A 142,469-nucleotide genomic window follows, 5' to 3' on the forward strand; every position below is an offset into this window, starting at 1 on the left:
TATTTATCATCTGGAAGGCAAAGGAAAAAAAGATGCATAATTAATGAAAAACAAATCTCAGATATAGGTAAAGAATCAGACAGATCAGACTGTTGTATTGTAACTCATAAATAAGATATAAAGTCACTGTGTAGAAGGCACACTGTGACTGCTATGACTGCTACTACCAAATAGTGACTTCCTTTTGAACCGGATGGACAAGCTTTTCGCTTTTTTTGTCGCTTATTTGTTGTGGTTGGTTTTGTGCAATGAAACTGGCGTAACATATTATTGAATTTCAATGACTTATCGCCCAGTTGGTCAACTCTTTGAACCATGAACAGTTGTTGGCTCACTGGCTGACTGACTGTTCGGACAATCCCACAATCCCTTCTCGATCCCAAGACCGATTCTCATGAATTAAAGAAACAAAACGCGCGACATGATGCTCCCGCTACCGCTGTACATTATTAGGAAGACTTTTTTTTTGTTATTATTGTATTTGTTGTCATCCTCCTGCCATCCTTCTGCTGCTGCCCCTCCTCCTCCCTCATACTGGTTCGCTGGGGTCCCAAGTGAAACAAATTTATTACTGATCGATCGATCGATCGTTCCATCGTCTCGTAGCTCTCGAATCGCCTCTGTGTAGCTCGTGAGCCTCTGGGTCCATTATTTTAGCATAAGAATTCCATAATTTCAGAGTGAGATAGAGGAAGAAGGGGGGTCGAGGTCTCTGTCTCTCTCACTCCCTTTCGACGGCAAAACTCAAGGTGTTCAACAATTCGCCAATGCGTTTTGCTCTGGGTTTATCGCTTTTTAATAACTTCCCCCTTTTTGAGCAAGTGTTTAAATTTACTCTTTTTTCTCTGTTTGTCTCTGCTGTTTTTACCTTGCATTTTTATTCGTTTTTATTTCTTTTATTGTTTTATGCTTGTTGTCACTCAAGTTTTTCAGTTTATGCGACAGATGGTTCCGTTTTTTGGCGCGCTTCCTTCCTGCATTCAAGTGTCCCAAGAAGAGTTATAAAAGGAGAAATGTTGGTAATACATCACAATGTTTAAACGGTAGTAAATGTGCATTGTGTGCTAATCAAGATAAAGAAGAAACAAAGTTGATATTGAAATAAGCCTAGTCAAATTCAGCAATCGATGGTTAATTTTTTACAATCTTAATTCCATAAATATCATAAATAAGTTCATCAAATGTTATGAGAAAACACAAATCTTCAAAACTTTTATAGCATGTAAGCCATTTAAGGGACATGTAATAAAATCTTATAAAATCATTTAATGTATAGTAAATTCTGTATATCTTTGTGAATCTTAAAAATATTTAATTTTGTGTTTTTTAATTTTTTATTAAGGATTTCGATCTAATTGTTTGCAGTTATGCCAAATCAAATTAACTTGGCATAAAAAAGTCGAGCAGCTTAATGGATACATTGAAAATTTGACAAACGCATAGAAGTTCTGATATGTGCATATGTGTGTATAGAAAAAATATATGTATGTTTGCCTACAAAATTTATAATATGCTAATAAAAAAACAAAATAAACTTCAGTCCTTATCTAGCTTTAACAATAAACTAGTTTTGGGAGAAGACCAGAACAATGCGTTTCTTCAGGATCTTAAAGATAACATAAATTCATATCATTTATACTTTTTAAGTCGAATATTCAATTAATGAACTAGGATCAAAAAAGTTACGCGTTTTTCCTTACTTAACCCCCTTTGGATTCCTTTTAAGTATGCATATGTGCTGTTAATTTGATGAAGATCTATTCTGATTATACGATTTTTAAAAACTTTATGGGAATACTTAAAATTTCAAATGATCAGTTTTAAATACTTCACAATAATATGATGATATCGGGGAGTAAGTAAACTGATGATCATTCTTTAGCAAAGTGCTTCTAGCTTTAATTTGATTTAATTGAACAAAAAATAGGAAAATACTTACCTCAACCTAAGTAAGACTCTACTATACACTATTAAAATCAACATAATCAATTTCAGACTTGATATCAGTGTAGTTTTTAAATAGAGAGCTGCATGATTGATAGAAAAATCAATTCGAGTTAACAATATTCAAAACCAAATGAATGAATTAAATGACTTTAAAAATAAATTCGAATGGATTCATTTGTCTGTGACTTTTCTATCACTCATGCAGCTGTCTATTTTTTATACATATATCTTCGGCATATGTTATTAAAGAATTATATTCCTACTGTAATGAAATGCGTAAATTTTAACTATTAGATATGACTTTGAATTTCCAAAAAACGTCATACTATTCAAAATATATTTTAATAGCCTGACAGATCCATTCTCTGTATGTTTTTTGTCTTTCTTTTTCTTTTGGTCTTATGCTTGATGCGAATTATGTCCCTACAAAGCAGACGGAAATAAGTATGGAAACTTCTGCTGTTCTTGCCAGAAGGCTTGTTGTCCTAATCATCACAAACGCTACAATTCGTGCAATAACTAAAACATAATGAAAACACAACTAAAAACTGAGTATATATGTATTAATTTTTGTTAATTAAATTAAAAAGTATCATTTATGAACCTAACAAGGAACTAAGGGGGGTTTTAAAACAAGGAAGTAGGGTTAAATGGAAACTTTTGCTTTCATTTATATGAAGAATGCATTAAAATCATGGTCAACCCTACAGAGACGGAAGGAAAGTAAGGCAAACAGAAACTCAATGTAAATCGGATTAATTCAGGTTATAAGAAGAAACCAGCCTAATATCAACATTACATTAACTTATTGGGCTTTACAATAAGTTAAAACCTTTTAAAATCTCTCACTAAAATCTTAAAATTAGTCACAACTTATTTCCCATATTCAAATCTAACCTTATAGACAAAATTGGAATAGTATTCGACCTTTGTGATTAACCATTTGTGTGCCTTCCATCACTTTAAATCTATTTCGTCACTCTAACAAATTAACAACTTTGTTTTGGTCACATAAAACGAAAATTAATTCTACTTCAGATAAACAAAAACCAAAAAGAAAACTCAGAAACGAAAACGAAAAAGAGGAAAAATTTGACAACAAATCGGAGATGTAGATTTGGTTTTTGTGTGTGTGTGTTTAAATTATGTTAACAAATTGAGCCAAAAACCAAAAATTGATAATAAATAAGATGAAAAAACAATAATAAAACACCAACAAGAAGAAGAGTCGAAGTTGAAGGAGAAGGAGAGCAAGACGAAAGGCGGCTGCGGCACGTGTGTATTTTTGGCTGAGTGTGTGTGTGCTGTAAGTGTGTGTGGGTTGCAATGGAGCCACGGGTGAAGTGTGAACTATTGAGAACTTTGACACACACTTTATGGCCATTGGATGTTCGTGACATAAATAAACATTTCCATAGAGATGCCTTTTCCCATCACTGTTGTTGTCTTTGGGGCATTGTACAGAGTCTTCGAGTAGAGACTAGAGGGAGAAAGTTGAGGCATGGAGAGACAAGAGCCAGGAGCCAACAGCGAGTGGCAGCAGCATGTCACGTACCTGGGGCGGTGTGGAGTCCCGCTAAATGATGGGGCACCCCATGTGCCACTTAAATGCTTAAGGGCCAATCGTAAATTTCGAATCAAATTCAAATTGAATTACTCGCGGCTAATTGAGGTTAGTCGAATTGGTTTGCCAGAATTTAACAAGAAAGCGAAAGACAATGGCTATGAGGAATCAGTGTGGAGTGAAGCACTAACCACTAGAAAGTTGTCCTGCAAAAGGGAAATCAAAGTAAACTAGTATAACAGAGAAAAACCTATACTAAAGTTTATAGGTTATCCATTTGGCTATTCGGCGGATGCAACCCGGTGCAGTTATTATGAGATATGTCACCACAATCCAGAAAAAGATAAGTATTCTAAGATCCCATTATGGTAGCCTATAATTGGACAATAGACGTATTTAATTCCTGTATATTCGAAATCTCCGGGGCTACATAATTACAGCAAGAAATTTCTATTTTCGAAAATCAATTTGTGCTTTCCAAAAAAAGGTTTCAAAAACATTGTTCCTATTTTTCATATTGATCGGTGTTAACATAAATAGGTTCTACAATGCCTTACGGCGTAGAGGCTTACGCTGTTGGTTTTTTTTTTAAAGTAATTTACATAATTACCAAAATTTTAGTTTTAAATGGGCAAAGTGGCGCATCAAAATCATAACTATATACTGAAATGAAACTCTATATTTAAACATTTCGAAGATAAAAACAGAACAGTCCGTCAGGGACAGAAGTATCACTATGCTATATAAAATAGCTTCTGCTATAATTCTAGGTTGATTTTTTTGGTAAGCTTTGAATACTTATAAGCAAAAAGACTTTAATATATGTATATTATGTTAGAGATCAAATTAAAATGGATAGTAAAACGCATCTATCTAGAATAACTCTGCCAGAAATTTATAACATAATAGTCCACTAATGTTTTTCTAAATTTCGACCTTTTTTGAAGTTAATCAAAACTGGGCTTAATCCGGCTTGAGGTCAATAAATCTTACTAATTTATAAGATTTTATATCAATTTGTTGAGTCTACTAAATACTTCTTAAACAGATTGAATGGATGTGGGTAAAAAATCTTTCTTGGCTATCGAAATTTATTCACATAATTGCATTATTTATAATAAAGTAAGAAGTTGGTTGTTTTTAGAAGACCTTTTTGCTTGATATTTGTTGGCCAACTCGAGGTAGTTCTCAAAAAAAAGTAAGAATAGAAAAGTAAAAAAAAGTAAGATAGAAATTTTTATTGGATCTATTATTTTTGAAATATTATAAAATTGTCCAATGTCCAATCAGAATAATCTAAAACTCATAAATCCTGATCCATACTATCAGTCTATCAGTTTTAAAGAATTTTCAAGTCAACAAACAGCAAATTTTCATCATTACATTTCTTTATATTGATTACGGTTTTTGCGGTGTAAACGATTTTGGTTACCTAATGAATACTTACTTGCTGCTTATTTCACATGATACCCAAAGGTCCTACACATACATCCCATCAAATACCAGAAATCAATTTTTAATTAACGTAAGGGAAATTAACATATTTCGACCACATGTTTCAAGTCCATTGATCCCCACATGCAGTGATGATTCTGGACGAGAGCTACTGTCTCCAGCTCCAGCTCCATGTGGCGTTTGGTTTCTGGATTTTTGGCTCCTGATTTTGGCGCAGACAATCAGCAGCGTTAAAAAAGCAATACATCATTTTCCTTTCGTAGCTCTGAATCTGACCCTCACATTTGGGTTCATTTATATAAGTGTGTGTGTGTGAGTGAGTGTGCGGTTGCACAAACCCAACCACAACCACTACACACACACACACACACACCGCACACCGATTCGTATATGCATCTGGTTCGTCTGTTCATCTGTTTTTGTGTGGTTTTTGTAGGTTGGCCCGTTGGTCATGTCAGTTTTATCCTGGCGTTATAGTGATTTATTTGTCTGAGCGCCTCATCTGCAAAACAGGAACATATATAAATGTGCTGTAAGGTGCCTCTGCTTTGACATTTCCTGTATATAGAATTTATGTATATCGAAGAGAAACAGTAAATGCTTCATTGATATTCTAATTAATGTGACTAGATCTTTTCCCACAATCTCTCTCTATCTCTCTCTCCCTAGTTCTTTTCGTTTATTTTGTCAGTTATTTTCTAATTTACACGTTAAAACAAATGTAAGAGAAAAATTATGAAACAACAACCAAAAAGGAACAATGCTTCAAAGTGAGAATTTCAAGTGCTCCTTCTACTCAAGTCACTCCATCCTTTTGTTTTTTTACCTTGGCAGAACTTTTGAAATTCAGACCGCGTTAAAATACTTTTCCCTTTTTACCCCACACCAATCCCCTTTCACTCTCTTTTCTGCCTTTTGTCTTTTTCAATTTTCCTTTTTAAACAACGGAGAAAAGTTTTCTACCTCAGAACACAGACAGCCTTTGCTGCCTGTGCTGCCTCTAAAGGTTTCTACGGGTTGGAGTACATTTTCCAGTCAAGATGCCGCATTTTGCCAAGACACAGACTCCCCCAGACGGCCTCCTCCTTCTCTTTATGGTCTCCGGCCATCTTTCTCTATCTGAATGGGCTGCACAATAAACTTAATCTGCTCATAATGGGAAAATAATTCACAAAAATGTTCAACTTGGAGTTTTCCCTGGCTGCATTTGCAGCTTTTCACTTGCCCCTGCCGCCTTTCCCTCTACCCCTCCCTCTTAGTCAGAGTGTTCGCCTTTAGGTACAACAGCAATTAGATGGGAAACTCAACATTAGAGTCTGAGACAAAGCCCTTCAGGCAGAAAAAATAAAAAGGAAAAAGGAAAGTTTATTAGTTTGACCTGTTCAAAAGGATGCGAATGCGGATGCGAATCCTGAAGTCTTTGGTTTTTAGCTTAGAAAATTAGCAGTTACTTTTCACAGATTATAAACTGACGACGCGGTTATTCTTTGATTAAATTAAACACAAGATATTTAGTTGGTGAGAAGAGTTCACTTAAGACTTCAAGAGGAAGGAAGAAACGTAGGTTTTTAGAAAAGTGTGCGAATTTAATTGAGCTAAACGATATTAAAGTTAGTGATTTGCTTATATTTGTATTACCATTTATAATGATAGGTTATGACAGATAGAATTTATAAACTTAATAAAAAATGGTCTTGTCGAAGGACTTTTTCGAGAGAATTGTTGTTTATCTTCCAAGAACCTAAATGAGCTCTTTGTTGGTTGCCAAATACTATCAAATACTCCTTAGTAATTAGTTCGATATGTAACATATTCAATATGGTAAAATTTGTAAGAGTTTTTACAGTAAATTTTAAATAAACATTTAATTAAATGACTATGAACAATCTAAAGAAATTTGTGCCTTCTAATAAATTTACTTTGTTTATTCTAAAATCAATTTAACAACCATAATCAGTTAATATTTGTGTATGGATACAAATGCTTAATGCTTAATTTTCACTCTCATCACAAGAATAATACATATTTATATACGAATTAGAATTATAAAACTGCCTGAAAGACAGAAACATATGTATTATGTTGTAATGCTTGTAATAAGAGTGAAAATTATTTACTTAATTATTTACATTGAGTATTAGTTTGTCTTATTCCTTACATATTCATTGCCAAAATTAACTTTCGATATTGGCAAATTATTTGTATTTATAAAAAAAGGTAAGCTTTACGATAAAAAAAAAAACCATTTTAAATAGTACTTTCAAACGAAAATCAATTTCAATTCGGGGAAATTAAAGAAACTCAAATCTCTTAGCAAAGCCTCAGGATGTTAAAAGAGTGCAACTTAAATGCTTTGTATACAGCTGAAAAACTCCAACAGGTAACTTTTAAACACTTTCATTTATAACAAGAATTATTTGAATTTTGGCTGCTTAGAAGTTATAATACTGTTGTAGCTCGAGAAATATTAAAATCGGAATTTTGGGCCATAAATTTCATTGAATAAGTGTTGTTTTTCAAATATGTATTTTTGTACTTCATAAGATTTTTCTATATTATAAGGAATTTCTCACTAATAAGATTTTGTTTCTATTTCAAAAATTTTCAAATTTACTTATTTTTCAAAGACAGAATGTAAATAAAAAAAATCCTAAAAAAAAATAAAAAAATAAAATAAATATTTCAGAAATTTTTCTCAAGCTTTTCGATCAATGTTTTTGAAGTTATATATACTATGTTATAGTAGTCCTATCCGACGAATTGTCGAACTTGATCTCAAATTTGACAATAAAAAAAGTTTCTATATCAAGTTTAAATTAAGGATGTGAAGTTAATATGCACAGACGGTCAAATGGATAGACGGAGATGGCTATTTCCACTTAGCTTCTCAGGCTGACCAAGAATAAATGTGATTTGTAATATCAAAAACGTCTCCTTCTCCGCGTTAAAAACATCTGAAAATGCAATTTAAAATTACCTTCTACAAGGGTATACAATTTAACAACAAAAACCCATTCTTTGTACACATTTAATATCAAAACAAGTTGTAGCTCTTAGTAGCTCCTGCTAAAACAATGATATGTGATATTTATAAAAGACCTGTATAAAATGAATTGTTTTGGAATCCATAAGATTTGTCTATTTAGCTACATAAATCTACGAGAATTTTAAAATCAATCAGGCTGGAATGAATTTTTGAATATTAATATAACATCAAATAATAGGTATACAATAGGTATCTGTTGTAACTTTTTGTCAATAAAACAGTTATTATCTATTGACTGAAAGGGTTTAAACACTGGTTTTGCTTCTTTACATTGATAAATGAGAGACCTTTTAGGAATACATATCCCAAACTCATATAGAAGATAGATTTCAAAAGAAGTCGAAAACTTATCTCTCTTCTACTATCAATCATCAATGAACTGAATAAATTTCAATGATTTTTAGTTGTTCCTTTTCTTTAGTGTTCTAACTCAAATATTTTTTTTGCCCACATTTCAACTTGTGGTGGTAATTTCTTAAAATAGTTTAATACACTTGTGTATTTTAGGTAAAAACTCTTTACTTTGTTAAAGCTATGTCCAAGATACATACATATGTAATATATATATATTTAAAAATTCCATGTTAAGTCTTGTTAAGCCATTAATAACATTTACTTTGTAAAAATTATGTATAAAATTTGATCTTTTATCTTTATGTTTTCTTTTTGCATTCCCCTTTCAATTCATCATATTGCAAAAGCAAAAAAAAAGTGGAGTAAATAAATGAAACACTCGCAATGGCGATGGAAATGTGAATTCATTCATTTGCATTTCATCGTGAATATGTTTTCAATTAACATATTGCGAAATGATTTCAATTTTTGGGTAAAAATGTACCAAAAGAATGCAACTGATTACCGCACATCATATAAAAGTTTGTGTGTGTGTGAGAGAGCAAGAGGTCGAAGGGGGTTGGGTAGGAATAAAAAAGGATATGAAATATTTACACGTGTGTTTGTGTGTGTGTTAAAAACCAAAAAAAAAAAAGAAATGCCATGAAATTGAGTTAATTAAAAGGGCATCCACTGTGCATAGCCCACATAGAAGTGAAAGAGACAGAGACATGGTGAAAAGAGACAGAGATAGAGAGCAAAAATGCCATGAATTGCACAAAAAATAACAAACAAATGTGAAAAAAGTGAATATATGTAGGCAGAGACAGACAGACAGACACAGAGATGAATATAAAATATTTGGTTAATAATGCACACACACACTCGCACACACACACCCAGGCCTGCATGGTTATGCAGTTCATAACGGTAATAAAGGAAAGAATGGAAATTTATAAAAAAAAAAAGAAACAAATTTTTAACTTGCCCAGTTAAATGCATTCAAGTGCAAGCTCCGCAAATGCAGTGCACATTCATTGAATCGATTTTGAATATGGCCACCGTGCGGATACGTAACGTAACTATGTACAATACCTACCGAAACTACCTAACTTTGTTTCATCCCATCAAACATTGCTATCCTGCCCCATTTTGCAGCTATTGCAACATTTGGCAAAAAAAAAAAAATAAACAAACAACAAAACAAAACAAAAAAAAAACAAATAAAACTGGCAAAAAAAACGCTTTCAAACTCGCCAAGTTTATGGAAGTCCAGGTTCAGGTCCTGTCTTTCGCCTGCGCAAACTAGTGAGAGCGAGACAAATATAGTGTACTTGAACTGAACGTGATGTATATGTGTGTGTGTGTGTGTCTGTGTATACAGGCAAAGGCAAAACAATTCATTTCGTGCAACATATCAGGCCGAGAGGAGAGCGGCCTTATGGCCATCAGATAAGAGCAAGTAAAAAGGCAACAACAACAACCAAGTCTCCGCCCCATGCAAAGAGGTTGAACCCTTGCGAAAACCGGTTTTGCTCTCATTCTGCGCCTGTTTTCAATGTGTGTGTGTGTGTATGTGTGAGCAGCGCAGCAAGTAAGCGAGTGGCAGCAACAGCAGCAGCAGACATCTTGCCTCTCCACTCCAACAAAATGCAGCAAAGAACTAAAGACTGACCTTAACATGAGCAAATTGGCCCAAAATGTGCGTATAGGCTAGAAGAAAACCCAAAAACGACAACCAACAGAGAGAGAGAGAGAGACAGAGTGAGAGTGAGTGAGGTGAGCATGGCAGTAATTAAAATTTTGGGGGCGGTAATGGTAACTAGGCATGCGAAAATAGGGTGGATGTGGTATACCTTCCATATATATACGTATCTATATCCCTATAGGTAAAATATAGGTAGGCAACTAACATCATGCAACCAACCATCCATCTATCCATTTATGTACCTAATTGCCACATACAAAATACTTTCATCAACTATGCAATGCTGTCATAATTTTATGCCCCACCCACACCCACACTAATTCAATCCAACCCCTGTGCAGGGGGGGCTAAGGGTGGAGCTGGGGTGGTGGGCACCATCACCACCACCCAGTCAGTTACCGAAAAATATGAAATATGCGCTATGTTATTGCTAATACGCATTCCAGCTGCAGTTTCGTTTACGTACCTGTGAGCAAGTGAAACAGAAACAGGACCCCACCAGATGCAGCACATAGAGCTTCCACATAGTGAATACACTCGGAGAAATTTATACAAGAGATAGATGTTTCTAGAGACAGGCGCTTAGTTAAAGCCATCGTCATTTGCAAAAACCCATAGGAGAGTCTAAACCTATCAACATATACTAAAATTGAAGGATGTATCTTTCTTACTCAATCAATTATCCCAAAACTCTTCTATGTTTCTTTACAATTCATTTGACTGAGCTCAGGGCAGGATAAGGGGGACGTCAAGTTTTCTGCAAATTCGGGAACAGCTTGAAATAGAGGCTCCAAAATTACCCACCATCCCGTCGATGGGTAATAGTAAATACTTAGTATTAGATTGTGGGTATGTTTCACATATATGTATCTGACTCTTATTTTATATTCAGTCCTAGTACCTAAAAACTTTTTAATTGTCAAAAAAATCATGATTAGTCACTAACCTTGATTACTTTCTGTTTTTAGTTCTCTGTAGGTTTGCACACTTTATGTTTCAATTCTTATATTTTTGCTCTTTTTCAATTCTTAAATTTTGTACAAATTATTTTTAATCACTTTTTAACTCTTTTTTCTAATCTCTTTTGCTCTCTTGGAATAACTTTCTTCCTTTGCTAGTTTTTAAATAAAAATGCTTCCTAAAATTTTCAGTAATCTTATCCAATTACAATTTACAAAACTAACTGCATATATGTAAATGTTAAAACAAATTTACAATATTTGAGCTTCCATTATTTTCACTAATTACCAACTAACTTAACATTTTATAAGTAGAATCAAGATAGCTTGAAAACCTAAACTCAAAAACCCAAACCACTTGAATTTCAAATTGTGAAGAAAGTGTTTTAAAAAAGTTTTAATTTGGAAGGTTTCAAGTGAACTGCACTCATGTTTCTTGAAATTAGTTCTAAGTACGAATTTTGAAATAAATAAAGGATAATCAAGTTAATCATAAAAGAAAATAATGTAATTTTTAAAAAGATAAGTCAAAAGGAACCTCAAAATATATTAGTTTAAATACAAATATAACAAATACTACCATCCCATAGTGAAGTTTAATACCTACTAAACTAACAAAATACTTTGAAATGTAATTTGTAATGTAATGATTAAATGTAATACTAGTCGAGATGGGTATTAATTGGTAATTATTGATTAGATGAAGTATCAGATAATATCGTTTATAACAATACATACTTTAAGGATTGATTAATTCTAGTAAGGAGTACTTTAGTATTGGCTATAACTGATATCGGTTAATACTATAAAATTTTTACTGTTCTGTTGAGTATCGTTATAATCGGCATACACTGTCTAACTAAACCTGAGAAGCAAAAACAGGTAAAAGATTGAAATCAAAAATGAACTAATTGTTAGAGGAACTTACGTTCAAATTCGTTATTTAAGAGGTTCTATTAGCAGCTAGAATGTAGGCTTAAAAAATTCATAGACATATGATATGTCTCTACTCTATATGACTCTAGTCTTCACTAGAGCTCGTCATTAACTCTTATAAAAGTTTGAAATGAATGTAATAACGTAAATACATCAGAAGCTTATATGTAAGACCTAGATAAGGGAAGAACAAAGTTCCGAAAGAATTTGATAGAAAAAAAGAATTATTCGTTAACCACAATCGTTTCCATTATTTCCGAAGGAACTACCTTTCAGTAGTTCATCGAGAGAATTCGAGAGATTCTAATTGTCAATTTTAATTAATACTCTTAAGTTTAATATATGTGGGTAAGTCCTTGTTACTACATATCAGCTCTCTTGCATTATTTCTTTCTCTAGAACACTTCCAAACAGAAAGCTATCACTTATTGGTTTGAGCTTATTGGCTTTTTGTTTGTGACATTCTCTCAGTGTACTTACTACCTTCACAATGGAATGCCACTGTCGTTGCCGGCATGTCAAAGTGAATAACTCAATAGCCATATTGGGTGTCCACCTGTCTTGGTGTACAAACACAACAGTTCATATGTGTGTTTGCCAGAGTGAGTGAGTGTGTGTGTGTGTGAGTGGCAGGAAGATGGAGCAGCTTGCAATTCCACGTAAATCCGCCAAACGGAGAGCTCACACTGGCAAAACCAACATGATTTTTGTAGAGTTGCACACACAAATGGCCGTTAAAATTCCTTACTTAACCCGATATGGTAATGATAATTTCGCACATTGAGCTGCAATTTACACTTCTGTGGAATAAAAACCAAACCTCTGACCATTTTAAGTGTCCTCGCACACACATATCGACCATCCAATCCCACCCAAATGGCCAAATGGACGAGCATAATCTTTAATTAGTAATGCCCAAAAACAAAAATGCAAAAAAAAAAAAAACAACAACAACAAACAAACAGACAACAACAAACAGGGAACAGAAAAATGTATACTCAAATATGCAAAATATGACACAGGTAGTAGCAGTCAGTTGTTAGTAGAAGGAGCCACTCCAAAGGCACTCCAGGAACGAGCCATTTAAAATAACTGACAGCGAGCGGAGAGACTGGAGAGGGGAATGGAATGGAAAAGAAACGACTAAAAGAGGAAACTGAATGTTGCGCAGGTCAGTAGCAATTAAGATAAGCCAAGTTACAAGTGTGCCGATTATGTCCTGTCAATATGTCGTCGATAACTCCAAACGAGAGCCCCCCCAAAAAGATTGGTAGCCGTGTGTCTGTCTCTGTGTCTGTGTGTGTGTGTGTGTTGCCATGGGAAACGCGATGTGGCAATGTGTCACGGATGCGCCACTCACTGGCTAGTAGTCGGTAGTAGTGTTGTTTGATAACCAGTCTAAGTGGAATACTATATGGTAGTCGGTCGTCTGCATAATGCATTCATTTGACAGCATTGACCACCATCAAACCGCATCTGTTTTGGCCTTGTCTTGCTGTTTCTGTGTGCGTGTGTCCTCATTTCTAATGTTGGTCCTTTTCATTTTGCCGCCTTTTCGCCCCAAAATGTATTCCCATTCTCATTCACTATTAATTAGAATGCGTCTCCACTTCTTCTGGACTTTTGGCTGGCATTTCAATGTTAACGGCACGCGACATTTTAAATATGTTTTGCCCATTGGATCTGCTGCTGCTACTGCTACTGCTACTGAGTTTCGCTCTGAGTAATTTGGTGGCATTCCACAAATATTATTGTTCAAATATTTGAAACTTGATTTGCATTTTTCAACGACTTTGTATATATAAGTATGTGTGTATATATCTCTATATATGAAGCGTAGCAGCTGTTGAAATTGATGCCGCTCTTTGAATTTTTGGTATTTACGTTGAATACAAAACGAGACCAAGTGAAGGCGGCCTGGGATTCCGGGGGCGGGGTCGGGGTCGGGGTCGAGAGGGTGATGTATGTGTAGAGTCTGAGTTTGAGTATACTTAAATAGATCCTTGACATTATTTAGATAATTAGAATTAATGCCATAATGTGGTCAACTTTTTTTTTTCCTTGTCTCCTTTTCACGGCCTTTTGGCAGCCAACAAAATGTGTCAAAATATTTAAATATTTAACAGATGTTAAGGTTAAAATGGAATAACAAAAGAAAAGAAATTTCACATTTTTGATAAAGTTTGAATTTATTAATAACAATGCAGCTTTTTACAATTTCTCAATTATCCAAAGGTAAATCAGGAGCCTTTTAACTTTGAATCTAATTTAGATTAAGGGTTGTCAAATAATATTAATCAAATGGTCAATAACTTTTCATTATGATTAGAGATTAAAAACTAAGGTTGTTGGCTTCACTAAAGATTGTTAGCTAATTGAACTAAATTTCAAAGATTTCGAATTGAGATTTTTAACTGTAACATAAACAAGCACAAAATCGTTTATAGACATTAAAAATTTGGATATTTCCATAGAGAAATTTTACATTTTTATATTCATTAAAGTACTAATTAGTGCACAATTGGCTTAATTTCCAAATTACACATTGTTGGTCTGGGCGAAAATGTTGTCGACTACCTAAACTATATACCTACGTATATGTATATGAAGGAAAACTTTGACAAACTAAACAATTAACACATTCAGTTTGGTCAGTTAAGTCAAGTTTGCTATTTGATGACAAAATAATTTTTTGACTTGAACGAAATTGTATCTTATTCAACTGTTTTAAAAATCTATTCAAAGATTATCTAACTAAATTTTTATGAATTGAGAGTTAAGTAATTTAGGAAACAAAAGGGCTAAATGAGATATTTATGTGATTAAATTTGGGATACATTTTATTATTGCAGTCAAGTTATCAATGTAATTCCATCGGTTAAATTAAGTTTTGTTGTAAAATAAAAGAATTGTCGAGTGGGAAACTATTGATGTTGATATTTCATTATATTACATATTTAGCTTAATCTGCAATTAAGCTTGTTGGCTCAGTTAAAAAAAAAATTTTAGACTTAATGTCAGTATTTCATTTTATTACTTAGTACCTAAATCTTTAAGCAAATGTGTTTTGCCTATAGATGAATACTTCAAAATGTCCTAATAATTTCGACTAGATATTTTTTTGAAATTTGATCATATCTTCAAAAGCCGCTAATAAGTTCCCCAAAAAAGGCTGTCACGCAGTGTTGTTAAAGAGATTAACTAATTTTTAAAACCATTATGCAAAATAATTCAGGTTATAAACCAAAAAAAAAAAAACCAGAGGGCCGGTGCTAACTTCGACCGCGTCAAAGTTTCTATACCCTTGCAACTTTTTTGGTAAATGTTTCCTATAGCCATCAAAGTGGATGGCTAAAAAGGCTTAAGTTTGCGAAAGGACGGCCTACAATCTTAGCATAGGAAATAACGAAGATATTGATCAAAGTCACTGTTCGTGACTTTGCCGTTTGTATGGGAGCTATATGATATAGTGGTCCGATCCGACTGAATCCGAGATATACAACCCCTGCATAAATAAAAGCCTTTTTGCAAGGGTATAATAAAGAACAAAGAAAAGATACTTCGGTGGCAAACGAGATATTTTTGGTTAAATATCTTGCAAAAGTTGCTTTGAGTGAGCTTTATAGACTTCTTAATATATCTTTTTGTTGTTTCAATTAAAGTATTTTCATAACTTTGTGGAAAGAAAAAAACGTAAATTGTAAGTATATTTTAATGGGTTTACTTTAAAACAAGAAAATTGTGGCTCTATTTGTTACATTTTTATACCATACACCCAAAGGATGAAATGGTATATTAAAGTCGCCAAAATGTATGTAACAGACAGAAGGAAAATTCTCTGACCCCATTAAGTATATATATTCTTGATCAGGATCAATAGACGAGTCGATCTAGCCTTGTCCGTCTGTCCGTATGGAAACCTAGATCTCGGAGACTGTATTAGCTAGAAGAACTTTTAAAAATGTTTTTTTATGCGATTCTAGTTAGATTTAATCATCAATCGTTACTTCTACAGTCAAAACTAATATGAAGCGTTACTTTAGACTGATGAAGATGACAAAAATTTCTGAATCTATTTCTTAAATCTAAATAAATAGGTATAAAACTATAAAAGAGCATTTTAGGTGTACTTTTCATAAAAATAACCACTCAATTGATAATAAATGTTCTGTACTTGTATCTTAAGGGTGTTTCCCTTAACTATTGAATCGTTGAACATTTCGATGAGAGGAACTTTTTAAACATACAAAAACTATTCCATTATACCGCCGCCAATTTACAATAAAAAGGCAAATGCATTTGACTTGAGAGACATTTTTTATTAAAATATTTAGCTAAGATTGCATTTTATGCACTTTTGACTAATCATTAGGCATCTTTGGTTAGCAATTATTAAAGAGGCAACAAACACCTTGAATCAAGATGGCATTTCTAGATTGTTAGTCATAGTTGGAGCACATGCCACTTGGCCACTTCATTTATAGCCATTCAATCTCCACTTGGACTCACATAAATAAATAACTAAGCACCTTGCCATCGATAAACTCAATTGAAAGCATTCCATTCTGTCTCAGCCATCATTCTCCGTTTCTTCCATTTTTTTTTCTCTTTCTCTTTTTGCTCTCTTTTATTTTTTTTTACATACCTGGCAAGGTCAAATGGCAGAGGGAAAACTTTCAACCTCCAACCCTGTGGGTTGGTCGACAAAACTTTCAATTGCATACAAATTAAATAGGAGCGAAAAGGAACAAAAAGAAAACGCAATAAGAATGTGAAGATGTGGGCCGATGCCGACGGGAAACATGACTGGGAATGGATTTGATGAACTACCCACAAGTTGTGCCATGGCAACGGAGGCAATTTCGGGCTCATTACCTCCAACTGGGAAGGCCGCGTGCCGTGAAAAGTTATGAATAGGAGAGAATACGGTAGCACGGCAATCAGGCAGTCAACGAACCAAATGCGACCCCCCGCACCGAGCATAAAGTTCCTCGACGGAAGTCAGGAAGAAAGTAAGACTTGTACAGAAAATTAAGATGATGACGATGACAACAAATTGATGTAATGAAAATGTTTTTCAAGATATTTACTTTGAGGTGAACGCGAAATTGAATGAGCATTATCATTGAAACAAACGGAAAAAGCGATGGCAAGGTGAGGCAAGGAGTTGCGCAAAGAAGTATGCTAGAAAAAATGTTGTTGTTTTTTTTGCCGACTCCCACTTATGGAATTGTCTTCTTTTAATTTCTTATCGATAGAAATGCGAAATTTTTCTGTTTCTGTTCAATGTTACAACCGAAACAGCATGTTGAATGCTTCCAAATCGCTGATAAACAGCGAAACAACTCTCCAAACAGGGCAGAGTAAGAATGAGAGAGAGAGAGAGAGACTGAGAGGTGCAAAAGGATCTGAGGCAATGGCGATGGGTATCGGGAAGCTTCATACATACATCTACGGTAAGTCTGTGGACAACACAAATACAAAACGAACCAGAGACAGACAGAGAGACCAGAGAGACAGCAAAACCCACGAAACGTCTCCGACTCTGTTGAATTTCGGTGTCTTTGAACAGCGCCTCGTCCCATGGAGATGGAGTCATGGGAACCAACTTTTCACATTCCGCGCGTGCTTCTGTTTTGCAGACTCCGCTTTGACTTTGATATTCGTTTCGGTTTTTTGTTGTCCTCCTCTTTTGTTTGCTGCCCAATGTGTGTGAGAGAGAGAGGGGGAGAGCGAGAGAGAGAGACGAAGAGATGCTGGCGGCACAAAGACAAAGCCAACAAGCATCAGACCGCGCGGTCCAACTTCAAGTCCAACTTCAAGATGGACAATCTTTCCGATATGTGGCAAAAGGCAAAACAGGACGAAATTCTAAGCGCTGTTTTTGTTTCGATATCGAACACGATCCGAGTTTTAGTTATTTTTCTGTTAACCAAAATGCCTCCCCCCCCCGAAACAACATACTCCCCGTTCTGATAAGGTGCTTACCTGGAACAGTCTCTCTTTCTCTCTCTCGACCATAATCAAATTGCTGCGAAATTTTTTTTTTTTTCTAGTTTTTCCCAATTGGTAGCAATCGCAAATTTCTTATCTGGCGTCGGCAAATGGCCAAACAACAACGGCTCGAAACAGCTCGAAACGATCATCAAAAGCATTAAATTGCCTCCAACTCTTCAGCACCAAAGATGATGAAGTCTTGCTTCCAGCTTCCAGCAGCTTCAACTCCTTCTTCTCTTGCGTCGGCTCAACTGCAAAATGCTTTTAAGTTTTTGTTGCCTTCCTTTTTGTTTTTGTTTTTTTTTTTTGTGTGTGTGTCTTTCTTCCCCCCGACTCCTCAATCGCCGCGTTGGCCGTTGGTTTTGAAAAGTTTTTCAACTTGCCAGCTTGAATGCAGTTGTTAGTCTGTTCTGTGTGTCTCTGCCTCCTTCGGTTGCCCCCCTCCGTCCTTAGTCTTTCCCCAAGCCCCGGGATCCAATCGAACGACGATCGAACAAATGAACGAATGAACGTACATATGAGTAGCAACCAAATTTGTTTCATGGCAGACAGCAGCAGCAGCAACAACAGCAACAACTACAACAACAACAACAACAAACTTCACATGACGCACGATCCGAACGATCCTTGAGAAACTTTAATTCTTCGACAATCCCTCGAGCTTCTCTACTGGTGTAAAATGTTGAGAAAGGGAAAACATGTGAATACTTACTTATGCTTATTTGCCCTTTGTCTTTGTTGGTCTTTAGTTTATAATTTTGATTCATCAGTTTAAACTTAATTTTTGGTTTTACATTCTTTCTTTACTAAAGCCTTTATTGGCAATTTTTTCTTGTTCTTTTGATTGAACTAATACTGGAATGAAAGTCATAGATATTACTGTGTGTTCTAAGAATATTTCTCTCAAGAGATTGGGTCGTGGTTTCATATTATACTTATATATTTAATCCTTTAATCCACGGCACGGATTTCCGATTTCCAAGCGGTTTTTTATTAGTCAGAAAAGTGAAAACAAATAATTCACTTTTTTCGTTTCTTTAATTTTTGACTTAGAACGCTTTTATAAAGGATAAGGAATATGTTGCATAAGTGCATCAAAAATAATTCTCAGCGATGAGGTTCTTTTTGTTTTTAGTAAAAATTGTAATTAACTTATGTTTACTTTAGATAATAAAGATCTAGCAATTGGAGAAAATTGGATATTTGGAAAATTTGAAAAAGAAATATAGAAATACAGCTGTAGGAGAAAAAGAAATATAGGTAGAACCTTATATTTGGAACTTGCAGAATCAAGATAAATACAATAGAATGAATATATACATAGAAGCTGGTAGGGGTAGGGGTAGTTGTTTTGGTTTATCTCCTATATGAATATGATACGCACACACAGCCAACAAAATATATTAAAAAAATCATGGACTACTTGAATTTTGCATGGAATCAATCGATAAAGCAAATGTTTTTTCTTATTTACACATAAACTTAATATAATAGTTCGTCTTTTTTCTTGTCTTTCTTCTTAGTTGCCTTTGTTTCCCTTGTCAATTCTTCTTTTTGCATTTCATTTGAACTTGTTTTAACCTTCTTGGTGCCTTATTGTTCGACCAATTTGAATTTGAAAAATATTTTCTTTTTTTTTTCAGTACTAGTTTGCTTTATGCTTTTTACTTTTTTTCTCATTTCTCTCATTTCTTTTACATTTATTTCATTTAAATTTATATATTTTTTTTAGCTTTCACTGTTTTGATGTTTGGACAATTTTTGTAATATTTTCTTTGATTATTTCTTCACAAAAGAACTGCTTCGTTTGCATCAGCTTTTATTTATAATTTGTTCCATTCTATTACTTTATAAGAATCTTGAATTGCTCTTTGTATCCTTTCATTGCATCTCTTTTGTCTGCTGTTTAGCCTTGCATTCTTTTTGGCCACTTTTGCGTGCTTTTAAGCCAGTCATTTCATTTCAGCTAATAAAATTTAAAACTATACGTTGTTACCTTTTTCAACAGTTCTAACTATTTCTAATATAAACATCAGTACAAATAACGTTGTAAGGACTGTGTTTTCTACTGCATATTCGCATAAATTATTATATAATATATTGATTGATTAAGAGTTAATTATGCAAGTTCCTTAAATGTAAAGAATGTTACTTATCATATATCGAACGTAAAACGGATCATTTATGATGTGATAAAGCTGTTGGTTCAGGAACATTGACATAATCAATAAAAAGAATAAAATGTAAAAAATTTGTTCTGATATACGGTCTAATTTAAAAGCCTGTGTCCTGCATGGAGTCTGAAGTTTCAAATTTCGGGGATTCCAAATTCCTTTGAGTCAGTCCTTCTTAAATTTGGAAGGTAAATTGGTAATGAACATAAGAAATTGACTTTTATAATTTACATTTCATAATATAAGTAAAAAATATGATTTTTATCTTATCGGACATTGCGTTTATCTAATTTTGTCAAAATAAAAATCAATTCGAAACTAATTTGTTATGAATCGAAGTTACTTTCCTTAGCAGTATCAGGACCTGACCTTTATTAACTATTTTAGAATCAGTATTTATCATTTTCTGCATATTGTATTAATGCATTCATTTTTATAGTTAATCTATCCGCCTACATAGTTGGTTAGTTATCTTAAGCCTTTCCACATAAACTATAGTTTCTGGTTTAACTAGTGAGAGTCTTTACACAACAATTTTAGCCCAAACTAAAGTGATTGGTCCCTTAGTTAGTAAGAGATGCACTGATTTTCCTGTTATCCATTTAATTTTATTGTCATATTTATGATATGTGGCTTGAAATTATAATTTTTAATCCCTGTCATCAGACTAGTCTCTATGATTTTAGGTGCAAATTGAAACATTTATTTTAAATGTCATTTCATTACTTGATTTATTGTTGTACTGTACACTCAAGTGGCCTCTACAACTCTATCAGAAGAGGACACTCTGTACACTATTCCCCAATCGAAGTTGTAAAATTGGTTGACTGAAATCGACCTGGCCTTGAATGCCATTGCCGACTCTATGGACCAACATCAACCATTTTGCCAACGCCATTGCAGTTTAAATACCCTGTTAAAAGAAATCCTGTGCGGGTATATATAATCTTAGAGATTTTAAGAAAGAAAAGTTAAGAAAACTGATGGGTGTTTTGAAGCTGTAATGGAGATATATGCTTGGGTAGGATATTGAAAACAATTTTTACTTTTTACAGGGTATCATTTGGCTTTTGGTCCCCCCCACTTAATGAATGGAATTTGTTTTCATCGATGTTTTTTCGCTCTCTCTTTCTCTCTCTCTGTCTTTGTCTGTTTGCTTATCTTGGCCCCATCATCATCATCATCATCGTCATCGTCATCTTTGTCTTCGGCTTCTTGTATCTTGGCCCTTATGACGACTTTCTGTCATACGTTGCAAGAAGAGCCGAAACAGGACCAAAAGCGGGAAGAGGAGGGCCATCGGGGAGGGGGTCAGTTGGAGACGTAACATGGAAGCAACGTCAATGAGTAGATCAATCAAAAAAGCCGTCAATGTAGCAACATTAAATGCTCCCCCATCCATAATGACCAATCGGAAGAATCTTAAATGCATCATCACATTGAACGCAGTATCCGGCCAAGTTGGTTTGCAGGAGAATGAGGACTCAAAGTGGTCACCGCTTTTGCCCCTCCCCCCACCGTTTATCAATGCCCTCACCATATTAATATAGACCATAAGTATTGGTTGAAATTAGTTGTACTTCTAGGTAAAAGATCCTTTTGGTAAAGTTTTTTTCTTTTTCTTGTTTTGTTGAGGGTAAATTTAATTAAAATTTCATTGCCGCCCATGAACTTGGTTTTCTCCCCCACTCTAACTGACTCTACACTCCCCTCGCCCATCCTTCTTAGAAGGACTCGTGTTCGTGAGTCCACCCTGATACCATGACGATTAGATTTTATTAAAAAGCCAAATATGCACAATTATTATGCTACGCCAACCACTTGACAGTCCATGAACATAAATATGTGTGTCTCTCAGTATGCGTGTGTGTGTGTGTGCGAGTCCTGCCCAGCTGGGCTCAAACCACCACCACCACGATTACCACTAGCATCTGTGTCCTGTCTCTGTTGCTTATGCTGCTGCTGCTGCGGTGTAGAGTCCTTTGCCTTATTTGCTTTTTAATAAAACAGGTGCTCGACCTTCAGCGTTGACGGAAAGCGGCGTAAATGGAGGGTGAATGCCACGAGTGTTCTACCCCTGCCACTCCCCCATCCCATTTTTCCTCCTCTCCCTTTGCATGTGTCATTGCTATCTTTTATCATTTAATTTCGCATTCAAACGTTTCGCACCCTCAGCATCAAAAGGATGCTCGAAGTAAAGGATCACGCACAGAACAAAGTCATGCCTTCCCTTTCCCCCACCCCGTAGCAAAGTGCGTGCGGTCGTCACTCGACCCTGCCAGTGTTGTCATTTTTCATTTTGCTCACAACTCCCACTACTATCCTCATCCCGCATTTCCCCTCTCCTTTCCTCTCACCCCTTAGCCGAAATTTGTATATGTCGAAAAGTCCAACATTCCAAAGAGCGATGCGGAGCAAAGCAGAGCAGTGCAGAGCAGAGCATCATCATCACCATCATCCGTATCATCATCAACAGTCAACGTCCGCTTGAATGGTGCTGTTGCTTTGGCTTTTGCTTTTCCTTTTGCTGCTAGCTGATCCGGCAATTAGGCCAAGCGGAAAGCGTGCTCAAACTATAGAAAAAGACACGAGTTGGGGGAGATGGGCAACAGAGCAGTGGAAGGAGTAGGGGGTGTTGTTGCCGGGGCGGAGAGTGCTAGTCCAAATCGTTTTGTGATTGCTGCTGAAAAGCTGTCGTTGGACTTTATTGGTTTTTCGAAACGAGATTTTCATCTACACTGAAACAAAAAGTTTTACTAGATTTTTAGTTTTATTTAGGAGCACTAAGAGTTTAAGAAGATAAGGAAAGATATGTATATATTTAGAAAAACAATTAAGTAAATTTTGCGTTGTTTATCTATCTATAACGGATCTGTTTATCATTTCAACCATATCAAACATATTAGTTATATCAAAACTTTTATAAACTTTTAGGTTAAAAGATACTTTATAATATAGAGAAGTCATAAGAGTATTCGTAGGTACTATAAATTTAAAGAGATTTATGTTTAAATATAATGAGTAAAATTCTACAAACTCTTAGGGCCATCAAGATAATATATCAATTAATTATATTGACGTTCTTTCATTCATCATATATTTCTTTTGTTATATTTGTCTCTATTTGTGGTAGTATAAAAACTAATAACAAATATTCTTACACAAAATCGATTGAGCACTACTTATATTCATATATATCATTTGAGTAAACTCCTTTTAGAAATTATTAAGAATTGAAAACTGATCAATGTTGTTGTAGGTAATTTTAGGAGGTCTTTCCCCACGGTCTTGACAATCAAAACTTAAGAAGTTTAAGACATAAAATATCGTTTTTGTTGAACAAAAATATATCTCAAATTCATTTTAACAGTTTAAGAGGTCACTAGTCGTTGTTTGGTGAGAAAAATCAGAAATATACGACCATTTGATGTTAAAATATAAATTTTCATAACTAATTTTAGGTTTTGAAAGCTCTGTAAGAAATAGTAATAAATATTAGTGTTAGGTATATCCTATTTTATAATTGATATGTTACGTTTGTATAGCTTCTATTTAACAACATTGGAATGAAACAAATGTAATATGTGGAAACAGGGAGTTATTGTTATGAAAATTAATGAAATGGCAACAAGTAGAAAATAAAACACAATATACATGAAGAAAACAAGAAAGAAGGACGGCTTTTAATATATGTCTTTATTAAGACACTACAATTAGAATAGTAATAAAGTTGGTAATAGTAGTAAAGTTAATAAATTATATATTATACTATAATTATATTATAACTTCCAAAAAGATATATCAGCTTAAAATCGATTCAGATTTATGTGAATAAGTTCGGGACAAGTAAGTAGGGAATTAAGAAATATTTTAGAATTCTCTCACAGATATCTCGGCTCCAGAAATAGTTTAATTCACTATTAAAATTTACGTTTACGCAATTGTTTAAACATTTAAAATGGTGTAGCCAAGTAAATTTAATTTTATATTTAAAAAATTAGCCTATTATTAAATAGTTTTCAGGTATTGCTGAATTTTTTATTAATTTTTAATGTCTTGCTCAATTTTTTCCAGTGTAGTTTAAGCAATGAATATGCTTTTCGTTTGTTTTCTTATTGTTGACTATCATTTCTATTATCAAAAGTCATTGACACCCTTTTTATTTATTTGTACATTTATTTGTTTTTTCGTTTTTCATATTGGTTTATCCTTGCAATAATCGCTTACATGGCATAAGGACCAACCCCAGCGGTTGGTAGGCTGAACCAGTTGGTTGTTTGGTTGGTTGGTCGGTTGTATGAGTTTCTCTGTGAGTTAAGCGAGAACAATGACTTGAAATAAGGATTAATGGTGTACACGATTATTTTTTTTTTTTGTATGCCGAGCCAAGGACTGTGTGGATGGATGTGGGGGAAACGAGAGACAGACAGACAAACGGAGAGACATAGAGACAAACATATTAAAAAATACAATACGAAAACTGTCGCGAGGACGAAGACTGTGAACACATTCAGTGCATGGTGTAGGTCGAATTTAATAAAACGTCCTCCCCCAGATCTCTGGCACTGCCTGCCCCCACCCTTCGCCTGCTACTCATTCTGGTCTTGGCTTGTGTTCCCTTATCCTGTTGCCTTCATCTCGAGTGCTTTGGCTCTTGTCTTTGTTGGGATTTCGCCACGCTTCTGGTTGGCTGACTGAATTTATATATATATATATATATTTGTATATATATAATGTTCTTTTTTTTTTGGTTGTTTGTGAGCGGGGTGCTTGGTGCGGGGTTGGGGGGGTAGTTGGAGGTGTGGTGGTTGCTTACAATTGTTTTCGCTGCTTGGGGTTTTCCTTTTATTTGTATGATGAAGAATTTATTTGAAAATTAAGAAGACAAATTATTTAATTTCGACTTTATGAGCTTTTTCCCTTCCCCATTTAGCACCCCTCTAATGCATCCCAGGTTTGGCCAGGACTTGAAGTTCTGAAAGATATGAGTTTGAAGGAGCCCGAAAAGGACTTTTAGTCAGTTCTTGGAAAAGGGTTTTTTTTTGTTGTTTGTTGCTCTGCCGTTTCTGTTGTCGGCCATTTTGATAGGGGAGCAGCAACAGAAAACTTGAAACGCGTTTTGCATTTTATAGCCAACTTGGTAATAAACACGCAGCCTGCCCTCAAGGAGGGCTTTAATAAGCAGGGGGGAAGGTGGCCACTGGAGTTGGAGGAGTACTTTGACTCGAGCACGCCACAAACTTAATTTCATTTAGTTTTATGTACATTTCATTAAGCAAAAAATTTCCAGGGCGGCAATGCGACGGCTATGGCGAGTCAACGGAATCGGCGACCAACCATTTGAAGTGTCCTCCTCTCTCCGTAAGAGAGTGTGTCCTGGCAATGGCGATGGCGATGGCGACTTGAAGGGACAACAATCAAGATAAATAGCAAGCGGAATTTTTATTGCCGAAAGGATACGGACGAAGGCACAAAACAAAAGGCAACCCAAAAATAAAAAAAAAAGAGTTAAAAGTGTTGACGTGACTATGTCCTTCCCCCAACCCCCAATAACACACACACTCACACCAACACACATATGCTCACCTTTTGTATATGTGTGTGAGTATTGTTGTTGTAGAATTGTCAGGCATATTTTGTATTTTACCAAATTTATTGCCCAGTGGCAACATTTTGTTTGTTTGTTCGCTCATTCATTCCTTCCCTGTTCCCCCATCTCCTAGTCAACCATAACCATAGATTATCTCATCGTTTAGTGCCTAATATGCACCCAAAAAGGTAGTCTCTAGGAATATGATTTATTACCGATATATATACATACAAGAGAGATACAGCTGGGGCAACATTTTTAATTACACTTTTTTACAAGAAAATTAAATGGCAACATGTCAACGCTAATTAAATTGTTCTTCTTCTTTGCTACACATTGGTTCGGTTTGATATCCTGCGACCACATGTGTATGTGTGTGTGTGTGTTTGTGTGTTTGTGTGTGAGGATAGGTGAAAGGGTTGGGAGCTGGAGCCGCCGCTAGATGACAACAATGATAATGTATTGCGGTCATGTGGAGGGAGTGAGGGGTTTGGGGGTTGACTGAACATTTATCAAATTGAGACAATCGAGAGACAGTGGCCTAGGTTAAGAGTTATTATGTTGTTAACTCTGAATGGCAAGTTTTATATTTGAATTTATAATAGGTCAACGCTGTCTCTTTATTGAATTAATTAAACAACGTTTTTACTAATTATTACATTTGCTGAAATTCGATAGCAGCATATGTTGTGTCAGTTTATTTTATTTTTTTTTTTTTCATTTAGTTTTATTTCTGCTCCCAGCAGCATTTACAGACTACATTCTTCTTAGTTGCTAAAAGTTGTTTTAAAAATAATTTTCAAATTTTCTTTCCACCAAATAACTTTTTCAAAATTACAAATTTCGCGCCCACTAACATTTTCCAGCACTGAAAACGATACTGCTTGATAGTCGATAATTTATCACTGACAATCGATAAGAATCACCGCCACCGGCGATAACATGTTGTCAACTCTCTCATATTTACATTAGGAAAAACAGCTGACTTTCAGAATGTCAAAAAAATTGGTAGAAAATATATGCTGCGAAATAGGGGAACAAATGTGTGAATCAAGACCATGAACATTTTGAATTGGAAACCATTGACGCAATCAGAATGAATGCTATCTGGAAAGGCAATCTTGCCTGAGACAATAGACGCAATCATGAACAGGTCGTCTGGAACATCTTAATGTTGCAAAGTAAGTTTGACATGTAATGTACTTACAATGATTGTAATTTCACTCTATCCATTTAGGTAATCTGATGGGGAAGTAGCTGTGCTCCAATTATAATCTTTACCAGAGATCTGGAGTGGAAATCGATCTTGATTTGGGTTATTAAATTAAAAGTTATCTTTGTTAAGAACATTATACTTTTGCACAAATGATGTAAATTCCTGGCAAGGACAAGCTCTTTTGTAGTTTTCTGCAGGATTTTAATAAAACTTTATAATTCTTTGGCTTATGTATAAAAGTCCGGGTCATTCAAATTAGCTCTAGATCGTCCAAATATATTATATAGCTTCTACAGCAAACCCAAAAGTTAACAGAGCACTGCGATTAACAGCGTTGCTTATTTAACAAGTGCGTCTCAATTTGAGTAAACTCATCGATAACACTTCTATATAATCGTTGATTTTGCATCTCTAGTGTTAGTGTTGTTTTTGTTTTCGAGGTAAGTAAAAGTGGCGTGGTAATCGGAGTCGCATGTTTTAATTTTTAAAAGGTGAGTAAAATATTAAAAAAATTGGAAATAATTATGTCAAACTGTCAATCTAGTACAGTAGATAAAAGTAATATGCGAAAGTGAACTAAAAACTAACATAGAAAGCGTTGCGAAAGTTATAGCCTCAAAATAAAAAACGAAAAAAATTCCATGATGGAGAGAAAACGAACGACGATTAGGTGTCTCAATGTTAGTGTCTGTATGTGTGTGTGGGCTCGCTCGCTATCTGTGTATGCGAGTGTGGACGTCCTCGTTTCTCTTGAAATCAATAAAAGTGCAAAAAAAAATTCAATTGATTTTCGAGACGAAGAAATTGTTAATCTTAATAAATACAAAACGCAAATTGTATAGAGAAATTTCATTGGAAATGAATCATTTTTCACTGCGTCTGCTGCTTTAGAGGGCGCACAAAGAAAGTGTATGCGTGTGTGTGTGTGTATGCAACAAAATGGCGGCGACAGCGGAAAATCTCAATAATGCTGTTGACTTTGCCGCTACACGCCACCCCGCCTTCAATAAAAGCCACCCCGAAGATGATTTTTCTCAAATTTTTGTATATTTTGCTATTGCAGCAAATGTGGCAGCAACTTCAAATCATCTTCAATTTTTTTCTCTTTCTTCCGCAAATACACATACACACACACAAATACAGAGCCATATATGCATATGGTTGTGTGTGTGAGAGGAAATTATTGCACTTTGTTCGAATTGCTTTCGTCATGAGGGTAAAGAGACAAAAACAGAAAATAATAGTACAAACATATGTATATAAAGATGTGTATGTATGTATCTGTGTACTTATATAGAAGCTGAGTTTGAATTATATATTCTTCATTCCATATCTGGGTGTGCCATACACACATACTTTGGGGCTTTGGCTTGTTAAATATGCAGTGGCAGCAACAAAGCAGAGCAAGCAGCAGCATGACCCTCCACTCCGCTCCTCTCTAAGCCAAACACTTGTACACACGCGCTTGAATTGAGGTCAAAATCATCCACAAACTGGGTCTTCCGAAGGGGGATGGTGGAGATTGATGACGGCCATCCAAAAAGGGTGGTTGGTACTTCCATTGCATATACCGTTATATATTTTTGGGGTGACTTTTTTGTATCCACAATCAATTAACAAACGTAGGTTTTTTTTTTTTAACAAAGTGACTCACTGTATTTTTCTCGCCTATTTGTTTTTGTTGACTTATAAATTGCGCTAATCATGAGGCAATTTATCGCCTCCGATCTATAATATATAAGTTGTGGTGTGTTTGGGGTCAAGGGACTTTAATTGAGAGCGAGATAGAGGCCAAAAACCTTGCTCTCTGCTGCTGCCACACAAAGAAAAGGACACTGACATGCGGCGGTCGGTTTGGTTGTTGGCTGCTGCATCATCGAACTCAGAACCAGCTAGAGCAAATTGGTTGTAGTTCCCTGCTCCCTTCCCCCCACACACACAAATATCTTTCACAAAAGACAAAGGAGAAAATGGGAACACAAAGAATACTCGCTCACACACAGAGAAAGAGAAATATGTACATGCTTCGACACGCAAATAAGTAAAGTAGCAAACCAAAATCAAAAAAAAAAACTATGATTCATGCAGTTATCTAAGTTGTGTGTTTTTTCGTCTTAAACAATTATTTAAATTAAACAATTAATATGTTTAAATTTAGTCTATTGAATAAAATCCAGGCTTACCTACACATCAGGTGGCAACTCTCTACGTCAAGTACACTTACACACGTACGAATACTAAGACATTTGGACACACACACAGAAGTGAATATCGCGTCATAGACAGAGACACGCAAACAAGTGGGAAACAACGCGGCAGTTATGCTCAATTCAAATTGAAAATCATTTTGAAGGCGTTTTAAGCGTTGCCGAGGTTATTTCCAGTTTACATTGACTGATGAATAGCCCCAAACCTCTCCATTCCATAGACACACGCACGCACACATACATTTGTATGTATGCACCTGCAAGTGAAATTAATTACAGCTGTTTTTTCTCTCTAAAACCCTGTATTAGAAAACAACAACAGAATCCAGTTGCCGTTATTTTTATAAAAAAAAAATGCATGTAGAAAGTCTCGCCGTCATCTTCTGAGTCTTTGTGACCGTTATAATTGATATAAAAAGGGGTGTCTTAGAATTTAATTCACTTTTGTTAGCATTAATTGATTGATAAGTCTTATTAATTGGCCTGCAACATGTCTCAGATTTTTTCATCGATTATTGACCTTTAAGAGAAGTCTCTCATGGCGATCTTCTCTTGCGTGTGTTTTTTTCGTTTTTGGAAAGGAAACAACTTTGAGTTACTTTTTTATAGTATTCAGATCAGTTTGCGTTGATAAATGTATCATTTGTCTTGAGTGTAGCTTTATATAATATCAAATTTTATTTATTACAGTTTGTCTTGTTTTTTTTGTTTTCTTGTGTTAATTTTTTTTTTATCCTGCCCTGCCCATAAGTTTTGTAAATATCGTTTCGATCGATTCAATTTTGGATTTGTTTAATTTTTATAATTTTTTTTTTTTTAAGTTTTTGGCGAATGTAACATATATATCAAGAAAAACATCCATCAATTATTGGTTTTTGTTTTGTTTTATATTTTTCCAGGAATTTCCCTTATTTATACCGCAGAGAGAAGGCAAACACCAAGTGTCAACCGGTGAAAGGCGAAATAATTCCCCGAAAATTACCACGACGCATCTGAAGTATTAGAAGGAACCAAAACAAATCAAACATATAACTGAGAATCTTCAAGGATCAATAATAATTACCTTTGAGAACAACAACAATAACAACAATTTTCCCCGTGTGAAAAACAAAAAGGACTTGTGTCGTTTTTTAATCGTAATCTAAACGTCATTTTGTCTCTTGTGTGTTTTTGTGTGCCTTTGCCCCAAAAATAATATCGTTCAGTATACGTTTTTGAGGAGGCAATTTTGAAGGAAGCTAGTGTATTCCATTCAAATCGTAAACCATCTATCCCCCCCATCCTCATCTCATCTTCTCGAGAGCGCTCAGCCAAAAGAGAGAGTGAGGAGACGGAGACAGTGAGAGACATTTTTCAGTCCCCCGAGATATATAGAAAAATTATCACCATTCCTCTATCAACGTACAACCCGGCTCCCCTTTTACATTCTTACGACGACAGTCCGCCGCAACGTTGGGATCATCGTCAGACCAACGGGCATCCGGGAGGCGTCATCATAGATCAGTTCCGTAGGGGCGCCAAGCAAGCGATCACCATTGAGGGAGGCACCAGTACCGGTGATACGACGAGCATTGGCGGCGGCGGCGCTAGCGATTTACGACTGCTAATAACGGCCAATCCAAGCGAGATCGAGCGCCAATACGATCAGCTCGCGTCGCATCGAGGCGGTGGCGGAGTCGGAGGCGGCGGCGGTGGCGGCCAAACCCCACCGACACCTACGGTCGTCGGGAAGACCCTATTGAATACCAGTCCAAATCTTCTACCGATAACCACAGCCACCGATACGTTCAATAACCTCAAGAATTTGGTGAAAATCGACAAGGGCTCAACACCCGCATCGAATCAAGGCGGCAACGGCGGCAGCGGTAATTATCGCAAAAATTCAAATAGCTCCAATAGCTATAAATCATCTGGATCGGGTGGATCACCAGCCATTGGAGGTGTTGGTAATCATAGCAGCGGCGGCAGCAATAATAGCTTAGGTCGTTCATCTGGTGGCCCCCAAAATTCTGGCGGACACTTTTCCACTGGCTATAGCAAGAACTCCGCCAAAATTCGTCAACACGATAGTGAGGTGAGCCCAAGACCTCGACGATCTTACCAGGGTGACTCGTCGTCGTCGCGTTACTATAACAAAAATAGTGACTTATTGGGTACAGGAGGTGCAGGCGGCAGCAGCAGCTCGGAAATTGGTGGTAGATATACTACAAGCAATAGCAATTCCAATTCCATTGACGGTCATCACCGTGGTAGTCGAAGCAACTATCACTCAAATACCGATGGCGGCAGCAACTATAATCGTTCAATAAACTCGAACTTTGTTGGAGGAGGAGGAGGAGGTAGTGGCGGTGGAGGAGGAGGAGCTGGTGGCAATTATCACCGCTCCAATCGTAGCTACGAGAACGGTAACGGCAATGGAAACAACGGACAACAGCCACGTTACGGCAACGGCAACAGCAACTATAATCACAACAACAACAACAACGGAGGAGCTTCCTCATCCAGTAAATCATCTTATGGACGTGATGGCGGTGGTTTAGGTGGTAGCTATACGCACAACTATCGCGACAGCTACGAGGATTCACCCACACATCATTCACGCTATCAAAACAATAGTCTCGAGCGTAACGGAGGAGGTGGATCCGCAGGAGGTGCGGGATTGGGCGCTGGAGGAGGATCTCGTTCGGGCTATCGTGCCGGTGATTCGTCGGAACGCAATTACAGCACACGTAACGGCAATGTCCAACAAGGAACAACAACATCATCATCATCATCGACGACGACGACAGTGACCTCAAATCACACCGGGTCACTAAGCAACTCCAACAATTCGGGATCTTCAAGTGGTGGTGGTCAGCAACAGCAGTCAGGATCATCATCGATTAGCCAACAACAGCAGCAGATATCTTCTAATGCTTCTTCTTCATCGGCTGTTCCCAAGTCAGCCACTCCACCACCGGTGACTGGACGCTGGATACCACCATCGTTGCGCCCGCAGCATGGTTTAACGCAAAGCGAAAAGAATGATGCCGTCTTTCGTCGTGTTAGGGGCATATTAAATAAGTTAACCCCAGAAAAATTCCAAGAGCTAAGCGATGAGCTGTTAAAGCTCGATCTCAATTCGATTGTCATACTGAACGGTGTCATTCTGCTGATTTTCGACAAGGCATTGGATGAGCCCAAGTATTCGTCTATGTATGCACAGCTGTGCAAGCGTCTTTCCGAGGAAGCGCCATCATTCGAAAAGGAACCAAACAATTCTTGCACATTTTTGCGTCTATTGATCGCCGTTTGTCGCGACAAGTTTAACAATCGTTTGAAACGCGACGAGAACGACAATCGTCCGCCGCCCGAGAATGAGGCCGACGAAGAGGAGCGCCGCCATTTGGCCAAGCAACGGATGCTCGGCAATGTCAAGTTCATTGGGGAGCTCAACAAGCTCGATATGCTGTCGAAGACCGTGTTGCATCAGTGCATCATGGAGCTATTGGACAAGAAGAAGAAACGTACGGCCGGTGCGCAGGAGATGTGCGAGGACATGGAATGCCTGGCTCAATTGCTCAAGACTTGCGGCAAGAATCTGGATTCAGAACAGGGCAAAGAGCTGATGAACCAGTACTTTGAGACGCTTGAGCGTCGTTCAAAGTCAACTGAATATCCACCGCGTATACGGTTCATGCTAAAGGATGTTATCGAGCTCCGCTTGAATCATTGGATACCACGCAAAGTGGGCACCACTGAAGGACCAGTGCCCATTAAGCAAATACGCTCCGATGATGATTCGATCATAAGGACACCGTTTGCCAATCGTAATCGGGATATGAGAAATAACGATCGTGACTCCGATAGCTGGATGAATCGATTCCATTTGAATCTACAGCCAGGCTACAATGATATGTTCAGTGGTCTGAGTGTTACCGGAGCTTCACCTATTGTCTCACCGTAAGCATATAATAATTCCTCCAACTCCCATAACTAACTGTTTGCCTTACTTTCAGATTTGCCACCAGCTCGAATCGGGATCGGGACAATCGCTCGTACAACAATCGCAATGATCGTCAACGTGATCAAGGCAATGGCAATGGCGGAGGCAATTATAATAATCGCTACAACAAGCACAATCAGAATGGAGATGGAGGACGAGGTAATGGTAATAATGGAGGAAGTGGAGGAGGCGGCGGCTCTTCATCAAATCAAAGAGATCGCGATGATTCGCGTCGCAATAACGATCGCGATCGCAACGATGGGCAATATGGTGGTAATCAGCTGCTGGGCAGTAAGGAGTTAGCACCGCGATTCAAGCGCAATTTGATCACCACAAATCAGGATGCAGTGGAGAATTTGCAAATGCGCCCGGCGGCCAACTCCTTGCTCTTCCGAGCGGCATCGCAAAATCAAAAATTCCCAGCAAACTTGCCTATATCGACACCACCAAATGGTGGCGGCAGCAACAGCAACAACAACAACTCGAGCAGCAATGCAAATAACAAGGATCAAGGCGGTAACAGCTCGGGATTGTCCAATTCACATTATCCAATGTTGGGCACTCCCACATCTCATCTCATAAATCCCATACGGCCATCATCAACACCATCGGCCGAATATGCTGACAACAAGACTGTGCAATCAGCTCATCTGGAGAAGAGTGGCCTTAAAGCCACCTCATCCTCGCCGAATTTCGGTGAGAAGCTGAATGAGCCCACCACTCTGGATGCCAAAAAGGCTGCATCAACTAGTGGCGAGGGCAAAGATAGCAAGAGTGGCTCTGTGGAGCGACCCTCTACACCAGTTGGTGGTTCCACTGGCAAGCAACAGCAGCAACAGAAAAAGGAGAAAGGTCCCACTAAGGAAGAGTTGTCTAAGAGGGCTACAACTTACTTCAAAGACAAGTTTTACTATGAGGAAGATGATGATGAGCAGGAGGATGAGATTGTTGAGACGGTTGCAAAACCAGTTGTAGAAGTTCCAGCAAGCACCAAAGATGATGGTGAAAACGGAGAAGTTGGAGAAGCAAAAGAAGATGACGCTATTGTTGTTGTTGCAGCTGAAACAAATGAGAATAACGAGGAGGAGGTGATCTTGCCTCCATTAGATAGTTTCAGCAAACTTATCAATGGTTTCATTGAACTGAAACTTCCAGAGAAATCACTGAAGGATATCTGCATCAATTTGCTAATGGAAGTGTTGGACCGTGTGAACGATGTCTACCTGGAACGCGTCGTGCGTTTCTTGCAGACATTGCGCAAACAGTCCAACATTAAACCCAATATCCTTGTCGAAGTCTTCAAGCAGCTGGTGAACAAAATGAACGAACGGGAGGCTCTTAATCCGCGCATAACCGCTTTGGTGGCCAATGTCTTGGCTCGGGCCACCGTATGCGAGCCGCCGCTTCTGAAGCTAAGCGATGTGGCCGCCTACACGGATAATGGTCAGCACTATCCGCTTTTCCTGCTTGTGCTACAACATCTGCACAAATCCATCGGGCGTGATGCTCTCGAGGAGAAGTTCCGGGCCAGTAAGGTAGAACTGATGAATAGTTTGCCCGAAGCGGATCGCAATAAGGAACGTTTGGCTGAAATACTTGAAGATCGTCAGCTGACATTCCTCTACCCACTTCTGAAGGTTCAATCTGAGATGATGAAGCAACTTCAGTCCGATCCTAATCCAAATAATTTCTACAAATGGATTAAGGCCAATGTGGATAATAAATACTACAAAGATCCCAACTTCATTCAGTCTCTGATGACCGTGGTAGTTAAATATGTGACCAAAGAGACTACCTTGGCTCCCCATCTAGATCCCAAGGAGAATCCCGAGAAAGCAGTTACCCAAAAAGAGCAGGCACTATTGGAGACATACAGCCAAATGCTTCAGACCTTCCTGGGACAGAATGAATTGCAATTGATAGCACTTTATGCCCTTCAATCGTTCTGCTATACCGAGAACTTCCCCAAAGGTAAGTGACTACCAGCGTAATGAATTCAAACGATCCACTAATTCTTATCTACCTATCTCTTTTAATTTTCTTAGGTATGCTCTGCCGTTGGTTCAAATATCTATATGATTCTGAAATTATTGAGGAGGAGGCTTTCGTCTTTTGGAAGGAGGAGATATCCGACAAGTATCCAGGCAAGGGATCTGCTTTATTCCAAGTTAATGCCTGGTTAACCTGGCTCCAAGAAGCAGAATCCGAGGACGATGATGATTAAATAAGCACCAACAACAAAATATACAACAACAACACCACCCCTTCCCCTCCCTAGCGAGCATAACCACACACACTATATAATGTGTATCCACCACCCCCATCCCCTCTATATTTATTCACAAAAAAGAAAACTAACAAAAACAAAACAAACAAAAAAATTATAATGATTCTAATAACACACCAATCAGATAAAGATGAAAATTTTGAAATCGCGATTGCAAGTCTTAGTCAAATTATACAGTAGATAAAACTCAACAACCAACTATATACACACACATACATACACAACTCTCTATACACGCAGGAAATTGAATCAAAATTCTTTGATATATATATATATTAATATGTGTGAATTATATTCAAAAACAAAAAACAAATTCAAGCCACTTTAACTAAACAATTTAATTCAAAGTAATATTAAATAATAAAAAAAAAGGAACCAGAAAAACTAAACCAAAATCGAAGAGAAAAAGTAAATGCAATAGACTCGAAACGTAACGAAACATTATTATTCTTATTAATATTAGTAAATTACCAATTGACATTACTCAACAACATAAATACATACATTTAATTAGTAAATTGATCTCCTTTTTTTCACTTTTACCCCTTGCCACCCCCAAAAGAAACACTAAAGCAGGAACTGATTTTTAGATTCCTTTTGAATTTTTTCCTCCCTTTAATGCACATTTTCTGAATTAAGTAGTTGAAAATGGAAATGATGACGCATTGTAATTTGCGGACTAAAACTATATCGTGCATATATGTATTTTAATTCAAAACAAATTCTACAAACAAAAATATTATATATATATATATATACAAACAAATATTACAAAAAAAAAATCACTCGCCTCATTAAATAGAGCCTTAAATAAAATGAAAACAACACTGCGAACGGCGAAATGAATGCGATTTTTAAATTTTTGCAAAGCTTTGGCGGCTAACTAAAGCAACCCTAGTGAAAGAGTTATCGATTAATTGCACAGCTAAAAGGGTGCCCATTTACAAATGGTTTGGTCTCAAATTGTTCCAAAGGAATGCAAAATACTCTAAAACTTTATGGAAATGAGAAATATAAAAGGCGATGACTTCTACAATTTTTACTTGGAAAAAAGCAAGTGCCTCTAGGAAAATCACCCATTATTTCGATAACTTTTTGTCGCATGTGTCAGCCCTGCCATTAATGTCAACTCATTGCAAGTTTTGTTTATACATTTTCAAATTATGGAAACTATGACCAAAATGGAATCCCTAAAAGACCAACAAGAAGGAGGTGGAGATGTATCAAAATTGGATTCTTTCTCCCCGTTCACCTCCCACACAGCCAATCTGGAAGCTGGACAAACGAACTTCACTTTGCGTGTCCTCAAAATGAATGGCAGCACTATGTTATTCTTGAATGCCAAGGATATGGAGATTTTAGATGAACTGGCCGTGGCCATGCCATCACGCAATCCCGGACAAAGTCAAGCCGTATCCTCCACCATCATTGGTGGCCATGGTCAGACAGATTCTTCGGTATTGGCCGCCAAACTAAGTAGACGCTATAATCGCCAATTTTATGTGAGTCTTAATCTAAAATTGGATCGCCTTGTCGGACCGCTGTTTGAGAAAGCCCTCATCACCTACATAAATGATCATTTGGAGAAATTCGCCTAGCCCACTATAGTCTAGAATTCAATATACACACACAACTACCTCTAAGTATGCGATTAAAATTAATACAAAATACAATCTTTATTTCTGTCACACCATAAGGGGGGTCATTGCAGCGTTTATTTTGGTTGTCGCTGGGCGACCCCACGGACAACAGCCTCTTAATGTCTCCGCCGCACTCGAACTCCATGTCGATAATCAGAAGTTGTCAAAACTGCCTGTGGCATGCGTCGGCCAAGTGAGCGGGAATAAGTTCTCCAAAGAAAATACAAGAAATAACCAATTTAATATTTATTGCCCTAAGTAAGTTTACAGACGTTGTGACTCGCCGTAATCAAAAAAAAAACGAAAAAAAAAAACAATGTGAAGGTGATAGTGTTTGAAGCTCGACGCCATGGGTAGGAAAATTACCTAGGCGCACTCCCTTTAGGTGTGATCGCATGCCCTCCACGCACGTGTGTGTAACTAATGAGTGACGACGCGTCGTTGACATTGGCTATCAATAAAAAGAATTCGCCGAAATTTCAACGACTGATAGCAATAATAATAAATTTTCGAATGCAATTCGAGCTGCAATTGCATCATAATGTGAATCATTCAAGCCTGGAGATTCGACATTGACCCCAAAATTTGTCTATATAGAAATTTAGGCATCTTTTGGTTAATATATCATAATTATTTTCCAATAAAATTCTATAATTAGATTGGTTAAAATAAAAATCTTTTGGTCTGTCTACCATTTTATATACATATCAGGCAATTGATAAGGTCGTCCCCCCTAGCGTATGTCTGGCATGTTCTGGAGGTGCCTCAAATCTTAACCAATGTACCAGATAGAGAGAGAGAGAGAGTGCAATAGCACATTGTAGTTCCCCTTGGCATACAGTCTATAGCATTTACTATATCACATATACATACCTAGTATATTGCCCCCCAAAAGAAGCATCTTGTGTGCCTGCCAATATATTCATATAAGTACTTACTTATATATGTATTCCTGATAAGAGTAAAGAGACAAGTGGAACCAGCTATGCCCGTTCGTCTGCTTCTATGTATTCTAGTTTCTTCGAAAGCTACTTATGTATAATCTAAAATATATATGAGGAGGACAGTGAAGTGGCTTGTATAAATTTTATTAACGACTTTCCGCGAGAAATGACAATTTTTTAAAAGAGATATAATTACCAATTTTTGAACTAATGCTGTCTATATGGGGGACTTATATCTAAAGTGAAGATCAAAAAAGATACATCTCTTAAGTTTATCTTGGGTCATTTAGCCAAATATTATTTGCCACGCATCGTTTTATAAAATTTTTATGAAAATCGTGGCTTTAGTTTCATTTGAGAGTTTCATTCCTTTTACTTACATATGTATCTGATTTGACATAAACTTTTTTATTAAGATATTTTGTTTCCCGCTTTCCGTGATATCTAAAATTTTGGCATAAATAAAACCAAGCAACGTATTTACATATCAGTGGCGGATCCTCGACAATCAAATTGACTAAAGTGTCCTCCCACAAGAATAATTTTTTATTTTGACACCCTAAACTTTTCTATATGCAAGACTTATTTGCCTCAATCAAATGGCTTATTCATATGTACATAGTAGAGTATAGTAGTATATTACAGACTTATATCGAATTAAAATTAATTGAAAACCCTTAACGTATACAAAAAATTTAACCTTATCTGAAGAATCTTTTTACAATTGATATCTAGTCTAAACTATATAGTTTTCAGTTCATAATTAAAATGGTGCTGAAAAAATCAAAACTTTATTGATAAATTTCTTTCAATTTACATTATAATGCAAATGATTTTCAAAAGATTGTTATCACAGTCTACTTTCTTATGGAATGAATGTAGAAATGATTATGAATGATGATTCTTTTTAAATCAGATTGACTTCTTGTAAAATTTTCAGTAATTGCCAAACGAAAGCTGTTTTAAAAAATGAAAAGGTTGGATACCCAAAATTCTCGAAAAATACTTGTTATTCTATTTGAATGAGTTGAGTACCAGAAAGTAATTGAAATATGTATCTATAATGTTGTTCCCATTTGAATAGTTTGAGAAATTTCCAACAAAAAATGTTTATTCAGATGGGCGTTTCCAAAATTAACGCTCCCAAAACATGTTTGAATTTCAACGAAATTTTTCTAGTCGTCTATTCTTTATGTGAGTGAATCTGAATTTAATGAAATATTCTCAATTTGCCAAAAAGAAATTCACTTGCCAATTGCTTAATTGTTTACTTTTTTTAGTATTGCAGAAAGATGTTTGGTTAAAGACTAAAATCAATAAAATTAATGTTCAATCATTTTGAAAAACAGCTTTGTTTCATTTGACAAAAAACAGACATAGAAATTGTCCTCAATTTTATGGACTTTTAACTTGAATTAAAGTTAATTTCCGTCTTCTTATTTCGAGCATGACTTTAAAAATTTAAATCTATTTTTAATACATATGTATTAGAAAAATGTCTGGAGATAAGCACACGCTTTCCTAAAAATCATAAGACAGATATGGGGCCCCCCTCAAAGAGAAATGCCAATTCATGTGACTTAATAATAAAAAAAACCCCCCACGTAATGGTTTCATCGTCTTTCTTAATATTTTGTATGGTCTGGAGAATGTGTTTGTGTTATTGAAACTTTTCCGTCAAAACTTCAAAGCCGCAACAAAAATATGCCTCTCATAATACCTTACAGTCTAGACGAGATATTGTCAGAGCCATATCAGAACGGGCGGCGGTAACAAAAAATAGCATAACGTTTACGAAAAAATAGAAAAAAAAAATAGAAATTATTAACAACAATGTTGTTGCACGGGTATACAAAAATAGAGTCTTTTTCCCTATGGGCTCCCACGAATGTCTGGAATGGTTTGTCGTAGTTGTTGTTGGTTTCATTCATTTTGTATAATTTGTTACTTTTATATACGAGCCATATCAGACAGTCTGGTAATGTTGTTGCTATTGTGATAAGACCTACCAAAAATATATAATATACATATATCTCGATAGAACATCGATGGAAACCCTGTGTGAAGCAATTCATGCCTAGATTGCATGGCCTAGGGAGAGAGAGAGAGTTGATGAAAGTTAGTAGTTAGTTTTTATTTGGAGTCATCACAGCTGTTGCTGGACTTTGAACGTCTGAACGTTGGTTGACAAAGCAATTAGCCATTGCTATTGGACTCTGCAGTCTGTCCATATCAATAATACTCGCAGTGGGTTCCGACAAATGTCGCGACTACAATATGATAACCACAAAGAGCCGCCAAGACTTGGACTTTCTCTCCTTCGAGTGCGGCTCTGGTTGGTTTTTTTTTTTTGTTTTTGGATGATAAACCCCGACTTGAATGGAGCAGCAGCGGCAGCGCCAGCACACGCCCTCAATCTCAATCTTGGTATTTTCATTTCGGTTTCGTTCCCATTATGGGGGGCTTATCTATACAACCGATCGAAAGAACGACCAGCCGGCTGGCTGACTGGCTGCCTGGCTCCCGCTTTCATCGGGCACTCTGCACCTTTTGCCAGCCATTCAGACCCCGGTCGTCTGTTATCAGTGGTTTTCGAATATTATTATATATATACACAATATATTAAAGTATCATCTTGAAATGCCAAAAAGCAGTTTTAACTGGATTCTAGTTGAAATTGTTGTATTTTCAAATGTTTTTCGAGAATTGTTGTTATAGGTTATATATATATAGACTTATTAAATTTTGGCGTACACACGTTTCTTTCAAAAGATTGGCGAATATTCTATGAAATCACCAGTAGTATCAGCTTTTTTTCATGGACTTGGGAAATGTCCAAGAGAGGACGAGAGAGTGAGAGGAGGAGCCTAGCTGAGCCTGAGCTTATCAAATGGAAACCACTCGCGCCATACAAAGTTCATCAGAAAATCTGGATTTTTGTTTTGTTCCGCCACCCAGCAAAAATCAAATTTCGACCATTTCAAATGAGATATTCCAATTATAATTCCCCCAAGTCATTTATTTATTCATTTAATAATGATGTTATGTGATCACACGCATGTGTCAAGCATTTAATTGTTGAGGTTGGAGTCCTTCATTAACGAAAACAAAACACAAATCAAGGCCGCAGACAGATGATCTGAAAATAAAAAAAGAAATGGGACGCGACTGTACTTCTAACAAACTAAGAAAGATCAAACGCAACTGTACTTTAAGGTTAAGTTGTACCCTTTAAATATAAAAAATTCTACGTAGTTTACAATGTATATATATGTATATAAATGTGTATAGTTCTATCTATTTATAAATTGTGATTGCCTTAGCTAAAGTATTTTGCGCACTTTGGAACCCAATAGGGAGCCAAGTGATTACACCTGGTTATAGTGATTTCGCGATTGTCCGATTGTCATTTGATGCATTTTTTATATAACTTTGAAGACCCCACTTGGAGTCGAGTAAAGAAGCGTAAATTATGGCCTTTGGAGTAAGGTGATTCACTTACTATCGGACGTGGGCCAGACAGTCTCTCTGATAAGGAAGGAAAAAAAAAATGAGATAGCACCCAGCAAAGTATAGCGCATTGGGCCTTAAGACATTCATTGAGCGTCATAGTTTGGTATGGCACAGAGTATACGTCGAGTATACACACACACGTAACACGGGACTGTGATACCTGAGCTAACACAGCGTACCCATTGGCCAGGTGACGGCGGGTGGTTGGGTGGTAGACGGTACGAAGTACACGGTTAGAGGAGACGAAAGCGTTTGGCGATAACGATGTGCCCCCCCAAGAACTGCGGTCTGATCATTGGCCACACACATGTACACACAATATACCCCAGACCCGACGTTGGTTTTCCACTTGCTGATAGCAGAGCAATCAGTTAACTCCCCTTCCCCTTGGACCCCCCCACCCGGCTCTTGAGGTTCCCCTTGACCCCGTCGGTATATGTATTTTGCCGCCTCCACCATCTATCCAGCAATGTTTCACTCACGTAGTGTGTGCTTTTGTCCCAGTTCCAGTTTCTCCACGCACCTGCCCTGCCCTGACTGGCAGTGTTTTGGTTCCGATTTCGGTTGCCTACCCTCCCTGCCTGCCACACTCTGCCCCTGCTGCCTGTCTGCAGCCTTCGAGCTGATAAGGAGTCGGTCTCTTATCGCGAATCAAGTTTCAAATATTACACGAATGTCTGCAGGCAAACAGCTCATTCGTTTAGCAAACGCACCGCAGTGAACACACTACGACTTCTTCAAGTCTCCCTCCCACACACACACAATCTCTCTTTAAACATGGATATTGTAGTACAAAAGTCAATGTCAATCTTCAACAGCTACGAGCCACCGGTGGGCTACTACACACCATATAATACACCGCCATATATAACACCCTATACGGAAAGCAGCTGGCTAACGGAGCAGCAACAGCAGCAGCAGCAACAACACCAGCAGATGCAGCACATTAGATTTCCCACACCACCAATAACACCGCCACGTCCGGTTCTCTTCGATGGTAACTCACCCACAGCGAATCTACGCACACAATCGGTCATTATGAAGGTGCAGAGTCCCAGCATAAGCATCAGTCCGGAGGAGGATAGCAATAGCAATAGCAGCAGCAGTGAATGCAGTGATTTCATATGCAATTGGCTGGAATGTGGACGAATCTTTGAGACACTTGAGGCGCTGGCTCAACATGTCACCCAGAGGCATGCCATAGCCTCGCTCAGTGATGGTCTCTACTATTGCCGCTGGCAAGGTTGCCAGCGTAGCGAACGGGGATTCAATGCCCGCTACAAGATGCTAGTACACACTCGTACCCATACCAAGGAGAAGCCACATCGGTGTCATCTATGTGAGAAATCATTCTCACGGGCGGAAAACCTCAAAATTCACATAAGATCGCATTCGGGTGAAAAGCCCTATAAATGCAATTTTGAGGGCTGCCAAAAGGCCTACTCCAATTCATCTGATCGCTTCAAACACACTCGCACCCACTCCATGGAGGTAAGAACGAATCATTCTCCCCTACAAAATTGTCGATCCTAATTGTCGTTTTTTTCTATTTTAGAAACCTTATATGTGCAAAGTAATTGGCTGCCAAAAACGTTATACAGATCCCTCATCATTGCGCAAACATGTGAAGACATTTAAGCATAGTATTCAATTGATTGCCAGTCAACCCTTGTCTTTGCCCAATCATCAGGCCATAGTCACCTCTCCGTCACCACTGGAGGCTAGCGAAGCCACCTACACCTGCCTCTTGCCCCCAGCACTGAGCGTTGAATCCTCATCATCATCGTACATGGATGCCACACAATCTAGTCCCGATGTGCCCAGCGATTATTCGTTAAAACATAAACCAACTACGGAATTCACATCCAGCTATTATCTACAAAGTGAGGACTACTATATGCATATGGATGGGGAAACGCCATTGGATCTAAGCATGCACAGAAGTTGAAATTAGAGAGATGCAATCCATCTTCTCTACTCTCTCTCTCTATCTCCCAGCCAACCTGCTCTTTATGCATTTCTCTAGTCATCAGTTCTTGTCATTACTGTTAGATTATCTATATATATACAACTATTATAAATTATAAAACAAATCTACTACTGATTAAACACTTTATAACAATTACATCCTGAATTTATGGCCTGGAATAGACAAAAAGACTAGAGTCTAGACAAGTCTTGGTATGAGATAAGGTGAATGTGACAACAAAATCACAAAGCAGCAATCATTCTACATAGACTAAGTTATTTCTTAATAATATTTCTGGGTTTCATAAATGTTTTTAAATAGTAGCAACAATTTTGGGCCTGAGGTGATATTCTTAAATGTTTTTAACCCTCTAAGACTTCAAAGTGCCTCGATTCCTTTAAAAGTCATTAATATTGAACATTTTTTAAATCATTTGGTCAATTAATTTAGGTTAAAAAGTTTCAAAATGTTCAAAAAACTATTAGTTTTCATTAATTGTTAAATTTTATGACAGACAGATTAAAAACTCACGAGGCTTATGGGGTTAATTAGTTTTTATATTAAGGCCTACAATTACAGTAAAAATTAAGTTAATACACTTTAAAGTCTAGGGCTCTAACTTGTGAAATTTAACAACTTCTTTTCATTCAGCAATATTTTTTAAAAATAATACGTAAATATCAGAAGACAAAGTAATGAAATATAACCCAGTAATGAAGTAATGAGGAATCTTTTACAAAACAAAATAAGTATGGGTCGAAAGTCCTAATAGCTAAAAATCTTTTGTATAATAATAGTAAACATAAAATTTGTCCTTAATAATAACAATACATAGTGGAAACTTTTTTATTATTTCTTCAAATTTTTTAAATCGAAGAGTTTATACAGGGACTGCAAATTATAATTTTATCAATTCTCTTCCATCATTAAAGATACCAACACATAATATTACTAAAGTTTATAATTATTAAAAGATTTCTCATTCTCAATTTTGATAGATTATGTAAAGAACCTGCGATTTTGCCTACAATTTTAGAGAATTTTCATAATTTTCTTCACACTTAAAAATTAATTAAAGCTATTAGACCTAAAAATTAAATACCAAAACATTATCTAAATCGCCAGGGAACATTTATTAGATTAAAGAAAAAGATTTTTGATTCTGGAAAAGTGTTTTTTTTTTACAAAATGATTTTTAAATGGACAACTAATTGATCCATTGTTATAAATTATTAAATTCAGCAGGAAACAAATTATTGGGGTTTCGGAAAACCATTTATGTAGGTATGTATACATATAAAAAAAACAGAAGTTTCATAAAAAAAAGTAATATAAGGACACAATTATTATTTTTTTCACTTAAACTTTAACAGTTTTAAAGAACAACTCCAAACCAAGTTTTGCAAATTAAATATTTACCCTTAACTTATTTCACTTTATGAGAAATTTTACGGAAATATATTTTTAATTTTTTAAAAAGATTTACTTAAATAATAGCATTTTTTTTTTGCAGTGTAGCTGAGCAGTGTTTGGTAACAGAGTTTATTAACGGAAAGAATTTGAATTTTTAAAATCTTTATTTTTAAATGCGCATCTAGACGTTTGTTTTTCTTCTTTTTTTTTGTTTAACTATTAATTGATATTTATTATTGCATCCTTTTTTTTTGGGATCTTTTATAGGAATGTTAAGTCATTTAGATTACCACTCGGTTTTGTTTTGGTTTTAATCATTTGTCATACAAACAACAAGAAGAGAAAATAATAATAAATAGCAAAACTATTTCACAATTTCAATTGTATTATTAGATAAAAATTATAATTATAATAAATACACTTTGAAAGCTTTTTTGCATTATACGATAGGTAAAATCAAATCAAATAATAAAACATAGTACTTTGTTTTCTTCAGTTACCTTTCTTAAATGTCTACGTTTATAGAAGTTACACAACGTATATATATATATTTATATACATATATATATATAAAGGGGAGAAACAATAACGATGCTAATATTTGTTTTTGTTTTGTTATTTCTTATTTGATTCTTGCTGAGCCCATTATCGTTTCTATTCTAACTCTATTGTACACATACACCGGATATTGATTGGGCGTAAATTAGTTGTCCCAGTCCACAACATACCACTTATTAAATTGCTTTACAAAAACAACAGAAAATAAAAGTCGAGCATTCGCTAGCCGATTATGCTCTAAAGAATCTAACAACTCGTACAATATATTGTCTGCAAATGGGGCACTCGTTCAAAACTTTGCCACAACTGGTGCATGTAGCCATATGACCGCACTCCAGGAATACACACTCAATGGGGGCATCCATGCAGATTTTGCAAAGCTCATCCGTAGGCAGTTTCTCCACAGCTGCAAGAAAATAAATAAATAAGATATCAATGTCTTGAAATTGCAAACCATAATCTAATCTTATCTAAACAATCTAAGGGTGCAGCTCAAGTTAAAGCAAACAAATTCCTTCCAATTCGATTCATTGAAATATGACGACATATAAAACATTTTTGCAAGCTAAAATATTTTTTTTTGGAAATTTTCATTTGCAGCAGCTTTTGCTTTGATAGTAATATGATCCTTGGTTTTATTATAGATGACTTGCTTGGTGGTTTGTTTATGACTCAACATTAACTCAACTAAGATTGATGCTTACCTGGAGTCGAACGCATAGTCTTCCAGAGTCTGACGACACGATCCAGCAGCTCTTGTTTCTCACAGCAACCTTTATAGTCAACACGATGCAACATCAGGACCTCCTTCAATTGTTTCACCGTTAAGTTCTCCAAGTCTTTTCTGTAGGGCAAATGATGATGGGAGATATTAATGATCATCTCATTTAAAATTTTGGGTAACTTACAAATCTTCAAAATCTTCCAGATTGACAAACCGCTGATCAATGCAGGCCGCCGGCTCAAAATCTGAGGGCGCCGCATACACATGTATGCCCTCATCATCGTCCCAATGGGTATCGTGATCATCTTGTGTGGGTGAGAACTCTATCGTTGGGGTAATGGGCATGCCAGAGGATCTACCGCCAGCGGCCATTTCACCACTCGAGGGAGAGACAGCATGACTACCCGATTCAGAGCCATCCACCGATTTGGTACGCTGTTCAAGGTACGTGAGGAATTCTTGTAATTCCTGCTTAATGTCCTCCTCGGACATTTGGGAATTCTCCAGATGACGACGCATACGTTCGACATGTCGGCGTATGTTGGTTTTATTTTTCCCACAACGTTGGCATGACTGACGATGGGTGTGGCCGCCACTCGGCTCGGGTTGTTCACTAAGTGTGGACAGTCCCAAACTGAGGGCCGGGGCGCCACTGACAGCCACGGGGGATTCATCATCACTGGAATGATGTCGACGATTTAAATACCCATCTGAGCGCCGTCGTGTTACCTTCTTGGAACGTTGCGGTGCCATTGGCGGATTCACAGTTCGCTGTTCTATATTCAGACTGGGCGTGGATTCGCCCTCTTCAGTACCCCGCTGACGCATGGTCACCTCAAGAATCTCCTCGGTGGCACTGGGTGTTGGCGTCTCTTGGGGTATGGATTGTTCCACCACTTGCCATTGATCCAAATGTGAGCTATTTGTGTCTGTGGCAGCCTTACTCTCATCGGATATGCCGCCAATTGCTCCAAGTTCCTCAAAACTGGACTGTGAAGACATGTCAGCTCCGCAGGCATCCACTTTGGAGCTTGTTGATCCCTGCTTGGAGTAGCCAGGACTCGGATCTGGTACCAGACCATTTGAACTCGATTGCGTTGCTGGCGGCGTTGGCTTGGGATCGGTTTTTAGTGAACTGAATGTGGCTATAATTTCATCATCCGAGCATTCACAATCATCTTCTTCAGGTTGGCTTGCATTGGATACCGCTCTTGCTGCTGGCTCTGCTGCTTCCTGAGTGGATGTGGCTGTAGTATTACTATTACTACTTTGGCTGCTGCTCCCATTGGCACTGACATGAACAGAGACTGGCTGCTGCTGGTGCTGCTGTTGTGGTTGCTGTTGTTGGGCCCATCTTTGGGAATCATTCACCGAACTGGCATACGTTGGAATCTCCCGTGTGGACACACGGGGCTGTTCGAATATATGTGATGGCTGGCCACCGGGGCCTCCTGGTCCAGGATTCTCTGGAGGCTTTGCATTTGACTTGGCATCGAATGAAGCAAGCGATTCGCTTATGTTGTCACTTAGATTAGTAAAGAAATTTTGGCACGATTGTTTCAGGCTGTCAATGGGATTATGTTGTCCACGACCAGGACTCTGGGGATTATTTGCCGATGCGGCACCGCCACTCCTATCCACTTGAGCCACATGCGCCAGAACCAGGCCCACCAGTTCCTCTTTTTCTGCAACGTCATAATATAACTCTATCAGCATAGAATCGACTAGAATGATGACTATAATGTGTTGATGACTCACCCAAACAGCCTTCAGTGGAAATGTGCTTAGATTGCAAATAAAATATTAGATCCTTGGGTTTCAGCTTCAATAGGTCTGTACGTAGGAGTGGCCTTTGGGCAAATATTGCACATCGCTGACATCGTCTGGCTGCTATACAGTTACCACAATAATAGCGTCTACAAACAACGACAGAAAAATGATTAATACAAAGTGCGAAGAATCTAAAAATTCATGGAATTCCCTTAAAATTACTTACCTACAATCGAAGCAAGCACGCTTGCGACGAAATACTGTGAATTCCACGCCACAGCTCTCGCAGGGCATCCTGTCGTTTAATTTATCGTCGTCCTTCCGATTTCCGCCCACCTACACCACCAACAATAATAATAGCAGCAGCAACAACAACAACTACACTTAACTTTAAGCTGCGCCAGTTGTTGGCATTGCGTTTACTTTTCAATGTCAACGTCAAATTCAGTTGGATTTCATTTATCAGCGTCGGCTACAAAAGATCTAGAAGCATGTTATCCAAATAACAAATAATGCTGACCCATTCTGGGTGCTTACCAATTACTTGGAGATAGGAGAACCAAAGCAATTTAGTTTTAGAAAATTATCAGCAAAACTTAATGTATTATGGCCCAGAGTTTAGAGATGGGAAAACAGACTTATTGATAATATCGATAGTTTTTGTGTGTTTGATGACAATCGATAGCTTTTTTCATCTACACTAGTCGGCAAAACTGTTTTATACTGAATGCATATAACGGTAAATAATTGGACAATTGGACAAAATATCAGCTATTTTGAAACTGTAGGACTTTATCATTCAGTATTGCTGAGCTTAATGTTAAATTAAAGCTGGAATTTGTGAATAGTTTATTAATTTGTTACATATCAATGAATGAAGGCATAAGTAAAGGGAATTTATAAGTTGGGTTGAGCTTCCATAGTGAGTAATATTACTCCTTTAAAATTCGATAAAAATTATGTTAAAAAGGAGCTTTAAAATAAAACTTTTCAAATAGAATTAGAATTCAGCATAATATCTTATTATTGGTATTATTAGTAAATAAACCTTTTAATGGTTTTAAAAACGGAAGATTTCGACAAAATACTTATATTAGCCAGTGTAGGTTTTTCTCCCATCTCTAACCCCCTTGCTTGAATAAAAAATTGTTTGAAATTTATTTTGCTTACATCAAACATTCGATTTAGCAGGCTTATTATTCTCATTTTTGTATTTTTTATAATAAACAAAAACGTGTTTTTTTTTTGTTATTATGGATAATGGAAGATTAAAAAGAATTCAATATTATAAAAAAAGAAGAGAAATAACATATTTCAATCAAGTTATTTGAAAAGAAATTTCAAATATATTTTGTAATATTTGTAGGTTCTATTTAAAATTTGAAGTAATTGCAATTATCATAAGCAAAACTTAAGAGAACAATTAACGCAAAAATATGCGTTATCTATTTTTGTTGTTTTTTTTTTTGTTGCCTTAGAATTCGAAATTTGAATTTACGTTAACTGTCAGTTTGTTTAGAATTTCAGTTGAATTATTTTCTTTTATTTAATTCACATCCACTACTTATAATTAAGTATGTAATTTATATGCATTTTGAAATAGTTAAGGTGCCATAAAATGATGCAATTCTGGGTTCTTTTGTTTTTCTAAAATAATACAATCATTGTTTAATTGCTAATATAATTATAACTCCGTTCGTTATATATATACACATATTGATTGAGCTTTTTTCCGAATAAGTCTTTAATTATTATACGAAATGCGTCTGCTAAGTTGTGTGTGTGTGTGTGTGTGTGTGTGTGTGAGTGTGTGTGGTTGTGAGTCCTTGTAAAAAATGATTGCAAGCTTAATGTTTAATTTTATGTTTGCTGGTCGCAATGAGAGTTTTGGAGCAGCGCCAGCACCGCATCACTGCTGGAGTGGATTGGTGTTGGGTAGGGGAATGGGTGTGGGTGTTTAGAGTTATGGTATATAGCAAGCAAATGAATGAATATTAAACTCTTTTTCCTTTTTGAAAAAATTTACAATTTTTGTATATATAATTTCTATTGACGCATTGAAAGCGAATACTACGACACATGATGACGCAAATCGCCGCCAGCCAAACCATCCTTGACATGACTCTGCATCAGTGGATCATCATTGTTATTGTCATCATCGTGATGGTATTGATGGTGATGGTTCTGCTGCTGCTGCTGTTGCTGATGTTGTTCATGATGATGATGAATACCGGATAGCGTTAATTCCAGCGCACGTGTCTTCTCATAATCGACAAAATCATCGAAAAGACTGGGCCACGCTTCCGTATCGTCATAATTTTCTATATCACATTGTTCCGTAAAATTGAGGTACATGTTCCATGTATCCTTCGGTATGCGGCGTATATTCGGATGTTTTTCCAGGAAGTTTATCCAGTTGGTAAAGAGATCAGGTGTTTGTACAGTGAACACAAGTTTCCATAAATCAATGGCCATTTCCAGCGGCAAAACCCGCTGATCCGGCTCCAGGCCAAAGCTAAAATAAACAATATTTCGAAATATTAATAAGTATATAACAAAATATGGATTATGGAATACCAACCGAAAGGTGAACCGATATAATTGCTTAAACATCTCCGCATCTACTTTGAGCATCTCAATTGTTTGCTCTAATCGTAAACGTATGTTGGCTATGTTATCCGCCCGCATCTTGTGCAGGCCATCAATGAATTCCGTTTTTGTGAAACGGTACATTTGTGAGGCATCCAGGCACCAGGCTAGGACGAGTATTGCAAAGTCATCCGGCTGATAGTTAAGATCATTGCACAAACGTTCAATGCCATCGGTTAGTATCAGTTCATCATCATCTGGATCCTTATAGATTTCGAAAAGTTTATTCAGCGTCTGATGTGACACCTCCAATGATTCCTTAACTGCTGTTAATACAAAAACAAAAAACGGCAGCAAATGAAATTATTGATAAGACAATTATTTATGAGATATAAAATATGATGAAATATATTAAATAAATCGAGCTAGAATTACCACAATCTAAATCTTATCAATGCGGAAAAGTAATGACTCAGAAACTCTTGATATTATATGTAACAAAGTTTGCCTTAAAGGGTTGGATTACCCACCCTTTGATCTCTATAGATGACACTTACCAGTTGTGATGATGTCGCTCATGGTTGGTGCACTTCCATTAAGCAAACCTAGAGACTTAAAACTATTACGCTTAGTATCACAATTATTTGCTTTTGCTGGCTTGAGTGGAGTTCGGCTAGAGAGCAGTTCATCCGTTTCTATGAAATAATTTCAATTAATATATTAGGCATAAGGGAATTCCTCCGCCTCTCCCTTTCTGTTAGGGTAACTTACCACGGGCACAACGCTCGTTGGCATTGGGATGTTGTTGATGATTATTATGATGAAGATGATGATGATGTCCGACCACGGTTTCGTAGCAATTGTCCAGACTGTGGTTTTGGCTGTGAATATTGTTCACTGCTGAATTTGGAGACGCTGAGGTTGTTGGCAACGTTGGTTCGGCAGAAGATTGGAAGCATTTCAGGCAATTGCCCATAGTGCGGGCGTTTCAATATTTATTTTTTCACTCTCTCTCTCTCTCGCTCGCTCGCACGCACACACTTTACTACCACCCCCGGCCCAGCCCAGCACCACAAATGTCTCCTTTAACTCCCGCCACTTGAATTTAGAGTTGGTGCTATTGCGACTACTTTGAAATGGAAAAATGATTTAGTCTCCAGTTTTTGCCTAAACTTGACACCTATCTCTGAGATAAATAAAATTGGTATGAGATTTTGTGGTGGTTGGGTGGAGTCACTATAGCATTGACATTGGCACTGGATCCGATTTGGCCACTTTGATGCACTGACGCATCGAACATATGGTAAGACTTGGGCTTTGTTTTGCTACTGCTGCTGCTGCTGTTTCTTTTGCTGCTCCTTCTCTTCTACTGACTTTGCTGTTATTGTTATTTTGCTACCTCCTACGCAAACGCCATGTGTGTATACATATACATATACACATGAGAGACCTGTGCTTCTGTATCTGTGTATGTGAGTGTGTTTTTGTCAGTGTTGTCTGTTAGTTAGTTTTATTAACTGAATTTTCCCACACAAAATGTGCACGTGTGTGGTGAACTCAACATGTTCTCGACCATTGCCTCGCACCACATTCAATTAAAATGACTAAAAACTGCACTTTATATTTATAATTATTAACTCTTTTTTTTCCCAGCATTTGCGCCAGAGCAGGGTTGGGCAATCTACTGAAGTTGACAGAGCTGAGCTGTTGTTGTTGGCAATCGGTGTATCGATAACTTTTCAGTGTGCCAATAAATTATTTAAATGCCCATTTTTTTATTATATTTAAATAAGAGCACCAGCAGTTCTATGTTTCTTAAATTAAACGCTTGGAAAATTGAATAATTATTTAATTTTAATGTTCCAAATGTTTGTTGGCTGGTGTAAATCATATTTGCAATCAGTTTATTTAATCACAGTCTGGCAACTCTCTCTCCCTTGTTTTGTATGGCGCGCGGTCTCTCTCTCTCGTCTTGCAATTTGTTGCTCAATTGTTTTTTTTAAGCCAACTTCAGTTACCAAACAACTTGCAGTGAAGACGGTAGAAAGTCGGCTCGCTTTAGAATTCTTTAATCTACAAAAGAAGAGAGAAACTTTCAAAGTTTTGGTGAAAAGAAAAGTGTCAAATGTTAAGAGTAGTGTATTATAAACTTGGAAAATTCAGCGAATAATTTGAATCTTTGGTTGCCAAAAACAAACAAAAAATACGTTATATATGGTTCACTGCCTTTGAACTGGACTACATCATATGTATATTAGATGATTGTAGTTTTTCGGCAACTCCAACAAGGTTGAGTGAACTTGGTAGCTAAGGTAAAAACCGAACCCAGTTTATGGTTAATATGTGAACCGCGTGTGTGTGTGTGTGTGTGTGTGTGTGTAAGCCAAGTACACTTTTCTTTTTCACTTACCCGTGCACTCAACTCACACCAGTTTTATTAATTTAAAACGTGTGAACGTACAGCAAAAAAAAATCTAGTTTTCAGCCAACTTGTCATCTCAACCGAGAATCGTAAAACAAAAAAAAAGAAATAATTACATACTTGAATTTTGTTAAATTAAAAAGAAAATGATTCTGAAAATTTGTCAAAGCTACTCTCATATGAAAGACTTAAGATTTTGAAAATTTTTTGATAAGCTGCATACTCTCTTCTTCTAGTTAAAATATAAACTTCAATTTAACGTTTAAAGCATAACAACTTTTGCCCTCTAGGAATATATCATTTCTGCCATGGGGCTCATTGGCTTTGGTATATGGGTATTTTCCATATAGCTGCTTAATTCATTCACATTCATGGATTCATCTGAACAATCAGTTTCAATTTCAGCTTCAGAGACCCTCATAGTCCCCTCACCTGTTTTGCTTTGCAAAATGTTACAATCTTCAAGCAATTGAGGACCAAGATTATAAGGATCTGCTTTGATTTTCGGTTGTGGCAAATGTTTGTGCCAATTGCCTGAAACATTTGTTTCTCCTAAATTGCATGCTGTTAGCCATTCTTTGGACTGTTTCTTGCACTTTGATAGGGAATATGGCAATGTAGCTTTCTTCAGTTTAAAATTTGTCTTTAGTTTTCCCTTTTGAATCTTAGTAGAAGTGGATTTATGCTCCGTAATCTCATCATTCAGATCATATTTAAAATGCTTGTAGAACGGATTCGCTTCAATTGGAAGATTAAAGCAATTTTTTTCGTTTTTTACCATTTTGTTTATTTTTGGATTTTTTGTTTTTGGTTTTGTCTGACTCCGTTGAATATGTATATCTAAGTTGTTGTTTTAAATGTTTAATGTTAAGTTTCAGAGTTTAAAGTAAAAGCAATGGCCTATTATATATTTTTTTTACATTTATAGAAATTGGCATTTGATAACGGAGAGAAAGAGAGAGAGTGAGAACTTTAAATATGTCAACAGATCGATTTCACAAGTGAGTAGCAATCTTCTTTTAGATACATGCAATTAATTTTTGTCCACTATCTTATCTTTTAACATGTCTAATTAAACTTCTGGCATTGGTTTTCCTCCTTATACCAGAGCGGCCAAAGATGGTCTTTTGGATGTATTGGCAGCAGCCACACGGAAGGATACAAATGCCAAGGATAATGATTCCATGACTCCCGTAATGTGGGCAGCTTTTGAGGGACGTTTAGATGCTTTACGTTTACTTTGCGGTAGAGGGTAAGTTCTTGGAAATGTTTTGATGTTTCTTAGACTTGATTAACTTGAATTTTTATCTAGTGGTGACCCCGATAAATGCGATCAATTTGGTAATACAGCCTTGCACTTGGCCTCTGCCAAGGGTCATTTGCATTGTGTTGACTTTTTGGTCAAATTTGGTGTAAATATCTATGCCCTGGATATCGATAAGCATAGTGCCAAGGATTTGGCAGCCATTAATGGACAAGATGAGATCTTGCGTTACTTAGATGTGGCCACAGCCAATTTTGAAGCCAGCGAAAGGTATTTACATTGATGATTTGTAAAGAATTTGTTTTAATGGTTTTATTGTGGCAGAAAAAAGTCCAAAGCCCTTAAAGAGATGGCCGAAAAGAGCTGCGAGAAACGGGTTAGAGAGTACATGAAACGTCAGCAGCAGCCCGATTATGTTGAAGTTCCATCTTATGCCACCAGCAGCAAATCCAGCAATATGTTGTCCACTTTAAAACAGAAGATCTGGTCCAGTCAGGGCAATCTGAATAAGACACCGCGTCAGGAGCACAGTCCGTTGGCGCAAAGTGGCACGAAATTCAGTGATTTGGTTGGCAGTGGCAGCAGTAGTAGCGGTGGCTCCACCTTAGCCAGTCGTGTGGGAACTGTACAAAAGAAACAACAACACTCCAGCTCGTGTCCCCATGCCCGTGATCAGCATGAGACAGATGGCGGCTTTAAAGTGCGTGAATTGGAGCCGGATGGCAAGCGTACAATAACTTCATTGACGGGTCTACAACGTGACTCCGAGGTTCTATATGTGGGCACATTTAGTTCCACTGAGGAGAGTGTGATCGGGAAACGTGGCAAAATCACCGATGTCTTCGAAGTGGAGGCAAATAATAGTGATGAACCCTTAGATCGTAGTGCTAGTAGATTAGCCCTATCGCGTTCCTTCTCCCAGCCCGATATTCTTGGTGATGGTCAGCTAAGTGAAGATCTATTGCTACAAAGACCAGTGGGTCTCTTTGATAGACCCACCATGTTGGGTAGCATTGCCTTTAGACGTTCAGTGACTGCTGCTTTGAGTCAACTGCAAGTTAACACGGATACAAGTTCATCCACATCGACAATGCGTCAGGCCCAAAACAAAGGACACAACAACAATAATAATAACAAGCCCAAGGGACGTTTGTATTTGAATCTTTCCGATGATACAGACTCAGAGGGCGGTGGACATGATATGTATAGCGATGAGGATGATGAAGATGATCAGGAAACAGCTGGCAGTGCTCTCCAACGTTTCTTGGCTGTGTGGGCTCTAGAAGAATACCTGCCAGTGTAAGTAGAATAATCAAGGGGGGGTTAAATCGGATTGGTTAATCTTTTGCTTAGTTTTCAGAAACAAGAGATTGATCTGGAGACTCTTATGCTGTTGACAGAGGCGGATCTAAAGTCTTTGAGCCTTCCTCTGGGTCCTTTTCGTAAACTTACCTTTGCTATACAAGAGCGTCGAAATGCTCTGGCTAATCCTGGTCCCTTGGTCGATAGCCGTTTGTAATTTTGTTAATAAAATTCTATAATATTTAACTTTATTTTCTACTCTATAAATATAATACGTAACAAGAAATTTGTGTTGTTTTTTGTTTTGGTATACTATATCTAACCTGCAACTTGCTGCATCAAGTAGAGATTAGCATAAATACCATTCAGTGCCATTAGATGATCATGTGTGCCATGCTCCACAACCACGCCCTTTTTGAGGACACAAATTAAATCGGCATTTCGCACAGTGGTCAGACGATGGGCAATTGTTAAACAAGTGCGTCCCGAACGTGCCTCATCTAGAGCCTGTTGGACCACTTTCTCACTCTCCAGATCCAAGGCAGAGGTGGCCTCATCTAATATTAAAATCTTTGGATTTCTAACCAGAGCCCGAGCAATGGCAACACGTTGCTTCTGTCCACCCGAGAGCTGAGATGTCTTGCCCAGACGCGTCTCATAGCCCTGCGGCAGGGAGCTTATGAAATTATGGATATTTGCCTTTTTCGCAGCCTCAATAATCTCCTGCATGGGCACATCGTCGCGGAAATTATTGCCATAGGCAATATTCTCAGCAATGGTACGATCGAAAAGAACAGGTTCTTGGGAAACCAAACCCAATTTCGAACGCAACGTATCCATGGGGAATTCTGTGCTGGCCACACCACTTAGATTCACTGAACCCGAGACGGGATCATAGTAGCGCAAGAGCAATTGTACACAGGTCGATTTACCCGAACCCGAGGGACCAACTAAAGCAACTGTCGTTGATTTCTTGATGGTGAGATTCAGATTTTGTAAAATTGGTGTACCCTTGCGTGTGGGATACTCGAAGCCAACATTTTCATAGACAATATCACCCTCAGATTTCTGCAAAAGGAAGCACATAAAAAAATAATTAAAAACTGGAAATCATTTATTAACATTTAATTCCAACTTACCTCAGCCGTATTGTAGGGATTCTGTGGCGGATTATGCTGTTTATTTGTGGCCTGGAAGAGTTGCATCAAACGTCCAGCCGACAAGATGGCATCATTCACATTTGGAGCATAGGCCAAGGCCTGACCCAGCATCCAAGAGCCAAATATCAAAGCTTCAGCCACTTTGATAATATCCTCATAGCTCATCCTTCCTTCGGCAACCAAAACTCCGCCATAATACATCGAAATGCCATATGCCAGGAAGGGAGCAGCTTGACCCAATGAGAAGACCAGGCCACGGAAACGAACCTTCGCACGACAAGAAGCATCGACCTGATCGATTTGATCAGTGTACTGCCTCAAGACCTGACGCTCCAAGCCCAAACCATTGACAGTCCGTATATTTGTGATGGCTTCGACGGCAACCTGTGAAGCTTGCTCGACAGCCGCCTTCGCCGATTGGGCACTCTTCATAATGAAACGACCCTCCAGATAGACAGAGAGACATACCAATGGCAAGGTGACTATGGTGAGCAGAGTTTGCTGCCACGAGAAAACGAATCCAATGACCAAACCCACAAATAATGTGGCCACAGCTTGCAACATAATGCCAACACGAGCACCAGTGGCCTAAAATAAGTTTAAAATGAAATAAATCAAAGGTTTCTCTCACGAAGTTAACCTCTTTTAGACTTACCCCCTGGACATTGGAACAATCACTAGCTAAACGTGAGCACAAGGCACCCACGGAATTGTTTTCATCGTCGAAATATGCAATATTCTGCGACACAATTGTCTGGAATGCCTTTTTACGCAATCTCGTGGTCATCTTTACTCCGGCCGTGGTGAACATATAAGTCTGCAGCATAGTTCCAAATCCGGCCAATAAACCAATGCCAATGAATATTATGGAAACATCGATGGTCTCGGAACGTATGTAATCATCATTGTCATTGGACAAGATGCCAAAGAAATTACCAAAGAATAAACCAAATAGTGGAAATGTTGCTCCATGCATAACAGAGGCAACGCATCCAACAGCCATGAAAGGCCATTCAGGGGCATTAAGTCTCATGAGATTAAGGAAGGATATTTTTGGTTTCTCAGCCTTTTTCTTCTTGTTGCGACCTAAGAAAAGAGAAATGAAGTCAAGGGTTAATACTTAGTTACTAACAGAAGTACAAATGGTTTACTTTGTGAAATAATGTTTTCAAAAAACTAAGAATTAGAAATTTTCAAATGCTCTCAACTAATCTTAAGAGAATAGTCTGTGATACCACAGGAAAAGTCTGATAACGTTCTTGAATCTTTCTAAGGATTTTCCTTCTACTTACGTTTACGACGAGTGCTGCTCCTCATGCCACTTTCTCGACTACTATTGACCTCCAATTGGGGTTGTCCATCATCTTCTTCATCGTCATCCTCTTCCTCCTCGGAGGAGGAATTTTCAGGCCGCACCAACATACGATCTGTGGGTAGGTTCTCGTCTGCCTCTGTGGCCTCTTTACGTTTGGTAATGTTAACCAGCTCACAGTATAGACCGCGTTGTGCCATTAGCTCATCATGTGTACCCTGTTCGGCCACTTTGCCATCCTTGACAAAGACAATTTTATCGGCATTCGTAATTGTAGAGAGACGATGAGCCACCACCAGGGTACTTCTTCCCTGGCTGGCCAATTCCAAGGCACCCTGTACACGCTTCTCGGAGGTGGGGTCCAATGCGGAAGTTGCCTCGTCAAGTAATAAGATTTTTGGATTTCTCACCAATGCACGAGCGATGGCAATCCGTTGCTTTTGACCACCTGACATCTGGGCACCTTTCTCGCCCACCTGCGTGTCATAGCCTTTAGGAAGTTTCGATATAAAGTCATGGCAATTTGCGTTACGAGCAGCCTGCTCGATATCCGCCTGGGTGGCTTCCGGATAACCATAACGTATATTCTCGCCAATGGTTGTGGCAAACAGAACAGGTTCCTGGCCCACAATACCGATTTGCGAACGCAACCAAGCCACATTCAGTGAACGCAGATCTCGTCCATCCAGTTTGACGCTGCCAGCTTCGGGGTCATAGAACCGCTGCATTAGTTGAATTAAAGTGCTCTTGCCGCAGCCCGAGGCACCGACGAAGGCCACAGTTTGGCCTGGTTCAACGTCCACAGTGAGCCCCTTTAAAATTTCCACATCTTGACGTGCCGGATAGCGAAAATGTATATTCTCGAAACGTAGACGTCCTGTGATTTTCGGTGGTTTTTGTCCCACATCCGACATGGGATCAATTTCCGATTTGCGATCAATAATACTAAAGAGATTTTGTCCGGCAGCCGTGGCCACGGCCAAACTTTCGACATGTGGTGAGGCGAAACCAAGATTTTGGGCACCCATAATCACGGCAAAGAGTACAATGACTAAGACAGCTGGGGTATAGGTGCGATCATCTAGATAACGATCATCCAGAATGAGTCCAACACCATACCAAAGGGCCAGGGCCATGCAACAGTAGATAATCAGCCAATTGATGGCACTACCTAAGCCCGAATATAGACCCTTTTTAATGCCCACTGCCTCGGCGGGACTTAATAGTTTCGAAAATCGTTCGTTCTCCTTTCGCTCGCCACTAAAGGCAAACACAGTGCGAATGCCGCTGAAAACCTCTTCGGCCACATTTCCAGCATTTGAATAGGCCTTGAATTCCTTTTCGGCCAAACTGCCTTGGAATTTGGCCACCACACTGCCGGCTAAAATGATGACGGGACAACAAGTCAGTACCACCAATGTCAATTTCCAGCCATAGACAAATGAGGCAACAATGCCAATGATAAAGGTCATAAACAAAAAGGTAACTATGGCCACCTTTTCACCAATGCCCTCCTTCAGTTTATCCAAGTCCCTGTAGAAAATGAGTAAGAGTATGAGGAAATGTAAGGAAAATTCATCATATAAAGGAGCACTTACTCTGTCATTTTGCTGGCAAAATTTGTTCCCGATGTGGTGTCATACCAGGATATATCCTGTCTTAAAATTGCCTCCAAAAAGTGCTTACGTATGCGATCAATTTGATTGAGAGCCACCCGATTGGCTATATCAATGGCCAATGTGACCAATATTAACATGGCCACCGAACCAACCAAACTGGCCAATCCAAAGGCCACAGAATCCTCGATAATGGCATCATTATTCTCCTCTCTGCTGGCATTTGTTCTATTTCAAAAACGAAATTCATATATTATAATATTTAGTGTTTGTTTTCATTGCAACTTACAATCTTTTGCCACCCCCAAATAGGGGCAATAGAATTGTGGGAGATGAAGTACCCTCGGCAACTGTGCGATCAACTAACACAGATGTGAACTCTCCATATATGATCATGAAATATGGTATAAAAGCCGATGCCACCATCGCAATAATCATACTCAATATCATCATAAAACGTTCAAAACATGTGGAATAGCGATACTAAAAAGAAAATTGGAAAATAATTATTAAAAAGACTTAATCAACAAAGAGTTAATATTATGTCTATAATTTTTAAAATCCTTTCTCAAACTTTTCCTATTGAGACCTTTGTGTATTTAATGTTTTATCGAGTTGAACTTATTTGAACAAAGAACTTTTATTTAGGTAATTATTAGAAAATAAAATTTTATGATAAATAATTGTAGATTGTTTTCAGTCCATTAAGTACGTAATTTCTATATATTTTGCGACTTTCATTTAGACTTTCGTTTAAATTGTTGTTGACTTTTTGTTAGATTACAAGGATGTTATTGTAGATAAGAATTATATGGATGTAAAACAAATTCTACTTTTGTTGTTTGTTGTTTGCAATTTTAAGTACATTGTGTAATATAAGAAATTGTGTCATCAGCAATTAAGAATGGCGTTAACTATTGTAATAATGAGATAAATTGGTATAATTGGTAATTCGTTACCAGTAGGTTTTTTAAATTTAAATCATTGATAAGTTTTGGGCACTGAAAAGATATTTTGAAAGTGTGTTCCCACTTCTGATTTCTTAAAAAACAAACATTGTGAAAATAATTAAACTTTAAGCAATTAAAAACCTAAACAGCTCAACCACTTTTAATACGATACCTATACATATGTATATATCATTTGGCTGGTAAGTAATTATAGTTTTATTTGCCGTAGCTATTAATAAATTAGGTCCTCATATAAATTATCTTATCAAATTTCAAAAAATTGGGTTCGACCTTTTGTTTTCCCTTAATTTATTCCATTCATTCATCATCGGGGTAGGAGGATAATTCCTCTATCCAAAATTAATATACACTGAATATTTTATAAAATATTTTTAAATAAAAGCTAATAATTTCAAACAAAAAATATAAAACAATGTGTTTTTCTTCTACAAACATAATTTGGAGCTGTCCTAAAAATTTCCCACTTATGTACAGATATTGGACTTTTTAAAATTGGATTTCAATATATTTTAGATATCTAGTGGAAAGGTTTTTTTCTAGAGTAATTCGTACTAAGCCAATAGAACTCACTAAACAAACTCACTTAAATTTAAGAAAACAAAGTTCAGTTTTCAAAGTTTACTTTTGGGTAAAAAACTTTAAATTTAAAATTTTTTGAAAGATGTCTAAATCTGCGGTTGAAATAGTCAAACAATGGCCGAAAGTTTGTAAAAAAAAAATCTGTAATTATACATATTTATTGAATTATAATTACAGATTTTTTTTTTCATTGGATCATTGGATCTTAATCAAATTTTTAACTATTGCCTGAACTCTTAAAGTAAGTAGGTTATATCAAATAAAAACAAAAACTCTGTATATCATTCTTGTGAAATAAATTGAATTGAACTGAATTTAAATATTTGAATTAAAAAATGTTTTTCCTACAATTTCTAAAAATGTAAATTTTTTTTTTAATTTACATATATTATAATCTAAAAATAATTATTCATTGCGATGTAAGTCTAATTGTAAGTATTTTTTCGTTATTGTTTTGTTACCTAAACTGAAAACAAAAAGTTCATTAAATATAATTATTTGTTTGCCAATTTTAGCAATAATACAAATTAGAAACAAATTTAATTAATCTGAGTTTTTGCTACTGAAATGCTTTTGTTTTATAATTGCAAAAGTGAAAGTCAATTTTCCATTTATTTTGTAATAAGTATTGAAATAAAAATATTTGAAATTGAAAACCAATTTTTCATCTAATTAAGTTTTTTTTTTTACCTTCATATCATTGCACTTTGATTATATTGCACTTTCTAACTTTTACATTTGTTAATTCTTTGTTTAAATTTAATCTTTTAATTGTTGGCAATTAATTTTATTTCATTCCTTAGATTTTTTAACCATTAATTAGTCTAAAGATGTTTTGGTTTTCCTTATAGTTAATTAAATTCTATACTATATAGAATATATAATCCATATAGAATCTTCGATTAAAGTCAATCAAATTTTTTAAGATGGTGAAAGTAGAATACTGTATATGTAATTGTTATATTATATTTTATTGTACCATAATGTAATGTAACTATTTATACTCAATTTTTATTCATTGTTAACTCTTAAATGAAAAGGCATGAGATGATGAAAAAAAAATATGGAATCTGTCTTCAGAAGTCTTCAGAATTTCACAAATTAATAAAAAAAATAATTTCTATTCAATGCACTTACCAAATTTAAATAATTATATTTTTTATCTGGTTCCTTTTGCCCAATTGCTGTTTGTTCTGGTTCTGGATTTTGAAAATCAGCCAATTGCGGCAATGAGTTGTGTTTCTCAAAGGCTTTGTTGTCCATTTTGATTGAGATCGATTTGTTGTACTATATTTTAGTTTGTATGATGCCCTGTGAATGAAAACCAAATTCAAATAATATAATAATTGTTGTTCTAGTTTTATTTATGTAAGCAATTGGAAATTGTTTGCCGCACTCAATTTCAATTTCAAAAAAGGGAAAATTGTTTCAAACTACTGCAACTGTTGCAATTGGCATTCATAAATTAATAAATTAAAGGCAATTTCGAAAGTGAAATATTTGTGTTTTGATTAATTAAAGTTGAGAGGCACACAGCAACAACAACAACAATTGTATTTCGATTTTCACGCCAATGATCACTTGAGATTATTTTGAATCAAACAAATATATTGACTTTTGCGACCCTATCATTAATTTTTATCTCGTACCAGAATTGGGTGAGAGTATGAAAAAAATAAAAAATCGAATTCAATTCGATTCGATTTCAATTTTCGATTTCGATTTTGAAGACTTGGGCCGACAAGACCGACAGAGAGATTGGCCAAGCAACGTCTGAAGCCAACAAGCACACGATTCTAACTGGATGGTGTCTCCATCGACGGTTAACGACAACAACTCGGTTTCTGCTTTCTGCGGGGTCTCTGTCTGGCGATTCTGGCGAATCGGCCATATGACGATCATAAGAACACTCTGTGACTCTGGCTCAATAACAACACGATCGTATAATTTAATCGGACCTCAATTAAATGGCAGAAAACGACAATACCCTCTCTCTCTCTCACTCACTCGCTCTCTCTCTATCACTGTGTCCATATATACAATATTAACCAAACATTTCCATGTGAAGGGCAAACATAGGGAAATAAATTTGTTGCCAAAATGATTATGGTTAGAGCAGAGATTAGATAGATAGGTATTCAGGCGTGTTGGTTTATTAACAGGCTATCATCTATTAGGGTATTTGTCGGCGTATTTCCTCTGTAGTATCTTTCATATGTCAACCAGAACCAGTTTGTGGTATATATATATGGTTTAGCACGTGTTCTCTTAAGTGCAGCAGCACACATACAACACTTAGTATATGTATTTGTATGCATGCTAAAGTATGACTGATTCTTGGCTTAGGTATTCCAAACGCGTCTTAGGGTTTTCCCCCTCTTCTTTTGAGTGAAAGACGATGCTTACGCATCAGTGTAAAAACTGTTAACTGGTACATAATCTCAAGAGTGTTTCCCCCAATTCTTTAAAAAAAAATCCATTTTAACGTCATTGTGAAATTTATGTGTATTTCCACAAAACTTGTCTTTGATCAAAACAAAAAAAAAGTGTCATTTGTTTATATCGTTTGTTTGTAGAATCTATATTTCTATTTCTATCTATATTTGTTTACTGCCATATAGAGAGAGAGAGATAGCTTTAAGGATTGGCACATATGGTTACTCTTTTATTTATTGGCCATAATTATATCACAAATTTCACCATATTTTGCAAAATTATTTCACTCAATTTTCAATTGTGTAATGGCAACATCTGTTGGCTGTTGCTTATCTTTGTAAGTACTTGAAAATATTCAAGTGCGAATACTAAACTTATAACTGTCATAAAAAATCATACTATTACCTAGACATAAGATTGAACAAAAGTGTATATAAACAATTTATTTACCTTTATTTCTTTTTGTTATTATTTCTAACTTAATTACAATAATTTAGACAAGGCCTATCTTATACGTGTTTTCGACTGAGGGCTCACTCAATCCGATTGTATTTTTGCGAAATTCTATCCGGTATGACCGAACACATTGGCCGTATCGACTGAACTATGTTTGTTGGCACAAAATTTTCAGATATTTATACCATAGCGTTGACATCGAATGGTAGTTAGTTCCATGATAATGGCCGTGCTGGCAGGTGCGTGGTCGAAGAACTTACGCGAACCACTTGAAAATATTTCATTCTTAATTGAAAATTGCCGAGTCAGGATACATAAATTATCAATAAAGATTGGATAGGTCGGGGCGCCTATCTCTACAAGTCTATTTCCAGGGCACAAACAATTTCGAGACAAAGGAATGTAGTAATTGATATGAATGCCCCAAAATTGTAGCCTGCTAGAAGGGTATTTAAAATGTTTGTTCAAAAGTGTGCCTAGGCCTAGAAGAAAGCATCTCTGATCATTTAAAGTAGGTAATATATTCATGATAAGCACGACCAGACGTCGCTTTTTATAGCCAACATTATCTTGATCAGCACAATATACTCGGCTATAGCTGAAAGCAACAGTGCTCAAATTTTTTCCCAATAAGGTCTCAGCTATATTCATGAATCAAAATAAATTCATTTGCCGTATTATGAATCAACTTAATATCTATGATTTTATAACAAATTAAACGATAATGGTGTATTTGATGAACAAAACAAATGACTCAAAATAAATTTATTGGCGTTATTATCAATGAACTTAATAGTAATAATTTTATGACAAATCAAACTATCATGGTAAATTTGATAAAAATTATATTAGTTTACCAAATAGTTCCCTTAGAAACAAACGAATTGAGACCTACTAAGGTGGAAATTGCCTTTCTTAAGTGCCTTTGAGAAAGAGAGAAAGCTAGTTAGTTAAATTACTTAAATAAGTTGTCTTCTTTAACTTCGTCTATCATTTAATATCATTTATTGATTTAGAAACTATAAATCTGTAAAATGGTTTATACTTTTTAAGAAAACTAAAAAAATGGTTTCTATTGAAAAAAATATCAGGTCTTTATCTCACTCATAAATAGTTAGTTTTCTCGTTTTTTCCTTAAATTTTAAGGGAATTTTATAACCAATATATCAAGTTATATCACAGTTAGTTGGTATTTCTCATAGGGAAAATAATTTATTATAAAAATCCTGTACATTTTCATTTTTATTTACGCATAGGACATGCCCATATCTAATCTATATTTTCTTAAATGCTTAATACTAATCATTTTTTTCAATCATATGCAAAATTAATTTCAAATAAACAGTTTCATTTGTTTATTCCTACTTAAACATAATTTTTCAAACTCTGGTTTTCATTATTTATTAAATTGTGTGACAAGTGTTTAAGAGGTTCAGAGGCTTAGAGGGTTAAGCAAATTTTCTAGGATTAATACAATATGATATAATCCATACATATAGTAAATCACTCTTATTAAAATTATCAGCCTAATGCTTTGTCTTTATACGAAATAATGCCTGAAAAAGGTTTGCTAACTTCAGAGGTCCTGAGGTCCTGATTGAGTAATGCAAGTGATAATACGAAGTTGCAACAATATATTAACTTCGATAAAAGTTCGAAAATTAAACTTTGTTTAAGTTAAAATTATTTTATATATTTTATATCAATCAGCAAATTAAAGCTAAAATTTGCCTTTGAAATAGTTTTTAATAGTGTTGTTTCTGTGTGCAGTTTTTTTTTAAACATTTTTGTAGAACTAAAAATTAAATAAAGAAACCAATCTTATCTTGCAAAGATAATATGCAATTGCTGTTTATAAATATTATATTTTCTGTGGAAAGTTTTTTTTGTTACATGAAAATCTTATAAATATTGATTAAAGTTAAATAAAAATCATTTAATAAACTGCATTATTTTCTTTTGAACTAATTGCTAAGCATTAAGCTAAAAATTTTAGTTTTGACTTTTTTTCCTTGTCAAATTTTTATAGTTTTTGCTATTGCGTCTCTGATTGTTATTTGCTTTTTACTAGTTGTAGATCTGTAGGCCTCCTACTGCTATTGAATTGTTAAGAAATAATAAGCAACTTAATATTTGGTAACCCCAAAAGTATGCTTTGATAAATTAACATATTGTTAATACATTGAAATCATAACACACAAAATGTCTGCGATTTTAGTTTCAGATGTCTAAGCAAGCAAACGTGGGAAGTTCACTTAACTAAGTGGGTAGATCATAAGTATTGTAATTTTTTAATAAGTTTGATTAATTTTGTTCATAGCAACAACATTTTCTTGATCACTGCGCTTACTTAGTTGGTGTTAGTTATAAAATAAGTAATAACTGTACGAAGTTTTATTATTATTATTATTATTATTAAAGTATAGGATATATAAACTATCAACCTAACTATATTTTACAAGCACTGGCAACTTAGGCCTTCGGCTTAGACGAAAAACTACATCCATACACTAGCCTGGGATTCGAACCCGGATCCTCGTTATTCAGTTGACTAAATGACTGGGCCACTTAGACAACTCATCTACCGAGGACTGCTGTACGAAGTTTTAATTCTCTATCTGTATTCAACGAATTGAAGCTAAAACTCTATCCCTCTATTCTCGACTTTATTTCAGAATTATGAAACATTTAGCTTAAATATGGACAAATTTTGTCAAACATTGAAAAAGTACATATGTATAATTTATAATTATAAGACTCTTGAATTTTTTTTGTTTTTTTCTAAACATATTACAAATTATTTGAAATTGTGATGTGAGTGAAATTGGACACTTTAGTATATACATAAGTCTTAGGAATACTTCAGAATAGTTAACATTTTTTAAATGATTTATTTAAATTGAAATTGTTTATCACAAAAAGCTTTAAAAAATATTGTACGGTTAAAGGATATTAAAATAAGCATAAAATTGTATAAAAACTCAATTATATTTAGCATCACAAAACAATATTTTTGTTTCTCTAAATTTTTAAGTGAAGCAAAGTTTTGTCATTTTACTTTTATAACTTCTTTTAGCAATATCAATAAACGGATGATTATTTTAAAACATTCAAATTACTAGTTCCGTTTTTTAAGAGTATCCGACTTTACTTGTTGTAAGCTTCGAATTTACTGGTAGGAAGTTTTTATACACTTCCAAAAGGTGGGTTTGTTATACGAAACAAGTTCATATCATATACAAAATATTTCATTGCTTACAAGAATTATTCTCCAATGCATTGGAAATGCATCTTATAATTTCGTCATCTATATTTGTAGTATATTTCTGTGATTTTTGGGAAACAAGCTACATATGTAGTATTTGATCCATGCCTTTATAATGATCTTTATTAACTATAATTTAAAGCAAATTAAATTTCTTTAATTATATTGCCTCATTGAATAAATATGAATAAGTTATACAGGTTATGCAGATATACATATATACAGAAGTAGACCAAGTGCAAATAATGATGTAATAAAATAGTTAGATAATAAAACAGGTAAATCAGTGTTAATGTATACTGGAGGTAGTAGTTCGATAGCCGATCGGAATAATAATCATGACACCCATTGCATTATTAGTAGACCAAACTAATGGCTTGTTGTCTGTGATAGAGATCACTTCTTACTAGAACTTCGTAGTTGCTAATGCGAACCTCTTGGCCACCGATTGGAATTTGCAGGCAACGATGCGACTGCTGAATCTTGCCAGGTGTTAGAGTGCCACAATAATGGGCACGTCCAATGTACAAGGGTTCCCCATTGCTGGCCCGGCCAGCCTCAACAGCTCCGGGTGCAATACTTCCGTCATAGCCTGGGACCCAATGGTATTTACCCTGACCCATTAGCACTTCATACGAGGACTCGGCAATCTCCATGCCATTGTAGGTGATGAAACAATAACCCTGACTTGGATCAGCCTTGCCCGGGATAGGGCCACCAGCGTAATAGGCACGGCCTATCAACAGTTGTGACATACACGAATCATGACCGCCGACAACTGCATCGGGAGAGTAGAAATAGCCAGGACCAACATTGAGCCAGCAATCGTAGTTGTAATCATAACCACCACCATATGAAGATGAAGGACCAGCACATTCGGCTGGAGTGTAAGACGATCCATAGGCTCCGCTCATCATGGGAGGATTGTAGGTACCGGCGGGAGTAAAGGCAGAACTGGGACCAGGAGCCACAGTAGCCGCAGTGTACGATGGAGGAGGAACAGGCACAGCCACAGCCACGGGTTCGGGAACCGGCCGAGGAGGCAACACTAAGACAGGCTGAACACGTTGTGGAAGTATCTCAGCCGGAGTTGCTGGTGGTGCTGGCAATGGATCAGGATTTGGCGTATAAACTGGTGGTCTATCATGCATTGGGAATGGCATGGCAGACATTTCTAGGGGATGGGGATAACGGAAGGGTTTCTCTGCCACCTCCAAGGCTGGTGCTGGTGGTGATGGCGGCGGTGGTGGTGTCAATGGAGCCTTTTCCAAATCCTCTGGCGGTGGCGGTAATTGCCATCCCGCCATTGATGGTGGATTCTCATCCAATAGAATCTCATAGGAATCCAAACGTCGCTCAGCTCCATGATAGGCTATGAACAGGGCTCGATGTACGGAGGATATTTTGCCAATTATCAAATGTCCCTCATAATGACCGCGTCCTATATAGACAGGCTGATCCAACGAAGTGCGTCCACATAGCACTGCTGTCTCGGGTATCTTGTGATCGTAGCACTTTCTCCATGTCAAATTCAGACCACAGAGCACCTCGAATATATCCTTGGGCAGAGCTTCGCCACGCTGTGAGACAAAGCCCAGTTGCTTTGATGGAACTACTTTGCAGACTAGCATATCACCCTCATGCTCTGCACGGCCCACATAGATCATGGCGCCATCTTCATCGTTGCCACCCACCACGGCATTAGCTGGTATCGAGGAATACGCCGAAGATTGCACCCATTTGTAAGCTGAAAATAAAAATATAAAATCCGTTGATTAATTAATTCAAAAACCTTACAAAAAAAAAGAAATTTCTGGCATAGCCAGATAAGGAGCTTCAATGCTTCGAAAAATTTAAAGCCTGTTTGAGCCTTTGTTATAATTTTAATTATAAAACTTCTCATGCTCTATTAATTTTGAACTCTCTTGTAATGTACTATTAATTTTAAACTCTCTTGTAATGTACTTAGTTATATTTAAGCAGCATTTTTTTTAAATTTTTGTTGTCTTAAAAGTTTTAAAAAGTTTTGAAATTGTGGCAAAGCAATTTATGGACCACAAGTGATGACTTCTGATTGAGTTGTTTTTTCGATTTCTAATCGTCTTGTATTTAAGATTATATTATCTGCTTATCTTATTCTGATATTGACAAGAATATATAGAAATGTAAATATGAATTATTGTTTATCTGCTTATATTTATATTCATATTTTTTTTTGATCTTTGTGTATATGAAACAAGGAATTCTCTGGAGAAGATCGGTATCAAAATTAGATCGATTAAACATAAAGTTAATTAGTTTTCGGGGTAATCTATAAGGCTTTATTTTGTGCGGTCAAATTATGCTATGACCTTTTTATTACCTTCATGTTGATACCCTTGAATTCCAAATCGGACAGAAGGTCCGATTATTAATATTATCTGACCATTATTGAAAATACTTGATAGACATAACTTCCAACCGAAAGAGGTTTTGCTCAAAGTATAAGACCAAAATTTTAAAATAGTTCCACAATAGTTTTGAATATTTTATATATAGATAAAAGTTGATATCTACATATACATATTCTATAAAATACAACATTTATATATTGTTGAAATAAATTTAAAATAATTATTGGTTTGAAGGCGCTACGAAATTTAAACGGTCATCTAGTATACAATAAAGTACTTTATAAATTTAGCTATAAATTTCAATGACAAGATAACATGATGTTTATTATTTTTTTTTTGTTTTTTTAATACATCATTCTTGTGGCTCTTTATTTTGCCTTTATTTGAACGTAATTAAGTTTATCTAAAGCTATTTGGATTAATATAAATTTATGACTTTTAGGAAAATAAATGTTATAGAACGTAACCCATCAGAACGAGTATACGTAATTTTTTTAATGCGCCTTTCTTTTTTTTATATATTACTTAATTTGGAGCCTAACAACAAATTTAAGATGTTTATTCATAGTCTAGTGCTTAATCTAAATGGTGGGAATAAAAATAAAAAATTAATTTCTATTTGAAGCCTTTCAAATTTAGGATTTTTCATCTTTTAAGAAAATTTGTTTGACTGGTTGTATGTATATAAGTATATCAGAATGTTAATCCAAATTTTGCTTTAGATCTAATATTATTCAAATTGTTTTTTTCTTATTGTATTTTTTTTAATTGTGTCAGATTGAACGTTTCTTATTAGCGTTAGTAAGTTTATGTTAAGAAAAATCGTCTAGAATTTGTCTTCATAAACTGATTTCTATCCAAAGTTGTCTGTTTTTAACCCGCTTATAGAGCATATCCTTAAAGCTGTTCCTGCTCAAGATATATACACAAAATTCACGTATAATCTTGGACTAGTGTATTTCAGTACTTAAACTAAATAGAGTTTAGTAGGAAAAAAGATGCATTCTGGCAAAAAAAAACTATAAATAGAAAAGTTGGTCTTAAAAAAATTACAAAACTAATAATAAGTAAATAATTTTGGCGACTTCTTTTACAAACTTTGGTAAGAGGAAGCTCCAAGTCATTACGAAAAGTTTGTGTATAATATTCAAACAATTTTCAAATTTAATTTTAGATTAATACAAATTTATTGGTTTCAGTTCATTGATTATTTTTACAATAGATTGACAGCTAAATTCTAGAAAAATAAGTTTTTAGAGACTCCGATCTCTATTGTCGGCACAAAACTTCATAAGAATCGATGCGAATCTCTCGTCCACCGTATGGGATATAGAGACAACGTTGACGGGATGAAATCAATCCGGGCGTCAAACTGCCCTGATAGTGTCCGCGTCCATAGTAGATGGGCTCACCGCTTCGGGTACGTCCGGTGGTCACAGCATTTGGCGGTATGCCATGTGGCGGCGGTCTAACCCAGACATAACCATAGCCAGTGAGGACCTCATAGGTTGGTTTCTGGAATTCGTAGCCACCGAAACAGACATAGGCACATCCCTTGCTGGGCACAACCTTCGAGGGAAGCATTTCACCCTCATGCATGGCACGACCGGCATAGATGGGTGTCCGATCGGAATCGTGTCCGGCAATCACAGCATTTGGTGGCGTGTAACCAGGTGAAGCGGGCACCCAGGTATCGTGTCTCTGATAGATCAATACCTCATAGGTATTGATGCGTACTTCCTGACCTCCAAATGGCACATAGAGGCAACCATGCGATGGATGGACTTTGCCCACAGTTAATGAATTCGAATAGTGACCACGACCCACATAGAGAGGTTCGCCTTGACGGGTTGTGCCGCTGCGTACAGCATTGGGTGGAATGGCACCGCCGCCACTACCAACCCAGGCAAATCCCTGACCCACCAGCACTTCATAATGCGTCTTCTGATGCTCCTGTCCGCCATAGGCCACATAGGCACAGCCCTTGCTGGGTATCACTTTGGCTGGCAGATTTTCACCCTCATGGAATGAGCGACCGACATAGATTGGCGTTCCATCGGAATCATGGCCACCGATGACAGCGTACGGAGGCAGAGCGGCATATGGAGTCGAGTGCACCCAGGTGTGTTCTGCAACAAAGAGAGCAGAGAGAGAGAGAGAGGGACCGATAAGTAAGTCATCGCGATAAGATAGTGTTCCCTAATCGAGTAAATGGCTAACGGAAATCAAGTGTTTTGATGGTCAAATGAAAATATGCAGAAGTTTCTGGAGGGGATTGGGGGTACAAGGATGGAACTTTTTCAAATGGGGCTGACTCGCACCAATGCTCACAACTGCTCCTGGCTGCACGGCGCCTAAAAAAACCAAAAACACACGAATCAACACTAAGTCACTATGCCAATTTTCGGAAATCTTTTCCAAGATTTCACGCAATTTTTTTCAACAATTTTAAATATTCTTTTGGTTTTTTTTTTTTGTAAACTTTGGATATTATAAGACTGTAATGTGCAACTTTATCTACTTTTTTCTCTTATTGTTAAAAACTTACCCATATTTTATATATTGTTGTGCTGATAAGATTAAAAAAGTATTTGATATATATTTCCAAGCGATTTAGCCTCAACTGAACTGATCAACGTTTAATTTTCAACTGATTGTTTTGCCATAGTCAGTCTATGGGGAAAACTTTAACCACGTTTCCATTAATCATCGTTTATTATCGCAGGAATAGCAAAGAGAGAGAGCTTTTCACAATATTTTTCTCGCAATTTGTTTTGTATTTATAAAACCTTTGTTGATAATGCCACACAAAAGTCTTCGATGTCCACATGGTTTATCATTGTTTCCAGTCATTTCAGTTTCCAGTGCCTCACGTTATAAAAACAGACTCATTTCACTTTATTGATATGATATCTTATCGCCAGAATGAGTCATATGTGGCGCTTTTTTTTTTTGGAAACTGGTAGAAGGTGTTTTTTTTGTTTTGTTTACTTGTCACCTAAGAATAGCAGCAGCAGTTGGTGTGAAGCTCTTGCTTTAGGAATCCCCTTTTTAATAGCCACATAATATATACTTAGTATGTTTATTATATAATATAATATTAAACAATAATGATTTGTAATATATAGGGATGTAATATCTTGTTGAGAGTCAAGCTTTTATCAGTCATGGTTAAAGTGCAACACAGTAATAAATACTTATTAAGAAAAATACATTATCATTATTTTTATCAAATTTTATCAAAAATAAAGTTTATAAAATTGCATGGGGGCTTTGTTTGACGTATCTTTAATGTTTTCTCATGTCTTTGAATGTTTATTTTCTTAAGACATTCTAACATGGTTTTTAGTCTGCAAGTGAGACTAAAGAAACAATTTACTACCCTGTGATTTCACAATATTGTGAATAATACAGTAAAACAGAATGTGTGCTTTAAAATGTCCATTAATAGATCGATTTGGAAGCTAAACATAGTTTTTTTTTCTCGCTTGATGTAGCTTGAATTCCCAACTACTTTTAGCTTTTATGATTTGGTAAGGCCATTATAACTTTCTCTGATAATAGATGTTGGTTGTTCTTGTATGAGCTATACAGACGATCTACTCACCTTTAAGACTGGCTAATTGAAAGTCATATAAATTAGTATGTACGATTTATTGTACTCAATCCTATAACATTTTAATTGTAATTTATGCCAAAAAAAAAACTATAATTCCACCATATCATTTTAGCATTTACTTAAAGACAATCTTCTTTAATATGAAACAAATGTGAAACGATGAAATCTATTAAAATTTGTTAACCCTTTAAGCTTCGTGAGTTTGACATTGTAATTGACAATGGGTGAAATGGTATATTTAAGGCGCCAAAACGTATGTATTCTTAATCAGCATCAATTATCCGGTTCGATCTAGCCATGTCCCTTCGTCCGTCCGTATAAGCACCATGGCGGAGGTGGCCATTGGCTGATGGTGGCGCTCGAGTGTTCTTGTGTTTGTAAGAACAAGATAGAATATTCTACGGCATGAGGCATGTAAAAGGAATTAAAAAGACATACATACATACATTTGGTCTTTAAAAATTAAAATAATTTTGTTTACTTGGTGCATAGTTTACCGGAGTCGGCGATACGACTTGCTTCATTTAAAATGTGTTTTTCGTTAAGTCATAAAGGATTAAAGTCCACAAGTCTTAAAGGGTTAACAAAGAAATCTTTGTACTTATGTACATATATACATGATGTAATCTTATCCACTTAATAAGCTTCCTAATTTATTTGCACTGTATACATATGTACATATATGCGTACACAAATGAAAAGATTTCATTGAGCTAGTAAATTATACAATACAACTGACCTATAGTAAGTAAAATAAAATTAGGGTTCTCCTTTACACATATCTCTAGAATTTACCAGTCAGTACTTTTTATTAAACCATTTGTATTGCCTTTGGACTTAATAAAAAAAATTAACAAAACAATAAACATAAACAAAATATTTTGAATGAACACTCTTGCAAATTTGTTTTTTGTGATCAATTAATTTTTGACCAGCACCTCATATGATCTCAGGGTAATTTCATTGCCGCCAAATGGCACATAGAGGCAGCCATGCGACGGATGCACTTTTCCGACCATCAATGAATTGGCATGGTAACCACGTCCAACATAGAGAGGTTCACCTGTACGGGTTTTACCAGTGGAAACTGCATTCCGTGGAATATGTCCACCACCGCAGGCAGCCCAGGCGTATCCATGACCAACCAGCACCTCATAATGGGTGACCTTATGTTCCTTTCCGCCATAAGCTACATAGGCTCCGCCCTTACTGGGAATCACTTTGGCTGCCACATGGTCACCCTCGTAGACACAACGACCCACATAGATGGGTGTCCCATCACTGTCATGACCAGCATGGAAGGCGTTGTGAGGCAAAGGAGCATTTGCAGACGTGCTCACCCATTCTGAAAGAGCGGACTTTGAGTAAGTGGAAATGACTTTGGAGCTGATAATTTTTCACCACTTACGACCCATTTTTTATTTAATATATCACTACTTCAAGTGTTCAGCTTGGGGTCTGATTTTGTACTGGCAACTTTTTTGACTTACGAGTGCTTTAACCATTATCTTTATTATTTTGTCAGAGGGGGGAATTACTTTATGGCCCAAGGGGCCGTATATTAAGTGTAAACAATAGTCAACTTGGTTAATATTATCTATGAGTAATGTTGTTCTGTATCGATCACTTGAAATGCACTTAAAACAAATCACATTCGCTCAGATTCATCGGATCAAGATTGATTATTAAATTGAATTAAATAATTATGATTCTGTTGAACAATGGACATCTTTGTCAAATGCTAATCAAATGCAAGATATTTCAGTTAAAAAAAAAAAAAATAAGTTTTATCTGTTTATACGTACCTATTTGTGGGTTATTATCTTTTTATAGACAATAAAATTTTATTTAAATGTTTATCAAGTTATAAATCTTATCTAACCAACAGGGATCCCCCTTGCATTTGAAAACCTCAACTTTAGCTGGAAAAGCAATTAATCGGCAAAAATTTAAAAAGGAGCGTTTTTGTCTTTTCCTTCAATGGCACAGTGGGTCGGGATGCAAAATAATTGGCCTAAAGTCGAATATTGCAGATAATGAACTGAAATTTGTTGTATTTCTTTAACAGATGAACAAATGAGCCACGCCATTATGTTTGTCCATAGATGACAACTAAGCATATGACCCATCTTAAAACAGAATTCAGCTTGAAAAGCGAAAACCGAAAAGCAATTGCATAGTTTGGAAAGTTTTTCGTTTTTGCTTATCTTTTTTGTTGCTTTAATTATGCTTTAGAGTATTGACAACATCGCCTTAAAAGGGACTACAATTGTGAGGGAATATTTTCGTCCTGTGAGGCAAAGTCATGCCAAAACAAAAAAAGAAATCAAACTTTAAACGCGTTTATCTGAAAACTTTGTCTTAAAATGGCGGCTAAAATACAGCTCTTAGTTATGAAACGATCGACGTAGAACTGCCACAATTTTGGTCTTGAACTCATTCAGAATTTTAGGATTTTTCTTTACAGTAAACTAAAAAAAGGTGAACAAAACAAAAAACACCCAACATTCTGAATAAGGTCAGATTCAGAATTATATTCATGCTCAATCTAAATTTTAATTTCAGACGATCCTGCATCGAGTTGTCCTTGCCGTTTGTAGCATGTCTCTTTTTTGTTTTGCTAACTTTGAAGTCCAATAACTTTTAAAACAGCCCTCTTGCAGAACAAAAAAATGTTTTTTCACTTCGATTTGGTTTTAATACAATAAAAAAAATATACTTCTATTAACTCTTTTCGTTTTCAAATTTTGATTTTTTTTTACAATGGCTCTTTGTCACTTTTTTACTTTACCCATTCCACATAAATACGCACTAAAACTTCAAAATCCATTTACAATTTATTATCACTTCCTGTTAGGCCAGCTCACAAAGTAAACAAGAGGTTTTATTTTGAGAATTCTGACTAATCACTTTGACTGACTTTGAATGTCCATGAAAATTGCAGTGTTGCATTTTTGTCGAGAAAAAATTTCTTTCGCTAATCTATGTACCGATTTGTTATCAACGTTGTTAATAGAATATTATAGGTAATGATAGTCAATTAAACGTACCACCTCAATTCGATTCTATGTCGATAAGCATTTCGTGGAAATGAAATTTTGCTGTACATAAACTGTATTTGAAATTCCTTTATCTGTTACTTACGATCAAGAATTTCAGATGAACATTAAAAGTTCTTTGGGTAAGCAAGGCCAACCAATAAGTATATATGACTTTGGATATATTAGTGTACGAAAAATGACGAAATATAAAGAAAATTAAGGAAAAGTTTGTAGTTAAAATACGTAACACATTCTTATTATTTATGTATTTATTAATTGGTAAAGTAGGTAAGTTGTTACACGCAACTCAAATGAATGAATTAAGTGTTTTACATTAAAATTGTCTTATTTTAAGAGCTCACTAGCACCTCATATGTCCTAATCGAAATCTCTTTGCCCTGATATGACAAATAGAGGCAGCCACAAGATTGTTGTATTTTTCCGACAGTCACCGTATTTTCATAGACAGCACGACCTATATATATGTTTTCACCAGTACTAGCTTTACCCGTGGAAATTGCATTATTTGGAACAAGCCCATCGCCGCATCCAATCCAATCGAATCTCTGACCCACCAACACCTCATAGTGGGTAATTTCGTGTTCCCGTCCGGAATGGGATACATAGGCCTCCCTCCTTCTGGGAATCACCTTGGCTGGCAGTATATCACCTCTAAAAATAGCACGACCCACATACATTTCAGCTCCATCACCATCTTGACCAACATGAAAGGCGTTGGGCGGTAAAGGAGAGTTAACAGACGAACGTACCCATTCTGCAATAATAATAAAATAAAATAAGTAATTTTTCACATCTCTCCTTTATTTCATGCACTTACCAATCATTTTCAGCGGTTCAACTGATGCGACTGCTCAGCTCGATATCGAAATTTGTACTGATTTCTATTCACTCAATTGCAAGTTATACGATTAATGTCTTTTGTTAAACATAGCGAACAGATAAACATATTTATTGGTGCTATAAAAACATCTATGCACAGTGGTTGCAATAATGAAATCCGTGGTCAAAACTACTTTTTGAGGTAATATTGTTATGAAAAAATTTCAAATATTATATTATACATCGCAAAATTTACATTTAATAAAGATCAGCTTAGATTTAAGGCTTACAATTAAAACAATTTAATTATTGTCTAATCTCAACCAATTTCATACAGGAAAAGTTAAGGATATATCCTTCTGTAATTCCTCTTTTAATTCTAGAAATAATTGATTTAATAATTATGAATTTTAAAAACGTTTAATTAATCATTTTTTTAATTGTTTGGCAAATTATGGCAGCTGAATTTTTCATCATAAAACCTTAAAGCTTTGATAAATGTTTTAAAATAAATTTCATTGTAAACTTATATTAATTTCACAGTTAAAATTGTAATTGTAATGAACTAACGAGACAATAAAAAACAAAATAACTTGCTTAATAATGACAAAATTATCAAATACGAGATGGTCAGGACATCCCTAAAAATCCTATGATTCAAAACAAAAAGAAAGCTTGTTTTTTCCTTTTTATACCATACACCCATAGGGTGAAATGGTATATTAAAGTCGCCAAAATGTATGTAACAGGCAGAAGGAAGCATCTCCGACCCCACAAAGTATATATATTCTTGATCAGGTTCAACAACCGAGTCGATCTAGCCATGTCCGTCTGTCCGTCCGTCTGTCCGTCCGTCTGTCCGTCCGTCCGTCCGTCCGTCTGTCCGTATGAACACCTAGATCTCGGAGACTGTAAGAGCTAGAGCCACCAAATTTAGTATGTAGACTCGTTTAGAGTGATCAAGTTTATTTCAAATTTTTGCCACGCCCCTTTCCGCCCCCGCAATTTAAAAAAAGCGTTTATCTCAAAAACTATTCCAGCTAGAGACACCATATTTGGTATGTATATTCGCTTAGTAAATGCACACATTTTGTATGTATGAAAACTTTGCCACGCCCTTTTCCGCCCCCGTAATTTCAAAAACTTGATTATCTCCCGTATTTTTTTACCTTATGCAACCAAATTTGGCACACTTAAATTTAATACTAATATCTAGCAAAATACCAAATTTGATCAAAATCGGACATATGCATAACAGTCGAGTTATGCATATAAACGTTTTTCCATAAGGCCGGAGTTGGCCGTTGGCTGGTGGGGGCGCTAAGGTGCTCGTATGATTGAGTGAGCGAGATACTAAGATATGCTTGTAAGAAGCATGTGAAAATGCATTTGTTTAATAAAGTTAAAATATTTGCTTTACTGGTGTATGGTATACCTAAGTCGGCGAGACGACTTACTTACTTCATTTTAATTCGGTTTTTAAATTAATAAAGAATTCAAATTTGCCTTGAGAATTATTACATGGGCACAGAGGGTGTTTTAAGTCTCCGAAAAGTATGCAACAGTAGGAAGTTTCTATAAGGAAATTTTTGGTTAATCATCAATAAGCAAGGCGATTCAGTTATATTTGTCTTTGATGACAACTTTGTTAAAAAGTTTCGCGCGAAAATGAACCATAAGGCCGGAGCTAACTTCGAAAGGGCCACCGTAAATTTGACCACAATAACTCAGAAAATAACGAAGCTATTGAGAAAAGTCACTGTTCGTGACTTTGATGTTTGTATAAGAGCTATATGATATAGTGGTCCGATCCGTCTGATATACAACCTGTGAGATATATACGAGCCTACATGCAATTTCAGCTCTGTAGCTCTTCCGGTCTAGGAGGAGTTTGCGCTGATCCAGACGGACGGATGGACGGACGGACATGGCTATTTGAACTTGTCTCGTCGTGCTGATCAAGAATATACATATGTAAATTAGAAATATCTGGTGTCTCCTCTGCTGCCATTGAGCATAATATATTTTAATATTATGAGCAAAATGCGAGAAAGAAATCACCAGAGGGCCGGGGCTAACTTCGACCGCTTTAAAGTTTGTATACCCTTGCAACTTTTTTGGTAACTTTTTCCTTACCTATAGTCATCAAAGTGGAAAAACGTTTAAGCTAAAAGGGCTAATGTTTCCGAAAGAACGGCCAAGATATTGATCAAAGTCACTGTTTTCCACCGATCGTTCTTATGGGAGCTATATGATATAGTTACCCGATCCTTATCACATTTGGCACAGTCATTAACAGATATATTAAACTAACAAATGTTTAATTTGAAAGCAATCGCGTCAAAAGTAACGAAGTTATTGACAAAAGTTACTGTTCGAGAGATCGTTCCTATGGGAGCTATATGATATAGTCACCCGATCTTGATCAAATTTGGCATAGTCGTTTATATGTGTAATTAACTCAACAATATTAAATTTCATGATCATAGCTTAGAAAATAACGAAGTTATTAAGAAAAGTCACAGTTCGTGATTTTGCCTTTTGTATGGGAGCTATATGATATAGTGATCCGATCCGGCTGAATCCGATATATACAACGCCTGCAGTATATACAAGCCTACATGCAAAAAAAATTTCAGCTCTGTAGCTCTTACGGTCTAGGAGGAGTTTGCGTTGATCCAGACGGACGGACGGACGGACGGACATTGCGATTTGAACTCGTCTCGTCGTGCTGATCAAGAATATATATACTTTATATGGTCGGAGATGCTTCCTTCTATGCGTTGCACAATTTTGACCAAAATTAATATAACCTTTTTGCAAGGGTATAAAAAAATTGGCAAAAGATTCGATTTTTTTTTACATTTGTCCCAAAGCTCAGGAACAAACGGATGTAGAGGCTAGATATCTTCCCAACATTTGTAGTCCTTTCAATTTTAAGAAACTTTGCTGAAGAAAGTTTGTAAAAAAAATTAATATTTTGAAAGTTAGAAGCAAATGAAAATAAGACCATTTTGGAAAAAATGGCAACTTTGATGAAAAACTTCCGCAAAAAATGTTGTATGAAACCATCGTGATAACTTAAAAAACTAATGATGCAGTTCGATTCGCAGGATCCGAAATAGGGTGAAACCGTCGAATTTTGCCAAGTCCTTTTTTTCGACTATCACAATGTAATTTGATATGCTCGTTTCGTCATCTAGTGTGTTTCGTCAATGTTATCGAACAATCGGTGTTGGTCTGTCGTCTGTCCAAAGGATGCAGACGTGCTGTGTCGGCCTATTAGTTCAGCAATCGTGGGTTGGCCCAGGTCGTGGTGGATAGCTGAATTTCGCATGTACAATTCTCCTCCTGTAATGCGACGAAGCGCCTTGTTCTAGATGGTTTGGACCTTTTTTACAGTAGATGTAGCTACAGATCCCCAAATAGGAAGGGCATGTGTGAATGTTGGTACCACTACCAAGACAGATCGAATTTCCTAGTATGTGGCGACAGTCAATTAAAACATTGAGCATTAAATGGATATTTATTAATCTATGTAAATGGCGCTGCTTTTAATTTAAGTATGTAAATGATTACAATTAGTTCAAACGAATGAATAAAATGATTTGGATTTATTTTCTGACTAACACCTCATAACTCTCAACAGAAATCTCTTCGCCATCAAATGACAGAAAGAGACAGCCATTCGATGGATGCACTTTTCCTACAGTCATCGTATTTTTATACACTGCGCGGCCAACATAAAGAAGTTCACCAGAACTAGTTCTTCCAGTGTAGACTGCATCATCCGGAACAAGCCCATCTCCGCTAGCAACCCAATCGTATCCCTGACCTACCAACACATCATAGTGGGTAATTTCATGTTCCAATCTGTCATAAGATATAAAGGCCTTTCTCTTTCTGGGAATCAGCTTGGCTGGAAGTATATCACCCTCATGAATAGCACGACCCACATACATATCTGATCCATCACTATGCCTTCCAGCAAGAAAGGCGTTAGGCGGTAAAGGAGAATTAACAGACGAGCGCACCCATTCTGCAATAGAAAAAAAATTATGCAAATTTTTATATTTCCTGCATTTCATTCACTTACCACCCATTTTTAGCAATTTAAAAGCTACGTCTGTTCAGCTCGATATCAAAATTTGTACTGATAGCTGTTCATGGGTTGAATTTCGTCTACCGTCTTCGAAATGGCGATATTATGTATTTGATATAATTATTTATTTTAATGGGCTGTTATCTCCTTTGATACTTATCAACGAGTATCAACTCGTAGACAACAGAAGAAGCACACTTGTAAGTAACTCTAATGTTTTGGTAGTAAGTACTGCACTGTTTACTGCATTTATTACCTAGTCATTCACATATGACGAAATTTTGTACTCTTTATATTTAAATATGTAAGTACATATGTTTCGGACGTAATTTTATCTTACTTAATGATAAAATACGGGTTAAAGACTGCAATGGTAATTAATTGATAGTGTAGTTTCTTGTTTCTGGATACTTTTTTGTTTGAAAACATATTTATATATGTGTAGAAACATATATGAACATATATCTACACATTGTGCTTATTATCTTGTTTTGTTTCCAATTTCGTCAAAATCGGGAGACTCCCACAAAGAATAAAAAGGCATACTGTGATCCAAGACGATAAGGGAGGGATCAAAATTCCCGCCAAACATGAATTACTTCTTAAAGCCATCTTAAAAGTGTTTTCCAAAAATCGAAAAAATGCTCAGTTTAATAAAAGTTTTCATAACATTTGTTTTTTAAATTACGTATACGCAATGTTGGTGGCTTAAACAATCTGACTAAGTAATTTAGTCATATATACGAGGTGTCATCTTTATGCCGTTGTCTGCCATTAAATTGTTTTTCTGGGAATTAATAAATCTAAAATTCTAATTTACTTATACAAATTTAAAATTTAATAAATCAACTAGATAACAGTAGATGACTAGATGTCAGTTTCTGGGTCGAAAACCTTTAAACAAAGCAAAAGTAAATGAACTGCTTAGCGGAAACGAATTCAATTCATTTATAGAAAGTGAGTAAGTTAGCCAACAAAATACAAAATGCATTTCTAATCCAAACAGATAAGAATATGGAATACCATAAATGTATGTATGTAACTGGCAAAAGGAAGTTTTTTAAAGTATATATATTCATGATCAGCATCAACAGCCAACACGATCTAGCCATGTCCGTCTGTCCGTATGAACACCTAGATCTCGGAGACTATAAGAGCTAGAGCCACCAAATTTGGTGTGTAGGCTTGTGTAGTAGTTTTTGACGTTTAAAAAAGCTATAGCAATAGCAATAGCAAAAAATGAAACGAATTTTCATACGTAGCCGTAGCCGTAGTTCAAAACCTAGAGCGAGATGAGAGCAGATGAAATATTATTTTTTTTTTCGCTTCCGCTCTCAACATATTCATTTTTGTTAAAATGAATAATTTTGTTTAATAATAATATTGATTAAACTTATAAGAAAGTAGGAAAAAGAACCTCTATAATACATTTATTTTCATTATTTAGATTAAGACACAGTAAATATTTATTAAGTTACTGAATACGTAACTTAAATTTGATACTAATATACAGCAGAACACCAAATTTGATCAAAATCGGACCAAAAATATATAAGTTATGCATATAAACGTTTCTCCATAAAACCGGAGTTGGCCGTAAGCGAGATACTAAGATATGCTTGTAAAAAGCATGTAAACAGAATTTTGAAAAATACCTGAAATCCTGCTCTTCAATTCGTAATCAAAACTACATATATCATTTCTTGTCTAAATTTGTAGCTGTTGAAATCACTGACTTATTTCAACAATAACTTCACGGACTTTCGTGTTTACTCAATTTTAAAAGATAAGATTGCTTTCCCCTCTAAAGACGCCAATGATTCCAATTTATGTAAGTATTTATTAGAGCATTGGATGAATAAATTCAAAAAGTTTAAACTGGACAGTTTGGAATTTCATGGGCTTTCATATTGGTTAAAATTGTAGTTGCAATAAAAATAAAAAGTTTTAAATGTTATGCATTTTATTTAAATTAATGTATGAATTTGCATGAAATTAAAGTACATAATTAAAGTGATTAACAAAAAGATTGTCTCATTTTAAGTGCTCACCAGCACCTCATACGCGTTAATCTCGATCTCATCACCGTTATATCCTAAAATTAGGCAGCCACGTGATGGTTGAACTTTTCCCACAGTCACCGTATTTTTATAGACAGCACGGCCAATATAAATAAGTTGCCCTGTATTATCTCTGCCAGTGTAAATTGCATTTTGTGGAACTAGCCCATCAGCGCCTGCAGCCCAATCGTAGTTTTTACCAACCAACACGTCAAATCGCCGAGCGAGATATTCACCTCCTCCCGAAGTTACATAGGCCTCCCGTCTTCTGGGAACAATCTTTACTGGCAATATTTCACTCTCAAAAATAGTACGACCCACATACATTTCTGCTCCATCAGCATCTTGCCCAACATTAAAGGCGTCATGGGGTATAAGAGAATTAATAGATGACTGCACCCATTCTGTATTTAAAAGAAGAAGAATAGGTAATTTACAAAATTTTCACATTATATTATGCACTTATTATGCACTTACGAGCCATTATTAGCGATTCAAAAGGTGCGACTGTTGAGCTGAACGTACGAATTTAAAATGATAAGCGTACAGTTTATTGCAAGCTTTTGCGTTGAAATTTGTTTACTATCAAATGAAGGGTATAATCATTTCAGAAAGGAGTTTGCAACCAAATTCATGGACATTAGCAAAAGAAAAGAGTTTTTTGTGGATTATGTCATTTTTCAACATTTTTTCAAAGCCTGAAATTGAAATATCCTGGATTTCCATGGCCGTCTGTTTAGTTTAAACTTAGGCTGACAATATTGTGTTGAAACGTAGGATCTAAGCATTTTGTTACCATCACCAATTACGATCCCATGTTTTATATATTAAATAATTTGCCTTTAGAATCTGAATATTCAGGAAAGAGCCATAAAATATTAATTTTGTATAGTTTATATATTCGTTTTAATAGTAACTATTAAGCCCCAAATTCCGGTCCTAGGCATTGGAAACTAAATTCCAAGTTTTTTGAAGTATTGTTTATATGATTTAAAAAATTGTTGCATACTTTCTAGAGCACGTCATATACCAATTATATCAACACAATTTCTTAACTGGAGTCGTTCTTATATAAAAGAAAATGGTCAATTATTGATAAGTATATGTGTTTACAATAATCCTTACAAACTTATTTGTTGGCTTTTTGAAACATATACTTAACAGTTTTCAATCCCTAGCTATTTGTAAATTAAAAGTGTAACAAATTTTAAGCTGAAGCGGAAGGCTCCCAGCCAAGTTTAACAATTCTAAATTTGTTTTTCAATTTTTACTCCTTTGGAGTCGGAAGATCATCCCTCAAATAATATAAAACATGACCAATCTTGGTTTGGTGTTTTCTTCTATTTCTTATAGTTTTGGATTTTGTTTTTATTTTTATATAAAAATATATAATATAGGGATTTTAATTGTTTCCCAGTTTGTAGTGTTGTGTTTTAGTGAAACTGAGATGAAGAGATTGTTTATTGGAACTGTAGAGTATTTGAAGTTCGACGTAATCGAAGTTATCTAAAGCTTTGATGTCTTGTCAAGATAATGAGTCTGTTTGCATACAGTGGCGGCAAAAAATTTTAGACATAAATTTCTTTGACGTTAAATTCTGATTTCATCCGATTTTTATATATGTAATGTCAGTGAGGTTTGGTCATTCTATTGAGATCATGTACCGTAAATTTTGTGGGTAATTTTTAAAAACAGCCCCAAAATTTGAACATGGCAAGAAAAAACAGACACATTTTCAAAATTTTCAAAATTGATTATTCGTCTTTGGACCCTAAGAAAAAGTTTTGGGTCTAGTAAAACTAATATAAACTGCATACCACAAATTGTCAATTTGGCTCTAGGATCTAATTTGGGGCCAATTGAAAAACTCAATTTTGTTTGTAATTTTTTGTCTTCCTGCAGGCAGAAATATTTTGCCGCCACTGTATATGTGTGTATGTTTTTAATTTTAGACTTTGGGTGACACTTAATTCGCTTTGATTATAAAATCATAATTTTCTTTATTACTTTACTACTCAAGCCCCCCGCTTGATATATTTGGATGAGGTGCGATAGTAGCGAGATCATTTTTGATTTTTTTACCCCATACAGAGCCATATATGGTTTTAAATTTTCAATTTTGTTTTACCTAAAACGGTATCTCAGCACAGTCGATTGTTATCAATTATTTTCTTTGTTCTAATTGCTGTTGAAATGTCATTTAATGATATTGTATGTTATGCTATATTTGTTATGCAAATATATAAAATAGAAGCCCCAATAAAGTAAACCAGAGGGCCGGGGCTAACTTCGACCGCGTCAAAGTTTGTATACCCTTGCAACTTTTTTGGTAACTCTTTCCTTACCTATAGCCATCAAAGTGGAAAAGTCGTTTTATCTAAAAAGGCAAATGTTTGCGAAAGAACGGCCAACAATCGTAGCATAGGAAATAACGAAGTTATTGGACAAAGTCACTGTTTTCCACCGATCGTTCCTATGGGAGCTGTATGATATAGTTACCCGATCCTTATCAAATTTGGCACATTCATTAACAGATATATTAAACTAACCAATATTTAATGTGAAAGCAATCGCGTCAAAAGTAACGAAGTTATTGACAAAAGTCACTGTTTTCGAAAGATCGTTCCTTTGGGAGCTATATGATATAGTCACCCGATCTTGATCAAATTTTGCATAGTCGTTTATATGTGTAATTAACTCACCAATATTTAATTTCACGACAATACCTCAGAAAATAACGAAGTTATTAAGAAAAGTCCCTGTTCCGTGACTTTGCCATTTGTATGCGAGCTATATGATATATCCGGCTGAATCCGAGATATACAACGCCTGCAGTATATACAAGCCTACATACAAAATTTCAGCTCTGTAGCTCTTACAGTCTAGGAGGAGTTTGCGTTGATCCAGACGGACGGACGGACGGACATGGCTATTTGAACTCGTCTCGTCGTGCTGATCAAGAATATATATACTTTATATGGTCGGAGATGCTTAATTCTATGCGTTGCACACTTTTGACCACAATTAATATACCCTTTTTGCAAGGGTATAAAAATGTTTTTTCATTTGTCATGATGTTTATGCAGTAGAGGGTATTCAGCGTTTATTGAGCATTGTTATCTATAGAAAATCGTTTAATGTGTAATCGTATCTCTTCCGGTGGAACTTGCATTTTTATACCATCGCAAAAAGGGTTTATTAATTTTGGTCAGAAGTGTGCAACGCATGGAAGTAAGCATCTCCGACCATATAAAGTATATATATTCTTGATCAGCGCGACGAGACGAGTTCATATAGCCATGTCCGTCCGTCCGTCCGTCCGTCCGTCTGTCCGTCTGTCCGTCCGTCTGTCCGTCCGCCCGTCTGGATGAGCGCAAACTCCTTCTATACCGTAAGAGCTACAGAGCTGAAATTTTGCATGTAGGCTTGTATATACTGCACAGGTTGTATATCTCGAATTCAGACGAAACATTCGCCATTTTAGATAAAACGTTTTTCCACTTTGATGGCTATAGGTAAGAAAAGAGTTACCACAAAAGTTGCAAGGGTATTCAAACTTTGACGCGGTCGAAGTTAGCCCCGGCCCTCTGGTTTTTTAATCGTCTTCACATCGTTTACCAAGAACTCGTGAAATGGGTACCATTAAAAAGAGTTCTTATATGTGCATCTCTTTGTCCATTCTGTTAGGTGTTAGAGCTTCGCCCTTAACAAATTAAGTTCAATACATATTATTACATACACGGCACTTTGCACCATATATAAAAAAACATTTTTTAGAATATAAATTCCTAAGCAAATCACAGCAGCTGTACAAACAGCCAAACCTTTGGGTTATTATAAAATATAAATGTATATATATAAATCTAGGTATATATGTACAGTGGTGGTCAGCGGGTTAGCCCCTTTTTTTTTTGTTTGATTTTAAATTTGATTTTCTCGGCTCCTAAGAAAGTTAATAAAAAAATTTTTTCAGTAATTTATTGGTTATTGTATTTAGATAATGACCCGTAATTATTGTCATGTCAGCTTTCGACGTTTTTTTTACAGGTGCGTTTGAACGAAAATCGGCCCCCAAATGCTGGCCATTAGTTTAGCCAGTTCTTTCCAAAATCTTTAATATTATAGTTAGACATGTGTATTCTTTGAAGAAGTTGTAGATCTAGGTAATCTAAGATAAACTGCATACCAAAAATTTTCATTTTAGCCCCAGTATTTGATTTGGGGCCAATCGAAATTTCGGGTTTTTGTATGTAATTCTTGAGGTCTCTTGTTTTGACGCCGTTTTACGATACCAATTTAAACTAAAGTAATATTTTCTTATTCTAAGTATGAAAGTGAATTGAATTTCCCGTCAAATGATATATGTTTCATAAAAATGCGACAAAAATTAGATTGATTTCATCGCCCATACTTTCAAAAAACTAGGTAAGCAAAATCTATCTAATGAAATGTCGGTGTCACAGAAATCACGACGATTTCATTTTTGGTCACCCTCTTTGACTCACTTACTGTTACTTGTAATTCGAAGAGATACAATACAAGTGTTGATAAGTCAAGTAGGGTAGGGATAAATGTGATTTTTTGAAAGTTGATTAAAAATAAATAAATCTGTTGAAAAGCAATAAAATTGAATTTGTTTTTTAAGAGCTCCAAAAGTTAGATTTAAAAATTTAAAAAAATAATAATTACCGCGCCAAATATTATTGAAGTGTTGACAACCCTATTACGTCAACTGAAAATTGTAACTGTCAACTTTGTATGTTTTTTTAAAGCCAAACACTGAGATTTTTTACCATTTCTAGCAGGTTGGCAGGTTCAGTTATGGTTGTTTTGATAAAAAGCCCACAGTGTTTAAGGAGGTATAGTTAATTCGTGCAAAAATCTGTCATTTTTTAGGAATTTTTATTGGCGATACGGTTAGTCTCAGTTCAAGTTTTGTTTGCCCGTGTGATAATACAACATTAAAACAATATGTGCAAAATTTTTCATCTAAAAATATTGAAAATTGAGTAAGATATAGGCAATCTCCGGAGGGACATCGAAAAAAAAGTGGTTTGCGGTGAACATCGTAACTCGTCACAGAATCATCGGAAATGACAAAATCAAATGACATTAGTTAAAGGACAAAATTCCCCAGGTAACGCTGTCGAATTTTTATTTTTTAATTTTTTTTTTCGATTTTTAAAGGCACTTGAAAGTCAAAACCCCCGATTTTCGCCCAAAAACCAAGTTATTTGATGTTGTAAAAAAAAAAAAAAAAATTTAATTCCATACCCGCCTCCCTTAATTTTTTGGTTCGGTTTTTCGTAAAATAATAACATTTAATATGAAAACAACCATTTTAAGAGTTCGTTTCAATGCAGATCTATGCAAAATTTATCAAAGTTTATTTTAGCAATGTTTCCTTTTATATCAATTTTGCAGCAACTGCAATATTATCCGAATGTTGGAGGGAAAGCTGACAGATTTTAAAACTGACAAACTACATTTCTGACACAATAACATTTGCTTTAGGGTTGGTTTTTGGTTGTTATCGATTTCTGTGATACACTTGATTATATATTTACATATGTGTATATTAAATGGAATGAGTAAATTTCTGCACTTAGTTAATGTGATTTACAAGAATATTATTCTATTTTAAGTGCTCACCAGCACCTCATATGCCTGAATGTCAATCTCATCGCCGTTGTATCCCAAAAGTAGGCAGCCACGCAATGGTTGCACTTTTCCCACAGTAACCGTATCTTTATAGACAGCACGGCCAACATAAATAGGTTGCCCTCTACTATCTCTACCGGTGGAAATTGCATTATGTGGAACTAGACCATCACCGCTTGCAATCCAATCATAGTCTTGACCAACCAGCACCTCGAAGCGTTGAATCAGATATTCAACTCCCTCCCAGGTCATATAGGCCTCCCTTCTGCGGGGAATTAACTTGGCGGGCACTATTTCACCCTCATAAACAATACGACCCACATACATATCTGATCCATCACTATCCCTTCCAGCAAGAAAGGCGTTAGGGGGTAAAGGAGAATTAACTGACGAGTGCACCCATTCTGCAATAGGAAAGAAAATAGGTTCATTTTTTATATCTCTCCTTCATGTAAGGCACTTACCACCCATTATTAGCAATTCAACTGCTACGACTGTTCAGCTCAATATCAAAATTACTACTGATAGCTATTCATGTGTTGAACTTCTATCGTGATTCAAGATTATCAGAGCGCTTAATGGACAATAGTGGTTCTCCGCGGGGAAGGGGTAATTGCCCCACCTTAAAATCAAAGTCGGATTGAAAATCAGAGTTTGGTTGAGAAATTTCACTTGGTCTAAAAATAGTTTGACCTTGACATTTTTTTTTAGTCAACATTGACGTACAATGCGCAGTACTTTCAAGAGGGGCCACTTAGACACTAGGATGGAGACGGTTACGCACGAGTCCCAAAAGAGGGTCCGAGGGGCGACAAATTCAAACATATGAAAAAACAGACAAACAGATAAGACTATATATAAAATGCAGCTAACTACATATGAGCTAAGTAGGAAAGAAAGAAGTCTCTGAGCAGGTTACAGACTTTGTACTTAGAGTAGATGCGCCTAATGGGTTCATAGAACATTGTCTTAGAAAAAGAAAGGTAATGAGATGTCTACATCCTCTATTAATAGGTTAAACTTTGTTAATATATAAATGTCCAGGCCAAATAAATTTATTTTTATTCCAGAACTTCTAATCAATACATCAAATTACCAAATAATAATTATAATTATTTCAATGTATGTACATATGTTATCTTCTTTAATAGTTTTAGCTCGTTGACCAGAGAAGTCGCTTCTTAATCTATGTCGAATCTAAAATAAATACTAACATATTAGATAAAGAGTACTATCTCCTAGAAAGTACTTTACTGACTGCTGAAGTACTGCAATAATGCATGATCCGATCTTTTCCTTATGGTTGTGGAAACTTTGTAAAAACATTTTTATTTTTTCGTTTTTCCCATTTGACGCCTCTAAATAGAGAAAGAGTAACAGAAAAACTTGCAAAGGTATATAAAATGGTTTATTAAAGTCGCCAAAATGTATGTATATACATATATTCTTGATCAGCATAAACAGCCGAGTTGATATATCCTTGTCAGTCTGTCCATCCGTCCGTCTGTCCGTATAAACGCCTAGATATCGGAGACTATAAGAGTTAGAGCTACCAAATTTGGTATAGAATGTAAATGTATAGAGTAAAGGGGCCACGCCCCCAGAATTTACATAAAACTAGAGACATTATATTCTTTAAGTATAAGACTTAGTATGCGGGAAGGGTTCGTTTGTATCATAATTTTGCCACGCCCACTTCCTTCTCCGCAAATCTCGAAAACTAACCAAGCTAAAGTTACCATATTTGTAATGTGGACTGGTTTAGTATGCGCGCCTCTTGCAATTTTTTTACTATCGCAATCAAATTCGGCAGACTTATTACTCTTATCTATTTCTACCAAACAACCAAATTTGATTGAAATCGGACAAGAAATCTTCAAAATATGCGTATAAACGTATTTTACTACGCGATCCATAAGGCCAGAATTGTCCGTTGGCTAGTGGCGGCGCTAGAGTGCTCCTGTCCTTGTAGAGTGAGCGAGATAGCATTTGCTATGAGGCATGCAAAATCAATTTAATAGATATATGTTCATGTGGTTTATGAAATTTGAAATTGAAATTGAAATTCACTTGGTGAATGGTATATTGAAGTCGGTATACTTACTTAATTTTTGACTTTGATTGCTTAAAGCCCCGATTTGCTGTTTCCAAAAAAAAAAGAAAATTAACATACATACTCACAATTTGCGTTTTCTCAGCTAAAGTGAAGTATTTATTTTTTATTTTTTACCTCACAAAACAATTAATAAACTGTTAGTACGATTGAGATTTCCATAGTTTAGGTCTTTGTTTTTTCACTAGCACCTCATACGAGTTAAAGGAATGCTCACGGTGACAATATGGAATAAGTATGCAGCCACGGGATGGTTGCACTTTTCCGATAGTCAACGAATTATTGTGGCGAACACGGCCCACGTAAAGACGTTCAAGTGTACTAGTTGTACCAGGTGAAATTGCATTTGCTGGAACAAGTCCATCACCGCATACAACCCATTCGTATTCTTGGCCCACCAATACATCATAGTATTGAACCCTATGTTCGCTTCCATTATGGGAAACATAGGCAACCCTGTTATTAGGAATCACCTTGGCTGGAAGTACATCGCCCTGGAAAGCAGCACGTCCTACATAAATTCTTGACCCATCAACATCACGGCCAGCTACGAATGCGTTATGCGGCACAGGAGAATTACAAGATGACTTCACCCATTCTGTATTAAAAAAACAAAAAAAGGATCTAAACAGTTTTCCACTCTTCTCCTCTTTATTTAACACCTACCACCCATTTTTGATCAACTATTCAGCTCGTTATTTTAATTACGACTGACTACTTGGCTAAGTCGATTGCAAACTTTATGACTTCATCTTGAAGAGCGGAACTTACTGACTGATAATTTCTCTTTGTTGCCTATGTTCATTTATGTAGATTGCACATGAGTGAGTAATAAATGAAAATGAGTGTACATATGCTAAGATTTTTTATCCATAACTGAACACAAAACCAGAGGGCCAAGTCTTTGACTTGTATACCCTTGCAATTTTTTTGGTAGATCTTTCCTTACCATCAAAAGCCATCAAAGTGGAAAAATGTTCAAGCTAAAAAGGCTAATGTTTGCGAAAGAACGGCCAACAATCTTAGCATAGGAAAAAACCAAGATATTGATCAAAGTCACTGTTTTCCACCGATCGGTCCTATGGGAGCTATATGATATAGTCCAATTGATCAAATTTATATCGTTTATAGGTGTAATAAGCTCACCAATGTTAAGTCACTGTTCGTGACTTCGTATGGGAGCTATATGATATAGGTCGAAGCTAGCCCCTGCAGTATATACAAGCCTACATGCAAGATTTTAACTGTGTAGCTCGGACGGACAGACGGACGCACATGGCTATATGAACTCGTTTCATTATGCTGATCAAGAATATATATACTTTATATGATCGTAGATGCTTCGTTATTATACCGACTGTATAAATATTTTTCAAATACTAAACAAATACAGTTAGTTTCATTTTGTTAACATACATATCTAAAATAAATTCAATTTAATTAAATAATTATATTATAAATCGTAAACTCAATAGGTCTGGTGTTTCTTCTGCTGCCATTGAGCATAGTAAATTCTCATATTATGATCCAGATTCGAATGGAAAATTTTCAATATTAGCAAAATGCGAGAAAGAAAACATAAAAAAAATTGTCCCAAAGCTCGGGAACAAACGGATTTAGAGGCTAGATATCCCAACATTTGTCGTCCTTTCAATTCTAAGAAAATTCGCTGAAGAAAGTTTGTAAAAAAATGAATATTTTAGAAGTTAGAAGCAAATGAAAAAACATCCTTTTCGAAAAAATGGCAACTTTGATGAAAAACTTCCGCAAAAAATTTTGTATGAAACCATAATTTAAAAATCTAATGTTGTTGTTGGAAACCATCGAATTTTTGCCGTGTCTTTTGTTTTTTTTTTTTTTTAAACTATCACAGTAAAATTAATTCTTGGCAATTTAACCATAATTCAATCTGTTCCTCTAAATTTTTGCATACTTTTAGGCTGTTTTTTTTAAATTTGTATCTCTGCTGAAGGCAGTTACCCAAAATCACTTGGTGATTATTTGCGTGTCAAAGAAATGAAAAATTATACAATTAATCAAAAAAATTTATATAAAATAAAATATAAATGTTCTATAACACAAAAGACAATTGGGTGAATATTACCAACAATGAGTAGCGGATCTACGGGGGGTTTAAAAGGGGGAAATAGGGTAATTAAGTAAAAAAAAAAATCTTTGAATTTCGCTCCTCCTCTGAGGATCTAATAAAAACTCTACGCTGTTCATATGAAATATTTTTTAGATATGTCTGTGATTTATTATTCTCATTGATAAATATTTCTATATAAGGAAATGGTGTTAAACTAATCTTATCGCATGATAACGCATTCCGCCTAGGCGCAGTCTGATATTAACATTCTAATCATGTCAAGTGAATGAAATTTGTTGTATATGGAACTATCTATAGAGTTTCTAAAACTATGACTAATATGGGGTTTTGTATACGTGATTCTGAAATAGAAACTAAATAATTATTAATTGTTACTTCATTTATCATTTTATACTTGTTCAAGAACGAATAAGCAACGGATTAAGCAATCTTATTTATGGAGAAAGTCTAATAGTATAAATAGGCAATACCTGATAAGTAATGAAAATAATTTCCGCTATTGTTAGCAAAACATTTAAATGGATGGAATTCTATTTTAGAAAAGAATTTACTTAGGCACTTGCTATTTATTCTTGATAACACAAACATTTGAATTATTTGAACATTTTTCAAGTGATTCATATTTTTTATTAATGTTTCACTAACACCTCATACGACTTAATGGTAATCTCCTGACCGCCAAATGGCACATAGAGACAGCCATGGGATGGATGCACTTTTCCGACAATCACTGAATTGGAATGGGAAGCACGGCCCACATAGAGAGGTTCACCAGTACGAGTTTTGCCAGTGGAAATTGCATGACGTGGTACACGCCCATCACTGGATGGAGCCCAAGCGTATCCATGACCCACCAAAACTTCGTAACTGCTGACATTGTGCTCCTTTCCGCCATGGGATACATAGGCGGCATGTTTGCTGGGTATCACTTTAGCTGGAGAAAGATCACCCTCGTACATACAACGACCCACATAAATTCCTGATCCGTCAGTATCATGGCCAGCATGGAAAGCGTTGTGTGGCAGAGGAGAATTAGAAGAGGAACGTACCCAATCTGTATAAGCAAAAAGAAACCACTTGAAATTTGCCACTCCTTCATTTTTATTATATGTTTATGTACTTACGACCCATTTTTAGCGATTCAACTGTTGTGACCGTTCAGTATGATATCTGATTTTGTACTGATGATTGCACTGGTTATTGCTAACTTTACGATTCACCTCTTCAATTTCGTTTACCATGGTGAAAAGGGTATATAAATGTTGGTTAAAATGGTGGAATCCCCTTCAATATCTTGATGACGAGCTGAAAGCTATTCCAGTAGAGGAAACTTTATTATTTCATGAGCTATCGACTCCAAACAAAATTATGAATGGGCAATAAAAATTAAACAAAAAAAAATAAATTCAATTTTTTAACATTTGTTTATGTTATCATTAAAATTGCATTTTTTTTTGTTACTTGTTCTCTTCAATCAATATGGAAATTAAGTGAATAATCTTGGGGTGTTCCAAGATTCAGAACAGGTCCTTTATGGACCTAGTCTGTCCTACAGAATAACCAAATGCCTAAGTAGAAGAGGAGTAATACAAAAATATGTTGCATACTTTGTGGATCATGTAATAATCTAGTTCCTTTACTCCAATCGTTACTATAAAGATAAGCGAAATTGATTTAATATTAATAAATAAAACTAAAACTTTATAGCTTGCAGCATTTATATACTCTTCCAAAAAGTGTATATTAATTCTGATCATTAGTGTGCCACCTGAAGAAAAAGGCATCTTCGACCATAAAAGGAATATATATTCTTGATTAGCAAGACGAGAACAGCCAAGAAAAGTCATGTCCATCTGAGGCTATATACTGCAAGGATTATATATCTCTAATACTATCATAAAAATAGAAAGTCACTAACAGTGATCTTTCTCAATAACTTTTTTACTTTTAAAGCTAAAAAGTGATATACATCATATATTTTCATTAATGACTGTCTTAAATTTCATAGAAACTAATAATTTTGAACAGAAACACTTTTTAATCATACAATGATATACGATTCAGGCAATTTCAATCAATATCGAATAACTAAAATGTATACATAGCTGGCATATTAACATACGATAAAATGGCGCATGCGATTTGCTTCCGGCTTAAGTTTCTTGTCCCATATTTCGAAATCCGATTCTTTATATAAAAGAAGTAACAAAACAAACTTGCAAGGCCATACAGACATCAGCGCGATATAAGTTAGCCCTTACAATTTGTTTATTTTTTATATCGGCAACATTTAAAATATTTCTAAAGTTATTAATACGAGATTAGAATGGGAAGTTATTAATACGAGATTGACTTTATTTTAGTTTTTTAACTAGCACCTCATATGACTTAATTGAAATTTCTTTGCCACCAAATGGCACATAGAGACAGCCATGGGATGGATGCACTTTTCCGACGACCAAAGAATTGTAATGGGGAGCACGGCCTATAAAAAGAGGTTCACCTGTACGAGTTTTACCAGTGGAAATTGCATGGCCCGGTACACGCCCATTACTGGATGGAGCCCAAGCGTATGCCTGTCCCACCAAAACTTCATAGTGGATAACATTATGCTCCTTTCCGCCATGGGATACATAGGCGGTATGTTTGTTCGGTATCACTTTGGCTGGAGCCAAATCACCCTCAAACATAGTACGGCCCACATAGATTCTTGATCCGTCAGTATCATGGCCAGCATGGAAAGCATTTTGCGGCAACAGAGAATCAGCAGATGAACATACCCAATCTATATTAACCACAAGAATATATATAATATTTCGTTTGTTTGATTATATTTTTATGTACTTACGACCCATTTTCAGTTCGATATCTGACTTCGGATTGATGACTAAACAGGTTATCGCTATTTTTACAATTCACCTTTTTATATTCACCTTAGTTAGGAGGAATCCCCATCTACTTCCCTTTATTTTGATGACGATAAACAAATCTATAAAGAAATTTTGTGGATTATAATAACAGTTCATAAAAATGACGTACTTTATTAAAAGTAGGTATTAACCTATAGTTAGTCCGAGACCTATCTATATTGCCAAAGATTATATAAATGTTGTGGTTGTTAATACGGATTTTGCCTCTTACTTTAGAGTGATTATATTTAAGATAATAGATATATGAATGAGAGTTAATTAATTAGTTTTAACTTTGAAAATGATCGAGGAAACACAATGAACTATTCAACAAAAACGACTTTCCGATTTCACTGCTCTTTGACAACTGCAAACTGCTGTTTTAGCGATCAATAAAGAAAACCTTAGATTGAAGGAATTTTGGATGATGCAATAACTGAGAAATAGGACAAAATAGGAAAGATGATGCAATAATTGATGTTTAGGCTGACGTGCGGCTCCTTTAATATTATTTCCCCAATCCCATACAAATATTTAAGAATATTGGGAATTTGGCAAATCTGAAAACTATTCACAGCCCCAAAATTTGAATTTCTTTCATTTTTAATCCATAGCTCTTTGAGTTTTAAGAAATTGACATATGAATGTATGAATATATCCATTATTGGGAATAATGACCTTCCAAATTTATAAAATCACAGACATATTAAACCGGCCTCTAATTACCTATAAGGGAAATTTATAGCAATGATAAGAAATTATAATAAGCTTATGGGTACTTACCCCTAAATCCTTTCATATTGCAGTTATTAAATACAGATGTATGGGCAAATAAAAATTGTTGAAATTTTATTTCTAGATATTAACTGAATTTGTTATATAATATTTATATAATTTACGAGCCTTAAGTACGAGTCTGGTCCATGGATGTGAGTCTGGTTTCTGCTCGGGAGCCAGTTACGAGTCTATCACGTCTATCTACGTGTCTCCTTGTGGAGGTGTGGCATTACCATGAGCCTTTGGATACACATGGGAGATGACACACAAGACTCCAGTTTACCATGAAACTAATTACACTGAAGCTTCCATTTAAAATTATAATTCGTTTATTAATCACTTGAATGTACTTCTGGTTGCGAGGCCAGATTAAACTAAGACTAAGACTACTCCAGAGATCGGGGCCTAAATATATCTCAAGAGGGCTGATCAACGTCTATTGATCGTACTGTGGCCGATGTTGAGAGTAGGTCACTTTTCCAATGAAGTCAGCAGAAATGAGTTGGTTACAAAGGTGAATAGAAAAGTGATTCGGAAACTAATATTGGGTCAAGCGTTAAAGTGCTTTCTCTAGGTATAGGAAGTCATTAATGGAACAAGTGGATAGTGTGGATAATAAGTCACATTGTACTTTCTAGGGGGTTATGGGATGTGTGTGTTGTCAACGCAACTTTTAACGATGACGGATATACTACCCGGAACTCATTCAGCAGTTTCTGGTATTACGTCTCGTCTTGCTGCTTCATAGTTGGTCGGGGTGCAGGGCATGGTTCTACTTGTTCTGTAGGAGTCGGCGTATCGTGTAGAAACGCGTGTGCTAACTTATTATACTTAACTATGTATGTAATCTATGTAAGTGGATTAAGTCTGCCGAGATACCTAAGTTGCGGCATATACCAACAAGTGCTCTATTTGTCATATCTGGATATAGCTAGATGTTGTTCTACTATAACAAAAAATAAAGGGTCTACTATGCTTATTCGAAAAGTAAAATAATATTTTATTTTAGTAACCAGGTTTGGTCCTTTTCAGATCGATAAGATTGGATATCTTATCTAAATTTGTTGATCTTATCTACATATGTCTTGATTTAACTTTAAATTATAAACCTATTGACCAGCTTGTTTAATGATTGAAGAATCCTTCAAATCTTCAATGTCGATCATTTGCAAATAATGACTCAATGTCGATAGTTCATACCTAAGAGACGGAGACACAATAGCAATTCATCAGATAGAACGCCTTCAAACGGGAAACAAAATTCGAAAGTTATCTTGGAATGCCCAAGAAAAGCGAAAGGGTTAGGGGAAAGTGTCAATTAAGGAATGCTATGCGAATTTAGTTACCCAATAGATTCTAAATATAAGAAATAAATTAAATACATAAGTCTCTGTCATTTAAAATCCATACAAAAAGTTTGTTGTATACCCTTTATTGACGATACTCGCAATGGTCCAGAACCCAGACGTTGGACAATTTATTCCGACTCTTCGAGAGTCTTTTTTCTATAATATACCCACACTGTAGACTTTTAAGACCATTTCCGATCACTAAATCAATAGATTCGAAACAAATGTTATTATGTTATTCATTTGCAAATAATGACTCTATTTTTATTCATAGGTGGGTGGTCATTCTGTGTTGGCAAATCTTTTACATTTAGTTCGATGACTCATTAAGGATTGGCTCCATACGAGGAACCCAGCAAGCTGTTTGCTTTAAGTAATTTAGTTATTTCCCATTATCTGATTAACACATTTTATTAATTAAAATTATTATTTGCACACCTTTTTAACAAAATTAAAAAATAAAGCAAACAGCTGCAGTTTCAATATTTTACACCTTTTCGATCGGTGAATGACTTTTCAATTTTTTCTATCCCAACTGATTTCACAAATGCAATAGAATTGCAAAGATTAAATGAAACCAATTATAGGGGTGAATGTAAGTTATCTTATATCCAATTGAACAGGTGAATATTTGTTTGATAGAAAGTGATTTTGGTGTCAGAGCCCTTAGTCATCTTGGCAACTGAATCGACAATCTTCAATAAAATTCATCTGACAATGAGCCTCAAAAGATAGATGGTGCGGTGTTTGTTTTTCCAAAATTTCTAATATTTTTTTAGGGGCCTCCATCCAAATTTATGGCACCTGGCCAAATGACCTCTCTAGAGAGGGCTGACTGATTTGTGTCAAAGGGAAGCAATTTAATACTTTAATTGTTTATTTTTCAAGAATTTAATTTACTGAAATTACATACATATAATGGCATTAAATATTGATTGCATTGTACCGTCATTACAAACTATTTCTTGCTCAGTAGCTCGCGAAATTCCTGGCCAATTGCTAAAGGATCTTTTGAAGGAGTCGTCTGACTTTGACTGCTTTGAATGAAATATGTCTGACAGTGCAGTCATCTCTCTTTGAAGGCGGTGATGCATTTGAATTCAAAGGCTTCTAGTTTTGGGCTCTGAAGTTCTGCGAAATGGCTAATGGGTTACCCATTTTAAGGATCTTTTTCTAACAGGAAACAAGTTATCTACCTAAAGTTCAACCTCAAACTGAAAATTTGTAAAAAGAAACTGTAGTTTTGTCTTAGTTATTATCAGATTTGCCCAAAGTCAATATTTGCATCAGTGCACATTTAAATGCGAGTCAGAAATATGATGAGTCAGATGAATGTGAATTCAGCAAGTGTCGCACCGACTTGGGAATAACCTGCACCAAGGACGTAGACTATATCAAATTAATTGTATATAATATTGTCTTGATATCTCGTGGTTTCAGGACACCTGTTCTTAAATACTTTATTTTTTCTTCAGACCTTTTTATTTTACGAGCTTTTGAATTGTAAGGTTTCTTTTCTTATAATGCTTCATATACTTATAATTCACAACTGGTTTAAGCATTTAAGTAGTCACATAACAAACAATCGTGAGATATTTTAGCACCTTAAATGAAAAGTCTTAATCCACAGAAAATGTCATGATATTTTGTCCATTCCTCGAAAGTAAAACTGATCTAAAATTCTCTCTTTTTTAGTTTAGGCCCTTTTTATTTTGAAGCCTTGAGTAATATAAAGATTACTGATAGACGAAATTGGATTGATTACGATATTTTTATTAAAAAAGAAACTCTTAACTTAAGAAAAGGTTTACAGAACAACACAAACCAATTTTTTTTAAAGTTGTACCTACAAAATTTCAAAGGTTCGTTAAGATTCAAAGTATTTATCTTCAAAATGTAAAAATAAAAAACTGAAGTCTAAAAATTTCAGCATTTTGACGTAATCAAGATTGTTTTTCTATTATAAATAACTAAGTAAGCCGCTTGCTTTAAGTTATATATAAATAAACTATGTTAAGTTATTACTCATCAGTGAACTCAAAATTTTTTATATAATTAATTAAATATCTTTTTAACGAATTTCACAAATTAAGCAGCTAATTTAACTGCAGTTTAACCATTAAACATTTGTACTCTTTTTTGGTCAGTGAAGAACTGACATTAACTGATTAATAATGACGTTTAATGGAATGCAAGCAAAGAAAAGGAAAAAAGGAGGATGTAAGTTGAAATCTCATGGGAAATCAATCTATTCTAATGGACCTAGTCCAATAGTTGAACCAAATTATATATTTTATGATGTATAGAAAGTGAATTACTTTACGAGGTGTGGTTATTGATTAAGTTTATTTTTGACTTATTGTTCAAAAGATAAGTTTCGCTCTATGCGTTGGCAATCACTCACTTATAGATAAAGCCCTAAAAATCACCTATACTATATATGTATGTATATATAGGTTTTAGGTTTGTATATATATTGGATTTTATTGGACTTTGAAAGTAAAAAGCCATTACATTATGGGACAAGTCTTTCGATTTTATAATAAACAAATATTGACGATGACGAATTCTCGCAGGTGTATCAAGTTTATTCACTTTGACAAAACATGCAGCGAGAAAGAGAGAGAGAGAGAGAAAGAGAGGAAAAAGTAATGCCCTAGGCTGATATCTTATCGGGAAAAAAAAACAGTTGTCGGTTAACTCTAGTCAACAAATTTCAAAATGATAACAGGTTGAAATAACAGCCTTAAAAACGCAACTGCCGACTAGGCAAAAACTTCAGTCATAAGAGTCAACCAGACCGGTTAAGGTTTCAGAACGGAGGATTTTCGTTTTGGTATATATTCCTCTTTAAAAAAAAACACAAATAAAAACACAAAATATGGGTAAGCACGAATCATCGTTTTAGTTATCATATGCAAAAGTGTGAAAAATATATATAAATAGTTATAGTTCTTGAAATATGTATCCTTGAGTTCGATATCAAGTGTTCGCCTTAGTTGAAGCTGACAGTTGAAATCCCTTAGAGACTTATGGTGAAGCTCTTTCACACTTTCTATTATCTAGTTGACATTTGTTGATAAGATTTCGCTGACATAACTGTACCTACAGGTTGACAACTAACTTATCTATTAATAAACAACCAACCAAAAAAAATATATATATAAAACTTTTTGTCTAACTACGCTTCGAGGTTAATTAGTTTCTTTCATTTATTTTATCGTATATTCTAGATCACACATGGATTGCCCGCAATGTCTATGATGCATTGCCGCCATTTGCCATTGTCGCTGGACACGATTCCGACAATGATCCCATCTATGTGGGTCGTGCCTATCACAATGGTGATCTCTTGCCCTGCAAAATTGTGCCAGGCAAACAGCAGGCCTATGTGGCATGGGGCGGTGAGGAGATCAACAAACATGATTTCGAAATTCTGACGGGACATCATTATTCTTGGATACCGGCATCTGGTGGTTTTGTTCCACCCCATGCCCTGCGTGTGGGCCAGACAACTGAGGGTGAGGCTTTGTATATTGGACGTGGATACTTTTCGGGCAGTCTGACACCCGGCAAGGTGCATCCATCGCATCGTTGTCTCTACATTCCCTTTGGCGGCAAGGAGGTAGCTAATTCAATTATTGAACAATTTTAAACAAATGCAGAAAATAACCTTTTGTACAAATTTTGCAGCACAGTCTAGAGGCTTATGAGGTACTGGTTCAACCCGAGACTTGGATCTCATCTTCTGGCAGCAATATTGTGCCTGGAACTGTTTTGGCTGGACATGATGCCGATGGTGATACTATCTATGTGGGCCGTGCCTATCATGAAGGTGATTTAGTGCCAGCCAAGGTTATTCCAAACAAGGGTTGCGCCTATTTGCCATACGGTGGACTGGAGTATGTGAAATATGACTTTGAATTGTTGGCCGGTTATGGTTATGGTTGGGTACCAGACTCCCTGGGCAGTGTGCCACCAGGCGCTGTGGTATGCGGCAGAACATCGGATGGTGAAGCCTTGTACATTGGCCGTGGCAGTTATAATGGTAGTTTCACTCCTGGCAAAATTCAACCATCGCATCGTTGCCTTTACATTCCATTCGGCGGTGAGGAGGTCCGTATCGATTCATACGAAGTGCTCGTCAGATCTTAGGGGCCTCCCCCCAAAAAGTGGAGAAGGAGAAGGAGAACTCATCCCGAGTTTTGATTTCACATCTTTGGAGACTTTTTTAATGCAATTAAATTATTATTTATATGTATAAGCCATCAAGGGCAAAACTTAAAATATAATGCCAACAAAACACTCATGGAAAAGCAAAAAAAAACAAAAACCAAACAACAAATTGACTCATTTTTGAAGTAAGAGGGTAGATTTTATTGTCAGTTTATATTTAGAAGGAAATAGAAAATGAAAAATCTATAATTTTAGTGTTAATTAATGTATTGATTACATAAACTTTAACTTTTGATAAGAATTAGAGACTTTGGCTGTTCTTGGAATAAATGATTGCCTTAAGTCTTTTGGCTATTTTCGATATCATAGTCATTAAATGTATTTCTCCGAAGAAAATCTAGGAACTATTTTTAATATTTTGCCTTGAGTTTTAATATTTTTTAACCATGAACTACTTATTGTTAGACAAAAGTTTGATAATCGTTCAAATATTGATGAAGTAAACTTAATATATCAAGGGTAAACTTATTTAATCAAGTCTATTTTCAATGCCAAATCATAATCCCCTGTAGATTTATTTTCAAATCGTTTTGTTAAGCAATAGTCAGTACAACCTTTAGTTTAAAGAAAAAATTCGATTCACTTTGTTTAATTTAATACTTAATATACTTCTACAGTTATCATTTTGGTGTTACGATTCTTTAAAAATTATCGAAAACTTATGACATCATTTTCAAATTCATTATAAAACGGAAGTAAAAGCAGTTGTCACCTACGATTCTGACAAATTTATTTGGAATTGGTAACTCAAACAGTACTAAATTCATTTGAAAACTGTCAGTTTATAGACATCATAATATTAATCATTAATGAGTAATAAACTTAAGGGTGGCGCTAATCAAATGACGCGCATTGTCATGTTAAGTAACAAACAGGAAACATGTTTGGTTTACAGACAAACCAAACGGAAAAATCGTCAGGAAAAGGCCCTTATCAACTAATATATTTAGAAAATTTCTAAAGTTTCGATTATTTGGAATTTATTAGTCATCAAACGGGGAAGAACTTTTGAGCAGCTGTCAAATAGATAACCAAACCAACTAACAAAAAAGTACACACACCTTAATCGATGCTAAATTGTATTCTGATTGCAATCTAATCAATAGAAAATACCTTTTAGCCAAATTTAGCCAATATTCGAGTAGACCGAGTAGTTGTTTTATAGTATTTGTATTTTACCCAATTATTTTACAATCGACCGATTAGAGTCACAGATGCTAGAGAGTTCGATGATAAACAATTTATTGGCTTTTGTTCTGTTTGCCAATTGAGCTCGAAGTGGTAGCAAGAGCACTCGATTTTCGTTAGCTGAAATTTTGAGTTGGCCCTCATTAATTTGTAATCTTAATTTACAGAGGTTACTCGGTTTCTTAACTATGACTAAACACTACAATATTTATAATAAATTTGATACATGAACATACAAAATTGGCAAAATTAGAACTACTGATGGTAGAAACATTAATGATACGGTTATATCATTTGAATGAGGAAGTTTAGGTGTTGCCTAGTGTCTCCAGAAGGAACTACTTTGGGCAAAAACAAGTTTTTGTTGCAAGGCTTTAAATGCCAGCAGAGTATTTTGTTGTTTTTCTCATTTTAAGCTAGATTTTCGCTAGAATTTCCATTCCCAATAAAAGATTTAGTCTCCAGGATCCAAAAAGCCTTTCCCTGCGGCTAATAATTTCTAGGCCTCCATAAAAACCCAACAAAGTTTTCTATATTTGAGTGATAAATAAGTATAATCATTTTCCAAAACAAGTTTCACCTACCAGACCTTGGCATAGGGGGAACAAAAGTTAGTTCAAATTATAGTTTTGTTCCCTGCTGTGGCTTTTAACCAACACATCAAAGAAACAATAGTAAATAAATTTGGGGATGTTTGTTTTTGGGGGTGAATTTGAAGATAAATTGTGAGAATTGTGAATTGTGACATCAAAATATTGCTAAAACAATTTAATTATTTTTTAGTTAGATACATTATGGATTTTATTTATATTTTGATTTTGCTCTTTTTTGCTTCAAGTCCAAAAAAACAAATTAAAATTTTCATTTATACAGTTTTCAGTAAATAAATTGCCCAATTGACCTCAGGCGTGTAAAAAATAGTTAGTTTGATAGCTTAGAACTATGTATAAACTATTCTGATAACAATAATAATAATTAAGCAAAATTGCACAAATATTTTTCTGTAGAATTCTCAGTAGAATTGTTTTTAAAAGGTGGCTTAAAAAGTTGGAAATGGATGGAAAGTAAAGCTTATATTTTATTAGTATCTGAATGGGTTAAAATCAAGGTAAATATTTACTTGAGCAACTCGAGATTTCAGTGTTGAAGAGTGAAAAAATCGGCTAAAACTAGATTTCAGTGTTGGCAAATGCTATTTTTTATATGGCGCTTTGTTTGACCGCCCTGGCAGCCGAATATTGTATTCTAAACTATATTTGTTCTCTAAAATCAAGAAATAATGTAAACTCAACAATATTTTTTTTTGTTGAGGACGTGCTCGTTGAATTTTTCTCTTGAACGCGTTTTGGGACCGAGTAATTTAAGTAAATATTTACCAAAATCAACAATAATCTAAATAATTTGTTAAAAATGTAACATTTTTTAATGCATCTTTTCTAGACATCACAAGAGGGAAAAACTTCTATAGTCCCCTTAAACTCCTTTATCATAGATTTAAGGCATTTCTGGGCGAAAGCTTAGATTTGTTTATTCTTTTACAACTCCGAAAAAAATGTTCAGTTCATTTACATGAGAGATCTAGATAATATTGGGAATTAAAGCAATTTTAAATTTAGTTTTTAGCTAGTTAGTTACATAACCATTCGGAGAGCTAAATTGGGTCATCAAAAATAAAAAAAAATGCATTTTATATATACCTTTTCTATATTCCTATACCTATCAGAAGAGCTTCTTTCACTACCTAAGGAATGCTTATCAAATTTAATCTAAAATACGCTAAATAAACCGAAACAATGTTGCAAAAATCTTTAAAAACAAACAAAGAATTCTATTTGGAAAGAGTATAGAACAAAGTGTCCCGGGGAGCTAAGATTTGTTATAGAAAAATAGAAATTTATTTACATCCAAAATCCTAATCGTATTAGGAATAAAAACAATTTAAAATTCATTTTTTAGCTAATGACTTTTTTAACCAAATCGAGGAAAAATTTAATAATAAAACACAAAAGAAATTGTTAAAATTTAGTATTCAATTTTTTATTAATCACAAGAGCCCCTTATCACTACTTAACAATTAAATCTTTGAGATAACTTAAAAAAACTCTAAATATGTTGCAAACACCCAATCATAACCGATATACCGCACTTGGAAAGGGTATGGAAAAAAGCATTACATTTCCACTGGCTGGAGAAGCTTTAGCAGAGCTTTCCATTTGCTTTTCTCTACACGTCGTGTAGAGTTCAAATGTAGAATGTTACACGAACGAAATGCCAACTCGTTGCTCGCTTTCAATTGGCTGCGTTTTCTCGGCAAATCGTAAAACGATTCTGGGATTGGTCGGAATGAAAACCGGGCCACACCTCAGGGCTGAAGTCAATTGGTTTCTACTCGTACAGAAGGCGGCGACTCGTTTCAACTTGCCAATAAAATTTTAACTTCGAAAAATAGATACATATTCTTAAATATATTGATTTTGGTTTCAATTCAATTTATAAACATTTTTGTGTAGAGTTTCATAATAGTTTCGAGATCTGTTTGTCCATTCCAAGCGAATTCGCTTAGGTAAAACTGGTTTTCTTTGTATTGGCCATCGGGAAGTGATATTGCCGACGCGTTTTGACAACAACCATTTGGTTGGGGACTCGAGTTGAGTTGGGAAACAAGTCGGCCAAGAGGTTTTATTCCAAAGACTTGCAATTAGATGGGGATCTTTGTTCGTGACACAAACCTGTTAAGATTGGCATCTACAACTGCAATTTAAATGAATATAACATTGAGACTTTAGTGAGCTATTATTATTGGGAAACTATAATGCATTGATTATGTTTTGGTTTTTATCATGGCAGAGTCGGATTTCAAGCAAATATCGACATGAAGAGTGTTGGGAATCAAAGTTTTAAGGACCTGTACACTTCACCGGAAATGTTTTGAAGGAAACTCATATCCTTTTGCTGAATAAGTACTATTTGATGCTGTGAAGTAACTTTAGCAGCATTTTAGGAATTCAATTCGAAAAGTACTTTTTAAGAAAGTCAGATTAAAAATATGCTGCCATCTGGATCCTGTCTGTAAATTACAATTCAATTTGAATCCAAGTAGTTGGAATTGGAGGAGAAAGAGATGAAATACATATATGTGTTTAATGTGCCTTACTTCTACTCACCCATTTGGAATATCATTTTCCCATTTCGAGAAGATTCCAAAACGATTCTTTCATTTAATCAAAATCTTGTGTAAAGTGCAATAATAAAATGTAGGTTAAGCTTAAGGCCTTAGTTGCTATAGCTTAATTTCTCAAATTACGTGAAATTTACAATTTCGCGTAAATCTCTTAATAATAATAATAATAATAAAAATGTAGGTCTGGAATGATGTATGTATATTACCCTATAAGAAAGTCTCTAATAGTCATTTGAGATCGGAACATGAGCTAATTATTGACCAATTTAAATACGAAAAGAATTCAAAAAGGATTCGTAAATGATCCGTAATTTTATAATATTTTGGGTGAGTAGTTTTTTTTTTTTTTAATAGCTACATATGTGTTTTTAGAAAAAGAGTTTTAGAAAGACTTTGTCTTCAATTTTAATTCAATTTTATTGAGAAAAAACTATTTAGTGTCTCGAAAATTAAAATCAAAACAAATTTAAAATTCCATTTAGTATAATCACTAACCTCTCTTAAACGACAGTTAGTCAGCTTATATACTAACTTAATCTATGTGTTCGAGACTAAAGTGACTAAACTTCTAATGTTCGGTTAGGGCCAGTGACTGTCCATAGAACCCATTATTATTTAATGAAGATAGAAGCATATTAAGTTAGTATTCAAGGCATATATTAAAGGTTTTCCCTCATTTTTCCTTATTTTTTGACTCATTTAACAATGAACTTGTATAAAAAGTCCCCTCTGTAAAGTAACTCTGGAAAATTGTTTATCACAAATGGCTTACAGAACATTGTACTAAAAATAGAGTAATTAAACGCATTAATTATAATTAGTATGAAAGTTTAAAAAAAAAGCCTAATTTTAATTTTTAATCTAAACCATTATTTGTCAAAGTCTGAAAAGTTAAGTAATCAATTTCAAAAAGAATATATATATATTTTAGTTGGTTAATACAGGTTTGACTTATTTTACTAAATAAGCTAAATTTGCGAAAGTCTTTGTAAAAATTAATGCATTTCTTTGCTGTCTAAGGGAAGAGGTCTTTCTACATATTATTGTTGAACGAAAATTGGAAAATTATTATTGAAATTTTTTAGTCTTTATGGAGATTGAATATTTGAGAATTCTTTGGCAAGTTTCAAGTGTAAAAAGTGTTCAATTTGATTCAAAAAACATTTAAATACAAATTTAGGTATACATTTCTTAAAAATATTTAATATTCTTATAATGAAATTGTTCAATTTTTATATGAAAAAGATAAAAGTTTATTAAACATTCAATTTTAAATATGTATCTTTAACACAATTCTCGCAAAACAATCAGTTTAAATTGAATTTATGAACCTAAGAAATGAAATATTAAGTATACTGTTAGATTTTACTTAGTCCTCTAGCTTAACTAACTTAAACTAACTGTATTCTAAGTGTTCTCTGACTTGAACTTTTCACTGCTTTAAATTTCTATTAAATAAATGAGGTTTTTCTTAAAAAATAGCCAACCCACAAGTATTTTATTATTTTCATCCATGAATTCTTATAAATGAACATTGAAGTTTAGCACAAAAAATGGTTTAAAACATTTTAAAACTATATTTTTATAGCTAATTAAATATTAAATAAATTGCATTCACAAATGCAGCATTAAAAGTAATTTTTCTATTCTATTCTTTTCTAACAAAAAACATAAAAAATTACATAGAATTTCTTAAAGTTATCTAATCAAAAAAACTGCTATGACAAAACTCTTAGACAATGTGCAAAATATTGATTAATTGCCAACTATTTATGGACATATTTCTAGCAAAAATCAAATGCTAATCCAGCTTCAAGTTAATGGTCAGTCTGTCGCCCCCCTTGGCAACAAATTAAGCATCCCCTTCCACTGAGCAAATGGCCAGCCAATATAAATTCTTGTAATTTAATTTTCTTATAATAACACACACACACACAAACACACATGCTGTGCGTTCCCCCATAGAACACACTCTCGTCCATACGCCACATATCCCATTTAGCTGAAAGATATTAAAAAGTAACTCAGATGCTATCGCCAACTGAAGAGAGAGAGCGAAGAGGAAGAGAAAGAGGAATAGAGGAAAGGGAAGAAGAAGAAAACGAATCCAAGTTTTTGGTCTTCCAACCCTCGGAATAACTGTGAAAATGCTCGAAATTCTTTTGGCCCAGAGCAACAGCCATGGAATATCAGTTTCTTCTTTTGCACATTCAACAACAAGGAATGACAATATTTCGCCTGGAGAGTAAAAACGAAATCTCCCCCATACTCTTACCCCCCTCCCCTCATTTCTCATTCCCAATTCTCCAACCGACAAAAGAAGAGCGAAGCGCATCAATTTGATGGAACAAAGGGCGAGACAGAAAAAAATCTACTCTCTGTCTGAACCCTATGTAACTATGTGGAAACCCATGTATATAATATATACATACTCAAGTACATAGAGAGGCCTTCAATTAGTTGGGATGCCATACGATTCGATAGACCAGTATATAAGGATGGTGAACAAGAAGAAGAGGGATATGTGTTGAAATGGTTTGAGTTTTGGTTTGAGAATATGCTGGCTGGAGGGATGGATTGATGATTCCAAATTGCTTTCAGCATACAACAATTTCAGCTGTTGTCGAAATATATGAGTTTTGTGCGGGGGTAGGTAGATAAATAGATTGGTTGAAGGTATATCTAGGATTACATACACACACACACACACACACATACATATAAAGTCCTCAAACACACAACACCAAGAAGAGAAATGAAAAATAAATACTAAAAATCTGTAGGTACAACTGTGAAGAAAGGTTTTTCTGTTATATAAAAATGGAAATGCGATGCCAACGTCAACGTCGACGTCAACAGCAGCGGCAGCAGCAGCAAATGGGCGTTTCAGTTATATAAAACAAAACAACAACAACAAAAAAAAACGTAATTCAAACTCAAACCAGAAACCTTTTTCTTTTTCTTGAATATTATACTTTTGGGCCTAGCCAGTGAAGTGAAACAGCAAGCCACGAAAGCTCTTTTAGCCAGGATATACCAGGGCTGACAGCAGCAGCACGAACAACAACAACAACAGAAACCTCATTTAGACTCTCTCATCTAATTAGTTTTTATGATTTTAGTTTCTAAAAATAATCAGGCATGATGAAGACATACATACATATATGTGCATACATATATCATCTGGTGTTCGCTTATGCGTGATAATTCAATTAGGAATGTGTGAATCAGCAGCAACAACAATAAAAACAACAACTGCAGGCGTTACTGCAACGGAAATGGAGGGTGAGGAGGGTACACAGAGGAGACAAATTGTGTCCCAAAAACCAACCAAACTAAAACCTAAACTCAACCTCCTTCCAATGCCCCGAAAATAACAAGAAAAAACCAAAAATAAGATACGAAACCAACTTGAAAAAAAAAATTGTGTTGCATGCAACCCTGTTTCTCGGTTTCTCCTCTGTTTGCTTGTGGAGGCAGGAACAGAACAGAGCAGAACAGAATCTGAAAACGGGCAAGACGATCCACACATAGAGCCAGCCAGAGCCAGAGCCAAAGCCCAGAACCGGAGACGTAGACAGAGAACAGAGGAATAGAGGAACAGAGAGCACTCTGGCGGCATGAAACAATTTATGTGCATGTATTTGTGTTTGTACATAAAAATAGCGGTCGAGGCAGCAGCAGCAGAAGCAGCAACACAAAACTGTGGCAGCAGCAATCGACGGCAAACGGCAGCGGCAAACGGCAACAGCAACGGCTCGAGGTAAACGCGGGTTGAGGCAAGGCAGAGACTAGGCAGAGACAGGGACAGGAACAGCAACAGCAACAGGGTCAGGGGTGGTGGTAATGGTAGTGGTGTCGGTGGCGGGGAGGGGTATTATGTGCGCAGCTTGTGCGCCTCGAAAATACATATTTCAGTATGAAGCATAAGAGCATGGGACACTAAGTGGGCACCAGGGGCTCACAACTACAAAAATGGGTTCAAAGTGAGAAGTTTTCTAAAGCGAATGTTAAAGGTAAATAGTCGTGGAAACTTTTTTGAAATTACCTGAAATACTTAAATTGAGTATAGGGAATTATCAGAAAGATACTTTATCTACAGGCATTTTGCATTTTGTCAAAAAATGTGGTACAAATTTGTTACAATCCAAGAAGAGTTACGTAACATTTCTACCGGAACCCTACATGTTCGAGTATGTTCTTCGTCAAAACATCAACAAAAGTACCTCATATTTTATTTGAAATCGTCTTAGGTTACTTGAAATATATATCTCAAAGATACAAGCCATTCATACCTAGGTATATAGCGTAGTGAATTCTATTTAAAGTTACCTAATTATATAAGATTTCAATTTTAAAGAGAAAATAAAGTAAAACTAAAGTAAAGATAAACTTATTAAAAGGTTTGAAAAATATTTATACAAAAATTAGTTAGTAGAAATACATCTTAAAGATGTTCTCTATACGTCGCGACGGATCGTACGAAATTTATTTTGTATTTCTTTATAGATATTCCATAAAATACACTACATAAATTGGTAAAAATCTTCAAAATTATTACAAAATCTACAATTTTCTGAAATTTTACACGTATTATTGCTAGAAATTTCCTTGTAGTAACTAAGTTTACACGGATTGTTGTTTTTTCCTTTTAGTAACTTGTTAAAAATTAAGTAATAATATGTAAATTAATTAAATATTTATCAAAAAAAACCCGTTATTTGTATAAAATTTACTTTTTACTAATAATTTTTTTATAAAAAATCTCTATTTTTATGCAATTCATATAAAAAACAAATTTAAAGAATAAAAATTCAAAAATTCACCAAAAATCTTTATTATAATTCCCAACTAGTTTTTGTCTTAAATTGGTAAAATGGCCGATTCCATTTCTAAAGCGTTTGACGGAGTTTGTCGTTGAGAAAACCTGAATTACCCCTATAGAGACTTAAGTCCCTAATCGACCTTAAGCTCGCTCATTAAAAATCCTTAAGAAGCAGTCCCCTTTTAACGCCGCCTCTGTTTGGTTTGTATCTTGTGCAGTTTACTGTGCATACACACACCAATACATTGAAATCTACATAGAGGTATATACCAAGTATACAAGCAAATATGAGACTCTGGTGTGCCTGTGTGTGTATGTGTGTGTGTGTGAATATGTACTCAAGTGTGCGGCATTTGCGATAGCGTCGAGGACGCACATCAACTTAGACCCACGTTCCAGGCCCAAGGCCTGTTCGTTCGTTTGTTCGCTTGTTCGTTCGCATTACCAATTTAAATGCCCATCCAATGTCCGCGCACGTTCTAAGGAAAACTACAACAGAAAAAAAAAACAGAAACAAAGACTAGGTATATTCAATGAGCGTTGCCAAACCAACGTATACGTAATGCAAGGGGGTTTCTTTGTTGTTGTTGTATATATTATATACCTAGGTACATTCCATGTATGTATGTACTATCAAATTAGGTTCATTTGCTGCCTTTGGCATTACTATTTGCTTCAATGAGCAAAAGCACCCTTGAGCTTATACATACATATATAAAATGTGTGTGTGTCTGTGCTTCACTCTTATCGTCATCGGTCGACGTTGTCGTTGTCGTCTATATAAACCGCACGGCTCACTGGTTGTCGTTGCCTGGTTGCTGTTGCCGTTGCCTTTGCCGTCGTCATTGTGGTTACCTTTTTGGTATATAAAAAGACATTGCCTGAGTGGTTTACATAGCCGGCACCACCACCACCACCACCAACACTTCGAGCACTTCGTCGCCACCACCACTAACAGTACACCAGCCTGCTGTGGCATGCTGATAATTTAATAAAAAATGAAAATAAAAATGAGGAAATAAAAAGCTGATGAGTTGCTGCTCCTGCAAATTGCCGTTGAGCCTGTGCCCTGTTCCTGGTCTTTTGCACTCTCTCTCTGTGTCTGTGTGTGTGTGTGTGCAACGTCATGCAGCTGTCCCGCAATGTAAATGCATTGCCTCCTCCCTTTTTACCTCAAAACTTCAAAACAGCATCCCAAACACACACACACACATACACAAACACACACTCATAATGATTCATTTGCAATGCAAACAGTAGAAACTCTCAGACTGCGAGTCAGAGTCAGCAATTTGGAACGACTCTTACTCCAAGTTGAGTAGGCCCAAGTCTTTTTGTGTAATCAACTAATTACCAGAGCCGCCAATGCAGTGGCATTTATCTTCTGTCTCTGTGTGTGTGTGTGTGTGTATTAGAAGTGACTTTTAAGCACTGGCAAATAAATACTACTGCCTTCTTATACCCCATACCCATCCACAATTCTAATAAACTTCATCATTATTATTCCCATCATTCAGAGACAATTGAGTGGCTTTCTATAGCGGCTGCTGCTGCCACTCAAATCAATCAAGACCTTCTTCTTCACAGTCCTTGTCCTCAGTCCTCAGTTGTTCGTCTTCAGTCCTGGAATACATTTTTTTTCTTTTTCACCGTTTCTCTTTTTGCCTTCCCCTTCTAGTTTCTTCGTTTTCCTTTGGCAAATTCGCGCACCTATTATTCTTATTTCCGGTTCAGGATTTTCGTTGATTTTGGTCTTGTTCCCGTCGACAACGTCGACGACGACGACGACTGCTTGTAAATTGATACTTTTTTTTTTAGAGTAAGAGAGAAAGAAAGAAAGAAAGGGAGTTTGAGTTTTTATTCTCAATTTTTCTCTCAGTCAACCAGGCAGTGGCCCAGAATTGGACCTTCTTCTCACCATCCCCCATATTCATAATGGCACACTAATTGGATCTTAATGCTGGGATTTCATTTGATTTACATGACTGAATTATGTTTGATGAATACAATTAGGAGATGGAAGTGTTGCCAACTTCAAAATACGTGACATTGACACTTTTTTGTCAAAAAAAAAAACAAAAAAAAGGGTGTGCTTAACCCTTTATTCAATTGGCAAAAAGTGACAAATTTCTGGTACTTAACTCAAAGCAGTTTCGTTTAAAATTTAATGCCAAACTCTAAGAAATAGCTAATTTTTGCAAACATTTTGTTATAACTCAATTGACTTAACATGTCAAAAACTGTTATCCTTTATGCAGCATTTTGATTAATTGTTTCGATCCGTCCAAAGTTTTGACACAGGGGATTGGCATCTGTTCATGTTTCTGCTTAACTTTTATCTGCCAATTGGTTTCGCTTGTTTCATCTTTATAGAAAATAATTTATTTATTTATTCGTCTTTTTGCACTTTCATTTATCAAATTCTTTTATTTGTTTTATGCTCTTTCTTAGACTTCCATATTGTAGTACTGATTTTGCAATTGATTTTTACTTCATTTTTCATGCCATATATACATTTTTATCCATATTTTTTCCAAGTGGCAATAAAAACGTAACCGATAGAAACTTTCACATTTTGTTTAAAGTACATTGAAACTATTATTATAAACTTAAATCGAATAAAACACTTTAAAACAAAAAGAAACTAATTTTGAGAGCTTCTTATATCCTATATTCTTATTCTTATATACCCTTTAAAAATCGTCAATTCTTTTTCTAAATTTAATTGATAAAGTTTCATATTCCAAATATTTTTGTATTTTATAACAATTTTCTAATTCTTTCTATTTATTTCCCTGAAGAAGTTTCATTTTCCAAATATTTTTGGATTTTATAAAAATTTTCTAAAAATTTCCTCTCTATTAATTTCCTTGAATAAGTTTCTTTTCTGAAAAATTTGTGTATATTTCTACTGATTGTAAGATATTTTTGCATGAAGTAAGCTTTTAGATCGATGGTTTCTATGCCATCTACATATATGTTATAATGTTCCGATCTGTTGGATCGGATAGTCAAACTTATGTTCAAATAGGTTATACAAATTTGACATACCAATTTTCATTTCATTATCTTTCTAATTGAGAGCGTAAAGTTAATACACACAAAGGAACATGGCTATATAGACCCCTCTTCTCATCCTGATCAAGAATATATATAGATTTTGAGGTCGATAATGTTTTCTTCTTTGCGTTATAAACATCTAACCTCTTAAAGGGCTCAAAAGGATTTCAAAACTTATTCATAAATTAAGCAAGACTTTTAAAAAAATCATAAACGGTTTCTAAGTAGAATCTCGAATGTTTATATTTGAAGCTGAAACTATTTAAATGCTAATATTAATCTGATTTATTTTCTTTTTTCACAACCAATAACCAATTCTATATTAAACTTTAACAAAACGCGAAAACCCTAATGAAAGACGAGGTGGGGGAAGGAGGGGCACCCAATAAATTGTATCTTAAATTGAATGGGTTTTTGGAAAAATATATATAAAATTTATGAATTCTCGGTGGGGTCATTTGCCTTCCCCTGCCCATACCTAGCTATGCCCATGAGCCGGCGACCATTTAACTTGACTTTTAGACCAGAGATAAACTGAAGACACGTATTCAAGGACAACTCCTGAAAGATCTAGATCCTGCAGCCGCCATGGTAAATTTCTTTCAATCTTTGGTAACAAGCCGAGCCTTAAATCGGACCATTTCACGTTAATGTAATCAACTCCATTAAATTTGTTCTTTAGATCCTTAAAAACAATTCCCAAATAAACGCTCTAAGCCTAACAAAATATGAATGTTAAGCAGGTTTTAAGTCATTTATTACAGCTTCAAGAGTTTCGCTTACCAAAAAATATAAATTGTTAGAAAACAAGAAGACAAAAGGACGAAAGGGTGAACTAAAGAAAGCTAGATAAAGGAATGATTTATTTACGAAAGATATAGAAAACTCAATGAGAGCTATAAAATAACCGTAAAAATATCCAAAGACTGATATCAACCCCTTGTTTGCTTAATATTTGCACGTTCTCTGAAGCGTATTATGAAATTTGCCAATTATTGATCGATAATAATGCGAAATAATTGCACTTAACCTGACTCTGCGAACCATAGCCACAATTTAATGGTAAGACAACTTCTGTGACGTATTTACAGGGGGTTGAAATGAGGAAAATTTCCGCCCCAAAAGTGAATTTTTTAACGCTTATTCAACTGGTAGAGGAAAACGAAATTGCAACCACTTGCCACCTCAAAATGTACGTCAAATTAGTGCCTAGATCTACTTCAACTTCGCACAAAATTTTGTAATGCTTGATGTAATGCTTTTTACTTAATTAGATATGCAAAATTCGAATTTTTCAAGGGTTTGATATAGTAAGTAGTTTCATCTTCTTAGAAAGAAGACTATTTAGTGTTTCTCATTATGACAAAGAACTACTTTCATTTTATTAAGTATAAATTTTAGAATATTTCCTGTTAAATTGTCAAATGAAATGAAAAGTCACCAAGTTCCTTTAACTTTTATACAGCCTCGTCCTTTTTGCCTTGTTTGCCTGACAATCTCTTATTTCAAAGACAAATTACAAATTCGTTCCTACTTTTAGACTTAGTAGATACTTTAGCCTATTACTTTCCCTGATTCTTCAAAGCAGTTTTAATCTCCCATTTCAGAAATGTTTTTATTTAAATCAGTTCAACTTAAGATCCTTTGGAATTTGTACTTTTTCATTGGTTTTGTTTAGCAATGCTAAACCCATTTTTAATTAGCTACAAAACGAAATGTAAGCTACTTTATATTTAATTCTTTTCAAGTCTTAAGGATTAAATGATTTTAAAAAGAAATAAAAGATGTAAGAGTCAGGCAGTGTAACAAATATATTTACGATGCTTTTGAAAATAAAAGAAGATACTGTTAATAGTAACTAATATTTATTCTTACTCTTAAACAGTATCTTCTATTATTTTAACTAATATTTATTCTTAGTTTTTAGACTGAATAAGGAATATAGATGTTATAAAATCTCCTATTCTTGTGCTTTTAAGTTAGAATATCTCTTAGTCCAATGCGAAATCTGAACACTTGGGAAACATATACATATGAATTCAGCGCCTCATAATCTATTGGAAAAGTTTACTTCGTTTTCTGATTTTGGAGTTCGACTTATGTTTTACTTACTTACTATTTTATTTCTGTTTAAAACAGAATTTTTACTGATTGTTGTATTGAATTTTGAATTATGGTCTAATTTTAAAATATTAATCATTTATTGTGTTATACACCGTATTTTATAAATTCTTCGATTTATTGTAAAGTTTTTTTTATCGTTTGAGTTAATGCTATAACTTTTTTCCCGAAGGATTATGGTCCAAGGCAGATCCTTGGTGGAGAAACTCTTCTCTCAATAACGAAATTTTACTTTTTTTCCAATTTGGATCTGCTGTTTCAGTTGTTAAGACATCTTTTAATACAGAATTTAAGAATTTTTATCATAAAAGTAAATATTAAAATCAAGAATTATTCAAAGTTAGCATAAAAAGGTGGTCAGGTTGTCTGTATAGCTATTTCAAGAACCACCAAGTTCAGACTTTGCTAAACTACTCTAGAATTGCAATAGCCCTACCATGTCTTCAACGCTAAAACTAGTTGGAAACTGCAACTAAATAAAGCAAAAAAAGTTGGCAAAGCCTACAATACCGAAGGCCACCTTTTTGAAATAATCTTCTTTTGGAAGATTGCCCTCAAGCCGGCTAAATTGCAAGGTTTGATTTAAATTTCAAATAGGTCGTAATCTTAAAGTAACTATCTAAAAATGAAGTTTGTATAATTTAGTTTTAGTAAGTTAGTTTTATTAGATTTACATAGTTCGAATCACTCTACACAAGTGAATGAACCAACGAACTAAATCAAAAATGCCCATTGTCAAATCCAATTTCCATCTATAGCATAAATAATTTGACTTGACTTTGACTAAATGGTATAAATCTAATTTTAGTTTTTTATAGGCTGAACTAATGTCTTCTTATAATAAAAGTTTAGTTTCTTTACTCAAGTAAGTCAAACGAATTACATATCCTCTAAAGATGACAACCTAAAAACCTGAATCTGAAATTAAACATTGTCTACTTTTAGAATGAGTTAATTTAAGCAATTAAAAAGTTGCCCATAACATTTGCCATTTTACTGTAGAAAAACCAATTCTTTTGCCAGCAACCGAGATGCAATTTCCGCACACTCACTCATATCCGTGTCGATCGATCATTCATCATCAATTTCATTTTCATTCCCATCTGAATCAGTGCCACTTAATCGAATGACAGCCATGTGATTGGCTAATTAAATTTCATCTTCTGTTTGGACCGACTACCAACAAGTTGTTGTCAGAATTGCGAGTATGTATTGTAAGTTTTGTTGGCCAAGTCATTAGGTAACGAATGCTAAGCACATAAATCGTCATTTACGATGACGCTTTTCTGACATAACAAATTGCAATTAAAGGACTTGTCGCCTTAGTTCTAACAGCTAAACCTAAAGCTGGCATCAAACTTTTCTGGGGAAACTTTTTCGTATGTATGTATGTATAGGCCTCGGCCTGGCCTGCCATCTGGAAAGAAGGAAAAATTCAATTAAAGCTGCTGGGTAACTTTCATGTTTTCATGTGTCCATGGAGGCGAAACCTCCGCAACATGTCTCAAACTCCATGTGGCTTAGAAATTGTTGGGTTCACTTCAATAGTGGTCCTGTTCTTGGCCCTGACGCTGACGCCTGGCCTTGTAATTCAAGACAATTTCATTAATTACAATATAAGCAGTAACTTGGCTCGAGAATTGCCTAGAGAATATGTCAATTATATATGTATATACATACATAGATATATGTGGATAAGAGGAAAATGTATGCATGATGCAGAAAAATGTGGGAAAATATCATTTATAAACTAAACTTCATTCGTTCTTAAGGAGAGGGGAGACAGGGGGGACTCTGTTTTTGTTGCATAGTTAATAAGAGGGACTAAATAGGAACTCCAATTGACTATTAAAACTGCTAAGGGAATAAGCTTGCAATCAAGTTGAACTTTTTGGTCTTTAGCATTTATTGCTCTAGTTGAAAAGAGTTTTGTAATAAACAGTTAACAGGTTATTACATTACTTTTTATGTTTGCCTAAATTGCTAAAGAGCCAAGAATAAAACACCATAACGTTTTTTACACAAGTAGATTTCTTTTAGGCCACCTTGTATTCAAAGCGTTTATGGGCCAGGTTTTGCCTATTTATGCCACAAATAGCTCAGAAGTGCTTCAAAAACTTTTCATACTTTAATTTTGAGACCTATTTTACTTTCTATTACACAAATGCAAGTTAGTTGATTAAGATCAAGTAAAAAGCAACCCAAAGTTCAGGACGTATCTAAGATGTTAATCGACTTTCTAGACAAAAGATGGGAATTATCTACTTTAGAAATTTCCCTGGTGTAATACTGGGAACCCAGTTTGAATGATAAATAACTTTTTGATTCAAAGTAGTTTGTTTTAAGAAATGAAAACTATAATTTGTATACGTAGTTTTATATGCTTCTTGTACTTATATAGTTTTCATTTTATTATTGGTAATTCTATTGCAGGCAAAATTTGTCTATATGTAGTTGTTTTATGGAATTTGGCTAAAGATCAATTTAAGGCTTAGAATCATGTGTTAGATAAGTTAATAACACAGGTTGATAAAACGGAGGCCTAAACTCCTGATTATACTTTCATAATAAGATTATGAGATTCAATTTGCTGTGGTTCAGGTTCAAAAATACTTAGCTATCTTTGTTTTCGTCTCTTTTTGAAGCTTTAAAGCGTTCAAATTTTTGCTTCAGAAACAAATACAGAAAAGATAAATGGTATACAATGTATAATATTTGTTTAAATGCCTCTTATATCATTATATCATTGTGAGATATAGCCATATTTTCTAAACCAGAGCATGTATTTCGAGAATATATTGGGATTCAGCGCATCAGAATCTAAAAGAAAAGTGTACTCTGGTCTTCTGGTTTTGGCGTTTGACCAATTTATCAAATAATTTTTAATTTTTCATAAATTTTTCATTTGGCTATTTGAGGAAGTATAAATGTTTAATAATGACCGTAAGAGAGTTAAAAATTTTTCCAAGAGTAAACAAAAAGTGAACATTTATAGAGTAAATTATTGTCTAATCCGACTGTTTAGCCCCTAAAGCCAATCTCGGAAGAAGATCCAAATATATTGGGAAAAAAACAAAAAACAGAGGTTTAAACCTTCATTGACCTCGAGATGGCAATCAAAACGTTTGGTAAATTAAAAACATTTTTAATCAATATTGTAAAATATTTCTTAATTCAACAAAAAAACAGTCTTCACGATATCCAATGACGTTTTTCAATCGAAAAATATTGTCTTTATCGTTAATTTAATGTCCATTAATTTTGAAGATTTAGTTTGAATATACATAAGTACAAATTTTAGTCTAACATAAGTTTTAGTTTTCAATTCGCCTATGAAACAAAAATTAAAAAAACGAAAAAAATGTCTTCCGCTAGATAATATTGCAAAAAAATTCAAAATCTCAAGACAATGGTTTAATTAGCTTCGAGAAATATCCGTTATTGATTTAAAAAATTTGAAACGTCTTTTTTAACTTATAACACGAATATTTTCGGAGAAATTTTGTAAGACAGTTATAAATACTTGATGAACAAATCCAACAAACCCCTCTGAAATATCAATATTTGGAATAATTTTAAACTGTTTTCATCCCTTCAAACACTCAACTAGTAAATCTTGATAGTGGTTGGAAAATTTTGATCAAATCTTACAATTAGTCTAACAAAATCCCCTTTCGAAGAATTTTGTAAACTGTAAAACTTAATTTTTTTAACGAACACTCCCCGAAAATATTTTTTAGATCCTTCTATGGTATGAGGGGACTTCCAAAATTAGTTGTTAGAAAATAGTCATAGCATCATCAATAAATTATTGAAAAACTGTTGGAAAATATATATTGCAAAAACTCAAAAATCGATTTATCTCACCCATCTTGTTAATAATATAATTTATTTTATTTTATTTCACTAAATCTCTTCGTATGCTAATTTAATATTTAAGCGGCATAAAATATTTTATTTTATGAATAATCAAATGACATGTACTTTTTTTTTCTTCACTTTTTTACCTCAATTTGTTGGCTAAAAAAGAAAATGGAGTCTTATTTAAGATTACTTTTTAATTACTTTACGAAGTAGAAAACTTTTCTGGAAAATGTTGTATTGTAATTTAAATTTGCTCGTTAAGGGAATTTCCATTTGTTCTCTCCCCATTAAAATTGGCAGACTTGAATTTTCCTCTTACCAAAGGGGTTAATTCCTATCTTACTCACTACCTGAGGGTAATTTTTGCATATATAATTATGGTTCCTTTCTCCTGGCATGTATTTCATGTGTGTGTGTGCGATGTGTGGATTGAGCTTGTGTGTGTGTGATTGTGTGGATTGAGCTTGTGTGTAGTACTTACCAAAAAAATGATTTATAAATGCTTATTTTAATGCGTTAAAAGCTGAGCGGAATTAAACTGGTTTTTCAGATGGTGCCCAGTCACTTTATTCAGATGCATATCTTTTACTTGGAGGAGAACCATGAGGTCGGTTTTGGTTGGTTGGGAGGGGGGGTGGATTATGTGCAGGTACAAGCTCAATGTGGTTGCTGGCAAAAGGGCTTAATTATTGTAATTGGAATTTTGCACTCCAACTCTCAATTTCATTCGTTATTCAGTCGAAAAGAAACACAAGTTTTTGTGGCATATAAATTTCGAGATGAATGCTAATTGTTTCGCTTGCCTAATGGCCCTTGGTTCATATAAATCTTTGGCCAAGACCATTTGCACCTATGTTATATATAAGCCACCCTTGAGTAACTGTACATCTATTGTTCGCTCTGTTCATATTTTTTTTCTTCTACCTTTTTTTTTCGTTTATCTATTTGGCCAAATTCATTTGGGAGTCATTCGTGAAAATTGGCAATTTTTTTCTTTTTTTTTGGAAATCGGAAACCAAACACACAGACAAAAAGTCCTTCAAAAATTTCCAATCCGTTTTTATGCCATTATCGTAGTTTGTTTTGTTTTCTTTTGTGTGTGTGTGTGTGCAGAAGGAGAATGTAAAGCAAAAACGAAGATGGGAAAAACCGTCAGTCCAATCGAGTTTTAGTTATCAGGCGAAAAGAAACCCAATATAATCTTTTATTTTCCTCCTTTGTCCCATCATCTCTCTCTTTTTCCTCTCCCTCAGTTTTCGGGCATTTTTCAAAGACATTTGACATTTTTTTTTTGTGGGAAAAGAAGGAAAATTGGCAGATTAGTAGCCAGATTGCAGACCCAACCAACCGACGACCTTTGACCTTGGACTTGGAATGTTTCTGAATGATAACAAAGAGTTGCAATTTTTCTTTTAAAATTTAGTTTTATTTGTTTTGCGTAAAAAAGATTATATATAAATCTAAATATTATATATGTATATGATATTTGTATATATACACTTAAAATGAAATATCAATAAATTATATTTTATTATCGATTCTGAATCGCTGTCTTTTTTTCTTGTGCATTTTTCTTTTTGTTTTGTTTTTTTGTATACATTTTGTTTGTTTTTATATATATACATGGTATACAGATCTAGATATATATATATATATTATATAATTGGTCTTCTTTTATATACAACTAAAAAAAACTTAAATTTGACTTTTCTTTAACGTTTTTTTACTTTCTTTTTTTTTTCTCAAAAACAAAAAACTCTCAACAGTAATTAGGAAGGAAGGTTTGGGTTGAAGCCCCATCCAAAGCCAAGGAGAAGAAGCAACAAAAAATCAAAGAAGAACGAAAAATGAAAAAAAAAACAAAGTCTTTAAATATTAATTAGACCTGTCCGTTTGTCTTTCCGCAGGACTGGCCCCTTCCTTGTGCTCGACGGCGTTATTAACGGCCTGCTCACACCTTTGCCCGGATACGGACTTAACTTCCGCTTGACTGGGGACCAACAAAATACAAGGGTTGCTCACTTGCTTTTGGCGGCAGCAGCAGCGGGCGGGGGTGGGGGTGTGGCTGTTGTGGAATGAGGAGTAGATGGACGATTGCCATTACTGGTGGCCGCCGTCTGTTGTCTCGGACTAGCGGCATTGCCCCCCTTGGCGCCCAGGGCCAAGGCAGGAGTGGCTGCTGCCGTTAGCTTTCCGGTGGGCAACGGTGAAGTCTTGGGACTAGCTGCAGCCGTTCCCGGATTGCTTAAACTGGGCAGGGTGACGGTCGGCAGCATGGGCATAACTGGCGGTTTGTAGTCGACATCGACATTTCCATTGCCGTTGCCATTCGCCCCGGCGGCTGTCTTTAGCTTCTGAAGATAGTCATTGAACACCTCGTTGCCGGCACGTTGCATCCGGGAGAGATGCTCCATGAAACAGGCCTGCTGATAGTTGTACATGGCAGGCAGTTGTCCGATTTGAGCGAAATTGAACAAGAGATTCGATTGATTGGCCGCTGCCACTTGGGCGGCTTGGGCACGTATTAGATTCTCTTTGAGGAAGTTACTCAAATCCAGTTGGCCAGCAGCTGCAGCACTCGAGGCAATGCTCAAGGGTGCTAGACCAGGATGTGGCATCAATTTGTTCTGACTCGGCGGCGTCGATGTGGAATTCTTGGCCGTCTTTTTCAGTGTAGGCGATTGTTTTTGACCTGGTGGACTCATCTTTTGACCCGAGGCAGCAGCATTTGGTGTATTGGGTGACTTTTTGCTAGGTTGGACTTTGCTTTTATTCACATTGTTGTTGTTGTTGTTGTTGCTGTTATTATTGTTATTGACAGCGGCGGAGACATTGTGTGCCTGTTGCTGCTGCTGTTGATTGGTTTGGGGTGAATATTTGGGTGCCAATTCGGGCAAAGCATTCTGACGTGGCAGTATGGGACGAAACTTTTTGGCTGCTGGATCACCATTGGATGTGGAGGAGGAGGAGGAGGATGAGCCACCTGCCGACTTTGGTGATTTATTTTCACTGGCTGTAGGTGAATGATTGGCACTACGCTTCTCTGGACTCGGTGTCTTCTTATCACCCCCTTGAGTGGGCGTAAGCACTGGCTTCATGGGAGTAGCCTTCACATTGGTGGGTGAAGTTTTTGGCGGTGTTATCACTCTTGGTGGATTGGCGGCGGCGACAGGTGGAAGTTGTGGCGGTGTCAAACGCGACATTAAATGCTGCGGCGATGGTATAGTCTTGGATGGTGGAGCTGGCGGCAATTTCATCACCGATGGAGCGGGGGCAGATGATGTAACTCCTGTTGAGGCCGTTGAAATTGGTGGAGCCGGTGGCGAGAGACGCTTCTGTGACTCCGCATTGGGCGTCTGATCGGGCAATTTGACAATCTCTATGTAATTATTCACCGGACTCTTGTGCTTGGGATGAGCACCATTGCTGGCCGACGATGAATCTCCATTATCCCGCGATATGGTTATCGAAAGCGATGAGGGAATATTAATGTTGCACGAATTGAGCAACGACTTGACCTTGACCTGTTGCTTCTCGGGTGCATCTTCATTTGGGCTGGCACTGCGCTGATTAAAGGAAGCCCCCGCCGCCGCCGCTGGTGGCGTATTACTCTTGGCCGGATTTGTATTCTGATCCGCTTTGGTTGGTGGTGAGGGGAAAAGTCCTGCCGATAATCCCCCACCATTGCCTGCTGCTGCTCCGGAACTGCTGCCCAAAATATTTTGCAAATAATTGCTAGCCTGAGTCGAAGGTTTTGGTGTATACTTGTACGTGGGCATGGTGGGTATATTATAGTTGGGCACATATTGTGGTGAACTTGGTGAGTAAATTGGTGAATTTGGTGTATACATGGGTGTCCGACAGCCGGGTGGTGCCTCTTTGCCTTTGGATTTGCTAGCATTAAACAAAGCCAAATTCAAATAGTTATTCGACTTGGAATTCAATCCCGCAGCACCAGCAGCAGCAGAGGAGGACGATGAGGTGGAGGATGAAGTTGAGCCTTGATTATTGTTATGATTATTAGTTGGCTTAGCAATTCCACCATTGGTCACATGACGTCCTGGAGCTGGTGGTGGACCCATTTTCGCATCCGTTTTGGGTCCATACACATGTGGCTTATTATTGGCATGAGAGGAGTTGTTAATGGATTTGATTTCAGTGCCAGCATCTTTAAGCAAACGATTGACATCGTTGGGTATATTGGCAAAAGGATTGGGTCGCGCTGCCTTGGGCAAGATGGGCTGATACCGCTTGGCTATCGGTGTACGATTGCCAGGAGCTGCCATTTGCATGCCCTGAAACAGTGGTGAAGATGGCACCGGAAATTGTCCGGATGACTGTTGCTGGAGTTGCTGTTGTTGCTGCTGCTGCTGCTGCTGTTGTTGCTTGCGTGGCGCAATCATTGGTGGTTTCATTGGAGGCGGCATCAGTGGCTTATCATCACTCTTTGCAGCTGGACTTCCCGGCAAACGTATCTTGAAATCTTCACGTGGCAAGGGGGGTGATAACTTTGGTTTCTTGGTTATTGCTTTCACCGGCTCTTTGCTCTTACGTTTGGATGAGGCAATCGATTTGGGTGGCATTGAACTTGGTGGCTTCATTAGCAAACTATCATCAACATTGGTCTTCATGAGTTTACTTGGTGTTGATGCCAACATCTTTTCGGGTGATTCCACCTTCACTTTGATGGGCGTTAGAGCGAATGATTTCAGGAATGCTGATTTGGGATCCTCTGATAATCCTCCACTGGTTATGCGTGGACTCAAAGTGCTTACACCGTTGGGACTTAAAATTCTCTCAGTTCTTATGGTCAGCGGGGGCACAGTCAATGGACTGGGACTCTTACGCTTACGTTCACCATTCGAAGAACTGCTGGAACTTGGTGAAGTCTTGGGACTGCCATCCTTGTCCTTCTTGCTCTTGGAACGTGATTCCTTTTCCGGTTTGAGAGGCTTAACTATTTCCTTACGTTCAGGATCGTTCATATTTATAATAGTCACACTATTCTGTTTAGACAAATCAATTTTCAGTTTAATATTCGGCTCATCTTTGGGTGAACTGGGTGGTTGTGGTGCAGCTGGTGAGGATGGTGCGGCGGTAGTTGCTGTTGGTGGTTGATTATGATGATGATGACTGCTCTTTGAAGACATCTTTGAGGCGGATGAGGCAATGGATAGGGGTGAGTAGTGTGTACGATTGATGACCAGCTTAAGCGGTTCGGTGGGCGAGGCCAATTGCTTGGTGGCAATGCGAAATTCTTCCTGTTTCTCTTGCTTAATACGTGGGGCGTGTGATGGACTGACAGTTGGGGTGGTTACCACAGCGGCATTAGGCACATGCTCTTTCTGTGTGGGTGGTGTTGGTGAAGAAGCAGGAGGATGGGAGGGTGGAGAAGGCGACGGCGCTTTAATTACTACGGCTGGTGGCGAAATCTCTCGTTTTTCTAGCTTTAATGGCAATATGCGACGTGGCGTCGTTGCTCCTGGCGCTGAAATTATTGATGTTGATGTTGGTGGTGGTGGCAACGCGGGTTGTTGTTGCGTCTCATATACCCGGAAATAGAAACGCATGGGTGCATCCCTTTTCCATGTATAGATATAGGCAATATCCATAAGAGTATAGTAATCCAATAGCACAATGGTCTTCACCTTATACATAATGTCTATACTAAAGCGTTGTGCATCAATTTCAAATTTATCGTACACAAATTTCTTCATATGACTCACACGGCACATGGCCGGACATTGCAAATATCTAGGACGTAATGTATCACCGAATTCCAATTCAGATTCAGCATTCAATTCGCTATAAAGAAAAATAAGAGGGAAAACAAAGGGAATAGTCGGATTAGTTACGGACAACTTAAAGACTTTGTCTCTCTCTTTCTCTCTGTCTCTCTCCATTTAAGAAGATATAATCAGTCATCCGTTTTCAACTTACCCTAATTCCGCGTATTCCAAGGATAGTGACATATCATCCGAGGGACTGAATATCAAATGCTCAGTATCATCGCCCCGCTGTTCGGGCGTGGCTAAGGCTGCCTCCTCAGGACGATCCTTGTAGAAGGCTCTTTTGCGCATCAGTTCGCGTTCATAAAGACCCGGCACTAGTTTATATACAATTGCCTGAAGCGTGGTGTCCGATCTGCAAGTAGGTAAGATTAAAAGAAAGGACATAATCAGTGAAATGGAAAAAACAACAAAGAAAAAAAAAACAGTACATGAAAATAAACACACAAAAGCGTAGACATAGAGAGAAAACTGAGAAGCGGGAAAAGTCACAGAGACAGCAGACTTTTACTTGGCGCGGAAATGAACGCAGGGCAATCATCATCTTCATCTTCATCATCGTCATCCTTCTTGTCCTATGTACAAAGAAGTCTTTCACAACAAACGGATACACACGAAAAATTAAGGGACGAAGGCAAGCAAGCAGAGTGTGTACAAATTAGACGGCAGATGCAATTTTTCTATTGCTTCAATGGCACGCAACACAAAAAACGAGAAAGAGAAAGGTAGAGGGAGAGGGAGAGGAAGAGAAAAAGTACAAGAATAAGCAAAAAGGAAGGGCATATAACGCTTCAACAGGCGTCGTCCAAGGAAACTATTGCGTGGCATGCGCTACTGGGTATGACGACGACGACGATGGATGGTGTTGGGTGATGTGGTCGGCTGCTTATGCCAGTGCCACTCCGTCGATAGTGGTAGTGGTCTTGATGGTGGTGGCGCACAGAAGGAACCCGGCATTAAGTCGGCGCTCACTTAAATCATACCCAAAAGAAAGACCCAAGACCAACCGTCAAGGTTGTAAAAAGAGAAAAAAAACCATTGAATAGGAGAGTGCAATAGAGAGAGGAGAAGGGAGAGGACTATATCATTTACATTGGCGCAAGGCATAGGAATTTATAGAAAAACAAAAAAAAACTCTACCTAGGTAGAATACCTTTATGTCTTTTGTTTTGTCTACCCAATTTCATGCATACATATGTGTGACGGGGTGGGGGGTTCAGGGTTAACACACACGCACACACACGCACAGTTGATTCTGTGATAAGCCGCGCACAAATACTAAAAATAATCCTGATCTGTGTTAATGATTAAATTGCGTATAAATAATATAGGGGAGAAAGAAAAAGGGAAAGTTTATGGTAAAGGGGGGGGAAAAGGAAAAGTTTATCGTCAAATTCCAATCAATTGGTTAACATGGTTAACACCGTAGAATATACTTATCACGTTGGGGTTAAGAGAATGTTGTTATGACATTTTTGATATATTATCTTAGCATGAAACAGCAGAAAAATGTATTACAAAAGTGCAAGAAATTTTACAGGATCTTTCTGCTTCTTAATCGACACTAATTAACCAAAGATTCAACTATGATTAAAAGATCTTCCTGGAGCTTCAGCCTAACCTAACTTCATTTTCATCAGAAGATCTTTTTGGTTTCTCGACCTAACCCAACTTTGTCCCAACTTAACCTAGTTTTGCTTGAAACTTACCTAACTTCATTTTTTTGAAAAGATCTTTCTCGAGCGTCAACCTTACCTAGTCAAACTGCCTTTAAGAATCTTTCTGGTGTCTCAACCTAACGTAAATTTCTTCAAAAGATCTTTTTTAGCGTTAAATAGAGAAACTTTTTGGTGTGCTGACATTCTTCATTGAGTCTTAATTGAATCTAACTTTTTTCGGAATAAACTGTAATTGCGAGTATTCTTGTTTCTCAACTTCACCCAAATTTCTTTAAATTAAACCATGATTTTCAACCTAACCTAACTTTCTAAGTTTTAACCTGACCCATCTGCTGTTAATTAAACAATGATTAGGAGATCTTTCTGGTGTATCAACATAATATACATAGGTATATGATTACCCAACGATTACATTTCAACCTAAACCAACTTGCTGCTAATTAAACCCTGATTAGAGGATTTTCTTGCATCTCAACCTAACCTAACTCTCTTTAGATTAGAGTAATCCCACTAAAAATTTTAATTTGAAAATAATTCTCAAAATTTTGTCAGACTTTTATGGTCTCTCACACGGTAAGTAAGTTGCCAAACTTCAAACAAATGACTTCAACTACGGCGAGCAGAAGTTCTTTTGCAAAGACACTTTACCAACTCGTAACATGGTTTAGCTTTTTCCTACAATTTTTTGGTTGCTATTTCTTTGGAGAACTTTTGCGTCTCTTTGTCTCATCGTTTTTATCGTTCTTCTTGTTCGTTTCCTTTTTTTTTTTTTTTGATGTTGTTGCTGTTGTTGTCAAGTTTGTTTCATCTGCGGAAATTGACGACCGTAGCACGTACCAAAAGGCACAAGCGTGTGTCTACCTCTCTCTCTCTCTCTCTCTCTTGCTTAACCACCCGCGTGCCTAGTGCTTCTTCTTGTTCCTGGTCCCTATTCTATCCTATCCTTGGTCGTAGCACTTTTCAGCTGTCCATTGGACTTCGTCCTCATCATCGTCGTCGTCGTCGTCGTCTTCATCGTCGTCTTCGTTGTCATTTGCCGTCGGCAACAATGAGAGCCTGAGCTACTGCTCTGCTGGAAGACCCGCCCGTTAATTATCTTGCCGTTTTTCGATTTGTTTTCTTGGAAATGTGTGCAACTTCGTTTTTGCCTGCCTCCAATTCCCTGTCCTATGCTGTTGCCTGTGTCTTCTGTTTTGCTGTCTTTGTTTCCTGCAGTTGTTTATCAGTTGATTTGGTGCCTTTTGTATTCTTCTTGGAGAGCCAAAGCCCAGCACCACTTGGGTTGGGCCATAAAAACATGGCCGAAATAAATGTAAGAATATATATGTTTGTATAATTTCTGTTTTATTTCAAGCTTCTTTCTACCTTGTATTTACCTTTTTTTGGCAAAGCTAAATAAAACGAAAAAAAACAGGCTTTTCTTTTGTTTTCCTTCCGTCCCGTTTCATTTTTCTTCTTTTTTATTTTTGGTTTTTTGTTTTGTGGGTTAAACAATAAACTTTTGCAATAAATTTAATTGGAGACTTGAGACTGGTTTTCTCTTTTTGGGGCCGGGGGGGATGAGCTAGCTACTAAAAATTCATGGCAAAGGCAAAAACTTCAGTTCAGTTCAGTTTGTAGCCAGCTCTGCCAGCGGCTCTACCACGTACAAAAGACACTTGTTTGTAGTTTACTGCCATCAAAGCCGGATTCAGATTCAGACCCAGACCTAGAGCCAAAAAACCACTTCACACCATTTGGCCAGAGCAAAAGGTTCATCCATTCATTTATATACACCATACACCTGACTACACTACCCTATCTTTTGCCCCATCGTCCCTCTCCCCCTCCCCCTCATCAAACACACTCGCGACCTCAGTTAGTTCTCATGCCACCCCGACGTCCCTCTTCCTCTCATCCCTTAGAATTTGTATTCATTATCTTTTTGATTGTATGAGTTTTTCTCTCTCTCTCTCTCTCTGTGTGTGTTCAAGATTACAACCTACAACGACGACGACTACGACGATGACGATGACTAGAACGGAGCATCATCAACGGCATTTCCATCCGATTTGTCTATCGAAGCAACAAAAGTGGAATGGGGGCGGTCTATGGGTGTGGGTGTTATGCGGGGGAACCGTTGCCAGTTGCTTTTCTATACAGAATTCCTATTAAAGTTGTATAGCTTAAATGGAAACGTGTTTTTCATTACGCAGTACCCCGAAAACGTGACAGAGAGAACGAAGCACACACACACACACACATCTAACAGAAATTCTCCAAAAATAAAGTTAACCACACACCAAGACAAAGTTTTCTTTCGGTGATAGCAGAAAGTTCCCAAGCACTAACTAAGGTCTAGGTAAAGGTGTGTAAAACGGTATATAGATTTGAACCATCTTTTTTTGGAGGCGTGCAAAAGTTTTCCTTTTTGACCACAATCCAAACACACACACACACACAGATAGACTATCTCTCATGGAAAAGTTCTTTTGCGGTTCTTTGCATCTGCGAAAAGTTGATTCTCGTGAGATTCAAACAATAACCAATTTATCAAAGATTTTACTACATATATTGGTAAAGTTTGACAACAAGAATCACTTGCTTTCCATGTACCCACATTTAACTCTGATGAAAAGTCAAAAGTCAAAAATATCTAGGAAATGAGGGAATCAGAATTTCTAAATGCGGTTTTCTGGATGATTTTAGGATATTTTAAGCTTATCTGATTATTCTCAGAGCTATCTAAAATAGTTCTGAACAACCGTTATAAATTGTTTCGGTTCAATGCCGAGAAACCTTTTAAATTATTGGTGGTATAGTTATTTAAGTTGTTTGTACGCTAAGTTGAATTAGGTTAGAAAAACCGTTTCGTTCATTTCGGTTACAGCCATAAGAATATTTCGAAATTTTTTGTTTCTAATACTCTAAAATGATTTTGAGAGAAGTTAATTTGGCCCGTTTTAGGTTAAACTCTCTAGAGTCTGTAAAAATCCTCTTGTGCTTAAAATATTTCCCGAAGAACCGAAAATAAGATTCGTTTTGATACTTCTTACAAGAATTTCCTTTAATTTTTGACCAGAAAAGCTTTAAAAATATTACACACAAAATAAAAAATGTATTTTGTCCTTCAAAGTTATTGCGATTAAATATAAACGTTTTCGGTTAAACCGGACATCAAAAATTTGCTGCCTCATATAAACACTTTAAGAACATTTATAGGGTAAGAATAAAAATGTTATTAAACCTTTTTTAACCCTTATCTTTTAAGCTTTTTGCATAAGGAACCAATGTCCTGCAGAAAAATATAAATTATTTGCATAAAATCTTTATCTTTGGGGTTACCATTTCACGGGGCCCCTTCCCCGCCTTTAAGTGGCCACAAGACAAATATCTGAATATATCCTTGGAAAGGCAAACTCCTAATCGCACATGTCAATGGCAGGCAAGGAAATTGTGTGTGTGTGTGTATGTCCCTCTGTTTTCTCTCCCTCTCTCCATTTATCTATCTTTCTAACTGTTTGTCTTTATCATCAGAATATCTCCATTCATATCTGCCATCTGAAGGACATACACTTCTGATTCGACTTGGTAATGGTGTACTTACTTGATATTCGGTTTGGCATTGTTGATAACCATCTCACAGCGTGGACAATAGCGTTCCTTACGCAGGTGATTAATGAGGCAACTGTGACAGACTGAAAGGTAAAAGAGAAGAAAAAAACACAGAGGTAAGTTTCATTGTATATAAGAGTAGAGTACTTTAAAAGTTCGTCTGCCATATATACCCACATATATACACATATATATATGGAATTGATAGGCGAATTATAACAAAATAAATTGCACACTGATTTTTATTTTTTCTTTTTTTTTTACTCCAATTGAAATGATTCAAATTTATGTAAAACCTGCCACTCCGACGTGCATTCCCAAGAGCTCACAGACAGCCATCCAGCCAGCCAGTCAACCCTCGCCCAGCCATCCACCCACTCACGTAACACACCCACAGAACAAAAAAAAAAAAAAAAAGGAGGTGGTAAACCTTCATCGAAGTCGAAAAAAGGAAAAAAAGAAATCCAGCAGCCCCATAAAAAAAATTGTTTTGACTTTAATGTCAATGCCAGTATCTGTCTGTGTCCTGCACGCTACAACTGTCACCCATCCAGCAGCAGGAGAAGCAACAGCAACCAAGTGACGCAGCACAGCTGAAGCTGATGGGGAGGTGGAAGGTGGAGGGGGGAGAAAAGGTGGCAACGAACCAGAGCACAGACTTTCAGAGCCTGTTACGCTTGTCCGTCAGTTTGGTTTCTTTCTGTATTTTTTTGGGTGGAAAAGGAAGAAAGGCCAAGAGGACGCGGTCGTTTAACTATGACGCAGTTCAGATACTCTTTTTGAATCATTTTCATTAGATTTGGCAATATAAAAACTTATGAATTTCTTTTGAAAGTGCTGGAAAAACTTATCGCCCAAAACTGATAAACTTAAAGTTAGATTACAATTATTAAAGTGAGACATAAAAAGTGCCTTTGTTATCTTGCCAAGTGTCAATTAACTGCGCAATCGCTGAATGTTGCCTCTGATAATCAATTAAACTGTCATTTATAAAAAATAATATTGCAATTTGTTAAAGATTCGCAATTCTTACTTATAAAACACTAAAAAATTTAAATTTTAAAAAGATATTCCAGTTTAAAAATATCCAATTCTTAACAAAATGGCAGTATATAAAATGAAAACAATTTAAAACTTAAAAGTTTGTTTTTTCTACTAGATTTTTAACTATAAAACTAATATTTTTAGTTAAGAATTACTTGTTTGTATAAAAAGTGTGACATGTCAACTCTGATAGTGCATAACTTTAGCAACCCTATGCAATTATTAGTGAGGAATTTACTAAGAAGTGTTGCCACCGAGTAGTGAAAAGTTAAGTCGTCAAATTTTCTTAAAACTGCTTAAAACCTTTCTCAAAATTTTCAGAAACATTTTAAAACCTTTTCTCGAAACTTTTATAAACTTCTTAAAACCTTTCTCATAACATCTTAGAACATCTTTAAACCTTTTAAAAAACATCTTAGAACATCTTTAAACCTTTTAAAAAACTTTTTAGCATATCTTTAAACCTTTCTCAAAACTTTTTCAAATTTTCCCAATTTTTCTTATTTTGTAATAATTATTAATATTCAGTACCATGCGAACTCAATTTAATACATTATTAAGAGGAAGCATTAAGAATTCATAAAAAATATTAGTACCAAATATCAACTCATTCGGTCAATTAGGACTTGAAAAACTGGTTTCGAAAAGAAGGCGTTTCAAATTTTTTTGTTTCTCCTGCATTATAAGGACTGAAAAAAGTCTAAGACTTTTATAAACAATGTATACTTTGGAAAATCATTTAAGAAACTTATTCTGGACGATAAAAACTATTTAAAAAGGCAACAACATTGGGATTTCTTTAGTTTTTGTAGCCTCAAATAATTTTTGAAACTTATTACACACTTTTTATGCAATACGATGAGCAAATCTAAGTTAAAGGATAGAAAGTACATACAACATTCGTGTACTACATCGAGAAAAATAGTTGTAGTGTTGTGTTTGAAGTCCAATTGTAAGTCTTAAACATAGATCATTGAAAATATGAAGCAAAATGTGCTGTCTCACAACTCCCAAATTTTTGGCGACATTGTCTTACAACTCTTAACTTGGCAAAATATTGCTTCTTATGACTTATAACTTATTGTAAGTTAAATTTTAGTTAAGTCTACTTTACTTATTACTTCTCTTTTATCTCTTTAAAACTCTAGCTTAGTCATCAACACCCTTTTGAGAAGTGTATAAAACCAAAGCCGAGTCGGCTATAGTAGTAAATGTTGTTTGGGGTGCAAAAGGCGAAACAAAAAAAAAAGAAATAAAAGCAGCAGCAAAATTTGTTGTCCGCCGTCAAATGGCCTCGAGTGCGCTCAGCAGCTACAAAATTACAGCACAGTGTGTCCGAAACTCTGGGTTATAGAGCAGCACAGCACAGCACACTGAGCTTGAAGCTTGAAGCAGAGGGCAATGGACAACGGGCAGCTGTTGCTGCCAACTACTAAATGACAGCAAAGACAGCAACCTAGAGCCCCATACACTACGTACGGTATGTTCATACATATATACATTTCGGTTTCAGGTTCAGTTTGACAGTTAGATGGCACTCCCGGGTGCTCTTTTCTCTCATGTCTGGACCAACAGATTTAAATTAACCAAATCCAAAAGTATATCTATTGCCCATTATCAACACGTTGGTTTGCCATTTTGGCCAATTCCATTTCCATTTTGGAATGGAAAGGGAGCAGCACAAATGGGCGTCGCGTACATTATTAATGGACAAATTGCAATGACTTTTGATGGCACCAAAAGGACCATCCTCCTTTTCGCTCTATGCTCTGTGATAAAGGTTGGACAGTCTGTAATTTTGATTGACTTTTAGGGGAAATTGAATGTAGAGATGATTGCAAAAATTGTAATGCTAGAAAACTTTGTCTAATAACCCCAAAAGTATGCCATGTGATTTATTCAAAAAACTAGAAAGACTGAAAGATCATTATGAGATCATCATTGGAGGCTAAGTACTTGCACCCTTGGCCACCCTTTTCCATATCGACTGGCTGGCTGGCTTTCTCACATATTAAGAAAGAAAATGCACATTAATGTGCCCACAAACTTATCGTCAGGCAACATCTGCGTGTCGTCTGTGAATCTGACTCACCCTGCCCGCCGCTCCGCAAGAGTTCTCTCCCCCTCTCGCTCTCTCCCTCTCTCTCTTTTCGTCGCCGCCCTGATTCAGCCAAAGGCGCAGTGTACATAACTCATCGACCCGACGCAATTTTCGCAGAGAGCAAAAGCAGGCTAGACAGGCCTAGCTGGATAGACGATAGGCGGCAGCGGCAGGGGCAGGGGCAGAGGCAGCGGTGGCAGCCAGAGATAAACACAACAGGCCGTGGCAGTGGCAGAGTGGCAGTAGAGAGTGTGTTGTGGCACGAAGCAATACCAGAAAGTTGCCAAGTTGGCATTCTAATTAGGGCAAGCAGCAGTAATAGATGGGAACTAAATACATCCATTGCAAGATAGAGATAGAGCTACAAAGAGAGCAAGAGAGATATGGCCGCCAACTAGCCATTCAGCCACTAACAAATTACAACTGATCTAATGGATAGAGGCAAAGAGTCTTGATATTATCGGTATGGACTCGTTGTTATCCTCACGATTTTTCAAAAAGAAACTATAGCATCAAATGAAATAGTGTATCAACTGTGATTTGATTTATTTGCTTAAAAACCAAATATTCTAAGAGTAAGTTCTCGAAAGGAGTTTAAAATAGCAGCATTTGGCTGCTTGATTTGTTTTCTGTAAATAATGCGAAATTTCCATTAAGTGAGGAAAGTTGATAGTTAAAACTTTAATGTTTAAGCTGTTGCTTTAATGGGAGTTTTACAATAGAAATTAGTGACTCTTTTGGGATTTCGACTTTAATGAAAACTTAAAATTAATCAAAATTCTCCGTCAAAAATCCGTCTAAATATCAAAGTTTACCTTAAAATCCTCTTTTTAGTCTTTCCAACGTGTAAATTTACCTAAAAATCCTCTCTTTAGTAACCTTACACTTACTCTTAAATATCTCTGGTTTATGGTTCTAGTTAAATATCTCTGGGTGTTTTTCAATTCACCTTTTGTGTATAGAAAACCTGTTAATATGTTGTTTCTATTGAAATATTCCCTTTAAATTTCCAGGCCCTACGTTCTGTAATACTAACAAAAGAACAGACATTATGGTTGATGTATTACGACCTATTAGAAAAACCCGATGGGTAATAGGCATATTGGAAAGTTCAAAACACTTTTTTAAAGTGCAATCTTCCAAAGTTGAACTATTTTTTGGAATATTAAACGTATTTTCAGTTTAACTTTTAAAATTTTAAAATATCTAAACATGATGAAATGATAAAAATAAGCTAGAGACCTCCGCTTTGATCTATCAAAAGATTTCTTACAAAATTCTACATTATAGATGAAAGTTAATAGTTTTTTTGAAAAACTATTCTCTAAAAGTTCACATATTTTTTGTACTCATAAGTTTTCGTACTCGAAAACGTTTTTATCTAAAATCAAACCTTATTTTAATGGAAGTTCCGCTTTAAAGTTAAAGACTTATATCGTATCTTTTACATTTTTTCACTTTTCCTTTTAGAAATTTGAAATATCTAACTACAAACGTTATCGCAAACTGAACTTTTTAAAGAACTATCCTTTAAAAGTTGAATCGTCTGCTTGAATTTTCCATGTTGACATACGTTTACTTAGTTTTCGCACTGGAAAACCTTTCTATGTAAAAGCAAACTTTGTTTCCTTTTAAAAGGAAGATGAAAAACTTTTCTTTGAAATGTTTGATAAAGCTGCTGCAATCTTTCAATATATCAAATGTGTTTTTAATGCTGAAAAATGCTACAAAAAGCCAAAAAAAAAAGTACTTACATGAGTGGAGGCATTCCACAATTGTTGTGGCATTGATCAGATAGCCCTGACACAAGTGACAGATTATGTGAGGATTAACCGCTGTTAATAGTACAGGGTGCGGTGAGCCTGTGGTTGTTGTTGCTGTTGTGGTTGTTGCTGCTGCTGCTGTAGAGGAAGTCTCTTCTGAATCTGCCTCTGTCTCTGGTTCTGTATGATTGACAGAAGATGCCTCCTCATCAGCTGAGGCGCCACCATCAGAGATGGCTGATGAAGATGATGATGAAGATGACGACGAGGATGATGATGAAGAGGAAGAGGAAGATGTTGTTGTTGTTGTTGTTTCATCAGCGGCAACATTAGCATTAGCAATTGTTGTTGCTGATGGCGTTGCCGGAGGTGTTGATTCCTTTTTTATGAGATTCACTCTGGCGTTTACAACAGATTTAGTTGTTGTTGTTGTATTTTCACTTTTTATTGCAATTTCATCAACACTTGGCGGCGTCTTCATCGTGGCGGTGTTTGTTGTTTGTGTTGTTATTTTATCTGCTTTGCGAGACAAAGAGAGCTTTTTGCTATTACTATTTGCATTGCTGCTGACAATGCTTTTGGCCGCTTTTGAGTTGGCATTTGTAGTTGCTGTTGCTGTTGTTGTTGCTGTTGTTGTTGCTGTTGTTGCTGCTGTTGCTTTCGCCAACGTTGACAACTGCGTCACTGCTGGCTTTTGTTGTGTATGCGCCATTGTTGTTGTTGTTGTTGTTGTTGCTGTTGATGTTGCTGCTGCTTTCGAGTCTGGCGTCATCATAATAAAATAATACTCGTTGCTAAAACTTCGGCTTTGTTTTCTGCTGCATCAAAAAATATATGGAAAAAATGGGGAAAAACAGAACAAACATTTTAATATAAAATACAAGAGAGAAATTGTATATGTATTTAAATTTATAAATCATTGAAACAAACTACTAAAATGGAATATGAAATAAAATTTGTAATCGTCTGTTGGCAAAACCTTTTGTTTATTAACTACATATTTTCACAGCTGGAAAAAAATGTTAACAAAAACAACAACTGATATCTCTCCCCCCTGCAAAGGCATTGTAATACCTTCTCTAATTGCCTCTAATCTATTTACAGTGTTGACTAATACTTCATATTACAGCAAATACTAGAGTTCTCTTTGAGATCTCTTTGAGATCAAGTTACACTAATGTAAAAAGAGAAATAAGGGTGCCTAAGCGAATGTTTTTTGCGACTAATGCAAGAAAATTGCAATATGTTGTCTATTTTAAAGGTTTTGTTTAAAAATTGTTAACTAAAATGTTTGTCTATACTTAAAAATATTAATTTAAAATGTAAAATTGAATGAGAGGACCTAAAATGTTTGTCTGTACTAAAAAATATTAGTTTAAAATATAAAATTTAACGTCAGGACCTCAAGTTACTGTCTCATAACTTCCCAAACTATTCAATTTGATCTTTTACTTTAAAAATTATGGAAAAACTTTTGTATTCTTCACTCCTTAAAAATTTAAACTATTTCAAAGGAAACTTGTTATCTTTTTAAGCATTTATATTTAAAGTCAACTTTAAAGTATTCATATTTTCTTACAACAACGACTAGAACATTAGGAATCATCTTTGAAGATGTCTTTATGTGTTTTAGATGCTAAACGTTTGGGTAAAACCATTGTAAAGGGAGGGGGGAGACTAACACGGGAATGTTGATAAGAACGTGCTCTGAATCCTTATTCAGGAAGTCGTTCTCCTTCCTTGCCCATGGGTTTAATAAATATCATTGAAATTTCAACAAACATCAACAAATTTACATATTTGTGGTCTTCAATGAAGTTATGCCAATTGCCTTTAATGGAATTTTCATCATTTTTTATACAATTATATTGAAAGAGTCAACTTTTAACACTATCAATGGTTTTGTTTTTACTCAACCCTGATTGGAAAAAAGGAACAATGTGCATTATATATATACATATATGTTCATATGTCTGCACATATTTTGTAATCTATTATATGCACAATCAGTCGATAGATGCGGGACACAACACATGATGGTTATGATGAAAGGGGAGTGGAGTGGGATTGGTGTCAATAATGGGATATTTGCGGTGCATAGTTGCCTAGGGAATGCGCTTATGGGCTCTCCCTCTCCCCCTCTCTCTCTCTCTCTCTCTATATCTATCTCTTACCAATATTGAAATACACAGCACTCCGGGGAGCATTGAGAGAAGCTTAAAAGGGGTATACCTTTGCTTGGTTAAGTGGCGAGGTGAGGTATATGGTTTATAGGGGTAAAAGAACGCTAGATAAATTACAAATGGAATATATCTGTATATGCACACACATACATACATATAATTTTCAAACAATTTCAAGTTGTTTTTGCATCAACGCGTTGAAAAAAAGTTTTCACCCAAAAACTTTTCAGCCAACATACAGAAACACAACGAGAATTCCATTAGAGAAATATGAATGAATATGACAAGTATAAAGCGAGAGAGAGGAAAAACAAGAATAAAGGACCTTCCCTGCCTGGTCTTTAAATTCATTTTACATAAAATTTAAGTGCTGGCAAAAAGCGAACAAAGTTTCCCTCAACCCTTTCCCATCAAAAACAGAGCCCAGAGTGAGTCGGAGTCAGAGTCGTTTCGAGTGAGGGCTAAGGGGAGGGGGGACAGGGACATGGAACAGGGAACAGAAACGAATGAGTCCTAGCGCGCGCAAAATAAAAAGTAAAAAAAAAACTGTGTGAGTGCCAACATGAAAAGGATAATAAAAACGCAGCGGAATTTGGTTCTCCCTCTCTTTCCCTTTTTTTTTTGTTGATTCTTGTGTGTGAGAGTGTGTAAGTGGGCATGGGGGATGGGGAAGAAGTAAAAAAGGTACGGTTATGCTGGAAAGAGCAAAATTCGGGGAATGCACAGAGACCGAAGCAGAGACTGTGAGACCCGAGGCTGAGCCAGCAGCAACGGTTTTATCTCCTGTTTCACACACACACACACACACACACACGCACACAGCGGCTTTCATTCAGTAAAGTCCATGTGTGTGTGTGTGTGTGTGTGTGTGTGTGTGTGTGTTGGTGTGCGTGAGTGAGCGAAGCAGGCAACAAAATAAAAAGAAAAAAAATCTTTGTGGCTTGGGGAGGGCTTTGTGCCCAATCGAAATTTGAAGCGCGTGGCAAAGGCACAATAAGTAAGGGAAAAATGAGTGTAGGAGGGGGTAGAGGGAAAAGAGAGAGAGAGTTTATGTGAGTTTTTTGTTTTTTTGTTTTTGGGTAGTTTTTGGAGCAACAGCTGTGAATGACAGCATCTCAGAGCCGGCATTAAGTTTATTCCTTCTTACCTTTTGTTGTCTTAGTTGTAGTCTTCGTCTTCGTTGTTGTTGTTGTTAATTTTGAAATTTATTCTATATGCTAATCCAGCCAATTATTCGGCTTTGCTATGCTGCTTATGTGATGATGATAATCCAAATTGCTGGCCAAATTACAGCCAACAAGTAATCCAAGTATAATGATCATTATCATATAATATACCACCGATATAAGATATATCGAGAGCACTACAACACACTTTCACAATTCTCCGAACAACTCTCTTTTGCAGCTTTAATATGAAGAAAAAAAATAACAATTTTCAACACAATTTTCTTCAAGCTAGCTTCTTTTTTTCTGCTTCTTCTTTTCTTTCTTTTACTTTTTCTCTTTGATTACTTTTTTTTTTTTTTGCTTTCTTCAGCTGTTTGCTTGACGTTTCATTTCTTCTTCTTCACGTTACCACACTCCACTTTATTTCCCAACTCTCTTACACATACATATACACGTATTATATACACACACACAGATAAACTCAACTGCTGCGCTCTCGCTCCGTTGCGGCTGGCACTTTTTGGTTATTTTCTTTTACTTCAACCTTTATTGTGTATTATGCTTTACACTTTATATTCTGCTGCTGCGCTTGTACATAAGGCAAGCTGCTGCCGCTGTGGTTGTTGCTGTTGCTGCTGCTGATGCCTCTGCTTGCTGCCGCTGCTTATGTACGTTTCGTTGCTGCGGCATTTGTCACACGAGACCGAGACACAAAGGAAATTTCTAGTTTGCTTTTTTTTAAACACTTAGTTTAATTAGTTTTAGATTTTTAATAAATTTATATTTTTATTGCATTTATTTATTAGTTAACTTTTGTTTGTAATTGTGTTTTTGTTGTGTTTACTCAATGTGTAAATTAACCGTAATCCGTTAGAACGTGCGCTCACACAACCTCTCCGTTCGACGTTTCGTTTTGAACTGCGCTGCTGCTAACGAAACGTCGCTGCCAACGCGCGCTGATGTTATATACAAAAGCAAACACACACACACACACACATCGACACTTTATCGCAGTCAACCAACTGCCTGCCCCTGCCGATACTTTTCGTTTTCCTTTTTCACTCGTTGGCCAACATGCTATCTCGCTCGCTCTGGCCTCTCACTGGACGCACACAATTGGTGCGCTCTCTTTCGCTTGGCGTTGGTCTCTCGCGTTCGTTCGCGTGGGGCGTTTTTTTTGCTTTCTGTTTTTGGTGTGCGGCGTCTTCTGTCGGTTTTTCGTTAAACTCGTCGTATCTTTTGCCTATCAGCAACAAAACGTCCGCAAAACCAACCGTTCCCGTTCAATGTTTATTTCATACTAAAAGATACCGTAATTTTGAATCTCTCTCTCTTTCTCTCTGTCTCGGTGTTGGCGGCGTCGTCGTTGTCGACATCGTTGTTGTTTTTCGTTGCCTTTTGGGTCTTTTGCTTTGCGTGATGTTTCTTTGCTCGTTATTTTGTGTTGTTGCTTGAGTTGCTAGAGTGTGGGTTCGTTTTCGTGCATATACAGAAAGAAGAAAGGGCTGATATGGTATTGTTTCTATGTATTTACCACTATGTACATTTCTACAGCATATTATATACTCCTTTTCGTCTTATGTATTTACTTGAGTATCTACATAATTGTGTTGTTTGCGTCGCTGCATGTTGGCCTTTTGTGTACTTTGTTACGCTACTCGTTCCATAACTAGCGAGTTTACTATATACACAAAATCCCATATATAAACAGAGCTTATTTTACATACCTGAATAATTCTACCACAATTGGCTATGACCGCTTACATTACGCTTCAAAGAAATATAAATTCGCAGTTTCCGTACACTGAAATTGCATATTAGCACGTAGGCGTGCTATAAACAAATACACATTCTCATACATACACACACACACACACACGTAGTCAGTAATCAGTAAGAGCAATTGTTTATTTTCCTTCCATAAATAAACATTATCATCAGAGCTCCACACACAACACAGCTCTCCAATCAGCTTGACTTGTGCCGTTATTCTTGAGACGATTACACACACACACCACCGTATAAACATTCACTTGATTACGTAAGGACCGGGATCTCGGTCGATCTAACTTTGTTTATTTGCGAGTCTCATTCTTGAAAGAAAGTTGGGTTATGGGCGAACGATATAAAAGAATGTCACAAATACATGTACACACATACAACAATGAACAGTTACGTTTGCTTGTGCAAAAGTGTAGAATGGCATATCATGATAACAGAAAATGTAAAGAAAATTCCATTAATTTATTGTTTTATGAAATTCCGTAATAATAGTCACAAGGATCGGCTTTCGAAGGAATCTTGGCATTAGCTAATTAGAATTAAATAATCAGAAATTGACAGTAAAATATACATATGTCGAAAGTTAAGAATTATCAAAGATCAATTGAA

General features: G+C 35.9%; 18 protein-coding genes and 3 long non-coding RNA genes across 27 annotated transcripts; 7 read left to right on the forward strand and 14 right to left on the reverse strand.

Annotated features, from left to right (window-relative positions):
* Nucleotides 1-26,453: 26,453 nt before the first annotated feature.
* LOC124459823 lies at nt 26,454-27,164 on the forward strand. Its single transcript, XR_006953828.1, has 2 exons — nt 26,454-26,890; nt 26,947-27,164. It is a non-coding gene; the product is annotated as an uncharacterized LOC124459823 (long non-coding RNA).
* A 179-nt stretch (nt 27,165-27,343) lies between these two features.
* Nucleotides 27,344-30,129, forward strand: LOC111518808. Of its 2 annotated transcripts, none has more exons than XR_002724089.2 (2): nt 27,344-27,416; nt 30,032-30,129. It is a non-coding gene; the product is annotated as an uncharacterized LOC111518808 (long non-coding RNA). The 2 variants fall into 2 exon arrangements; XR_002724088.2 differs by lacking the exon at nt 27,344-27,416 and adding an exon at nt 29,690-29,887.
* Nucleotides 30,130-30,336: 207 nt separating this feature from the next.
* On the forward strand, nt 30,337-35,922 carry LOC6638403 (putative uncharacterized protein DDB_G0277255; the record flags this gene model as incomplete). The annotated part of the gene is made up of 3 exons (XM_002061324.4): nt 30,337-33,074; nt 33,131-35,088; nt 35,163-35,922. Coding segments are annotated over 3 exons (4,875 nt in total), but the record flags the coding sequence as incomplete, so codon positions are not given.
* Nucleotides 35,923-36,482: 560 nt separating this feature from the next.
* LOC6638190 lies at nt 36,483-37,072 on the forward strand. The gene has a single exon (XM_002061323.4). The coding sequence runs from the start codon at nt 36,568-36,570 to the stop codon at nt 37,000-37,002; it is 435 nt and encodes a 144-aa protein (XP_002061359.2). The 5' UTR covers nt 36,483-36,567; the 3' UTR covers nt 37,003-37,072.
* A 5,139-nt stretch (nt 37,073-42,211) lies between these two features.
* Nucleotides 42,212-43,626, forward strand: LOC6638189 (zinc finger protein GLIS2 homolog). Its single transcript, XM_002061322.4, has 2 exons — nt 42,212-42,992; nt 43,057-43,626. Exons 1-2 carry the CDS (start codon nt 42,279-42,281, stop codon nt 43,447-43,449), a joined length of 1,107 nt encoding a protein of 368 aa, XP_002061358.1. The 5' UTR covers nt 42,212-42,278; the 3' UTR covers nt 43,450-43,626.
* Nucleotides 43,627-45,176: 1,550 nt separating this feature from the next.
* On the reverse strand, nt 45,177-48,567 carry LOC6638188. Of its 2 annotated transcripts, none has more exons than XM_002061321.4 (6): nt 48,473-48,567; nt 48,162-48,407; nt 47,924-48,081; nt 46,350-47,850; nt 46,146-46,285; nt 45,177-45,847 (listed from the first exon to the last, which is right to left on the reverse strand). In XM_002061321.4, the coding sequence occupies exons 2-6, from the start codon at nt 48,227-48,229 to the stop codon at nt 45,672-45,674; spliced, it is 2,043 nt and encodes a 680-aa protein (XP_002061357.1). In that variant the 5' UTR covers nt 48,230-48,407; nt 48,473-48,567; the 3' UTR covers nt 45,177-45,671. The 2 variants fall into 2 exon arrangements, with proteins under 2 accessions (XP_002061357.1, XP_046865460.1); XM_047009504.1 differs by having other exon boundaries at nt 48,162-48,418.
* Nucleotides 48,568-49,655: 1,088 nt separating this feature from the next.
* On the reverse strand, nt 49,656-52,198 carry LOC6638187 (DCN1-like protein 3). Of its 2 annotated transcripts, none has more exons than XM_023176195.2 (4): nt 51,296-52,198; nt 51,082-51,219; nt 50,517-50,847; nt 49,656-50,450 (listed from the first exon to the last, which is right to left on the reverse strand). In XM_023176195.2, exons 1-4 carry the CDS (start codon nt 51,498-51,500, stop codon nt 50,006-50,008), a joined length of 1,119 nt encoding a protein of 372 aa, XP_023031963.1. In that variant the 5' UTR covers nt 51,501-52,198; the 3' UTR covers nt 49,656-50,005. The 2 variants fall into 2 exon arrangements, with proteins under 2 accessions (XP_023031963.1, XP_002061356.1); XM_002061320.4 differs by having other exon boundaries at nt 50,517-50,850; nt 51,296-52,197.
* Nucleotides 52,199-52,360: 162 nt separating this feature from the next.
* Nucleotides 52,361-53,757, reverse strand: LOC111518645. The gene is made up of 2 exons (XR_002724044.2): nt 52,935-53,757; nt 52,361-52,597 (listed from the first exon to the last, which is right to left on the reverse strand). It is a non-coding gene; the product is annotated as an uncharacterized LOC111518645 (long non-coding RNA).
* Nucleotides 52,591-55,798, forward strand: LOC6638417 (Usher syndrome type-1G protein homolog). Its single transcript, XM_002061319.3, has 6 exons — nt 52,591-52,836; nt 53,875-53,947; nt 54,055-54,198; nt 54,259-54,480; nt 54,535-55,509; nt 55,564-55,798. Exons 2-6 carry the CDS (start codon nt 53,925-53,927, stop codon nt 55,727-55,729), a joined length of 1,530 nt encoding a protein of 509 aa, XP_002061355.1. The 5' UTR covers nt 52,591-52,836; nt 53,875-53,924; the 3' UTR covers nt 55,730-55,798.
* LOC6638416 (multidrug resistance protein homolog 49) lies at nt 55,764-62,829 on the reverse strand. The gene is made up of 8 exons (XM_002061318.4): nt 62,800-62,829; nt 62,288-62,461; nt 59,890-60,083; nt 59,583-59,828; nt 57,965-59,517; nt 57,328-57,758; nt 56,652-57,260; nt 55,764-56,580 (listed from the first exon to the last, which is right to left on the reverse strand). The coding sequence occupies exons 2-8, from the start codon at nt 62,411-62,413 to the stop codon at nt 55,831-55,833; spliced, it is 3,909 nt and encodes a 1,302-aa protein (XP_002061354.3). The 5' UTR covers nt 62,414-62,461; nt 62,800-62,829; the 3' UTR covers nt 55,764-55,830.
* A 4,627-nt stretch (nt 62,830-67,456) lies between these two features.
* LOC6638415 lies at nt 67,457-72,298 on the reverse strand. Its single transcript, XM_023176981.2, has 2 exons — nt 72,249-72,298; nt 67,457-69,054 (listed from the first exon to the last, which is right to left on the reverse strand). The coding sequence occupies exons 1-2, from the start codon at nt 72,250-72,252 to the stop codon at nt 67,664-67,666; spliced, it is 1,395 nt and encodes a 464-aa protein (XP_023032749.1). The 5' UTR covers nt 72,253-72,298; the 3' UTR covers nt 67,457-67,663.
* LOC6638414 lies at nt 70,864-72,312 on the reverse strand. Of its 2 annotated transcripts, XM_023176984.2 has the most exons (3): nt 72,249-72,309; nt 72,022-72,054; nt 70,864-71,829 (listed from the first exon to the last, which is right to left on the reverse strand). In XM_023176984.2, exons 1-3 carry the CDS (start codon nt 72,250-72,252, stop codon nt 70,970-70,972), a joined length of 897 nt encoding a protein of 298 aa, XP_023032752.1. In that variant the 5' UTR covers nt 72,253-72,309; the 3' UTR covers nt 70,864-70,969. The 2 variants fall into 2 exon arrangements, with proteins under 2 accessions (XP_023032752.1, XP_002061352.2); XM_002061316.3 differs by lacking the exon at nt 72,022-72,054 and having other exon boundaries at nt 72,249-72,312.
* A 1,792-nt stretch (nt 72,313-74,104) lies between these two features.
* On the reverse strand, nt 74,105-74,790 carry LOC111518874 (natterin-3-like). Its single transcript, XM_023176950.1, has 2 exons — nt 74,728-74,790; nt 74,105-74,664 (listed from the first exon to the last, which is right to left on the reverse strand). The coding sequence occupies exons 1-2, from the start codon at nt 74,732-74,734 to the stop codon at nt 74,240-74,242; spliced, it is 432 nt and encodes a 143-aa protein (XP_023032718.1). The 5' UTR covers nt 74,735-74,790; the 3' UTR covers nt 74,105-74,239.
* A 1,821-nt stretch (nt 74,791-76,611) lies between these two features.
* On the reverse strand, nt 76,612-77,247 carry LOC6638252. The gene is made up of 2 exons (XM_023177054.2): nt 77,199-77,247; nt 76,612-77,135 (listed from the first exon to the last, which is right to left on the reverse strand). Exons 1-2 carry the CDS (start codon nt 77,203-77,205, stop codon nt 76,711-76,713), a joined length of 432 nt encoding a protein of 143 aa, XP_023032822.1. The 5' UTR covers nt 77,206-77,247; the 3' UTR covers nt 76,612-76,710.
* Nucleotides 77,248-80,707: 3,460 nt separating this feature from the next.
* On the reverse strand, nt 80,708-81,375 carry LOC26529673. The gene is made up of 2 exons (XM_023177210.2): nt 81,297-81,375; nt 80,708-81,239 (listed from the first exon to the last, which is right to left on the reverse strand). The coding sequence occupies exons 1-2, from the start codon at nt 81,301-81,303 to the stop codon at nt 80,815-80,817; spliced, it is 432 nt and encodes a 143-aa protein (XP_023032978.1). The 5' UTR covers nt 81,304-81,375; the 3' UTR covers nt 80,708-80,814.
* Nucleotides 81,376-83,247: 1,872 nt separating this feature from the next.
* LOC26529318 (natterin-3) lies at nt 83,248-83,878 on the reverse strand. The gene is made up of 2 exons (XM_015179275.2): nt 83,840-83,878; nt 83,248-83,766 (listed from the first exon to the last, which is right to left on the reverse strand). The coding sequence occupies exons 1-2, from the start codon at nt 83,844-83,846 to the stop codon at nt 83,342-83,344; spliced, it is 432 nt and encodes a 143-aa protein (XP_015034761.1). The 5' UTR covers nt 83,847-83,878; the 3' UTR covers nt 83,248-83,341.
* A 4,832-nt stretch (nt 83,879-88,710) lies between these two features.
* On the reverse strand, nt 88,711-89,548 carry LOC6638251 (natterin-1). The gene is made up of 2 exons (XM_002061314.4): nt 89,488-89,548; nt 88,711-89,427 (listed from the first exon to the last, which is right to left on the reverse strand). Exons 1-2 carry the CDS (start codon nt 89,492-89,494, stop codon nt 89,003-89,005), a joined length of 432 nt encoding a protein of 143 aa, XP_002061350.1. The 5' UTR covers nt 89,495-89,548; the 3' UTR covers nt 88,711-89,002.
* Nucleotides 89,549-91,215: 1,667 nt separating this feature from the next.
* LOC26530320 lies at nt 91,216-91,827 on the reverse strand. Its single transcript, XM_015179299.3, has 2 exons — nt 91,803-91,827; nt 91,216-91,734 (listed from the first exon to the last, which is right to left on the reverse strand). The coding sequence occupies exons 1-2, from the start codon at nt 91,807-91,809 to the stop codon at nt 91,277-91,279; spliced, it is 465 nt and encodes a 154-aa protein (XP_015034785.1). The 5' UTR covers nt 91,810-91,827; the 3' UTR covers nt 91,216-91,276.
* Nucleotides 91,828-93,792: 1,965 nt separating this feature from the next.
* LOC6638250 (natterin-3) lies at nt 93,793-94,419 on the reverse strand. The gene is made up of 2 exons (XM_002061313.4): nt 94,371-94,419; nt 93,793-94,300 (listed from the first exon to the last, which is right to left on the reverse strand). Exons 1-2 carry the CDS (start codon nt 94,375-94,377, stop codon nt 93,876-93,878), a joined length of 432 nt encoding a protein of 143 aa, XP_002061349.1. The 5' UTR covers nt 94,378-94,419; the 3' UTR covers nt 93,793-93,875.
* A 5,912-nt stretch (nt 94,420-100,331) lies between these two features.
* On the forward strand, nt 100,332-102,614 carry LOC6638249. Of its 2 annotated transcripts, none has more exons than XM_023176516.2 (3): nt 100,332-100,501; nt 101,515-101,906; nt 101,975-102,614. In XM_023176516.2, the coding sequence occupies exons 1-3, from the start codon at nt 100,456-100,458 to the stop codon at nt 102,434-102,436; spliced, it is 900 nt and encodes a 299-aa protein (XP_023032284.1). In that variant the 5' UTR covers nt 100,332-100,455; the 3' UTR covers nt 102,437-102,614. The 2 variants fall into 2 exon arrangements, with proteins under 2 accessions (XP_023032284.1, XP_002061348.2); XM_002061312.4 differs by lacking the exon at nt 100,332-100,501 and adding an exon at nt 101,084-101,166.
* Nucleotides 102,615-122,467: 19,853 nt separating this feature from the next.
* On the reverse strand, nt 122,468-140,392 carry LOC6638152 (polycomb group protein Psc). Of its 2 annotated transcripts, none has more exons than XM_023176865.2 (5): nt 140,057-140,392; nt 136,718-137,541; nt 131,811-131,901; nt 126,697-126,900; nt 122,468-126,561 (listed from the first exon to the last, which is right to left on the reverse strand). In XM_023176865.2, the coding sequence occupies exons 2-5, from the start codon at nt 137,499-137,501 to the stop codon at nt 122,775-122,777; spliced, it is 4,866 nt and encodes a 1,621-aa protein (XP_023032633.1). In that variant the 5' UTR covers nt 137,502-137,541; nt 140,057-140,392; the 3' UTR covers nt 122,468-122,774. The 2 variants fall into 2 exon arrangements, with proteins under 2 accessions (XP_023032633.1, XP_023032625.1); XM_023176857.2 differs by having other exon boundaries at nt 136,718-137,544.
* Nucleotides 140,393-142,469: the final 2,077 nt, after the last annotated feature.

This window comes from Drosophila willistoni (genome assembly GCF_018902025.1).
Source record: "Drosophila willistoni isolate 14030-0811.24 chromosome 2L unlocalized genomic scaffold, UCI_dwil_1.1 Seg139, whole genome shotgun sequence".
NCBI lineage: Eukaryota > Metazoa > Arthropoda > Insecta > Diptera > Drosophilidae > Drosophila > Drosophila willistoni.

Coding starts and splice junctions, on each gene's coding strand:
- LOC6638249 (XM_023176516.2), top strand. CDS start 100,456: ATGACGTTTAATGGAATGCAAGCAAAGAAAAGGAAAAAAGGAGGAT. Junction 100,502..101,514: donor GAAAAGGAAAAAAGGAGGAT/GTAAGTTGAAAT, acceptor CGTATATTCTAG/ATCACACATGGATTGCCCGC. Junction 101,907..101,974: donor TTCCCTTTGGCGGCAAGGAG/GTAGCTAATTCA, acceptor CAAATTTTGCAG/CACAGTCTAGAGGCTTATGA.
- LOC6638189 (XM_002061322.4), top strand. CDS start 42,279: ATGGATATTGTAGTACAAAAGTCAATGTCAATCTTCAACAGCTACGAG. Junction 42,993..43,056: donor CTCGCACCCACTCCATGGAG/GTAAGAACGAAT, acceptor TTTCTATTTTAG/AAACCTTATATGTGCAAAGT.
- LOC6638187 (XM_002061320.4), bottom strand. CDS start 51,500: ATGGGCAATTGCCTGAAATGCTTCCAATCTTCTGCCGAACCAACGTTG. Junction 50,851..51,081: donor GAGCGACATCATCACAACTG/GTAAGTGTCATC, acceptor TTGTATTAACAG/CAGTTAAGGAATCATTGGAG. Junction 50,451..50,516: donor TTATATCGGTTCACCTTTCG/GTTGGTATTCCA, acceptor TGTTTATTTTAG/CTTTGGCCTGGAGCCGGATC.
- LOC6638152 (XM_023176865.2), bottom strand. CDS start 137,501: ATGATGACGCCAGACTCGAAAGCAGCAGCAACATCAACAGCAACAACA. Junction 126,901..131,810: donor AATGCCAAACCGAATATCAA/GTAAGTACACCA, acceptor ACCTACTTGCAG/ATCGGACACCACGCTTCAGG. Junction 126,562..126,696: donor TTGGAATACGCGGAATTAGG/GTAAGTTGAAAA, acceptor TTTTCTTTATAG/CGAATTGAATGCTGAATCTG.
- LOC6638417 (XM_002061319.3), top strand. CDS start 53,925: ATGTCAACAGATCGATTTCACAA. Junction 53,948..54,054: donor TCAACAGATCGATTTCACAA/GTGAGTAGCAAT, acceptor TCCTTATACCAG/AGCGGCCAAAGATGGTCTTT. Junction 55,510..55,563: donor CTAGAAGAATACCTGCCAGT/GTAAGTAGAATA, acceptor TCTTTTGCTTAG/TTTTCAGAAACAAGAGATTG.
- LOC6638190 (XM_002061323.4), top strand. CDS start 36,568: ATGGAAACTATGACCAAAATGGAATCCCTAAAAGACCAACAAGAAGGA.
- LOC6638188 (XM_002061321.4), bottom strand. CDS start 48,229: ATGCCCTGCGAGAGCTGTGGCGTGGAATTCACAGTATTTCGTCGCAAG. Junction 48,082..48,161: donor CGTGCTTGCTTCGATTGTAG/GTAAGTAATTTT, acceptor CGTTGTTTGTAG/ACGCTATTATTGTGGTAACT. Junction 47,851..47,923: donor TTCCACTGAAGGCTGTTTGG/GTGAGTCATCAA, acceptor ATGACGTTGCAG/AAAAAGAGGAACTGGTGGGC.
- LOC6638416 (XM_002061318.4), bottom strand. CDS start 62,413: ATGGACAACAAAGCCTTTGAGAAACACAACTCATTGCCGCAATTGGCT. Junction 60,084..62,287: donor AATATAATTATTTAAATTTG/GTAAGTGCATTG, acceptor TTTTCTTTTTAG/TATCGCTATTCCACATGTTT. Junction 57,261..57,327: donor ATTGTTCCAATGTCCAGGGG/GTAAGTCTAAAA, acceptor AACTTATTTTAG/GCCACTGGTGCTCGTGTTGG.
- LOC6638414 (XM_023176984.2), bottom strand. Junction 71,830..72,021: donor AGGAGCAGTTGTGAGCATTG/GTGCGAGTCAGC, acceptor TCTTTGTTGCAG/AACACACCTGGGTGCACTCG.